Genomic DNA, 121896 nt, shown 5'->3' on the forward strand with positions numbered 1-121896 from the left:
ATAGTCAAGCTTAGTCCTAAAGTTAGACAATGTTCTCAGGCTGAGCCACTGGAATCTACCGAAACTGTGTGGGAACCACCGGTACTTGACGTTCAGGGTGAATGAAGGGGATATGGGTGGGACACCATCAGGGCTCCCCCTTTCCTTAGAAACAGGAAACTCATTCAAATCTCCTTTTCTGTTTGCCCTAATCAAGCACAAGCACATTAAACAGCAAAAACGTAGAAGGGTAATAGAAGTCACTGATGGATGCTTTGACCCTGAACCATACTGTCAGGTAAAGAGAGAGACAAAACAGCTAACAATTGCTGAATGGCCAAAGGTTTAAAAAAATAGCCTGTAAGCAAACCAAACTTTTGGCCTCTTCAGCAGATTCCTTCCTTTAACCTTCTGTTCATTTGGCATAAGGTTTGTGGTGCAGCTGGGTCTCCATGGCAGTCAGACTCATGGCTATTGTATTTATATTAGCAGTGGGTATATGTAGTGTGCTTTTTAAAGGAAGGGATATAGCCCTTAAGTCTGTTCCCAGAGAACAGTTGTGGCCATTGTTCTCTCAATTCTTCATGTTTTGCTCCAAGGGATGTGAAGGGGGTGGGGGCAAAGACTTCCTACAGCATAGAGTTGGCACAAAGACTAGTCAAGCCAATGGCTATTATGATCAACTTATTTTAATGCCTGAAAGAATCCTGTCCAAACTAAAACAATATAGTCATCCTTTTATCATTAATTTTAATTTTTAGATGAATTTTTCCAGAAATAGTATTGGGATAAATCCATATGAAGGCAGAATCACGGACCCCAGGGAGAATAATTTCATGGATACATTCACCTTCACCATATCTAAGTCCTGAAGTTTTTTGATAGGAGAGATGCCTTTATTTTTCCAATGAGAAATAAGTCTTAATTACTAGTAGGCCTGCTATCGGTGACAGTCTGATTTAACTTCATTCACTCATTCAATAAATTCAAGCATTGTTTGAGGTGCTGGAGATATTATAGTGAAAAAAATAACCAAAATCCCTGACTTCATGTGGCTCATAATTAATTGGGAGAGACTAACAACAAAAAGGTAAATGTAATAATCAAGTATTATAGTCACTGAGGCTTAAAATAAATCGAGATATAGGGTATCAGGAATATAGAAATGCTGTGGTGTTATTTATAGTAGATGGTTTCTCTAATAAGGTGAATTTTGAGCATAGCAAAAATTAAGTAAAGTAAGAGTGGATGCCAGTCATGCACTTATCTGGGGAAGAGTGTTCCAGACTGAGAGATAGCATATGCAATGACCCTGAGGTAGGGATATGACTCAATTCAAAAACAGCAAAGAGACCAAAAGCAATTGACCTAAGAGAAGTTATAGGAGAGAGAGGTCAGAGAGAGACCTGGGTGGGCTTAAAACACTTGCAAAGCACATAGAGCTTCTGAATCAGTGAAGGAATTTGATCATGGCTCTGAGTAACATATGAAGCCACTGGAGAATTTTACTTATATTTTTTAAAAAGCCCTCTAGCTGTTGCAGTGGAGTAGTGTTGGAAAACCAGAGGAATTAGGATACCATTATAACAATCCAGGCAAGATGGTAGTCTTGGACCAGATCAGTGCAATAATTGTGGAGAGGTAAGAAGGCATGGAATTATAGATGTAGTTGACAGTAGTGTCATGGAATTTGTTCAAATGAATATGGGATAAAGAGAAGAATCAACAATGATTTCAAGATTCTTGACTTAAGCAACTAAAAGGGTGGAGTTGCCATTTATGGATGTGGGGAAGACAGGTTTGATAGGAGAAATCATGCCCTTGGTCATGTGTGTTTGAAAACTTGATATCCAAGTGGAAGTGTCAAGTAGGTAACTGAATATACATGTCTGTACTTGTGGGACAAATTCCTGACTGAGTATATAAATTCAGTCATCATATTTAAAGCCGTGCAGCTAAAACAAATCACCAAGGAAATGAGTGTAGTTATGGAAGAGAAGAGGTCCAATAACCAAATGCAGGGCTGAGAGTTAGAAAAAAGGGAAGGAACCAATAAAAGAGACAGTGAAGTAACAATCACTGAGGTAGAATGACATTCAAGAGAGAATAGTACACCGGAAACCAAAGGAAAAAAAGATTTCCAAGGAGGAAGGGAGAGAGAGATCACTTATGTCAAATGCTGCTGATGGGACAAACAAGAGGAAGATGGAGAACCAAATTCTGGATTTGACATCAGTATTATTTGGATGACTATGGTCTTGACAATTAAGGGGTAAACAGTAATACAGGATATTTTCCTGAAAACGGGTTTCTTTATTAAAGAGAAAGAGAGAGAATTGGGCACTTGAAATAGAGTGAAGAGGAAGAAGATAAAGAATTATGAAGGAAATTTGAAGGCAAATACAACTTTAATAACTATATGTAAGTTCCCTCACCTCCCTTGACCTCAATACTGGGAAGTGCCCAGTGAGAGAGTTGGTCTCTATCCTCAGATTTATCTTCTGAATAATAATTGTACCTACCTTATAGAGTTATGCTTGAGAATCAATGAGTTGGAGCATATGAATTATCAGAATACTTCCTGGACATAATAAGTTCTTAATAAATGTTTACCATAATCATTATATCATCATCATGTTAAATAATCTTGTTTTCCCTTTAGCTTGGAAATTTCATGACTCTATGTCATCATTATCATCTTGCTTAGAACTAACTACCCCTGATGGCTAGTTCTAGCTGTGTACTGCCACTTAGAACTTGTGAAGAACTTGCCACGTGGGGCAGATCTGCTTCCTGCCCAAATATTAGTCATGGCTTCCTTGTTGTCTTTTCAGTGAGAGTCAATTATAGATCACAGTAAAGTAAGTTAAAAAAAAAAAAAAGAAGAAGAAGAAGTTGGGATACTTTTCCCTTGGTTGAGTGGTTCTTTATTGTTAACCATGGATTCGTAGGTAGAACAGGCTTTAATGTTAGGATTTTAATCTTAGGTCCACTTGGCTTGAGATAAAACATTCTCTTAGAAAACTGGTTCCTGCATTTGCTATGACTTTGGAAATGGCTGCTCTCCACAGTTTATATTTTTTTTGCCTGGTTGTTTTTGAAGTGTTTACACTGCCCTCTCCAGCTAAAATTGCTGGGCTGACTTTGTTTCATCTGGACTTTATATTATACCATAATGATTAATCCACTTGGTCTGTGCCAAAATCAGCTAGCATCTAAGTACTGCTTGTAGTTTCTACATCCAATGAAGTAATTCATCCTAGCTTGGAGTTTGTACTTGATAAATGTCCAAGCTTGTCTACAGTACACCTGGGACCTTCGGTATAACATCATGATGGTGAGAAATTTTAAAAGTTAATTTCTTGCTCTCTTTCCTCCCCTCTCAATTTTTCAAATTTGAGGAAGGATCTTTATGGACGTGGGACTGGTATTGATAAAACTCACAGCAAAAGAAAGGGCCAAGAGAAGGTTTAGTTGGTTTCTCACTGAATCTGATCTGCTTTCCTTCCCTGAGGCAAGGATGGCAACAGGAAGCTGCCCTTTGCCAAGGCACAGAGTTAGGGAGGCGAGTGCTGCAGCAGAGCAGGGACTGGAGCAGGAGCCTTTGGCTTCCAATATCCTGGTTCCTCAGGATACTGTCCGGACTCTTTGAGGACTGCACGCGTGTGCGTGTATATGTGTGTGTGTGTGTGTGTGTGTGATCTTTATTTGTATTTCCTAGATTTGGAAATGGAAGTTCAGAGAGAACTATGTGAGGAGTCATGCAACTAGTAAGTAGTAAATTCAGGATTTGTACTCAGGTCAGCCTAATTCCGAAGTCTATGTATGTTCTTAAACTCTGTTCACTACTGCCTTCTGACTCCATCTTACTTGTTTAAGACTACAAGTAAGTGGGATTTAGTATATTTAAGAGTTGTTCAAACATCACCACAATCAATTTTACAGTATTTTCATCACCGAATAGAGACTGTGTACCTTTTATCTGACACCCCTAACCTACTATTCTGCCAGCCCTCAGCAAGCACTAACCCTTTCTGTCTGCAGATTTGCTTATTCTGAACATTTCATATAAATGGAATCATAAAATATTGGTCTTTTGTAGCTGGTTTCTTTTAATTAGCACAATTTTAAAATAAAGACAATTTTTTTTTTTACCAGCAGTTTTAGGTTCCAAGAAAGACTAAAAGGAAAATACAGAGAGTTCCTATATGTTCCAAGCCCCTAAAAATAAAAGCCCCCCCCCACTATCAATATCCCCCACCAGACTGGTACATTTGTTACAACTGATAAACCTACACTGACACAGTATCATCAACCCAAGTCCATAGTTTACATTAGGAGTCACCGTCAATGTTACACATTCTCTGGGTTTGGACAAATGTATAATGACCTACATCCATCATAATAGTATCGTACGGAGTATTTTCACTGCCCTACCTACTCATCCTTCCCTTCTTCCCCCTTCCCCCACCCCTGGCAAGCACTGATCTATTCACTGTCTCCATAATTTTACCTTTTTCAGAATGTCATATGATTGCCATACAGTATACAGTCTTTTCAGATTGACTTCTCTCACTTAGTAATATCATTTGCTTCCTTCATGTCTTTTCATGGCTGGATGGGTTGTTTCCTTTTAGCACTGAGTAATATCTGTTGTCTACATGTGCCACAGTTTATTTATCCATTCATCTACTGACGAACATCTTTGTTGCTTCTAAGTTTTGGCAATGATGAATAAAGATACTATAAACGTCTGTGGACATAAATTTTTAACTCCTTTGGGTAAATACCAAGAAGCATGACTACTGGATCATATGGTAAGAGTGTGTTCAGTGTTGTAAGAGACTGTCAAACTGTCTTCCACAGTGAGTGTATGATTTTGCACTCACAGCAGTGAATGAGAATTTCTGTTGCTCTATATCCACATCCACATTTGGTGTTGTCAGGGTTCTGGATTTGGGCCATTTTAATAGGTATGCAGTGGTATCTCATTGTTGCTTTGATTTTCATTTCCTTAATAATATATGAAGTGGAGCATCTTTTCATGTACATGTTTGCTAGCTGTAGATCATCTTTTGGTGTCTGTTAAGTCTTTGGCCGTTTTTCAATCTGGTTGTTAGTTTTCTCATTGTTGAATTTAAAGAGTTCCTTGCGTGTTTCAGATGACAGTCCTTTACCAGACATTTCTTTGCAAATATTTTCTCCCAGGCTATGGCTTATCTTCTCATTTCCATGACATTGTCTTTCACAGAGGACAAGTGTTTAATTTTAATGAAGTCCAGCTTATCAATTATTTGTTTCATAGATCATGCCTTTGGTGTTGTATCTAAAAAGTCCTTGCCATACCCAAGATGATATAGGTTTTCTCCTGTTACATTCTAGTTGTTTAGTTTTGTGTTTTACATTTAGGTCTCTGGTCTATTCTGAGTTAATTTTTGTGAAGAGTGTAAGAGCTGTGTCTAGAATCATTTTTTTGGCCTATGGGTATCCAGTTGGTCCAGCACCATTTGTTGAAAAGACTATCTTTTACTATGTTGCTTTAACTCCTTTGACATAGATGAGTTAACTGTACCTATTTGGGTATATTTATGGGCTCTCTATTCTGTTGCATTGATCTGTTTGTCTTTTCTTTCACCAATACCGCATTGCCTTGACTATTCTAGCTTCATAGTAAATGCTGAAGTTGGATAGTGTCAGTCCTCTTTCTTCTTTTCCTTCAACATTGTTTTAGCTATTCTGAGTTGTTGTTTTTTTTACCTCTCTCTATAAATTTTATTTTATTTTTAAAAAGATTTTATGTATTTATTTGAAAGAGAGAAAGCAAGAGAGACCACAGAGGAGAGGGAGAAACAGAATTGCCGCTGAGTGGAGAACCCAATGTGGGGCTCAATCCCAGGACCCTGAGATCATGACCTGAGCCCAAGGTAGCCACTTAACTGACTGAGCAACCCAGGCACCCCTCTCTATATAAATTTTAGAATCAGTTTATTCATATCCATAAGATAACTTGCTGGGATTTTTATTTCAATTGTATTGAATGTATACATCAAGTTGGGAAGAACGGACATCTTGAGAAGAGTGAGTATTTCTCCATTTGTTTAGTTTAAAAACCAAATTAGTTTATTTAGTTCTTTGATTTCATTTATCAGAGTTTTGTAATTTTCTTCGTAAAGATCTTGTCCAGCTTTTGTTAGATTTATACCTAAGTATTCATTTTTGGGAGTGCTAATAAAAATGGTGTTGTTTTTATTTTCAAATTCCACTTGTAATTTCTGGTATATAGAAAAGTGATTGACTTTTTAATATTAACTTTGTATCATAAAGCCTTGCTATAAGCACTAATTAGTTCTAGGAGTTTTTTTCTTATTGATTCTTTCTGATTTTCTGCATAGATAATCATGTTGTCTGCAGACAAAGACAGTTTTATTTCTTCCTTCCCAATTTATATACCATTTATTTCTTTTTCTTATTGGATGAATTAGGAATTCCAGTACAATGTGTTAAAGGCAGTAGTGAGAGGGAATTTCCTTACTTTTTTTTTTTTAATTTAAATTCTAGTTAGTTGACATACAGTTCAATATTGGTTTCACGAGTACAGTGGTTCATCATATACTTACAATACCTAGTGCTCATCTTAACAAGTGCCCTCCTTGATACCCATCACCCATCTATCTTCCTTAATACCCATCACCCACCTAACTTCCTTATTTTATTCTGATCTTTGTGGTAAAGCTTCAAGTTTATCACCATTAAATATGTGATGTTAACTATAGGGTTTTTTTGTAGATATTCTTTATCAAGTTGAGGAAATTCCCTTCTATTTCTAGTTTCCCCGATGATTTTTATCACAAGTGGGTACTGGATTTTGTCAAATGCTTTTTCTGCATGTATTGATATGATCATGTGATTTTTCCTTCTTTAGCCTCTTGATATGATGGATTACAGTAATTCATTTTTAAATGGTGAACCAGCCTTATATACTTGGGATAAATCCTACTTGTTCATGGTATATAATTTGTTTTTTTATACATGGTTGAATTCTCTAATATTTTGTTGAGGATTTTTCCATCTATGTTCATGAGAAATACTGTAGTTTTCTTTTCTTGTAATGTCTTTGATTTTGGAATTAGTGTTACACTGGCCTAATAGAATGAGATAGGATGTATTCCCTCTGTTTCTATTCTCTGAAAGAGATTGTAGAAAATTGGTATAACTTCTTCCTTAAATGTTTGGTAGAATTCAGCAGTGAATCCATCTGGTTAAACAAGTATCCCAGAACATAGAGCAAAAAAGCAGAGAAGTGAATTATGAAAGAAATGAAAAAATATGGAGAAGTAATATAAAAGCATAAATCTACTCAGTATGGTTTTTAAAAGGTCAAGAATTTGTCAAAAAAAAAATGGAGGAAATTTTTCCCTAGCTGAAGACAAATAAGAATCTTATGAATGGAGATGCCTATAAGGTACTCAGCACAATTAATATAAAAAATGTTCACACTTAAATATATCTTTGTAAAATATATTAAGCCAAGGCTAAAGACAAAAATACTTCATGACTGTGTGGTGATGAGTGAGCAGGACAAAGTCAACTTGCTGAAGTGAAAATCAGGCTGGCATCAAACTTTTACACTGGGATAAGAGAGAAACACCTTCAGAGTTCTGATAGAAATTGATTTTAAACACATAATTCTATACCCACCAAAAACCAACAATGAAATGGGAGAGTAAGATGGGAAAAATAAAGTCCTTATCTGAATATATGATGCTTCTTGAATAATGCTTTGAGAATTTATCCCAGCAAGATAAAGAAAAGAGAGAGACAAGCAATTCAAATAGCAATTGACCAAGCCCAGCTTAATACGAGGCAAAACTGGAAGGAAAACAAACAAACAAACAAAAAAAACCCCACAAAAATTCATGCAATAAAAACCAAAAACCAAAACCCCTCAGCAAAATGATATTGAAAAGTAGGATTAGAAAGTTAGCAACCCAAATTAGGTTAGCAAATGAGGAGGCCCTGGAAAGAACAGCTTCAAGAAGAAATAAATCTTTAAAGTTCTGCAGAGTCTAGATTATAATATTAGTAAGGAGGTGAAGCCGTATGATAATAACACGGGATCAAGCCCCGCGTCGGGCTCTCTGCTTGGCGGGGAGCCTGCTTCCTCCTCTCTCTCTGCCTGCCTCTCTGCCTACTTGTGATCTCTGTCTTTCAAATAAATAAATTAAAAAAAATTTTTTTTTTAAAAATCAGTGCCCTGCTTCCTCTTCCTCCTCTATGTGCATTTCTTTTTCTATCAGCACAGGTTAAATGAAATAGCTAATCACTTTCACTCTGTCTGAGTCCACATACACGTTAAAATGCAAGCTCTGTGAAGACAGGGATTTTTTTTTTTCTCTGTTCGGTTCATTGATATATTCCATAGCACTTAATGCAGTGCTGGTACAATGTAGGCAATTAATAAACATAGTTTTTTTTTTAATTTGAATAGAATATAACTATAATCAATAATACTCATTTAAATAAAATCTTATAAATTCTGGCTATTTTTAGACTTAACAAACAGCCAAAACACCGAAAAATTAATCAAATCAGAAAGAATAAATTCTATGAATTTTGACAATGTAAATTAACTCTATGATGAACTGAAGCTATGACCCTGGAGATGACCATGAGAGGATCAGGGCAAGGGACGACTATTAAATCTCTTGTTATTTTAGGGGGAAGTCATGAGATCCTGCCTAAAATGGATGGATCGAGAAATGGAGGGTTGAATATATTGGACATATCTAAAAGAATAATAAAAAATAAAATGTATCTGGCTGTGGTTGTTCAAGGAAAGAGTAAATGAGCCAAGGGCCTCATCTTTCATAAGGGGCCCATCAGCTATACTTTGAAGTTGATACATCAAAAATAAAGGGATAACAAGTTATTGTTGTTCAGGTTTGCCTCAGAAGGATTAAAAATAGAAAACTTTTAAGCTGTTATTTCTGGGGAATGCCATTGAGAAAGACCTTTATTTAAAAAAAAAAATTACTCTCTAGTACCAACTGAATTTTTATTGCCATGTGCCCACATTTTAAAAGTGATATTTTTAATTTAAAAATAGTTTCTAGAAAAGAGAAGAATTTTTAGGACAGAAAAATGATCCAACTGTTTGCAATTACATACTGTCTACCAGCAAGGACCATCAAACATTTTGCAAACATTATCTGATGGTGAGTGTCAGAATCTACATGTACCAGATGGAGGCATCCAGACAAGGATGGAAGTGACTTACCCATTTTCAGTGCATCTGTGACCAGCCAGTGACAAAACCCAGGCTTCCCGGATTCTGAAGACAAAGATAGATTTGGATTGATTTCTTCTTGGAAAAACCACCACATATTAGTATGAGGATAGTTAAGGAAAAAATCCTAACTAATAGATGGCATACTCTGTGTTTAGGGCTTGGAAAATGCCTGTATTTTTCCATCTGATTTTCTGGTGCCAAAATGCACATTGCCTGTCAAGAAAAAGGCCATTGCTTCTCTGCAGCACCTGATGGGAATATATATCATTTCAAGAAGTTGTGCCTGCGAAGATAAAAAATAACCATTACTGTAACAACCACGATTAATTTTTAAATCTCACTGTATATATAAAGATTTCTGCCATTTTGTGGTTCCGTAGGAAACTATATATGGCTAATTAGCTTGGTGACTAATTGTGATTATTATGCCATATGCTTCTCTTATTAATTCAGACTACTAGCACAGGTGGAAAGGAGGAAAAATATTTGATCTGGGGACGCCTGGGTGGCTCAGTTGGTTGGACGACTGCCTTCGGCTCAGGTCATGATCCTGGGGTCCCTGGATCGAGTCCCACATCGGGCTCCCAGCTCCATGGGGAGTCTGCTTCTCCCTCTGACCTTCTCCTCGCTCATGCTCTCTCTCACTGTCTCTCTCTCAAATAAATAAATAAAATCTTTAAAAAAAAATATTTGATCTGGATCATTTTACTTACTGATTTCCTTCTTAATGTGAATTTTAAAATATGTATTTATTTATTTGCCTGGCTTCCCTATTTAGTTAAAACACTGAAAGGGAGAGGAAGGAAGCCATCAAATGGTTATAGTAGGTTCCTCTTGTTTTGCCAGTGCAGTTTCCTCTCCCTCTCCCATCCTATTCCTAAAGCCACCCAAAAACATTTCTGAAAACTGGTCCATATCAGGTGATACTGGTTCAATGGTCAAGGTGAGCCCTGGACCAAAGCAACTGCAGAATTTCCATGACAATTTGAAAGAGAGAGTTGTGAGAGCCAGACTCAATGGGGCGGATTTTTGAGAAAAAGAGAGTCGCTGAAGGTCAGGAGTATTTTCTAGTGTATGTTTGAGAAACAGAGAAAGGAAGAAGAAGTCAAGGTACAGACAGGAGCAGAGGTGCGAGATGAATATAGTGACCATGAATTAACCTTTTATGTATTGTGGTATTATACGTATAATGTAGAAATTACCATTATAATCTTTTTTTCTTTTTTTAGGGAGAGTGCATGCTTGTGCATGCCCATCGGAGTGGGGGAGGGGCAGAGGGCAAGGAAGAGAGAGAATCCCAAGCAGGCTCCAAACTCAGATTGAAGCCCAACACAGGGCTCGATCTCCCAATTCTGAGATTACAACCAGAGCCAAAATGAAGAGTTGGACACTCAACAACCCGAGCCACCCAGGCACCCCCATTGTAATCTTTTTTGAATGTACAATTCAGTGGCATTAAGTACATTACATTGTTGTACTGTTGTACAATCATCACCACCATCCATCTCCAAAACTTCGCCATTGTCCCAAACCAAAACTCTGTACCCATTAAACAATACTTCTCCATTTCCCCCATACACCCAGTCTTTCATAAATACTCTTCTATGTTCTTTCTCTGACTGTTCTGGAGCTAATCATTCTTACCAGGGTACTCCTGAAAGCTGCACCAGCAGTTTATTGTCTCTCAGAGCCAATACAGGATCTGCAATAGCGGATGGGATTCCTTTAAGTACTTCTCCTCTATAAAGAGCGCCTGTTACGCTTTCTCAGTAGAGGGTACTAGAGGGATAATGCAGGAGGAAGGGACCTCCTGCCCGTTCTGACAGCCACCCTGTCAGCTGGTGGGACTCTGACCCAACTGCAGGCCCAGAACTCACAGTCCCTTGGTGACTTTACAGACTCAACCTGGCCAATGATCACCTTTTTGTGGCCTTCTTAACATGGACACCATGTAGTCCAGACCTTCTGTCTACAGCGGCACCATATTCTCTCTGCATGCCCATGTGCCTGACCACTGGCTAGAGTTTCTCTATGTTCCTCCTGTACCCCAGAGAATTGCTTCCTGATTGCCCACTGATTGCAGACCAGCTCTGGTCTGAGCAAATCTCCCTGCCATCCAGTGGTTGCAGTCCCAGCCTTGGGAATGGGGTCCCCTTTTATATCTGTCCCTCCTTAGGTACTCTCCCTCAGCCCTAAGGTACCATATAGAGTTCTCTTCATTTTTTAAGTGTTCTTTTATCAAAAATTTTAAAATATTTATATTAAACTTCCCTTATTTAAATCACAGTATGGTGATGTTTACATCTGGCAGATATAAACCAGGATAGTTCTGCACAAACTAGGATATGTGGTTGCCATCTCTAGAGATGGGAGGGAAAGTCCTGACTGTATATGAAACTCTGGCGCTAGTTTATTTCTGAAATCTACTATCTACCTACTAAGATCTTCTTGAGACAAATTTGTTTCTTTAAAATAAACTCTAGCTTTTTGTCTTTAAGAGAGCTTATTTCTGTTCCTTGAAACCAAGAGAGTTATCACTGATAAAAATGTAGTTTCACATTCTTTCAAATGTGGCTTAGTAAAAGGGTTAGAGGAATGAAGAAAAGTACTCTAGAGGAAGAAAAAAGACAGGGAGGAAGACTATGCCGAGGACTAAAATGACAGCAAATTCTCAGTCGAGCTTGATGTCAATGTCAGGTTCTGTGACTCACCTCTTGTCACCACTGGGGAACTGACCCAACGGGAGGTAAGTGGGTTACTGGCCCAGTGATTCTGAATGCAAAGGAACAAGGCTGAGGTCAAACGAAACCTCCTACTGTCACTGCAACCAGACTTTGGGATCTGCTCACCCAGTGTGTATCTGAGACGTGGGTCTAAAGAGCCAATCCGAGTTCACTTATCAGGCGGCTGTTGGGCCAGGGCTGCCTTACGCCCTCAACTACCAAAGGGTAGAGGAGAAACCCACTAGCTGGCAGCACACTTCCGGTGAAGAGAACATTCTGGACTGGTTTTGCTCGGCAGACAGAGTTGAGTCCCTGCCCATTAGTAAAACATGTCCTAGTAGTTGTCAGACTTTTGCCAGCCACATTTGCCATTTTTATCAAGAAGGAGTGAGCAATGGGGAGGAGAGAGAGAGGTAAAAGCTTCCTCCTCTTTATTTCTCCTCATATGAAGAAACTACCAAAATGTTAGTGTTAATTCCCTCCTTCATGAGCCAAGATGGGAATTTAGGGAGACAAAAAGAATACAAATGTTCTCCCTTCCAATGGTTACTTTTCCCTTAACTACCCAGTAAGTTTCTTTTTTAATAAAAGAAGTCTGCAAAGTGTTTGATGAATTATACTAATTCATAAATGATGCTCATCACAAAGAATCATTTTTATCTTTGAAAGTGCCTTTCTTCCCAGCAAAAGAAAAAAAAAAAAGAAAATAAAAGTTATAATCGCCCCTCGGCAGAGTGTGCAACTTACGATGCTTTTGCTACGAATGGGGTGAATCTGAGTGGATCTATCCACCCTCTCTCATCTAGAAGTACAAAGTTGGGTAAGATACAGGCCGCCTTTTCAGAAGTGGGGCACTTCCACTCATGTTGTGCTTGTCTTGGCTTTGCCACGGAGAAAGATAATTAAGTTTGGCTCCAACCAATCAGAATGGATTGAGAAACACGAATGGGTGTTACAACCAATCAGAACAGCCACAGCGAAGGGCAGGGATGTGGGCTGGAAACAGTTGATCCGGCTGTATCATTTGTTCCCGGTGGATATAGCTCCAAATCTGTGAGAACCCAAGTCTAAGACGGTAGAAAGGACTGCGGGACAGTTCTTGACTCTTCTGACTGAGTTCACTGCATCTAAAGATACTGAAAAAGAAAAACCTGCAGTCAGTCAGGGATTTACCTAGAATATTTTCTCTGAAACCTCCTCTTCCCATAGCCTTAATCATATCAGTACATTGCAACATAGTTTTTCTAGTTACTCTGGCCAGAGCTCTGGAGTCAACCATTTCTCGTCTTTTTCCCACATTAGATATCTCGTCTAATATCCCACATTAGCACTGTAAACCAAATCCTGCTCGTTCCACCTTCAGAATATGCCCATTATCTGACTACTTCTCAATACTACTATTACTATTTTCCAGGCTATGCTACCACTGTTTCTTGCCTGGCTGACGGCCATGGTCTCCTCACTGTCTGCTTCTCTACTTGGTCTATTCTTAACCTGATGGCCAGAGTGATTCCACTAAAAAAGAAGTTAGGAGGAGTTACTCTTCTTCTGGAAACCTTCCAATGGCTTCTCATCTCATAGTAAAAGCCAAAGGACTTACACTGGCCTGGAAAACCCTGCACCATCTACATTCCCATTACCTTTCTGACTATATTTCCCATTAGCTCATTGTGGTAGACTCATGACAAAAACTGGTCCTAATTCTCCTCCCTTCACTAGAGTCACAGCTTTTGCCCTGTGACTTCAAGGGTCTCCCCATGAAGTAGAATTTGTCCTCCATCCCTGGAAACTAAGCTGATCTCATGAGTTACTTTGGTCAATAAAATGTGGTAGAAGTGCCATTATTTCAGTTCTAAACCCAGACCTTAAGAGGTCTTGTGTGTACTCCCCCTCCTTCCTATCTCCTCTCTCTCACTCTCTCACTCCCCTTCTCGTCTCCTCTTTCTCTCTTTCCTCTCTTCTTTCTTTCTCCTTTTCCTTTCTCTCATCTCCCTCCTCCCTCAATACTCCTGCTGTGACATGAGAACAGAACACCATCCAACTGGAGGAGGTGAAGCATGGAGGCACGGGGAACACAGCTTAGTCAACCCAGTAGTATCCAAGCCAGAGACATGTGAGAGCCCAGGCAAAGTCAGCAAAATTGTGCTGACTTGCAACTGACTGCGTAGGCATGAGTGAGTCCTGACAAGCTCCGCTCATCTCAACAGAACCACCCAGACGATCTTTAGACTCATGAGTGAAACTAAATGCTATTGTGTACCACCGAGGTTGCCTGTTACTCACCATTCTTGTGGGATAGATGATGGATACATTCCCCTTGCCCATTCTTCTCCAGCCATAATAGCCCTCCGGAGAACACCAGTCACATTCGTATCTTAGGGGTTTTGTACCTGCTGTTCCCTCTGCCTAAATTCCTCTTCCCTGACCCACCTCATTCCCAAGAGCCACATGCCTTGATCCTGAAACTCCTTCAGAACTTTTCTTGAGTGTCACCTACTTAGTGAAACCTTGTCTGAACATATACAATGCAATCTTCTTCTAACACAACCTATTTTTCCCTTTCAACTTGAACTTCCTCCTTAGCACTTACTACACAATGTATTTTACATATTCCTTATTTTTCTTGCTTATTGTCTAGCTGCATCTCAATCTCCTTGGAAGCAGGGATCTTGGCCTGTTTGTATTTGCTACTGTATTCCCAGGACTAGAATAGTGCCCGGCCCATAAAAATAAAACAATACACATATTTCTCAAATAAGCAAATGAACGAATGTGAATTCTCCCTGGAGTGGTAGAGGTGATCAGAAAATGTTTTAATTTTTAGAAACTGGCAAAAGTAAAAAAAAATCCCTGAATTGGATTTGTCTTATCTAACTTCTCTTCTCCACCACCATGACCCTAGTCATAGCCATCCTGAACTTCTCTCTGGATTGTGGTCATTGTTTCCTGACTACTTTTTGTGCATTTGTCCCTGCTCCATACAATCCATCACAGCCAGGGGAGGGTGGTCTTTTGAAAGAGAAAATCTGATTGAGACTTGAAATCCTTAGCATCTCACCAAACAGGACCTGCAAGATCCAGCTTGTCCCTACCTTTCCAGCGTTGGCTCACACATGCTCTTCTCATTCCCCTCGCTAGCTTACCATTCCCAAGGTTTCTTAATATTGCCATGATCCTTCCTGCCTCAGGACCTTTCCATAAGCTGTTCTGGCTCCCTGGGAAAGCTCAACATCATCCCTTGGCCTTGTCAATCCCTCTTCATCCATCTGATCTCATCTCAAGGATCATTTCCTCAGGAAAACCTTCATGATTCAATGCTTTTTCTTTAAGGCACACAATACAGTTGCTGGTGGTAAGTTTTTGTAACTTGTTTAATATTTGCTTTTCCCAACATACTGTAAACTCAGTGAGGACCAAAACTATTCACCCGGTCATTTGGCTAAGTTTGGTCTCAGATCCAGATAAGCCCTTTGTAGTTGAGAGACTTGTCGTGTCAAACAGGAAACCCATGAAGAAAAGATCTTTTGCATAATGAGTTGAGTCTTCCAGGAAAAGCTCGGCCCCAGTGATATTTTTGTTCCTTTCTAAAGCCACAAAGGTCTATAAACCACTCCAGTCCATGACCACCACCAGTCCATTAACAGTAGAAGCTGGGGAAAATAATCACATTCCATGGGATTTGTATTGAAGAATGGCACCTCTTGTCATTCTTGCATTGTCATGATTTCTGCAGTCCAGGACTGCTTTAGAGGACAGCTGTTAGCAAGAGCAAGGAGCATGGCAGGAATGGCAGAAGCAGTGACGATCAACTCCAGCTAGGATTTGGTCTTCTACTGCTCTGAACAAATTGCCACAAACTGAGCAGACTAAAGCAACATGAGTTCATTATCTTACAGTTTCGTGGATCAGGAGTCTGAGCAGAGCCCCTCTGGACCTTATGGGTCTCACAAGGCTGCGGGGGTGGGGGGTCAGGCTGCAGTTATCACCTGAGATTGAGCTCCTCATCTCAGTTCATCCAGATTGTTGGCAGAATTCCATGCCTTGTGGCTACAGGCATGAGTTCCCTATTTTCTTGTTAGTCATCAGCTGGGAGTCATGCTCAGCTTTCAGAGGCCACTGGTTTTCCTTGCCACAGGGTCCCCACAGGCCATTCACAACAAGGATGTTGACATTTTTCAAGGCCAGCTGGGACGCCCTTTTCTGACTTCTTCCCTGTGACCAGCAGAGAAAAGTCTCTGCTTTTGACCAGGTCGGGCCCACCGTGATGAGCTCCCTTCTGCCATACAACATGACATCGTCGTGGGGGGGTGATACCTCATCATATTCAGAGGTCCCACTGCACTCAAGGGGATTATACGGAGTGTCATACTGAGGGATCCCGCGTACTTCTGGCAGCTAGGACAGCTGATTGCAATAACGAAACACAACTGAGTATCTTTTGCCAGCACTGTGCTGAGTGTTTCGCAGCATTTAATCTTTAATATAACCTATGAGTTAAGTTCTACGATTTCCCTTGTTTTATAGGCTCTGATGCTCAGAGGCCAGCAGACTTTGTCCAATTTCACACAATCTGTAAGAAGTGGCACCTACATTTTGAACTCTGGTCTTTCTGACCCCAGAACCCATTCTTATCCATTTTACCTCATTGAACCTGGTTCTCCGTAAGGAATAGAATAATGACTATCACTGTTTTATGGCTGCAAACACTGATAGTCTTGCCTACACCTCAGGAAATAGGTCCTTCATAAAAATGTTCTTAATTAACCTTTAATTAATTAAAATGGGTCACATCCATCTCTGACTAATAACCCTAACTGATAATGACTTTAAACTCTTTTTTTTTTAAGATTTTATTTATTTATTTGACAGACAGAGATCACAAGTAGGCAGAGAGGCAGGTAGAGAGAGAGGGGGAAGCAGGCTCCCCACCAAGCAGAGAGCGTGATGCCGGACTCGATCCCAGGACCCTGAGATCATGACCTGAGCCGAAGGCAGAGGCTTTAACCCACTGAGCCACCAGGCACCCGACTTTAAACTCTTAATGGAGTTACTGACTCAGGTATAAGCTGGAGGTAAGGGCTTTAGGTGTATGGTGATCAGGACACTGGACACTGGTATATTATCGCCAAAATAACACCACACTGTTTGTTTCCTGGCCACTGGGATGAAGACTTAATGCTCTGAGGGAAGGGTAAGTCTTCCAGTTGCTTTCAGTGGTCAGTGCTAGGATTCCCTCATGGTAGGTCAATCAGAACATACATATGTTATGACAAAATGCAGTGTGAGGTTCACATCTCCTATGATACAAGCTAGCTAACAAGGCTTAACCTGAATTCCTTATGCCGTTGTGTTTTACTTCCATTGTATAATAAGTGGGCTAAAAAAACAAGCTAAATAATACCACAGAAAAGGAACTAGCCAAATCCAGGAGTTGGGATATTTTATAGATAATTGCCCAAATCCATTAAATAAGCATATCATGTCTATGCTTGCAAAAGAGCTTAATAAACACCCATGCAATGATAATGATACACAAATTCTGCCTGACTTGGTCCCTAATTGGACAAACTATCTAGAAAGGACATTTGGAGGATGAATTGGGTAGTCAAAAGTGGACCAGGTATTAGATAAGATGTATCGACATGGAAAGTTTCAGATTATTAACCTAAAAAAGAAAGCAGTTACAAAACAGTTTGTAACAGCTTAAAAAAATGTATTTTTCTCATTTGGGAAGAGAAGTAAAAATACATAAAAAATACTGGAAGGGTATACAATAAGATTCACACTGGTAATCTCTAGTTGATGGAAACAGTATTTTTATTTTCTTATTTTGGTTTACCTGCCCTTGTGATGTTTTGTAATTATAAGAAATTTTTAATTTAATAAGAGGGAAAGAAAGTCATCAGTATATAAGTTTTAGCCTAAGACAAGGGAGTAAGTGAGATTGTCCAAGGAAGGGGCTATGAAGACTAAGAGGGCTAAGAACGCAACATTTCAGAAACGTCAAGATTTCAGTAAAGAAACCCTCCCCCCTTCCCAACTCCTCTATCTAGAGAGAGAGGCTCCCCCAGAGGACGCCCAGGGAAGGCTCTCTGAAGCAGGCAGAGGGAAGAGTTGGAGGCCGGTGGGAATGAAGAGATTGAAAACCCAAGAGGAGAAGGAAGGATCATTCACGGCACAGGATGCCCCGGTGACAGAGAAGGGGACCGAGTGGACAGCAGTGGAGGCCCGAGCCTGTGTGGGACTGAGGCAGGCTTCCTCAGTATCAGAGCTAACATTCAGGACCCAGGGCCCAAACCAGGCAACTCTCAACTTCTGCTGACGCCACCAAACTGGTGATGGTTAGCAATTACAAATATACTTGGAAAGCAGATTTTCCAAGGGCCGGCGTGCTCGCTTTGGAGTTCTGCAAAGCCCCATTAGCAGGCACTAGAGCATGTGGGCCTCACACGTTATTGGGGCAGGATGGGATTTGAGGGGTGGCTGAAGCCACGTCACCCTGGGAATATCTCCCAAGGGCTTTTCCTTAATGACAGTTGGTGTGATGAAGTGAACAGACAGTGCGCGATTTGGGGTCCACAGACGAGTCTACCGTCCATCCCCTCTGTCACATACACTTTTTTGAAAGTTTAACTAGCTCCAGTGAACATTCATCAAATACCCACAGGGTCAAAAGGGCACTGTTCTCCATACAGCCCATGACATTTCACTTGACCCAGAATCTGTTTGGAGAAGGAGCTGGAATATTCTGGGGCTGTGCCTGCGACAAGAAATATACCACAGTTACGTGCCTCGATCAGACAACGGCCTCCCTGAAATAAATAAGCCTGAAGGAAGAACAAAGGTGCACTATTCAGTCCGATCATTTCCTCTCCTCCTCAGTACTCTCTCCCCATTGCCCCATCACTAGATCAGAAAACCCCGGTGTCTTCTGTCCCCTTCTGCCCCACCCAGTCCCGCCCTGGTGCTGCTGACCACAAGAGCAAACTGTCCCCGGGTCAGCGGGTCTCAGATGTGCATGCAACACTCCAAACTGGGGTTTCGCAGAGACCACAGCCGTCTTCCGGGGCATCTGACAGCTGCTCAGGGTCGAGCAGCTCAGAGTGTGTTAATCAGATGTTACTCTTCCCCATCGCTCTGCTCGCTGTGTCAGTTAGATCTGGAACAAGCTGTTGGTTAGAGGGTTTTCTCTCTGGTGCCTGTTTGTAGACACTCGTCTTTCCAATTTATCCTTCAGGAGAAACTTTGTAGGACAAGAGCAGCAACCCCCCATTTCCCTCACACCTTTAGGAGCTCTGGGGCTTTGCACAAATGTGTACCAAGTGGAGAGACTCCAGCCAAGAGTGGAGAGTGGGAAGGAAAACTGCAAAGGGAGGGCAAGCTGAAAGGTGTGGGGCCATTAATTACAGCTCCGTGGGGACAAGGAAGGAAACAGCAACTCAGAATGGAGCTCCAGAGCGAAAGCAAACAGGAAGGTTTTAATGAGAAAGTCCCTAAGAGGAAATGACTCAATGGTCTGGAAAGAGTGAGCTTCAGCTGCAGGGGTGGGGGAAGAGGCAACACAGGTATAGCCCCAACCAGAGGGAGGGAGGGGAGAGTCAGCCCAGGGAGGAAGAGGGGGGAGCACCTGGGAGGGGCAGGACTTTCTTTTTGGCACCAGGACGAAGCAACCAGCCTCACTGTCCACTCAGGGTTTTGCCCCACATGCCCCCGGAATGGGGGCTGGAAAAGGGAGTCTTGGGGCAGAACAGCTGTTCATCTGCGGCCAAGGTGACTCGCCACGTGGGAGAGGAGGTTGAGACTGCTTCCTTAGGGATCTGTTTGGAGAAGGGACTGGGCTGGGGTATCCAGGGACCACACTGCAACGAGGGGTACACAACAGCATTTCCAGGACCTGGAACAGAGAACTGCCTCCCTAAGAAAAATGCCGATAGATGAACCAGGACCATCACATTACAGCCTTGGTGTGTGCCTCACCGAGAAAAACATTTCCTGATATATTAAAAAAAAAAAAAAAAAAAAATCAAGGCATGGCATCCAAGAAAAAAAAAATTCTGCTTTCTGAATTTTTGTACTTGGAATGCTTTACCATGGTATGAAATGCAACCAGACTGATCATAAATGTAACAAAATGGATTTATTACAAATTATAGCACTGTACGAAATTGGCAGTGTCCTGGAGAATCTGGCGTGAACGCACACTGTGTTTTGTGAAGCCGATCTGAGCAGAGCTGAGGAACAAAACTCTACATATCATGGATTTGTTAGTTTCTTCATGAATCAGGAGTGGGTGGGGAGGGGAGGAGGGGGGAACAAGTTCCCTTCTGCTGGGTAGGGGTGTGGGCAAAGAAGCTAACGTCCTTCTGGATACTGGGACCAGGGACCTTGACTTGAACCCTTGTTCTTCTCTGTCCTAGGTTTGTCTGTGTCTCAGGCAAACCTGGGGTTCCTCATTAGCGAAGCCAGGGCAGTACTGAGCCCACCAGGGACTGTGAGAGTTCCAGTCATTCCCCTGGGCACCTAGTCCAGTATCTGGCATGGCTGGGACATGCATAAATCCCAGCTCCCGTCCTCCCTCCACCCCACCTCCAAAATGCATGGAAGATGATGTCTCAATTTAGGAAGGAGCCAGTCCCTGAAAACACCTTGCAATGTAGCAGACATCTGGGGGCTCCTTGGGAAGCACTCCTTCTCTCAGGCAAGTGGGTGAGGAGAGAACACGGCTGCAGAGCGCCCACCTCCAGCCAGCAAGGGGCTAGGCTGCTTCTCGCCCACTGGAAACAGGGCAGAGACGAAGCAGCAAAGTCTGGGAGGAAACAAAGTATCCCGTTCAATGAGGGGCAGTAAAGGGGGAAAATGGGAACCCAACCGGAACTGCAGAGCGCCCCTGGGGCATTCTATCTATCAGACCCGAGGAGCAGCCAGCACGGAGAGAATGTGCGAACCTCAATTATGTTACAAACTATCACAAGGAACTTCCAGCCTTTGCTGATCCAGCAGGCAGCTCTTTTCAGGACTTAAAAGGGCATTTAAAAGCCACTCACCAAGGCCCTCCTACTCGGGAATGCGGGAGGACTTGTCATTTCCACCCAAACCCAGCTTTTGGTGCTGTGACTTCTGCATACCCGGGCTTTTTCTAAAAAGGTCTCTGTCTTTGAAATCTCATCATTTACACCACTTGCTTCAATGATTCTGAACTTGGCATGCTGCTCCATGATTTTGCTACTTTCTGAATCACAAGATTTTACCTACATTAGGTAGTGGGGCTTGGAGTCCAGCCTCAGAAGGAGGTTGCCAGCGCCTCCCCTTCCCTTCCCAAGGCGAGCCAGTGACACATGTTGTCACAAACACTCTCTTCCTCAAAGTCTCTTTTTCTAATTCTAGATAATCCAGGCTGGGCCATGACTACCTAAGAGTTCAAAACAATTCAGATGATTACCTATTTAGGCATCTACTCTATGCCAGGCTTGATGGGGGGCAGGGGTCAAAGGTAAGGACCCCTAGCTTCCACTCTAAAGGGCCTGGCTGCCTATAGGGGAACAATATATAGGGTCAACAGGGAAGACCCAATTCCTACAGGCTATGAGTAGAGGCAGATTGGCACAATGCAAACAGGTCACTGTTCTTAGATTCATTCCAAACATATTTGTTGAGTACCTGTTATGTGAGAGGCACTTTTCGATAATCTGGAGTTACTGTGAGGGACAGGAATGTGGGGTCTGAGGTCAGACAACATTGAATCAAAGCCCTGCTTCTGACATAAGTAATTGTATTTCAGGCAAGTTTCCTTTTTTTTTTTTTTTTTTTTTTGAAGAATTTATTTATTTATTTGAGAGAGAGAGGAGAGCACAAGCAGGGTGATGGTGGGGGAAGGGGCTGAGAGAGAGGGAGAAGCAGATGCCCCGTTGAGCAGGGAGCCTGATGTGGGGCTGGATGCCAGGACGCTGGGATCATGACCCGAGCTGAAGGTAGACGCTTAACCAACTGAGGCACCCGGGTACCCCTTAAGCAAGTTCCTTAAACTAAGCTCACTGAGCTCCAGATTTTTCATCTTAAAAATGGAATCACAATAATAATAATATTATCTACAGAGTTCTTAAGTCGAGAAGCAGTTATGGTAGATGCTTGATAGATGTTGGTGATTGTTCTAGAAGAAATAAATAAATAAGTCTGATGGTTAGATATGCAAGCAAGGGAGGTAAAGATAATTAGTTTGATTTCTTTCTGGGTGTGAGAAAATGCAGAGGGAGAAATGAAGCTGTATATACACAGAGGCGGGATTCCAGATCCAGCTGTGCCTGAAGCCGTGTTTCCTCAAGGATTCACACATTTTCTAAGAGCATGTTTTAATTTTTTACTTTAAAATTAAGTGTTGATGATCTTATATGGATATATGCATACAAATGTATACATGATACATTTATGTTTTTACAAGTTTATGTATTTTAAGTTATCGGTATGTTGAATCCAATCTGTGCAATTTCAGCTACATTTGTTTGTGATCACATTAATGCCAAGTAAAGTTGCTTTATTTATTTTCCCCTAATGAGGAAAGAATAGAGGTAGACTTGTAAATGTATAAATGCATTTGTATCTGCTGAGAGCTAAAAGAAAGCAGCAGGGTGCATTTTATGGAAAGGAAGGTTTAGAAATAGTTTGAATTGAGGAAAGCTGAGCATGAGAGGTTGTCCGCACCTGGCCGGTGGTAACGTCGATGGGCTGATTTGGAAAGAGCCTGGGCTTGGACGGTCAGTACCACGTTGTGTGATGAAGAGAGATTGGGTTTTAGCAAAACAATCTCATGTCACATTTCACTCCTGTTATTACTTTTAATTTTACTGGTTTGGCAAATTGTACTGGTTTTTTTAATCAGAAATTTGTTTTAGTGCTTATTAAGCATTAAAGTAAAAGGGATTAATACTTGGTATTTTATTGCACAAGTTTAAATAACATATTAATAAAAATCATTGAAGCCTAAGCAAGAGGTCCGCTAGATCTCTTCAAGGCAGGGCATGGCCCAGGTACAAGAGCAGGCTGCTGGAACTCCAGTCTGGGTAGGGGGGAGGGCTGACTGGAAATGCCACTTTTCCAGGTGAGGGCTTGTGGCCAGAGATTCCTGGAATCTACAAGCAGGTTCCAGGAAGCGTGATCACAGAGGGATTCAGAAGGGTCCACAGGAGCATGTGTTACTGAGAACAGATTCTCTTTTCCCAACTTTCTCCTGCTTAACCTCCTGGCTCATAGAGACCCCACCTCCTATTGCTTCTCTCAACTTGATTCACTTACTTATTCAACGAGTGGCCGATCTGCCCTGTGTCAGCTCCTGCACTAGCACAGGGATAAGCGTGAGCATGATGGGCTCAGTCCTTGCCCCCAAGGAACCAGCACTGGCGTGGACCATCGTATTTCAACTCTATTCTCAACTCTGCACCCTTTGCCACAGACTAGGTCTTTAGAATCCTGCATGGAATTCCCACCCCAACTTTTTGCCCCCAAGAAACCATCATGCTTTCTTTGATTTGTTCAGCCACATACCTGGAAGGGGGCATGCACCCAGTGTGTCATTTTCTCCAACTATTTTCTCGGTGCTGTCGATTCTAGCCCAGAAACCTGCAAAAAGCAAGAACTCTGTTAGTAGGGAGTCATGGACTGGGAGAGTGCAGTGCCTCACCACAGTGGATCAGTCTTCCTAAGAGATTTCAGGCGAGAGCAAGTGTTAGAGAGCAGTGAGCAGCGCTACAGAGCATGGTTGCCTAGGGAGCTGGGGTTTCCTGATGAGGCAAGCAGGTCTCCTTTTCTTTCTTTTTTTTCTTTCTTCCTTCCTTCCTTCCTTCCTTCCTTCCTTCCTTCCTTCCTTCCTTTCTTCTTCTTTTTTAAAAGATGTTATTTATTTATTGTCAGAAAGAGAGAGAGAGCACAAGCAGGGGAAGCAGCAGGCAGAGGGAGAAGTAGGCTTCCCATTGAGCAGGAAGCCCGATGTGGGACTTGATCCCAGGACTCTGGGATCCTGACCTGAGCCGAAGGTAGATGCCTAATTGACTGAGCCACCCAGATGTCCCTAGGTCTTATTTTCTAGGGTATGGTAAGACACCTGAAATTGAGCTGGAGGATTGTGCTTGGTGTTTGTTAAGTTTCCTTGACAAGCGCTTCTGGGAAGGGCAGGCTGACTTTGGTTCAGCTTTATGATGTGGGCGGGGCCACTGCAGTGGCCTCCATTTCATAGGTCGTGATATACACATCAGTTTTATCACAACTTAGGTTGAATTCTTTGGAAGCAGAGTCCGAGGCAAAGTTCTGGGGAAGTGTAATTTATTGATTTATTCAGGAAAAACTTGGAACTAAAGAAGGGAAGCAGAAAAGTGAAGGGAGGGATGGAGCAAGGCTGTGGTCTCAGAAAAAGCCAGACTTGATCCACAGCAGACTCTGGGGCATAAGTTGTATCACAGAAATGGTCCCACCATGAGGCATGAGGGCAAGACTTATGTGGGTTGGGAAGGGGTGTGTGTGTGTGTGTGTGTGTGTGTGTGTGTGTGTTGTGGAAGCATGACCTCACAGCTGAGGCATCTCCCATCAACTCTAAGGGTAATTTCTAGAGAAAGGGGATCCTAAGAGCTGTTAGCACAGTGCTGCTATAGGATGGATGCACCAGTCCAGTGAGAGGGACCTGAGTGGGACACCAAATGAATCCATCACACACACACACACACACACACACACACACACACACACACACACAGGTTCAAATGCATGGTTCACCTTCACAAGTTAGCTTGACCCTTATAGGACGTGATTCGGGAAAGTACTTGGAACAGTAACTGTCCCTTCCTCTCCCTTCAGGCACTAAGAGGCAAAAGTTCTTGACAGATGGAGCCAATCCAAAAATCTACCTGATTCATACTCTAGCTCGGTGAGAAGGTAAAACCCATCATTGTAACCTTACTCCTCTGCACCTCCATCCCAACCATATGGAGGAATCGAACATGCACCTGGTCTCCTACTCACCCAGGGCCTTGGCTATTGTCACTGCCCCTAAAAAATTAGTGTCTTTCCTATCTATCAGTTAGCCCTTTGATACCTTTGAGCAGTGTAGTACTTCCCAAACTGTAGTCCATTAAGATCTAGGTTAATGGAGATTAGGGAATGAAGGTTGTGTGGTAGGCAGAATGCTGTCTCTCTTAAGGATGCCCATACCCTATTTCCTGGAACTCATGACTGTGTTGCCTTACAGGGCAAATGGAACTTTGCAGATGTGACTAAGAGTACAGACTTTGACCTGGGGAGATTATCACTGATTATCCAAGTGGGCCCCAATCTAATACATGAATCCTTATGTTGAACAACTTCTTTGGATGTGGTCCAAGAGAGATGAGACAGAAGAAGAAGGAGGAGAGATTCAAGTTTGAGAGGGATCTGACCCATCATGGCAGACATTGAAGATAAGGGAAGACCCCAGGAGCCAAGGAATTTAGGCAGCCCATAGAAGCTGGGAATGGCCTTCAGCCATCAGGGAAATGGAAATCTCATTCCTGTAACCACAAGGAACTCAATTCTACCAAGAACTGGAATAACTAAGAAAGTAGATAGCTCCTCTCTTTGAACCTAGAGAAGGGAACACGGCCATGCCGACAACTTGATCTTATCCTGGTGAGAACCACACCAAACTTCTGATCTACAGACTGTATAATAATACCTTTGTGTTGTTTAAGTTGTTAAGTTTGCGAAAATTTGTTACAACAACAATAGAGAACTAATGCAGAGGTCTTGAATGAATTAATTTGGGAAATGGTATTATAGATTATAGAACAGCTTACTCATCTTGTTATGAGACTCTTAGTAAAAACAGAACCAATAACAAAACATTAATTGGATCAAAGAGCAGATTACTTGTTCCCTACAAAGGGAGAGGTTGACGCTACCCTGATTCATGATTCTGTGTTCCAATAGCATCACATGTTGTGTGCAAATAGAGGGCTGCTGCAGACCCACAGCATCACGTTCCGTTGTCATAGTTACTCTCTGAAAAGAAAGATGCCCTGACAAAGACCAGATTGGCTGTTGTAAGTGGTGGGAAGGTACCCTGAGGGTGGCCAGATGCTTCTACATTCATGTCAGGGACTTTTTTCCTGAAATTTGTATTCAGTCAGCTTTGTCCCCAGTGGAAACATGGTCATTTACATTTAGAAAAAAAAGGAAGCCTGTATTAGTGATGGATACTTTCTAATGAAAATTTGTCCTTCCATCCTAACACTTGGGAAAACAAATACCAACAAAAACAAGGTTTTGAAATGGATTTAGCCTCAAATTAAGCACAACCTCTAGCAACTTCTTGTACAGAACTTCCTAACCTTCTCCAACTCAGTCTCTACACTCTAAGTACCCTGGGCTTCCTGTTTGAATACACCAAGCTTATCCCTCAGCAGGGACTTTAAACCTGCTTTTCCCTCAGTCTAGAATGCCCTTCCTCCAGATGTTTGCATGCTTTGCTCCCCCCGTTCATTCAGGCCTCTGCTCAAATGTTCCCACCTCAAAGAGGTCTTCCCTAAGCAATTTAACTAGAATAAAAACTCTCTCCGATATTGTCAGTGTCCTTTCTAACTTTATAGCTCCTAATGGCATTTCTGTATTTATTTCAGTAGCTGCTCATTGTCTCTCTACCAGACCATAACCTACATGAAGGCCAGGACCTTGTCTCTTATTCACTGTGTATCCCCAGTTTCTGGCTCATGGTGAGTACCCAAGGAAGTTCAACATTTGTTGACTGTCTGAAAGAATTTCTTGGAGTCTTGGTTCTCCACTGCCATGCTAACCTCCAGCACTCAAATACTAGCTACCCCACCTTCCCCAATTTCTTCCAAACCCAGGTTCTCCCCCTAGTCCAATGCAGTTGGTATGAAAGATTGTATATTTCAAAGATAGTCACCATAATGTATATCCCATTTCACATGTCCCTCTTAAAAATTGATGTTGATACCTCTTCTTTGAGGAGTGTATACTGTTCTCTCCTCTTGAATCTAGGCTGGTCTGTTACTATTATGGTACTATAATGGGACACCATGTGACTTCCAAGGCTAGGAGTGTAGCCACTTTCTTCCAACCTTCATACCAGGGTGATTTAGTGAAACATACTTATCTTCAGGAATTGTGCTTAGAAAAAGGTAGATATATCTGTATCTCAAGATTTTCCTATTATTACAGCTCAGAATTCACTTAGATTTAGCCACTCTGAAGATTAATAAGTTACCCAAGACAGCTGGATTAATGAAATTCATCCCGATGTCTGTCTTCTCAGTCCCAGCCCCATGCCAGTCCCTGGTGGCCGTTCCTTCCCCAACATCCCTTGTCAGACGAAAGCCAGGTTCTGTACATCTCCAGTCAAACTCACCTCTGCAGCTGGGGCAGCCTCTCCTAAGGCTGCTCAACTGCTTCTGCCAGCCAGTATTTACTCAAGGGCAAGGGCAGGTCCCAGAGCCCCATTACCTCACTAGGCTGTTGCTGGACTCAATCTGGGGGTGGGTATTTTGTCACAGTAGAGTGCGTAACAAACTTGTGGTCAGAACTGCTCAAATGCAGTTAAGCATTGAGTCTGGAAGGAAAATGAAGATGGAAATAGATGCAAAAAGCTCTAACGTCTATAGCTGGGGAAAGAAAATGGGAGGATGGGCTGGGTAGGGCACATAGAATGGGTCAGCATGATAATAATGGCTAAGATCCTGAGGTCTGGCTTTCAGTGGGCCTGAGTCCTAAATCTGACTCTGCAAGTCCCTCAGCCTGTCTAAGCCTCAGTTTCCTTAGCTGTGAAGGGACTAGGACTAGAACTGCCCTCATAGGGATGTCATATGGACAAAACAAATGCTGAATGTCTAAGCCAGCCGAAAACTGGCACAAGGGAAGCCCTCAGTGAACAGGAGCCCTTGTCTTTCACTGACAGGGACCAACAAGGCTGTATGGGGGTTTGTTTAAGGCTGTAAGGGTCTATGCAGGAATTTACGGAGCTGGAGTGGGGAGCTCTGAAATGGGCGAGGCCGTCACATTACCTCAGGGATGCTGGGGAAGAGTCTTGGGTCTTTTATAGTCCCCCCCCCCCCCCCCACCGCGCCACGACTTCCACCACCCCCTCTACAGTTGTCACTCTTGCATGACTCTTGAGCCACTAAAACGTGTGGGCCCCTGGGACCAACACCCTGGGAAAACACCGCCTCCATCCTCTCCCCTATCTCATGCGAAGGTTGGCTGAAGGGCCAACCCACAACACTTAACATAAACACCAGAAAATCCACTTCATGCCCTTGGTTTCCCACGAACTAGTGGTGGAACAGTGGCATTTGCACAAAACGGCTTGTACTAAAATAGGCCGCTTGAAATATTCCTGGCAGATGGGGCTAAATATAGACACAGTGACAGATTGGCCCCACAGCTCTTCCCCCGAGCGTTAAGAACGTGCTGGAGCCAAGAAGCTTCTCTTTTCCGGAAGACTGTGGCAACAGCTCCGGGATCTCACCATGCCAGGGAGCTGCGAAGATGTAGAGAAGGGAGGTAGCTCTGAGAACGGGCACCAGCCCCATGGTAAGAGGTTGCCACATGCCACAAGTGCTGGGATGAAGAAAGGGGTGAAGATATGGTTTGATGAACTGGAATTTCTTTATTAGATCTTCTGAGGGATCAACTGCTCCTCCAAGAGGTATCTTTCATGAGCAAAAATTTGCTGAATGAAAGTAGAAGCCGTATAATACAATGGTTAAGAGCAGAGGTTTGGGGGTTCAGAGTGCTCAGGCTTGAACCCGAGTTTTGCTCCTTACTGGCTACATGAGCTTGGCCAAGTTACTTAACCTTCTGGTGCCTCAGTGTTTGTTGTTATTATTATTATTATTATCTGCAGAACGGGATGATAATACTATCTACTTTATGTGAAGATTAAATATCCTACTGTACGTAAAGGCCATGCACAAAGCCTGGTACAGAGTCACTGTTGTGTGGATGGGAGCTATTTTATTTAACAGAATAAGAGGGAGAGAAAGGTACCTAAAATGGCTGAAGAGTTTTAAGGTTTGGAGGTGTTAAGAAATAAAAGTCAACTGAGTAAATTTTAAAGATCTTACTGGCTTTACTCAATGATTCGTGAATTAGGCAGCATCCCATCCAGCAGATAGGAAGGATCTCTAAGGAGCTGTACAAAATGAAAGGCACCTACAGGCAGAAGGGAGCAGGACTAGTTAGACCACCCTAAAGCAAATTGGCTGTGGTCAGGTCACCTTTCTTTTTTCTTTTGTTCCCTTCTGTTGCAATGGTTAATGTGTATCATCAAAACAGCTGCTTCTTTTTTTTTTTTTTTTAAGATTTTATTTATTTATTTGACAGACAGAGATCACAAGGAGGCAGAGAGGCAGGCAGAGAGAGAGGAAGGGAAGCAGGCTCCCTGCTGAGAAGAGAGCCCGATGCAGGGCTCGATTCCAGGACCCTGGGATCATGACCTGAACTGAAGGCAGAGGCTTTAACCCACTGAGCCACCCAGGTGCCCCCAAAACAGCTTCTTAAGAGGAATGATTAAGAACCAGTGCTCCACAAGGGCACCTCTTTAAATTTTTCAAAATTGTCAATGGCCAAATGTTCAAAAATAATAATGGAAGTATCATCTGCACCTTGGTTACCATTTCACCCAATTAAAAAATATATTTTGGGGCGCCTGGGTGGCTCAGTGGGTTAGGCCTCTGCCTTTGGCTCAGGTCATGATCTCAGGGTCCTGGGATCGAGCCCCGCATTGGGCTCTCTGCTCAGCGAGGAGCCTGCTTCCCTTCCTCTCTCTCTCTGCCTGCCTCTCTGCCTGCTTGTGATCTCTGTCAAATGGATGAATAAAATCTTTAAAAAAAAATTTAAAAAAAATTTTTAAGTTTCTTTTTAAAAAAGATTTTATTTATTTGAGAGAGAGAGAGAGAGCTTGGGAGAAGGTCAAAGGGAGAGGGAGAAGCAGGCTCCCCACCAAGCAGAGAGCCCAATGTGGGGCTCCATCCCAGGACTCTGAGATCATGATCTGAGCCGAAGGCAGCCACTTAACCAGCTGAGCCACCCAGGCGCCCCCTCAAAAAATTTATCTTAAGGTCACCTTTCTTTAGGGGATGGCAGGGAACTATCAGGCAGATTAGCCCACTAGTGCTGACTGGGTAAGTCCAGATTGATTGGTTTAAGATTCCATTCTGGGGAGAGGCTAATTAAGTTAAGTAGTAATTCTGGGTTTGGTGATGTGGGGCTTAGCATCAGTGACTTCATTTTTGGCCAACTGTCTCTTTTTAACAGAGGAATATTTTGGATAAGAACGACAGCAAAATTAAAAATAAAGTCAGGTTGCAAATTCTTAAATAGTTTCTATATCCGCTGAGATTATATTTGGGATGGGCATTACTATAAATAGCTACCCAATGGAAAGTAATCATTCAGTGGTAAGGTGTTGGTGTGTGAGAGGCTGCCCTCCATGGGAGAGAGGAGATATTTAGAAAAGGCTCCGTCATCGTCTTAAAAAGGAAGGCAAACCTCTCTCTTCATAACTGATAAGGACTGGGATTTTGAACATTGTGAAATTTGCTATCTGTTCCATACAGTCAAACATTTAAAAACCAGGAGGATTTCTCTCTCGATTGTCATGACAGCATAGGCCAGACTGTGGCAGGTGAAAGTAAGGGGCCTAGAAGATGGTCCTGTGCTCTGGGTTCTGTCTCTGCTACATTCTGGGCTCTGCTGTGGCTGTGCCCCTGGTTTCCTTCTATCTAATTTTGTTTGCTCCAAATTCTGGAGTTAGAATTTCTCGGTATTTTTTCCTCTGTGTGCTGCTAGGACCATGTTCCATAGGCCAAGAGAAATGTTGGCTTTTGAATTGTCCTTGCAGGACTGCATTATTCCTGACAGCCGAAGCACTATCCCCTGGAGCCAGAGGATTCTTTTCTAGAGGGTTTTCTCACTGGGGGGTTGTGGGAAAAACCACCTGTACGAGAGAATTATGGAACTATATTCAGGGCTCTGGATCCAGAAATAATAGGCCAGTGCCTGTTCTCATGGCACAGACTTACCTATATCCTTACACCCTATATTAGTTAATGTAGGCTAACTGCAGTTGCAGACAAGCCCCGACATTTCAGAGGCTTAGAAGAGTGGAAGCTTGCTTCTCTCTCAAACAAAGCCCATTGGCATCGAGATGGGGGAGAGTAGAGCTGGGGATTTCTTTGCTCTGTACAGTTATTTAAGAACCTAGGCTAACAGGGCCCTTTAATTTTCAACTTGTGGTTTTCAAGCTTGCCTGGGTGTCGTTATGCAGCTAACAGAGAAGATGCTTGGAGAACCATGGTGGGATGTTTTCATGGGTCAAACCTAGAAGAGGTGTCTATTGCATCATCTCTTGGCTAGAACGTAGTTACGTGACCATATAGCCTGAAAAAGAGGCGGGGAAGTGCAGCCTATCTCCGTGCCCACGGAGGAGAGAAAGATCAGGAATGCTGGTGATCAGTGAGCCCTGTGTCACACTTCTTGAAGCTAATTCAAGAGACCAAGAGACCTTTTTGAAGCAACATTTTGAAGAAACTATAGAACTCTTTTTTTCTAATACTCTGTGCTATTTTCACTGTTTTTGTTTTTTAAATTAATTTTATTTTATTAGGTTTGTTAAATAGTTTCTTCTAATCTGTATCTCTTCCACTCTTCCAGTAACTCCTTTTTTTTTTTTTTAAGATTTATGTATTTATTTCAGAGAGAGGGTGCATATACGAGAGAGAGAGAGAACAGGGGAAAGGGGTACAGGGAGAAGGAGAGAAAGACTCTCCAGTCGAGTCAGCACTGAGCACAGAGCCTGACGTGGAGCTCAATGTCAGGACTCTGAGATTATGACCTAACCTGAAATCAAGAGTCTGATGCTTAACTGAACTATTGCACCCCTATTAGGTCTTGCAGTCAAAGAACATCCCAGGTTCCCTACAATAAAAGCAGAGGTGATCTGTCTCTCACAGCCTAAGTGTCCTTGTGAGTGGCACGGTGAATGAGTACTTTCTTTGAAGAAGAAAACACTGACTATTCTTTAAAAGAAAGCTTGTTTCCTTCAATGTAAGACTCAGAGTTTTGCACATGGCGTCATTGCTGGGGTTTGTAGAAACTGCTGTGAATATTCCTGTAGTGCTGTTTGAACCTGTCCTATCAACAGGAAGCCAACGAGCCTAGTAGACAAAGGAAAACAAGAAAAGGAAAGAACACTTTCATTTACGAGAGGCCCAGCCCCATAATGACCATATAACTGGCTCCCCAGGGTTTAAGTAGGAACTGCCAGATGCTTTCCTCATTCCTGCTAAAGTAAGTTACATGCACAAATATCATGACATTTGTATGTTTAGATCATTCTCTAAGCTTTATGATTATTTACCAAGACACCAAAAATTTCTCCAATATGAATGAAACTAAATCATACTTCTAAAGCTTTAAAGAACTAACACCAAATTCCATTATGGTTGAAAATTACAATAATACTGTTGAATGTACAGTCTATTGCTATAGTAAGATATGAATATAATAAAATTTAATAGACACTCTACCCCCTGCATACATCTATTCAATGCCTCTTATAGTCTATTACATTTAAATTTCTCACCAATTTTTTTACATAGACCAATAGCTCTAAAACTTTGTTGTGCTTCATAATCACATGGAGAGCTTGTGGAATCTCCTGGAAACTACCCTGGACCTGCAGAATATGAGGGGTTAGATTGGGGCACACATATTTTTAACAAGTTCGCCAGCTGGTTCTGATGCACACCAAAGTGGAGAACCATGCCTGGTGTGTCTAACACTTCCAACATCCGGCATATAGTAGGCACCAAATATATACTCAGTGGATGGAGGAGTAAGTAGGTGAACCAAATAAAATAGTACTCTTACAAAAAAGTTTGTTACTGAGTCTAAAGCAATAAAATAAAAATTCATTGTGAATTTACTGCCACAAACATTGAACACAAAAGTTAAGATATATTTGGATTCCTGGGAATGCTGCACTAATAATTCAAGTTGATTTGTACAATCCTTGTTTGTCATGTTTCACTGATATCGAGTATTCAGATTACTACTAGAATGCCGAAGTCATAGATGGGTATAGGGCCATCAGGAAAGGGTATGTCACACTTAAAGGGGGACACAAGAATTGGAGTAATTTTGATGAAAACACAGCATGTTAATAACACCAAGTCTTCATCTTTCCAATGGTCTAGATACCTCTGACTGAACTATTTATCTAGTGTCAAGAATAATTTCAAGATCATTCACTTAATGAGAATTTACAATGAAATGACAGATACTTTACTGAGAGTTAGACTCCCCCAAAGCCAGGTGTGTCATGAGAATGGTAAGTTTTCAGAAAGCTGACAAATACTTTCCTGTATATACTATCCTCCCACTTCTCCTCCTGCCTCTCTGGACGCTTCTCTTTCTCTTCAGGCTCCTCATCCTCTATTCAGCCATTAAGAGTCAAATTCCTCAAAATTTTCACCCAGGCACTCTCCTCCTCCCATTCGCAAGGGCATATTATCTATTCCTACAGCTTTAATTATCACGTATTTATACATGGTGCCCAAACTGGTGTTTCCAGCCCAGACCTCTCCTCTGAGCTCCAGGTGGTTATACAGACCTTATAAGAACAATCTATGAAACTTAGGCCTAACTTTAATGAGTAAAAGAAAAAAAAATAGTCAATTTTTTATTTTACACTGATTAAGTATATAGACATATAAAGTATCTATTATGCCAGATACATAGAAAACATATCATATGCCAAGCACTCAAGAAATATACACTGGGTTGTTTGTTTTTTTTCTGATGTTGTATAATATAGCCCTCGAAGGAGGGTAAACATAAAAGTTCAAAGCTACTTCAGGTGTGTGTCTCAGGAGACGGTGTCAGTCATGCTGAGATGGAATGATATTTGGCTGGGGTGCTGAACACCCTATCTTGGACACACACCCCCCCTCTCAGGTTCAGGAAGGAAATCTATATGTAAAAGAAAACCATTCTGTTTATTACTCTGAAGTTTTAGCCCCTCCTTGCCCTCTGCACTTGGGAATTAACCCCAATGAGCTATACAGGGTTGAGCTACACAGGGCCACTTGATGTCAGTGAGATTCCCTTGCCTGGAGAGGAAGCCACATAATCTGGGTCGAAATCAAGCACAGTAGCCTATTTCCTCAAGACCTACATGTAGTCCTGGTTCTTGAGTGCTTACTAAATTTTATGACTAGAAAATTCGAGGAGGGATAAATCCAAAGGAAAAGCATATGGGGAGAGGGAGAGTTTCCACTTGTGGCCAAAAGCATAAGTACCCCTTATGTCTCCCACACTTTGCCTTAAATCTATCTCAGTATTCCTATGGGTATCGACCCATTTCAGATCTCCTCCAGAGGGTGAGGATGATTTTGCACTTGCCCAAGAGAATAGCGGGTGCCATTTATTTTGTAACCTCTTTAGTCATCCAAATAATATGTGTTAGGCTCTGTAAAATGTGCCAGAAGCATAGCAGTGATGAAAAATGACAAAGATCCCTGCTATTATGGGACTTATATATTCTAGCACATAAGTAAAATATATCCTAGGTCAGATGATGATTAAGTCCTATGCAGAAAAATTAAACAGGGAAGGTGGACAGGGAGTGCTAAGTTATTACAATAACCTAAGCAAGAGATGATGGTATTAAAAAATGACAGTTGGAGATTTTAATACTCCACTATCAATAACTGATAGAACAATTAGACAGAAAATCAGCAAGCACATAGAAAATGTAAATAACACTTGACCTTGTTGTTATTTATAAAACATTCCACCCAATGACCAGCAGAACATTCTTCTCAAACACACATGGAACATTCTCCAGAATGGATTGTATATAAAAGTGTATGTTAGTTTAAAAGTTTCAATAAATTAAAAAGGTTTGAAATCATACAAAGTGTGTTCTCTAATTAAAATGCAATTAAATTAGAGATCAACAACAGAACGAAACAGTTAGCGAATACTTGGAAATTAAAAGAAAACTCTTTTTAATAACTCATTTGTCAAACAAAACACCAGAAGGAAATTTTAAAAATATTTTAAGCTGAATGAAAATGAAAAGTCAACATATGAAAATAAAATGTATGGGATATAGCTAATGCAGTGATTTGAGGGAACTATATAGCTATAAATGCCTATATTATAACAATAAAGATCTTGAACCAATTACTTAAACATCCACCATAAGAAACTAGAAACAGAGGAATTAACTAAATCCAAATATTTAGAAAACAATGAAGTAGAAAACAGAAAAATAATAGAGAAAATCAATGAAACGAAAAATTGGTTCTTTGAAAAGGTCAACAAAATTGATAAATCTTTAGCTAGACTGGGGTGCCTGGGTGGCTCAGTGGGTTAAAGCCTCTGCCTTCGGCTCAGGTCATGATCCCAGGGTCCTGGGATGGAGCCCCGCATAGGGCTCTCTGCTTAGCGGGGAGCCGGCTTCCTTCTCTCTCTCTCTGCCTGCTTCTCTGCCTACTTGTGATCTCCGTCTGTCAAGTAAATAAATAAAATCTTAAAAAAAAAAAAATCTTTAGCTAGACTGACCAAGAAATAGGAAGAGAAGACAGGAATTATCAAAATCAGAAATACAGAGGAAAAATTTTTACCACCATTCCTACAAAAAAATTAAAGGATTATAAATGACTATTATGAACTACTTTGTATCAAATCAGACAACTTATGTGAAATGGACAAATTTCTAGAAAGAGGCAAATTACCTAAATTAACTCAATAAGAAATAGAAAATCTGAATAGAATATTAACTAAAAAAGTTGAATTAGTTATTTAAAATCTTCCCACATATACATCTACACATATAGATATATACATATAGATACATAGCTATACATGTAGATATAGATACATAATGGAATATTACTCAGCCACCAAAAAGAATGTCATTGCCGTTAGCAATGACATGGATGGAATTAGAGGGTATTACGCTAAGCGAATTAAGTCAGTCAGAGAAAGACAAATACCATATGATTTCACTCATATGTGGAATTTAAGAAACAAAACAGATGAACATAGGGGAAGGGAAGGAAAATAAAATAAGAGGAAAACAGGGAGGGAGACAAACCATAAGAGACTCTTAACTATAGAAAACAAACTGAGGGTTGTAGGAGGGGAAGAGGGTGAGGGGATGGTGTAATTAGGTGATGGACATTAAAGAGGAGGTCATGTGATGTAATGAGCACTGGATGTTATATGCAACTGATGAGTCACTAAATTCTACCCCTGAGGCCCAAAATACAGTATATGTTAACTAAATTGAATTTAAATGAAAAAAATTTTTTAAATCTTCCTACAATGACAAAGTCAGGCCCAAATGGATTCATTGGTAAATTCCACAAAATATTTTTAAAAAGAAATAATTCTAATCATTTGCAAACACCGAAGAAAGAGGATAAGGAAACACTTCCAAGTGCATACTATGAGCCTGGTTTACCCTGATATAAAAGTCAGGCAAAGATATTTCAAGCAAAGAAACCTACAGATCAGAATCTTTCATGAAAATAGATGCAAAAATCCTTACAATTTTAACAAAGTGAATCCAGGAACATATAAGAAGAATTATAAGCCATCACCAAGTAGAATTTATATAAGGTTGGCTTAGCTTTCAAAAATCAGTTAAAGGGGTATCTGGGTGGCTCAGTCGTTAAGCATCTGCCTTTGGCTCAGTTCATGATCCCAGGGTCCTGGGATTGATCCCCACATCAGGCTCCCTGCTTGGTGGGAAGCCTGCTTCTCCCTCTCCCTCTCTCTCTGTGTTCCCTCTGACACTGTGTCTCTGTCAAAAAAATAAATAAAATATTTTTTAAAAAATCAATTAATGTAATATGCCACATTAACAGAATAAAGGAAAACCCCCACATGATCATCTCTATAGGTGCAAAAAAAGCAGTAGATCAACATATTAATAAAAACAATAACTGTGCCTTGTTTTTCCTACCATGAATGTTACTGCAGATCTCTGTTTCTTAGGAAATTCTGAGAAAATACAAGAAAATTTGCATTCATATGCCATGAAGACCCTTGACATGAAGGCTCTCAGATGTATCATTGGGGTCCTCAGACTTGAAAGGGAGGAAGCGAGCACTCACAAGGCAGTAAGTTCTACGTGGACTATAATATTAGTCTCTTGCCTCAAGTCCAGAAGATGGCTCTGTTCGGAGAATGCTGAAACCATGTTTGCAGGAGGAGGACTCCAGAGTCCTCTGAAAAGGGGAGTGAGGAAGTATACATTGCTTCTATTACAAGGTAATTCAGTTGGTCCAAGGGCATCTCACTCACAGCCAAGGTCTTCATGTAGGCCCCCAAGTCCTTGGGGCCTTACAGGATTTGTCCCCCATGATCTCTCACCTCATCCCTTAATACTTTCCCCTTCTCTCTGCTCCAGCCACATCCTCCTTCTTGGCAGGTAACCTTAACCCACCAGACACTCCCTGCCTCAGGGCATCTGCACTGGCTGTTTCCCATCTTTGGAATATATTCTTCCCCCCAATATCCATTGTGTTGTACTCTCTCACTTTCTTCAGGATTTGACTCAAAAACCACCATTTCAGTGCGAACTTCTCTGCTGACCCCATTTAAAATCGAATCCCTATAACTCCTCCAGGCTCCCCCTTCCCTGCTTTATTTTTTCCATACTATTTACCACCATCTGACATACAAGGCATTTTTCTTATCTTCTTAGTCATCTATCTTTAGTTGATAATCATTTAGAGACTGTCTTTAGAATCTCTAGAATATAAGAATACATTCTTAACCCTTTAGAATGCAAGTTCCATGAAAGCAGATATTCTTGCCCTGTTTGTTTATTTTTTTAAAGACTTTATTTATTTATTTGACACAGAGAGAGAGATCACAAGTAGGCAGAGAGGCAGGCAGAGAGGGAAGCAGGCTCCCCCCTGAGCAGAGCCCGATGCGGGACTCGATCCCACGACCCTGAGACCATGACCCGAGCCGAAGGCAGAGGCTTAACCCACTGAGCCACCCAGACGCTCCATTTGCCCTATTTATTCACAGTTGTTCACCCAGAGTCTTCCTGCCATTCAGGGGCCATCAATAAATACCTGTTCCAGGAATGAGCAGCTGACAAGCAGGCGACAGAAAGCAGGAGTGCTCAAGACACTGACAGGGTCACCCTAGAGGCCCTTTGACTCGAATCACTTTCTGCACCTGGGGAGGGGAGATCTGCTCGCTCACACCCCCGTACTTGCCCCATCTGCAACACCTCACCACGTTTCATGACCGTGTGTTTCAATAAGTGACTCTGATCCTTTGGAGACCAGACCATGTTTTCATCCTATCTGAACATCTTGTGAAAGTTCAGTCTTGAAACAAGTTGGTCAAGAACGCCTCCTGGGAGTCACACCATTTCCTCAAGTCCTGCTACGCTGATGGCTCGCTTGCTTGCTTGCTTGCTTGCTTTCTTTCTTTCTTTCTTTCTCTTTCTTTCTTTCTCTCTCTTTAGAATTGTGCTCTGTTCTTCTGCATTTCTGACTGAAAGAATGAAGTATCTCTCACTTGCCATCTTTTAAGAATCCAGCAACCCAAAGCATGACAACTACATGTTTAAACGCATGTTTTATTTGGAGAATGGTTTTCTTGTCTCCCTGTAGCACTGCGTTGTCCCACCGGGCTTCACTCCCGTAGATGTGCTGTTTACAGCTGCACCCAGCCTGACAGCTCACTGGGTACCAGCCTTGATTTAGATCCGAGGTCTGCTGGGGGACCACCTACAATGTCAAGCGCTTTGTCTTACCCACAGACTCCCAGACTGTGTAAAATTCTTCGGACACTGGTTTCCCATGAATTTTTTTTTAAATGCAAGAAAAAGAAAAATAGAACAATCCTAATGTAAAACCCTCCAAGCCCTATTTCTGTCCCACCAGCAGCATGTAGCTTCTTATCTCTGCATTTTTTGCATAGCTGCCCTCTCCCCCACCACCACCATGTTCATTTTTCTGCTTGCTTGTTTGTAGCTAGTTTTTCAGTCCCAAATGTTGGAGCTGGATTCTACATTCCATTTATTAGTGTCACTGCCGAAGCCACACATCTTCCTGAGCTCATTCGTCATTCCTCCTCTTCTCTCTGCCTCGCATTAAATATGCAAGGTCTCATTACAGTCAGAGCTGTCCTGGTCTGCAAAAGGAAATAAAGGAAAGATCACAGGAACGCAGTGCTGAGACGCTCTGCCGTGGACTCAGTCATTCATTTTCCAGGTAGCCAGAAAATTGTAGTAAGTTACTAGCTAATTTGTGAAGCTCACCATGGAGATGCTTCAAAAATGCTAAGATAGAAAACTCTTTACCTTCAAGGAATTTCCTGGCAGGCAGGGGACATGAGAGGGAGATGAAAGAAACTGGCGACCAGAGAGCACAAGATCATTTCAGCTGGGCCACTGAGAGGAAGTCTCATGGAGACAGTGGCTTAGTCATGGCATTTAAACTGGGACTTGCAGGTTGAATAAGAGTTTGAAAGACAGAGAAAGAGGGGGTGAGTTGGCCGCTCAGTCGGTTAAGCATCTGCCTTCGGCTCAGGTCATGATCCCAGGGTCCTGGGATCGAGCCCCGCATCGGGCTCCCTGCTCAGCGGGGAGTTTGTTTCTCCCTCTCCTTCTGTCTGCTGCTCCCCCTGCTTGCGAGTGCACGCTCTCTCTAATAAATAAATAAATAAATAAATAAATAAAATCTTTAAAAAAAGAAAAACCGAGAACGGAAGGCAAAGGAGAAGGAATTTTAAGAAGAGGGAGGAGTATGAACAAAACCATGGAAGCAGAAAGGCTTAAATTGTGTTTGAGGATGATAAAGTTAATTTGTATATGGGCACCCACAAAAGGGAGGCCACTCCAGTGGCCCTGCCCACATCACCAATCTAAACCTAAGTCAGCCTGCGCTTATGGGAAACACCAGTCAAGGAAACCTAACGTACACCAATCACCACCCTCTGACTCAATTTAGCTAGCTCACCTTACCCTAGAAAAGAAGACCTGGTGGCCTTATCAGAGACTCCCCGTACTCCTGGCCAGTCATGCCCTGTTTCTGAGTTGCCTCTTCTGATGTTCTGTAACACCTGCTCTTGCCCAAAATCCCTTGGGAAGTGTTGCACTGCTGGTGAGGCACTGCACTGACCCAATCCATGGACTTTTCCCTTGAATAAAGGACATCCAACCCATTCCTAAATTGTACTTGTCTTGTCATTTCGCAAGGACAGAACATCATCAAACCCAGAGGCTCCTTCATTTGAAGTACCCAGAAAACAGCAGCAACACAGATTCCCACATCTCACCCAGAGATTCTGCCGGAATGTTCTTCCCTCTTCTCTCTGTAGGACTAACTCCTTGTCATCCTTCAACTCTCAGGTTCTACATCACCTCCTCAAAAGAGACCTTCTCTGACCACCACATCCGCGACTGGGCTCCTTCCCGTCAGCGTTCTCTCTCGCTCTCAGTGTCTCTTCCTTTAAGTCATAACATGTATCATAGTTTATCATCATTATGTTGATACATTTACTTGCCTGTCTCTAACAGTTGCATCTAAAGTTTCTTCTTTAAAAAAGAAATTGTACTTATTTTATTTATTTGAGAGAGAGAGAGAGAAAGTGGAGGGGCAGAGGGAGAGGGAGAAGTGGACTCCCCGCTGAGCAGGGAGCCATATGTGGGACAGTTCCACGACCCTGGGATCATGACCTTAGCTGAATGCAGACGCTTAACCAACTAAGCCACCCAGGTGCCCCACATCTAAAGTCTCTGATGACAGAGGCCGTATCTGTTTGCTTGGTGGTGCCTGGAAAATAGTAGGAGCTTAATTAATATTCATTGGTTGTATGAAGGAAAAGCCAGGGCTGCATTAGGACTTTCTTTTTTCTTTTTTTTAAAAGATATTTATTTATTTATTTATTTATTTATTTATTTATTTACGTATTTGCCAGAGAGAGAGAGAACTCAAGCAGAGGGAGAAGCAGGCTTCCTGCCAAGCAGGGAGCCTGATGCAGGGCTCAAACCCAGGACCCTGGGATCCTGACCTGAGCCGAAGGCAGATGCTTACCGACTGAGCCACCCAGGTGTCCCTGCATTACGATTTTCATGCCCCCTAGATAATTTGCTTTTTGGCTCCTTCCTCCACAGAATATATTTCAAATTATGTCTTATAACTGTGTTGGTATAAATATGAATACAATCCAAGCTGGTAAATAGTTTTTTGTTGTTCTGATTTGAAAGAAATGAAAATATTTTATGGACCCTGAAAAGCATTGTGGGCCCTAGGCATTGTGCCTCCTGTGCTCAATGGATAAATCAACCTGTGAATAACAGAGTATTTTTAAAGTACTATTAGGTAGCCAGACTAGACAAACAATATGGAGTAAGATTGTGGAAGGTCCTGTACATCTGGCTTCAAATTTTATACATTTGAACTTTATTTAGTAGGTATGATATTGTACTTTATAATAGGAAATATATATTTGGTCTTCCTCCTCATTTTAGACATAAGACTCCTAAAACCCTTGGTACTTCCTAGGTGATGAACATGATAAAAGTATTTTTACTATGTTAATGAGGTAACTATTAGAAAACCCTGTATTTCCAAAGGATAGGGCCAGGTAGCCAGAGGAGCCAACCACAAGCGTAGAAGGTTGGAACTTTCAGTCCCATCTCAACCTCCTCCAGGGAGGGGTGAGGGGCCAAAGATTGAGTTCAATTGCCAATGGCCAATGATTTCATCAGTCACGACTATGTAATGAAATCCCCACAAAAACCTGAAAGGACGGGGTTCGGAGAACCTATAGGTTAATGAACTAGAACACTTCCAAGTAGCAACGTCTGGCCCCAAATTCCAGAAGGACTGAGGTTCCTTTGTTCAGGAACTTGTACTTTGTGTCTCTTCATCTGGCTGTCCACTGGTATCCTTTAATGCCTTAGTAATAAACTGGCAATCTAGCGGGTAAACTGGTTTCCTGAGTTCTGTGAGATGCTCTCAAAAACTAATCAAACCCAAGTGGGAAGCCATCGGAACCTCTTATATTTAGCCAGTCTGTCAGGAGTATAGGTGACAATCTGGACTTGGAGTTGGCATCTGTAGTGGAAAGCAGTCTTGTGGGACTGAGTCCTCAAACTGTGGAGTCTGATGCTGTCTCTGGGTAGACAGTGTCAGAAATGAGTTGAACTGTAGGGCACCCAGTTGGTGTCAGAGAACTCTCCCACACCCTACACACACACACACATACACACACACACACACAGAGGAATTGAATGCAGAACATTTTAATAGACAATAAAAATCACAATAGATTCTGAGCTCAAGAACAATATGGTTCCAATCTGCCAGAGCCACTGTAAGAAAAAGCCACAGAATGAACAGAGGAAGGAGACGTTAGTCAGGAAGTTCCAGAATGGGGTCCAGACACCATGACATGGAAAGGGATCTGAACTGTGGTACTGGTAGTGACAGTAGTATTGGAAGAATAAAAGCAGAGCTGGGAGAACTTGTGAACTTCTCTCACAGCTGACTAAGGAGGGTACATTCAAAGATGGCTGTGGTTCTAGACTGGCCGAATGGTGTGGTGGTGAACAAAAACTGTCATCCAGAGAAGACAGACTTGGTGGGGAACATGATGGGTTTGCTTTGGGACACATTTTGGGGATGGGATGTTGGCAGAACAATCTTAGCAGTCAGACAGAAATGTAGGTCAGGAACTCTGGGGCTTCACATTTTTAAACAATCTTCAGCCAACTTCAATGTTATTAAAATCATAGTATAACAATGAAATCAGAAAAGAGCATTTCTAACCAACCATTCAAATATGGCCCCCTCTTTGGGCTGGCTGATTTGTCCTAGTCACTAGGCCCAGTTAAGGGGGTCCCCTAAGTCTCCTGCCTCTTTGTTCTTCTTAGCCAAGGAAATGAAAGGGATTCTAATGAATTCTATTATAATGGAGAGTAAATTCAGTGAGCTCACCCTTATTCTAAATCGAGTCTAATTAAATGAGCTAACTGACCATAGATGGTTAGCAGTATATTTTTAATGAGTAGAGGCTTAAAAACTCCTATTTCTATAAACCTGTTAGGCAAGTATGAGGCCTGCAGCATTTTAATAGTACCCTGCCAAAGAAAAAGTTGGTTGGGAAAAGGGCAACTTCTTCATTAGAGGCTGGGCCCTATGAACAAAGCTGGACTAATGGGGCTTCACGGTCCCCAGTCTCAGTGTTTGCACTGTGTGAAACAGACTCCAGGGCAAGCACTTTCACCCAAGTTCCCTTCCTACCCTAGGTACCAGGCTGGCATGAATTTTTAATGTTAGAATCAAGTGGTAGGAGAAATGGTTCTCCCTCTGGGTGGGATTTGAGCAATTTGTCCATTTCCTGCAAAGTTCTTTGGAGATATTAACATTTTTACATTTTACCATGAAACCAGGATGTGATATCCCAGGTCTTCTTAAGCAATCTGTGCCTCTGTTACCCTATTGGTAAAGCGGAGGAAATATTGTGTATCTCGTGGGACCATGGTAAGGATTCAGTGAGTTACTTTATATACAACACTTTATGTCTTCTGATAATTTACGCATAGGAGACTACCTCATTCAAAGTAAGTGGTCATTAAATCTTTTTTAAAGATCTTATTTATTTATTTCAGAGAGAGCATGTGTGTGCTTAAGCAGGGGGGAAGGGCAGAAGGAGAGGGAGAGAGAGAGAATCTTAATCAGCATGGATGCTCAGAGTGGAGCTTGTCTCGGGGCTCGATTCCATGACCCTGAGATCATGACCTGAGCCGAAATCAAGAGTGGCTCAACCAACTGACCCACCCAGGTGCCCCATACATGTTAGCTTTTTAATTTTGATCACAGTAGCTCTCTTCTCTTCTACTGTATTTTCCCCCTAAAAATAGAAATTGCACATATCTGCATCAAAGTCATTTAAGTGTTTATTTGAATGCAGAGTCCTGGGCACCACCCAAGACCAAATAAATAGTGATTTCCAGGAATGGAGCCTAGAAATCCGCCTTTGAACAAATGTTCTAAGAGATTTTAGTCTCCCTGGAGTTTGAGACCCACTAGTCTGCTGGGTTTACAGGTAATACGGATGAAATTTCTGCCTTGGTCTCCATGTCCTGCTGCCTGGACCAGCTATGGAATGTATTTTTCAGCACCTAGAAAACCCAAGACCCGAGATGTGCTGGTTTCCTCAGGCATGGTGTAGCCTGGGTCAGGATACGGTCAACAAGGTTGCTCTGAACAATACCTGATTCCTGCTCTACCCCTCAGTCTTCGAGAAATCAACCTCATGATCTGTTACGATCAATTCCCTGCAGCCGCTGGAGGGAGCCCCCCACGACCATCAGTTTTCCTAGAAGGAGGTCTGTTTAGGGAGCCTGGTGATGCTTTGAACACATCCATCACCACATCGGTCAAGGCGTATACACAACATAGATGACTCCAGCTGCCTCCCGGTTGTATATTCTCTGATTCCCTGGTATATCACTGTATGAGATGATTAATACTGAACCACAAGCTGACTGGATGTGACATTCAAAACTGACCCCGCTAAGCAACCTGACCCCACAACAGCTATCGCGTGCCTCATATTTTAAATATGAGGATCTTGCGACATCATCGTAGTGATCATAATACAAAATAACAAGTCCTTCTGTTTCTACAGGATCTTACGGTTGGTTATCAAAGAACTTTCATAGCCATTACCTAGCATGCCCTTACAATGGGAATTAGAAAAAAAGAGGAGTCCTTTCCACTTCACAGCAAGTAAGGAGTTTGTGTGATTTACCTAAACTCACCTAAGAGACTGAAGGCTAACAGGACAGGTGATCTCCATGCTCCATGCCCTGGCATAGGTTTGTCCTGCTAACCCACACTGCCTCCAGCCGTTGTAGCTCCAGGGTAGAGAAGAGGTAAAGAGCACTAGCTCTGGAATCACACTTCGAATCTAGAGTCCATCACTCACTAGCTGTGTGACCTTGAGAAAATCTACTTCCTGGGGATGAGAAAAGGGTAAAATGTGAAGCACTGTGCTTGGCACACAGTGAACACTCACAGTTGTTTTATGCCATATGTTTTATGTTTTATTAAAACTGTAGATATCCCTGACAATCAGTGATGGTGGTTCTGATCAAAATGGCGATAATTTTGTCTTCTCTCCTACATACCGTTTTTGAGTAAGAAGACAAATAGTTATTATATGCCTGCCTGCCTGCTTGCTTGCTTGCTTGCTTGCTTACTTTCTTCCTTTCTTTCTCTGATAAATAAAGAAAACGTTTGGAATTTATTCTCCAGTTTTCAAAAACTTTAGACTGATTTGTCATTATATGATATTATGTTTGACTCCGGGAATAGAATTTTTTTTCCCCCAGAGAACAGAACTTAAACTTTTATCTCAAATCCAATGAGCTCAGCTACTCTGTTTTGTTCCATTAACTTTCTGATCCATGTTAAAAGCAAATGAGGTGAGCCATGAGAGACTATGGACTCTGAAAAACAATCTGAGGGTTTTGAAGGGGCGGGGGGTGGGAGGTTGGGGGAACCAGGTGGTGGGTATTAGAGAGGACACGGATTGCATGGAGCACTGGGTGCGGTGCAAAAACGATGAATACTGTTACACTGGAAAGAAATAAAAAATTTTTAAAAAAAGTAAATGCTTAAGAGACTGATCAGGCTCTTAAGACGTTTGTTTCCCTGATGTCTGCTTGATTTTGGTGAGTCGGTCCCTGACCAATTTCTGAGCAACATCTTGAAACATAAATAAAGAATAAGTTAAAAGTAATAATAAATAAAGAAATAAGTTAAAAGATTGACACTCAGGGAACCATTTGCCTTGGATGATAGAAATATCACTGTGAGTTAATTACAGTCAGAGAGGTTTTATGCCTTTTCTCACAACCACTTCCCACTAACGACAATTCCATCCATTGCCACACCTTACACTTTTCCATCCCACATACAGCACCCCCAGGAATGTCACTGGCCCTGCGGGGAGACTGCAAAGTGACAGAGGTTAATGCGCCACCTGTCAGGTTACGGGCTATGGAGGTTCTAAGTGCAGAACCCCTGAAACAGGCCCCTCCAGAGAGGATAAAGCATACTAAGGCCACAGCCTGTATTCTCGCTACTTCTAATGAGGACGGTCTTCTTCCCGCCTGTCCCTGCCCCATCCCTGCAACTCCCCGAAGCGGCTGGAACCAGGGGAATTTGCTCACATCCACACAAATGAAAGCATGAGACAACAGAAGACTGGGAGCATCACAGCGGCCATCTGACGTGCAGAGAAGCGATCCACGAGGGGAATGAAGCCCAAGAAAATAACTCAAAAGAAAACAAAAAGATTCCCAGCAGCACTATTCTTAAGGAAAAAAAAAAGAAAAAAACTACAAAACCACACCAGTGCGCAGAAGGGCCAGAAATATCCTGATGGAAGCCATGATGGGACAGCATACAGCTATTAAACATAACAAGTTTATGGACTACAAACCCAGAAATGTTTATATAGAATGGTCCAAAGTGGAAAGTTACAACTAACAATGTCAAAGTTAATTTATAGGACTGCATTTAACGCTGACCATGGCCGTAAAAAAATCTTACAACCCAAGAGATTAGAATCTTTATGAGTTTGTCCTATCTCAACTTAAATGGATTGCACAAGTCTATGACTGCATTTTTCTAGTAAGTTCCTTTTCGCAGTCTTGTTAACTGCTCTGTACTTCCTCCACTAGGCTCAAACTTCCCAGCTCTCTCATAAGAGAATCCTAGGAGGCATCTGCGACTCCTGTTCTGCCTGCCCGAATTTGGCAACATGATCCTTCTTTCCTGTGTTCCAGCCACCCTGGCCTCTTGGTCTTTGAGTTTGCTAAGTGCGTTCCATTCTCAAGGGCCTCCCCTGTGTTCTTCCTGCTGCCATGAAGGTCCTTGTCCCAAGTCAGTCAACTCAACCAAGTCTCACATTTATGTACCTCTGCTATGATCCTCACTCATGGCTATATGCCCTTCTTCTTCACAGCACCTAGTACACTTTGTAATTATAAATGCATTTGCATGATTATTGGTTTACAGTGTCCCCCTCCCCTAAATAGACTGTCAGCTCCATGAGGAATAACATCCAAGCTGTTCACAATGGCTTGCCTGTCTAGCACAACACAGCGCCTGGCCCGGATGGCTTGTCTCATCAAACTTGGCTGAATAGTTTGGATGAATGGGTGAAGGAATGAAATGATGTAAATATAATGTAATATTCATTAGTTGTTATTTTTTCCACAAAAATAACCATGCGGTGTAGACTACTGAATAATACTTAGCTCTCACTTGAGTAGTATTTTCTATTTTTCAAAGCATTTTCTCATGCAATAATACATTTTTTGTTACCTAGAGCCCTTTGAGGTAGACATTATTCCAGATTCACAAGCCAAGCTGAGAGGTAGAGAGAGGCCTAGAATCCAGACCTGCTAGACTCAGGCCAAGGATTTGGACCCACTGCCTCTGTGGCTCCAAGTATGTCACAGAGTGCACTATAAGGCACACCGGGAGCACTGGAGGGCTGGCAGGTGCAGAGGCACCATCTTGATAGGTCTTTGCTGCTCAGGAATGACAGAGGTGACAGTGCTCCAGTCTGGGGAGAGGGTCCTGGCCCCAACCAGGTGGGACTAGAGGGGCGAGTCAGTGGGCAGTGAGCCTGAGACGCGGCTGTCAGCTCACTGGATCACATGTGACCTCCACTAGTTCAGTGTCTTACTGTCCTTGTTCCTCGGGTGATCAAGATTAATGATCATTGTACAGGTGGTTCCATAGTCACTAAACTCAGATGCAACACAACAGCATGGATAGAGAATGGGCCTGGCTTGAACGTTCCTGGGTTGAACATCAAAGGTACAATCAGAGAAGTCAAATTGCCCGAGGAAATCAGAGAGCTTCAACATGGACATGTCAACACGGACGGTCACTCTGGCAAAGACATGACCCTATTTATCATATTGTTTGTCCTGTCTGAATATGTACAAAAATATAAGCTCAAAGGGCAGAGACGTGGTGGGATGGGGAGAAAGAAACAAGAAGACAACTAAGCAAACGAAGGTCTAATGCTAAGGCAGAAAATCCTTCCTCCTGTCATATGCTTTCAGTGCACACTTGTCATCATTTCCACTTGCACATCCTGTTAGAGCCCTCACTTCTTCAGCCCCTGTCTACAGCAGCTTTCCATAAAGAGCTTGATGACAGCTGTGTCTATGGGGAAAATCAAGGCCTCATTTTTCTCTCTTCAGAAGTATCTGAACACGGTGATGCTTGCCACCACTTAACAAGGAGGGGTTGTAAGGTCAGCCGTGTTCAGGCTGGTGATTTCTTCCCTTACAGAGAAGGCCATACTTCCAGAATTTTGTAATTCCTGCAGCTGCCTCTAGACAAATGGCAAGTGGGACCTGATGTTGACTGCACATAATCAAGGCTGACAGTCACCCCAAAAAACAACTAAAACAAACTAGGAGTTGAATCCTCATTACTTCTCTTAATGTTTTTCATATTATCAAATTATTATTTTTTTGCATTATACTTTTGTATTACTAAAAGAATGAAACGGTTGTTATTAATAACATAATTACTTGAGGGGACCCTGTAAGATTGAAACAAATCCGGTCATGAAAATAGCTACCATTTTCAATACTTTGTTACATTTTTTATTTCTCACAATAACTCTTTTTACTAGTAAGGAAAATGAGATTCAAGATGCTAAAATAGACTTAACCCAGTAGGGAGTGGAGCAGGAAGTCAGGATTGAGTCTGTTCTCAGCTGTGTTAATTATGAGCTATGTGGCCTTGGGTAAGTCACTTTACCTCTCTGGCCTTTGGCTGCCTTCCTAGAGAAAGGAAGAGTGAGTTAGACTTAGAGATGATGCAGGTCCCTTCTTGCTCTGAGTGTTGTTTTGTGCTGGATTTTATTGCTTCCCTTCATAAGCAATGGTTCTAGTTCTTGTTTGGGGTTTTTCTTTTTCTTAATCCACACAATCTTCTCATCATTCAACTCAACCTGTCACTCAGAGAGTTTTTCCCTGACCAATCATGCTAAAATAGCCTGTCCACCCTCCTCCACGGTTTATTACAAATTCTAAACACCTTAGCATGGTATACACAGTCACCACAAATTGGCCCTCATTTTCTCTTCCAGAACCCAGAAAATAATCAATAAACCTTTGTTGATTGACTTAATGAATATATCCAATGTGTTAAAAATTCTTTTGATTCTGCCACAGAAAACTCTAGTTCCATGCTGTTCCATGTGCCTGTTCAAATTTAAATTAATTAAAATTAAAAGTTCAGTTCCCTAGTCTCACCACATTTCAAGTCCTCAAGGCCACATGTGGTTAGTGGCTAGTGTAAGGAACTAGTGACACACAGAACACTTCCATCACTAGAGTGCTGTTCTAAATACCGGCCCTTCCCCCCTAACCCCTCTGTGGACCTTCACTTGGACTCATAGGTCTCAGCCTCTCAATTGGACGGACAGTAGTCTCCTCCCTCGCTAGTCCATTCTCCACTCTGCTTACTCATTGAGGTCGCTGATTCATGCTGCTGATATTTAGGGAAGACCTTCTCCATGCCAAGTCTTCCCAGGAGCCTGAGCAGCGCTCGATTCAGACCTAGTCCTGACTCAGTGACTTCCAGCCTAGACACCGTGTGTCAGTCCCATGCTTGAAAACTGTTGTTGCGTCGTCTTGACCAAAGCGCCTTATAGTGTTTCTCGAGTGCTGGGCTCTGGAGGGTTCCACAGAGAGAGTCACCTCTGCTCTCAGGAGGGGGGCTAACTGAAACAAGGGCTCCTGTATGTGTGTGTGGCAGGAGGGCCTGGATCCTGTGAGGTGCACTTGTAACTTCTGGCCCCTGAGGTGGAGAGTGGAGGGCCTCCTAGAGGGGGTGGAGGGCCTCCTTGGGCATTGCGGTTTCTTCCTCCCCACCCCTCCTGCACCTTCTGGAGCCAGTGCCATGTCCCATCACTTCAGCCCCGCTTCCTGTCCTCTGAATGCCCAGTCATGCCTCAGTGCTGTTGAACTGCCTTTCCCTCAGTGGGTTTCCTTTCTCGTTCCTTTCACCTGCTGAATTCTCATTCATCCTTCAAAGCCCACTTCTAATGTCCCTCTCTGTGAACTCTCCCCCAGCAACCCGAGAGGAGTCAGGGGTTCTGGTTTCTGCGTGCCCACAGCCACCTGTTGCTCAATCTCCTACAGCACCTGTGTTTACCCTGACCAGCTATTTGCATACACCTCCCTCCGGCCAACCAGAATTCCTCCAGATGAAGGACTTCTTACTCATCGTCACAGCTCCAGGGCCTGAAATATAAGAGGGCCCTAATCAATGATTTGGGACAGATGATCAATGAACGCATAAATGGGTGCATAAATGGATGAACATCATGAAAGTGCCTGTGTGGGTTCTCCAGTGAGACTGTGCTGGTTACAGGACTTCTAGAACTTCTGTGGTCTAAATAAAAAGACTGTAACAGTCTACGTAGGCTGATCAAAGAGAAAATGTTATCTTTCTTAATATTCTTATTTTTAACCTACTCTAAATGTCCCCTTTGCCCTTTTCTTTCCCCATAGGGTAGATTATTTTTTCTTTTCTGTCCCCACAAGCTTCCCTTTGTGGCTAACCAAAGCTCAAGGATCAAACGCATCCTCTCTAAATGCTAAGTGCCCCAGCGTGCTCTTTCTTCTGATCGGAGATGGCGCGGTGCTACTTACTGGCTCCTCCTTACTTGCTGTGTCGAAACTGCTGTATGCAAAACACACAACTTCTTCAGTAAACATTATTACACCACTAGGTGTTTCATAAACTAATAGGAAGCAGGCCGAACATTTTTGGATTTTTCCCAAATCTTTAAAAACACAATCAGACCGAAGAGAAAATTCATGAAATGTCTCCACAGAGGTTCCCTTCTAGGTCTCCTGGGTATGACCCCTGATTCACCCAACCAGTTTGTAATTTCCGTGGTCCTTCAGAGGAGAGGAAAGGTGTCCCCTGAAATCCCTCAACGAGCCAGTTGGACACATGGAATACTGATTAACCCATTCAACCACCTCACACAGTTTCTGAGATTCACATCTGATTTTCTTGCAATGTCAGGATATTTTAAGTAAGAAGATTATCTCCCTCACATCTGCCTCTCCAAATGACTCTGCAGACACATCATCCTGAGAAGGGAACCCGGCTGTCCTTACCTAAAGTATTCGGCCCCAGCTTCTTGCTTTCCCCAGTGGTTGGAGCTCCATGCCTTTTATTACAGGCTAGGAAGAAAAACTAGGTTGAGATACATCTATAATCCCCATTCCTTACAATTACTTCTGTTAAATTTGCCGGTGTCAATCACATTAGAACAATTTTGCGTCACTGGAAAATCCTAGTTGCTGAAATCTTTTTAGTAACTTAATCAGCAATACTCAGACACTAAACCACATCTAGCCCTTGCTACATCCAAGATTTTGTTACAATCCCTGACTTCTTAGATTATTTTCTGGTAAGCTCCTGTTCTGATTTTAGGAATGACTCAATAATGTGCATAGCTGTGACCAAGTTTATATCAAATGTGTGAGAGTGTGTGTGTGTGTGTGTGTGTGTGTGTGTGTACGTACGTACATGTGTGTGTGATATCCTCAGGGCTTCAGCAGATATTAACTCACAACCAGGTGAGGGAGTTTTGGTTAAAAAATAAAGTCTTGCCAAAAGCTCGGACTTCCCAGCTTTTGAGGTCTTTTCTTTTATGACTCTATATTAACTTATGTGTAGCTCATGTGACAGCAAGTGTGAAATGATTTAATAAACAACCCTGGGCTGTTGCCCTTCAGATGAATATTAGGTGGTGGTGGTCATCTTAGTCTGTTGCAATTGCTATAACACACAGCATAGACTGGTTGGTTTATAAACCATAGAAATGTATTTTTCATAGCTCTGGAGGCTGGGAGCCCGTGACTGGGGTACCAGCAAGGTCGGGTCCTCTTCTGGGTTGCAGACTTCTCCTCACATGGTGGAAAAAATAGAGAGAGGAAGCAAGCTCTCTCTCGACTCTCAATGTTTCCATCCTCATGATCCCATCTCATTCCAATTACCTCCCAAAGACTTCGTCTCCTAATACCATGACATGGAAGGACAGGGTTTCAACACAGGAATTTTGGTGGTGGGTGGAAGGACACAATATTCAATCTGTAACAGTAGTCAGCTACTCAATAGCCTTTTCCCTCCATCCATGCACACAAAGTCCATTTCCAGGATAGAAGCCAGTAACCCTCTCAGCTGCATTACTGGCCGCAGAGGCATGGGACCCTATCCTGACCCAAGATACTAAGGGGAAATTTACTAGGGGGTATTTTTTGGGAGAAGTTTTCCTCCTTATTTAAAAAAAGGGGGGGAACTCTAAGGGGATGAGCTTTCTCATTGTCTTCCTTTGGATGTTGTAGTGTGAAGACAAAAAATAACAGATAAGTCAATCTGGAATCCTGATAACTTTGTTACTATATTCATTATGCTCAAAAAATAGATACCTCCTTGTTTAAGCCAGTAGTTAGATATTCTGTTTACTGAATCTGATGACTCCAACCGACGATGGTGTTACAAGGACTGTTCTATGGCACATGGCAGGGAATCCATATTTAGCTGTAGTTTACTCTTCCCTTCACCAGCAAAAAGGTGTTTATTATTCTTTTCTTCTTTACACAGAAGGCCAAAGAATGAATATGAGGAGGAGGGCACCAAGACATAAAGAACGCCTAGTGCTGGGTTTGGAAAAACACAGGAGCATCAGCAAATACACTGCCAAATCAACAAAGCAAATAGCCTGTATTCTGCCATGCATTAGAAAGAATCAAATTCCCCTTTGTAGAGAAAGGTTGTATATAAAGGGAAGATTGGGGAAGAGCATAAACAAAGACTGTAGACTCTGGAGGTGAAAGGGTCCAGAAGCAAGAAGGCAATAACTCAGGGGAGACATAGTAGGACCCTAACAGTGTAAGCTAAGAAGAGATCAATGAAATCCAGAAAAAGAGAAACTTAAAATTCACGTCAGAATACTGCCTTCTTTCAACTAAGCTCTGTGGGTTTCAGTAATGCTCAACTAAGTTTTTGCTTTTCTTGTAAAGACCCAAAATAAAGTGCCCCTCAACATACAACTATAGATAGATACCAGGTATGTGTGGGTCTGCTGTGATTGTTGAAATAAAGATTCTGGTACTCTTTTTTTTTTTTTTTTAAGATTTTATTTATTTATTTGACAGAGAGAGTTCACAAGTAGGCAGAGAGGCAGGCAGAGAGAGAGGAGGAAGCAGTCTCCCTGCCAAGCAGAGAGCCCGATGTGGGTCTCAATCCCAGGACCCTAGGATCATGACCTGAGCTGAAGGCAGAGGCTTTAACCCACTGAGCCACCCAGGCACCCAGATTCTGGTACTCTTTTATCAGATTTTTCTATCAAGGTGAACATTTTTCTAGTGGTATTGTAATTTAGATATTTATTAAGCACTTGTGTTAGCCGGTGATATGATAGTCACCTCCAGAGATGGTTAAACCTACACAGCCAAGGAAGGGAAGATGACCCCATCTGTCCACTAACAATTCTGGGAGCCCTGAGACAGAGGTCCGGGCCTGGGGCAATCCATCACATCCCAGCTATGGATGTCTTATGAGACTTTTTAATAGGAACAAAGGTGCTACACTAGTCAGCTGGCCCCTGAGAATGGGACTGCTTGACCTGAGGCAACTAGAATTAAACCACTTCTTCAGAAAAGAAAACATGCATTCCTTGATATGGCCTACACCCTTCCTCACATTCACATGCCGGTTTCTTTAAAAAGGGAACCTTAAGTTCCTAATAGGACACTGACCCTAATGCTTCGTAAAAGATCATGTGAAACACAAACAAACAAATAACCCTCAGAGCTATGAATGAATGTGTACGAAAGTCCTCATACGCTGAAGCCCATGTGAAATATGGCTGGTCCAACCCATCAGGGAATAGTGAGTCTTCCCACAAGGTTCCAGCTTGCTTTAGAGCTAAAGATGGAACTAAAAACTCTGATTCATATCATCTGATTCTGATCAAGGGTAGAATCTTTTGGCCATTCTCTCAGCATTCAAAGACTGTGATATGATTCCCTCGATAGCCCACAAACCCTCCCTGAATCACAGGGTCCCAGTGGGGATGTAAGTGTTTGCCTCTGGTGAAAATGGGATTTTCCATGGAAAATGTGACACGAACACTACCTTTTAGATCTCAAATGTATCAGGTTTTATACCAGAAAGACTTTTCCCATTAAAACTGTACTTTGGGGAAGTGGCGTTCAAAGGGCCTATGGGCTTCCTACTGGTCCCCTTGAGCCTTCCTGGGGCTCCATGACCAGTTCTGTTCGGTTCAAGTTTTAAAAGGGGAACAATGCCGAACAGTGGGACGTATGGGCTGTGGAGTCAGATCTGGGTTGAAATTTGGAGCCTGCTGCTTCCTCATGGTATGATTTTGGACCAATTAACTAATTTTTCTGAGTGTCTACCATAGGGGGTTGATGTGAGACAATACAAGTCACGTACCTAAGAAAACACAAAGGATCCTCATGTTAAAGCAGATTCATAAAAATAGGGATCTAACCCAGTGTCAAGCTCTGCTAAGAACCTCAGGGAAGGAAGCAATCACAAAGCTCAGGTAAAGCAGCCAGTGGGCCGGGACTAATGCAGTTCCCCAGGCCTTTCACGCCACAGCAAGACATTCTCTTGCCCAGATTCACAGAAAAACTCTGAGCCACGTTGGTGGCCACATCACCTCCACACCAAGTCTCTTCACATTATATTCGGGTCATTACATAATTCACTTCACCTTCTCCCAGGACCCATGCCCAATACATTCACGGATTCCAAGTTTGCTGCAAATGAGCAACCCAGGCAGGCCAGGTACCTCCTTCCACAAGCATTTCATAGATAAGAACCTTACACTAGCAAATATCATTAGTGTGTGTACATGAAGTTTGATTGTTACCTTCCTTCTTTCTTTCCCATAGGCTTCCCCTGGTAAAGAGAGAGATGGATTGCAGCCTTTATTACTAAACGTTCTCTCCCCAGCATCTAACCCAGACTGGGATGTGACAGGTAGTAGCTTTTATCACGTTATTTAAAATAATAACTATAACATGGCCATTCCTATTCTTCCATTTCTGCCTGACTTTCCAGGTCTTGCGTAATTCAGCCTCTCTATTTTCTGCCACTACTCATCTAGACCTCCTTTCCCCAACTGGTACAGTTCCCATCTCTGCCTTTTCTTCTCTCTCTCGCTCTCTCTTTTTTAAACATTTTATTTACTTATCTGACAGAGAGAGAGATCACAAGTAGGCAAAGAGGCAGGTAGAGGGGGGTGGGGAAGAAGGCTCCCTGCTGAGCAGAGAACCCGATGCGGGGCAGAGATCGTGACCTGAGGCAAAAGCAAAGGCTTAACTCACTGAGCCACCCAGGGGCCCCTCTCTCTTTTTTAAAGATTTAACTCATTTATTGGACGGCAAGAGAGCACAAGCAGGAGGAAGGCAGAGGGGGAGGGAGAAGCAGACTCTCCACTGAGCAGGGAGCTTGATATGGGGCTGGATCCCAGGACCCTGGGATCATGTCCCGAGCTGAAGGCAGACGCTTAACCAACTGAGCCACCCAGGCACCCCTGCCTTTTCTCCTCTTCTTCTATTCCACTGTTCTGCCCATCTCCCAAGGACAGTTATGGGCCCCTCCCTCCTGATAAACCTCCATGTTCATTTCTGCTCTCTGACTTTGCCCTCTCTACCATGTCTAATCCATGTTCTAACACTGAACCTGGAGCGTCTTATATCACACTCTTTCTTACTGGTGAATGTGTGACAGTGTTTTTCTCCAAAGAGATTATAAATCCCATTACAGCTGAGAATTCTGACTAACTTCATCTGAGTCACTTATACCAGGAAGCATCCCTTGATCAACCTCCCCAGCAGACATGGTCTCCCTGGTACTGACCTCAAAAGCACCCCACTTACCATATTATAATGTTCTCATAATTTCTTATAATTTCTGATTTCATTGTTGCCTCTCTTTACGAGCAACAAGCTCCAGGAAGACCGGGCTGTGCCTCTCTTGCTCCCTCTTTTTTTTTTTTTTCCTCTTACTCACTCTTATATTCCTAGTATTGTATCCCTGGATACAAAACCTGTCAGGGGGTAGATAATTCATAAATATTTTTTGAAGAAGTAGGTTTTCCACTAATATAATTGGTGGAACAAGGAAGCCTGTTGATTTAGACACTGAACATATTGGGCATCTACTCTGGGTACTCAGGATGTAAAAACAAGATTTCAGTCACCTGATCTCTGGACTGAGCAAGTCTGAGTGAGCATCTTTACTACCATTACCTGGGGTGCCCAAATATGTACAAAATAGCCACACAATATAATAAAGCCAGATCCCATCAGTGAAGCCCAGTGAGTTAATGGGATGAAAGGAGAAAACCAAAGGCATGTATTTCTGAAGGGGTATGAGTGGTTTCCGGAAGACTTCCTGCTCTTGCTGGCCCTTCCTCCCCAAATGGCCTTTATATAAGATCTACTACTGACCCCAATTCATACGAAAATCTTATAGCAATCCTTTAACTGAGCTTTAACTAGTGGCTAGTAGATCTCTCTCCTGCCCTTCAGCTCCCTGTTCCTTGTGAGCAGTACATTTGTGTAGGCATAAGCTAGGACACCTTTCTGGAAACTTATTTTTGGAATGACACAAACTGAACAGCATTCCAACGTGTCCATAACAGATTTTGGCCACCAGCTTAAAAAATTCAAAGCTGCATGCTAATTCACTATAATGTTCAAACCATATCGTAGTATGTATTTAATCTTATCCATCTTAATATCATCCTATATAATAAGACATCACATCGTCATTGCTTTTCTTAAGTCAGTGCACTTCTCACGGGTTTAAGGCAAGGTCAATCCATTCCCCAATCTTCTGAAAAACAAGGGAAACAATGAATTTGGTGTTGATTAGTTGTATCTTATAAATATTAAAAGAAACTCTGGTAGACCAATCTCTGAACTCCTTCTGGCAAGAGGGGTTGGACTCATGGAATGGAGGCAGCCATTCATGTAGGATATTTTCTCAAGCTGGTGATTTTCTTTCTTCCCTCCTCCCTTCTTCCCTCGCTCCCTTCCTTCCCTCTTCTCTTCCTTCCTTCCCTTCTCTCTATCCTCCCTTCCTCTCTTCCTTCCTTTCCTTTCTTCCTTCCTTCCTTCCATGCTCCTTTTCTTGGCTAAATGATTGCATAGTACTGTTCAAAATGAGAAAGGTTCTTCCATTCAGGTTTTCACCTACGGAGGCTACCTTCCTAGTGCCCAAACTAAACTTGCCTGCAATCTACACTATCATCACCAGCTGCCTTCATCCATACATCAAAAAGATTGATTCTCTCAAAAACAACTTGCCGACTTCTTCTTTTTCATCATTACATCTTCCCTCCCACTAATGCTCCTCTCTTTTTCTTCCCTACTGGAAGGTCACTCCATATCCTTTGGTACTCTCTTCAAAGACTTGTTCCACGTTCTGTCCTCCTCTGTGGTCATGTGTTAGGAATGAATTCTCTGCTCTCCCACTAAATGGGAGATCTTTGAAGGCAGGATCTGTGTCTCATTTGCCTTAGCATAACCACTGCCTTTAAAAGGGTCTGGAAACCGGCGAGTGTTGAGTAAATGTTTGGACTTGATGAAGACATTGAATCAACATTGAATCAAAGAACAAATACTTAGTGTCTGGGAGATACAAAGAGCAGTGAGTTTAATGACCCACATTTTAGCACTTCATTCATCTGTGACGGAGGAATAAATGGCAAGAAATCATCTAGGCAACAACATCATTGCCTGTGAAGCCAGGGTTGATGGAGAGGCAGTACCAGTAAAGGACAATAGAAGTTTCAGTCGCGCCTTACGTAGTCTCTGAGGACAGTTGGACAACACTGATTTGAAGAGAAACTTGAGGGGAAAAAACAGACAAAAGAATCATTTCAACTGCTTTCAATTAAGCCAACATTACCCCCTTCCCATTTATCAGAAGCCACATTTTCCCCCTCTTTCTACACCATTGAGAGCTCTGACCAATGATCCCAGATGGTTCTGCTTTCCCCAACAGATTTCAGTACCATCTCCAGCACATTAATGTGGATTGAAAATGAAAACAAAAAGAACTGCAATTGCTTGGGAGGCCTCCTCTTCCCCCTCCCCCATCTGCTCCTAGGAGGTCTGAGGCCCAGAAGCCCGCCTGGAGGGGGCCTGACAGGGGTATCCCCAAGGAATGCAAACAACATTCAGAAGACAGAATCAGAGTTTCAGTGAAAGAATGGAGTTTGGGGAGGTCTCCCTCCCTGATGTGCCCATGAGTCAGTTAGCTAGCTGTATTTTGAAAAGGCCATTATTAGTTAAGGCCTACTTGAAGTAAAATCTGTCTTGGATTGTAAACTTAACTCCAAAATTCTTAACACCGACCAGCCTGGCCTGCTTCCTGACGGCCCAGCCTAAACTACAGAGAGGACAGAGCAGACACAATTACCTTATTTTATTAGCGCCCCTCGGTGCCCGGTCCCCGTCTCTGGCACCAGGCCATCCCAGACATTCCCTTAGCTCATCCTCAGGATGCAGACATTTGCCTGATGGATAAGTAGTTGCCATAAGCACATTAAGCTCCTCAGAGGAAAGATGCAGTCATATTATTTGACACAAGTTATTATGCCTTCTACACAGAAACAGGATTGGAAAACTTCAGTGCCTTCTTTCTGATGTCCTCGATTTCTCCTCAGAAGCTTCAAGTGGATTTTCAGACTGTTTGGTTGCAGGATTTCCAGATTCTCTTTCTCTTCTAGCAAGGCAGGTATTCTTCCTCGAGGCCATAATAATGCCAAGAGCTGCACTGAATGACTCTCGCCCTTGTGTCAGGTTCTACAGGAAAGCCCTTTCTGTGAGTTGCCTCTGTATTAGTCTCCTACGGTTTCCATAACAAAAGCCACAGCCTGGGTGGCTTAAGCAACAGAAACCAATTTTCTGACAGTTTTGGCAGCCAGAAGTCTAAGACTAAGATGCCAGAAAATCTGGTTTCCTGTGAGGCTTCTCTTCCTGGCTTGCTGTGTCCTCACAAGGCTTTTCCTCTGTGCACAGAAAGAGAAAGAGACCTCTGTTGTCTCTTTCTTTTTTTGTAAAGACACCAGTCCTAGTGGGTTAAGGCCTCACCATACAACCTCGTGTTAATGGGATTATCTCCTTCTAGGCCCTGACTTTGAATACAGTCATGTTGGGGGTTAGATCTTCAGCATATGAATTTTGGATGGGGGGGTACACAATTCAGTTCATAACCACCTCACTGAATCTTTACTCCAAGCTCAGGAAGTCAGGGGGCATTCTCTACCTTTATTACTGAGTAAACCGAGAGTCCAAAGTCCACTGCCGAGAAGTATGTTGGTGATGGTGGTGTTTCTTTTCTTATAGAAGGAGAAGTGGTGCTACAGAAAGTTCATTGGTATGAATGCAGGGTCGCTAATAAAAAAGTGAGAAAGGAAGCAGCAGGCAAAAAAAGAGAGCAGAGGACTGGATTCATGGCAGTTCTACTCAGTCGGGTCCCTGTGCTGAGCTCTGAGGACCCAGACAAGGAGACGTGGTCACGGTCTTCCTGGAGCTCACAGTCTCAGCAGCAGTGAAGGGAGTCTTCCTTTGCAGGCCCTGATCTGCATAAAACTAGGAAACAAGAAAATGTCCCTTTGGACCCCTCTCTGAGAGAGCCTTCTGGGTCACCCTCGGTGTTGCTCCCCTTTGTGTCCATCTGCCACACGGTAGCTAGCACCACAGATTACCTAGGCTCTTCACTGGTGGTGACTCATTTCTCATGGTTTGTCCTTTCCTTTCACCCTTATCCAGAACTTTTTTTTCCTTCCATTAAAACATCTTTGTTCTGAGTCCCATTCCCTAGAGGCAAGTCTCTCAGCTAGGAGAGGAAAGGAACGTCAGAGCTCATTTGTTAATTCCCCTGGGTAGTGTACTGACATTTTACTGATGGCCTCTGGGGAACTGGGGACTTACAGCTCACATCTCAGGCACCATGGCAGGAAGCACAGCGGGGACTTTTTGAGGGTTTGCAGGTCTGTCTGTAGATATCAAACGCAGTGAGTGGGACACCATCCATCCATCTTGGGCTTTTCACGAATGAGGCTGTTCCTGCTACTGCACAGAACTGTCCTGAAGGGCGTGTCACAGACCCTGTCAGTGCTTCACTCATATGGTTTAGACCTCACATTTCAGAATGAGGAAGGCCATGCCGCTTCTGGTTGCCAGCCAAGGACATCCCTGGGAGTAACCTTCAATCAATGATTCTCCAGAGATGGAGTATAAATACCTCAGCTCCCTCATCCCTGGGGTGGGATCATTCTGAGGCATGTGTTGTATACTGTGACCTCACATTTCCCTGCGGAGTCTCAGTCACTCACTGTGGGAAATTGCATGCTCACATACCTATTACTGGCTGCCTTCCCTTCTCTGGTTTACTTCTCCACTACCAAATGGCAGATGGTGTTTCCTGTGTTTCACAGATCGCTACTTGCACTAAAATCCTTTTGTTATTGTCGGCTTTTGGAGAGACCCGAACAGACACAGGAGTGCAGCTGGACAGTGAGCAGAACTGGCTCTCATCATGCCATGTGGCTGGCTGCCCTCCACTCTTCCCCCCTCTGCATGGCTATAGAAAGAGGGTGAAAAGCCCACAGAGCTAGTCTGCCTGTGGAGATGCTGGGAGAGGACAGTCCCAGATTACAGTGTTTCCTTAACCTTGGACCCTAATTCTCTCAGTAGAATCTTAACTCTAGGGTTGGTTTTGCTGGGGAATGTACAGGGCCCTGGGAATTAATCTGTTTCAATAGAATGCATGGAATTTGTAGTCAGAAATGCCTTGATTGGATTCTAGCTCTACCACATATACTCTATGTGGCTAAACTTCTCTGCACCTTAGTATCCTCATCCATAAAATAGGATAATAATTACTCTCTCAAAGGGCTGTTCCAAGAATGACAGTCATAGCTAAAAAGGTTCCAAGAGGCTTACATGAAGTTAAGGTAACTCAAAATAAACTTAGGAGGGTGTATCACAGATCCCTTATCTAAAACCCTTGGAGCCTGATGAGTTTTGGAATTCAGAATTCAGATTTAATAAAAATAACAGGGTACATGTAACATTACGGCCAAACCCCCATCAGGGGCTGAAGGAGTTCCCTAGACTCAATATTTCTGTGCCAAAAATATAAAGATCGATATTGTGTGATAACACAACTGCAGATAAAGGTTATGTCCCAGAGAAGTTAAGCAACTTGCTCAAGATTACACACTAGGATTCAAACCCCAAGGACTAGTGCCAGAGTCCCTGCTCTAACTGCTACACAGCGCTGCCTCTGGTAATGAAACCCTCTACCACAATGAATGAAGGTAATAAGGGACTTGTATCTGATTCACAAGAAAGGTGAGAGCTGCTTTTCATTAATAGCATAAATAAATTTATATAGATTATTTCTCCCAGAAACAAAATTAAAGATGCGATCATATTTAAAACATTAATACTATAAAATATCAGCCTACAAAAAATAATAGCTACCATTTCTTGAAAATGTACTGAATAATTTACATATATTCATTTCCTTTAACCCCCATAAGAACCATAGAGACAGGTTTTATTAGTATCACCCATTTTCCAGATGAGGTTGAGTAGCTTACCCAAGGTTACCCTAAAATAAGTGGGGGGCAGGAGACCCAATCTGGGTCTGCTGATGCCTGGGCCCCTTCCAGGACATCACCCTGCCTCCAGTGGGCAGGTATATGCTGCTGACAATCACTGTGTGGTCTGCCCAAGGTCACAGGAGAGCCAGCGTCCCAAGCATCGACTACCTTGGACTTGCTACCTTGGAAGGTCTTTCAGTGATTGACTTCTGCTTTGGAAAGTGCCACAGTTCAATATGTCTTTCTGCTGCCCACTCTCGCCACTCTGAGAAAAGAACAGTACTGAGTGTTCACTAGAAGATGCAAGGGAATTGATTGGAAAGAAAATTTTATCTTATTCCAGTCCTGTCCACAGTGTTGTACCATTCTATATTTAGATAAATGCTCTGCACCACCAAAGACAATAAAAACAAGCTGAAAGGGTACTAGGCTCATGCCGGGAAACAATAAGAAATTGAAAGTTCTCATTCTTTGCCCAGAGAATGACTATTTTAAAAAAACAAGAGACAATAAAAACAAACAATCTCTGCAAACACTGTGCTTTAAGGTCTAGGGCATCTCGTACTCTGGGGGCAATTGAAGAAGGAGGAGGACAGCAAGGTCCTCTTGTGCCTTTACAAAAATGAGGCTCTACGAGGGGAATCTATTCAAGTCTCAGTCCAGACTACTTGTAAAGAAAGTAAGAAAATCAGTAGAGAAGTCATGGGCCAGCTGAAGGGACCCCTCTATGCTAGTACCCCACAAACCAAATATGAGCCCTCAAATTTCAAAAAGATGAAAGTGAGTTTGAAAGATAACTGAGATTCATTCATTCATGGGTCTGAGGGCTTGGTGGATAACCAAGGTCCATGCTCCCCCTTCCCCTTAAGAACCCTATCCCGAGCTACTCCTAGAAGGTTGTAATTCTTCCATCATTTAAAGGAACATGTTTCAATCATTAACTGTCTTTACCACAGTTATTTGTGCATATCTTCTACTTCTACTACTACTACTACTACTACTACTACTTCTACTACTACTACTACTACTTCTACTACTACTACTACTACTACTACTACTACTACTACTACTTCTACTACTACTTCTCCTTCTTCTTTTAGTAAATTACAAACTCATTGAGGGTAGAGAACAATCCCGAGTTATTTTATAATCTCTATGGAAACTAACATGGCATTTATTAAACAGATTTTTTAAGTGGACCTCTGTTGCTCAAAGCCTTTTTCAGGCTTATCTTCTACTAGTTGGGGGTCAATAAGTAGTTTTCTTTTCTGGTCCCATGAAGAATCACATTTCTGGACTCTTATCTAGTCTCCTTCATTTCTATTTTCATACAAACCAAATCTTGCCTGAGCATATCTCTGTCTTGTTATACTTTGCTGAACACAATAAGCAACAACCAGCCTCTGGGGACAAAAAGCTTCTCCGGCACTTGGCCTACTTTTAAATTATTACCAGCAACAGATTCGCTAAATGCTTTGCCATCACTTCTATGGGTCTCTACCTTCCCAGCCTCAATACTCAGACACTCAGTGTCTGAGGCACCCACCACCTAACTGCGGGCAATGCAACATATTTTAGGTTTCTCTTGCATTAACCCCTCACCTCAAAGTGCCAATTTCTAAATTCACTAGAGTAATTAACATGAGCTGATATAATAAATAAACTCTGGGATCAGGGACCTAACACTAAATAAGCTTGTTTCTTCCAATGCAGGTGTTGCTGGTGTCAGAGATGGTGGAGAGACACCCCTTCTTCTAAAATTCTTACCCCACGAGTGACACACTGCAGTCACGTTCCATGGTTTCCATGTTACAAGTACACACTTAGATGCAAGAACAGGCTGGTGGCTGTTATTGCCACCAGAGTCTAATAACCATCATAGCTAGAATATATTCTGCATCTTCATTTTGTAAATGATATATTTTAATTATCTCATATACTCAAGAACCCTAAAAAGTAGGAATTAACATAAATTTTAAAAGTACATAAATATAAATATCAATCACTTAAGCCTCACTAACTATACACACACACACACACACACACACACACATAGTTATATATATTGACCTCATTGATTAAATATATATATATATATATATATATATATATATATTTATATATACAGGGGCTCAGAGAGGATAAATAGCTTGCTCAAAGTCACATAGTGAATGGCAGGTGAAATGCAAACACAGACTTGTATGACTTCCAAGCCCTTTTCCCTTTTTTTGTATCAGGTAACAAGATATACACAGATCTGCTTTGAGACTGATCAGTGGAAAGGATTAGGGTCAATGACTCAACCTGAACTTTGAAAAGTAAGCATTTGGCCAGCCAGACAGGAATTAAGACTGGAGAATGGCATTCCAGGTTGAAGGAATAACATGTGCAAAGGTCCTGGGGTCTGAATGAAAATGGTATATCTATGGAAGACTTATCTTAAAAATAATTATGGTGTTTAGATGGCATTTACCCAAGGGTCCTAGAAATACCCAAATCATGTCATGTTCTAAACCTTAGTAACCCCTCTCCGAAATGCCACTGAGGGAGCTATCCACCTACAGAATAATGGTAAAGGCAAGCAAAGTAAGTGTCCTATTCTCAGTCAAAGTTGGGCTCTTACACCATTTATCTGTCCACCTATTGATACAGACTACTTGTAAGCTGGGCTAGAGTGCTGCATAAGGCTGAAAGCTCAGAGCAGGAACACTTTTGCTCCCTGTAAGCCCAAACCCAACTTCAAGATTTCAGCACACCTCATCTGCCAAAATTGGAGATAGAAATGCTTGATGATTCAAGGTGGGACCCAAAGGTTGGCTGGCCATGTCCCAAGCAGAAAGGCCCTGCCTTTCTCCCCAGTTATGCCACAGGGAAGCAGAAAGGAGAACTAGGTCTAGTAACTGTTTCTGCCGCACAGGTGAAAAGGTACAGGAAAGCATCAGAGAGAACGATACCCTTTGTACATAACCCTTTTGTTTAAATCAACTCTATTAAGGTATAATTTACATAAAATAGTATATACTTGTTTTAAGTGTAAGTTTGGTGAGTTTTGAAACTATAACTGCACATGTAACCTCCACCACAATCAAGATCGAAATCACTTCTGTCACCCACCATTCCCCCCAAATTCCTTCATGCTTTTTTTGTATTCCATGCCTACAACCCCAAGCTCTAAGCAATCATGGATATATTTTCTGTCACCATAGATTAGATTTGCCTCTTGTAGGGTTTCATATAAATTGAATCATATAGTATGAATTCTTTGGGCTCTGACTTTTGTTCAATACAATGTTTTATGTGTCATTCATGTTCTTGTGTATATCATACTTTTTGTTCCTTTTTAATGCTGAGTACTATTCTTTTGTATGGATACACTACTGTTCATTTATCTATTCACCTACTGATGAACATTTAAGCTGTTTCCAGGTTTTGGTTATTAAGAATAAAGCTTCTATGAATACTTGTGTCTAAGTCTTTGTGTACACAATGTGTACCATCTTTCAATGAACAGTCCATGATCTTTTAATGGACCTATAGGCAAATAAGGTCTAGTGTCCTAGAATCTCACCAATCTACAGCAACTCTGTCCATAGGCAGGAAAGAGGGAGAAAGAATAAGGGAGTGTGATGAGAGCATCACTTCTCTTCTACAAACTTAAGGCACACAGCACCACAATATCCATGGGTAATGCATAATAAATCCATTTATCCCATGTATTTGTCTCCCATTTTCCCTCACTAGTTTTCTTTTTATATTTTCTTTCTTTTTTTAAAAAGATCTTATTTATTTATTTGAGAGAGAGAGAGAGATCACAAGTAGGCAGAGAGGCAGGCAGAAAGAGAGGGGGAAGCTGGCTCCCCGCTGAGCAGAGAACCCGATGCAGGGCTCGATCCCAGGACCCTGAGACCATTACCTGAGCCGAAGGCAGATGTCCAACCCACTGAGCCACCCAGGTGCCCCTCTTCTTATATTTTCTATTTTACGTCCTTCTTCAATTTTTTAAAAAGAAATGTTTAGTTTTGAGCACTGGAAAGAGTAACTTTTTTTTCATCATAAGACCTAATACTCTCACGAATGACTCTGATGTTTCATTTTATTATTAAATACAGATCGCTTTAAATTATCTTCCAGTTTATTGGAAGAGTCATCAGCAAAATATGGCCAATTGCATCTTTAACTACCCCTGTCTCATCCCAGTTCTGAGGCCTGAATCTGCCAGGGGAATATGTCATTTTCCATATGGTCTGCCATTTTAGGTCTCGGAAGAATGAAGTGTCTCAATGCCTCCGTAGCTCTGTCTACCTTCCAAATGTGAAATTAATCAACAAATAGGGTCTGACCCACTGTAGAAAGGGAATGAAAGCAAAGAAGCAAACAAACAGAAACAATCCATACAAAAAATGGTGGTTACAGTAGGAAACATAAGTAGAAAAATACAAGAAAGCATGATATATTATGATATAAATAAAGCATTTAGACCAATGTCAAAAACTGGTGGCCTGTGGGCTGGGAGTCCGCAGACATATTTTGTTTGGTTTGCTGTGTTTAAATAAAATTTATCCAATATTTAAAAGTCAGAAAACGTCACAAGAAAATTCACACGCACACAAAGATCAGACTACCTGGCAATTAGACTCTTGTTGCCATTCACAAAAATCTCCTGGAGCGGAGTGGCAGCTGGTCCCTTTGGCTGAGCCCGTTGTGCGCTCTCTGCATTCTCTTTGCTCCCCTAGAGGACCTGTTGTTTGGTCCCTGCGGGCCTTCCAGTTTGCAACCCCTGCGCTAAGGCATCATTTCTAGTAATAAAGAAGAAGTGGTTGGACACACTTCACTCGTAGGATAGGTTCTATCAGTCAGAGGTGGAGACAACCACATTCCAGGACAGAAATTCTTAACTCCCAGACATTCTCTTCCTCTATTCCTCCTCAGAACACAACACAGTATTCAGGCAGAGGGGCTCCTGCCTTCCTCTAAGATGACCACTCCGTGTTGTTCCCATAGCGTCTTTCTGGCTCCCAAGAAACTAGGTCATGGGGCTAGGAAAGCAGGCCTCCCAGACAGGTGCCCACTGCTCAGAGGACTATACCCGATGTGGTTCTGCTCCTTCCTCCTCAGCTAATTCTGTCTCCACAATGAGCAAGGAGAGACCGGAACTCTCCAAAGTGCTCTGCAGTTTCCTAGTGATGTTACATAGAAGGAAGAAGCTCTGTAATGATTCTGCTTGAAGTGGGTTTTTCTCTGCTAAGCTCCATATTTACCCGTTGAGTTGACTGTGAGACATCTCTCTCTCTCTCCTGCACAATTACCTCAAACAAAACTTTTCCAAATCTACACATGTCATCTTCTCCTGCCATCTTCCCAGGACAAAATATGTTGTGTCCTGTATTTCCTTTTTATATCCTGTCAATCACCCAAACCTTAGAAGCACTCTAAGCTTCTCTCTCTTTTGACCACCTACTTCCCCACATCCAAGTGATCAGTGAACCAAGTACAAACCACCTCCTTGCTATCTATCTTATTTACATCTTCTCTTCTCCAATATCACTGTAACCAGCTTTGTTCAAACTCTCACACAGAATACTCCAGTAGTCTCATGGAACTAGAGGGCACTATGCTTAGCAAAGTAAGTCAATCAGAGAAAGACAATTATCATATGATCTCCCTGATATGAGGAAGTTGAGAGGCAACGTGGGGAGTTTGGGGAGGTAGGAAAGGAATAAATGAAACAAGATGGGATCGGGAGGGAGACAAACCATAAGAGACTCTTAATGTCACAAAACAAACTGAGGGTTGCTGGGGGGAGGAGGGGAGGGAGAGGGTGGTTGGGTTCTGGACACTGGGGAAGGTATGCGCTATGGTGAGTGCTGTGAAATGTGTAAACCTGGCGATTCACAGATCTGTACCCCCTGGGGCTAATAATACATTATATGTTAATAAAAAAATTTAAAAAAGGAATATTCCAATAGTCTCTTAGGCCAGTCATGCTTGCTCATTCCTCCAGGTCCTAAGCACAGGCAGTCAGAGTGACTTCTGAAATAGATGGAAGTCTGATCATATCACTGTTCAGCTTAAGCCCTTTTATTGGGCCCACTATTTGCATATTGGGTTGTGCCCAAGGTTCTTTCTCAGTGGCCTGATATGGTGACCACTAGCCACATGTTGCTACTGACCAGTTGGAACAGTGTCAATCCAAGGTGCTATAAATTTAAAGTGTTATAAGTTTAAAATGCACATCAGATTCCAGATGGTTAGTATAGAGAAAAAAGAATATAAAATATCTCATTAATAACTTTCACATTGAGTATATGTGAAATGAGAATATTTTGCATATATTAGGCTAATGATATATTATTAAAATTAATTATACCTGTTTATTTTACATCTTTCAGTGTGGTTACTAGAAAACTTAAGGTTACACTGTGGCTTACATTATGTTCCAGATATTTTGCCCAGCACATCCCCCTATGCTTCATCTTTTCCACCCTGTACTCTGCTAAACATCAGGCATGGTAGATGACTAACAAAGCAGGCCACAGTATTCTATAATCTTACACAGTTCAGTTCCTGTGAAAATTAGAATGTCCTTGAACTATCACATCCCATTCTACCTGCAGTGGTTTACAAATATATCCACATAAAGAAGATGTGGTGTGTATATACACAATGGAATACTATGCAGCCATCAAGAGAAATGAAATCTTGCCATTTGCAACGCCATGGATGGAACGTGAGGGTGTTATGCTGAGCGAAATAAGTCAATCAGAGAAAGACAATTATCATGTGATCTCTCTGATATGAGGAATTTGAGAGGCAGGGTGGGGGGTCGTGGAGGGTAGGGGAAAAAAAATGAAACAAGATGGGATAGGGAGGAAGACAAACCGCAAGAGACACTTAATCCCATGAAACAAACTGATGGCTGCTGGGGGTGGAGTACGGGGATAAGGATAGGGTGGCTGGGTTATGGACATTGGGGAGGGTATGTGCTATGGTGAGTGCTGTGAAATGTGTAAGCCTGATGATTCACAGACCTGTCGGCCTGAAGCAAATAATAAATGATATGTCAAATAAATAAATAAATAAATAAATAAATAAATAAAGTTGCCCAAGTTCCTTAGCTGAGAGGAAGAAAGCATGATTTTAACCCTGCTTAAAAAATAAATAAATAAAAATTAAAAAAAATATATATCCACAGTCTCCTTTCAGAAGGTAGACTCTAAATTTCCTCCCCTGCAGTATGGACTGTACTTAGTGACATGTGTCTACGAATGAATAGAAGAAAGCTGAAGTGTCGTATATGTCATAAAAGACTCTCTCTCTCCTCCACTCTCTCTCTCCCTCTCCTTCTTTCTCTCTCTCTGTCTCTGTTTTGTATCACTCACTCAGTGAAGCCAGTTGCCACATCATAGAGAAAATCAAATAGGCATATGGAGGGTTCTACACAACAGGGTACTGAGGCCTCCTGCCAACTATCTTGGATGCCCAGCCAGCCCCAGTCAAGCCTTCCGATGACTACAGTTTCAGCCAATGTCTTCAAGATGACTTCATGAGAAATCCTGAGCCAGAGCCACCCAGCTAAGCAGGACCCAAATTTCTAAATCACAGAAACTGTAATATAATAAATGTTATGCGTTTTAAGTAGATGAGTTGTGGAATAATTTGTTACACAGCAATAAACAACTAGTATATTACTCGTGCCCCACATCCCCTCCCCATTCCCACATTAGAACAGGAAAATAAGAGAGAAGTTGCTAAAAGCCCAAACTTATATTTCACCTATTTAAATATCAAGATTTGGTTTAAAATCATCCCCTCTAGGAAGCCTTTCCTAAGAAAACCCTGGCCAATTCTCATATGTCTATACTTATTTTTTTTTAAGATTTATTTATTTGACAGAGAGAGATCACAAGTAGGCAGAGAGGTAGGTAGAGAGAGAGAGAGGAGGAAGCAAGCAGGCTCCCTGCTGAGCAGAGAGCCCGATGCGGGGCTCTATCCCAGGACCCTGAGATCATGACCTGAGCTGAAGGCAGAGGCTTAACCCACTGAGCCACCCAGGTGCCCTATACTTATTTTTTTTAATTTCGGAAATTTTGTGCACATTTTGAACTCAGGGTCTTAAGTAAAGACATATGATAGTTTGTAAATTAACTTCTTAAAAATAATTTTTGCAATATTCTAAAGAGAATTTGCATTAACTAAAATGTGACCTCACTGAGAAAGACACTATATTTTAAATATCCATCTTTGCATACATATTTTATATAGAAAAGGTTATTTTGCATATGCAGTTTTTTATCCTCTTTTTCTCATGCAGTGACCTCATCTCTCAGTTCTATGACCTCCTCACTTTAGCTACTGACTCCATGATCAAGCTCTAGTTTGAATCCTTACTACTCAAAGCGTGGTTCATGGAACCAGCCACACTGGCCACACCTGAGAGCTTATTAGAAATGCAGAATCTAGGGGTCCTGAATGGCTTAGTCGGTTAACTGTCTGCCTTCTGCTCAGGTCATGATCTCAGTGTCCTGGGATTAAGCCCTGCGTCAGGGTCACTGCTTCTCCAGGGAAGGCCCCCGCAGGCCAGGGGGCCCTGCTTCTCCCTCTGCCTGCTGCTCCCCTGCTTATGTTCTTCCTCTCTTTCTCAAAAATAAATAAATAAAATCTTAAAAAAAAAAAAGAAGAAGAAGAAATGCAGAATCTAAGATGCCACTCATCATGCTTTCACTTCAGGACATTTGCACACGCCGTTCCCTTTCCCTGTGAGGCTAACCCTCCAGTTATTTGCATGTCTCACTCCTTCACTGCATTCTGGTCTCTGCTCCAATGTCATCTACAGAAAAAAGCCATTCCTGACCAGCCTACCTGGAGCTGCATTCTTGTGGCACCCAGTTCCCCTACCCTGCTTTATTTTCTTCAAGTATAATCATTATTTGACATTATTTTATATGTATTCATTTTCTTAATTTCCTTCCACAAATAATTTTGGAACCCCACTATGTGTCAGGCCATGTTCTAAGCTCTGGGAATACAGAAGAGAACAAAATAAAGCCCCATACATCCTCCACTCTAATGGAAGCATGCTATACAGATATAAGTTGTTACTTACTATTTCATGTTTCTTTATTCATTCCTTCACGAAGAGGCCCAATCCTCACCATCAACGGAAGGCTCCACTCCAGCTCCCATGACTTAAACCCACCCTGAACAGTCAGCTTCTATTTAGAGGGAATTTTTCAATGTGCTTTTGTGCTCTGTTGAGCTAAGTTTAACTCGGTTGTTTTTCCTCCCCATGAATTGTCCCAATACAGCTTCCTGCAGTGGAAATTTCCCCTGCTTAATGTGAGCCTCCAACTACATAGCTGATCTTATTCTTGTGCAATTTATCTGAATTCAAAGGGTTTCCCAAAATGGGACCAAAAAAATCTTACCATCATCACCATCATCATCATCCCCACCACCAGCAGCTACAGCAGCAGCAGCAGCAGGGTTAGGCCTGATAACATTTCAAAGGGCAGAGTTAATCTTCGGCGTGCTCTCACTTCATCTGGCACCTTCTTCCTACCCTCTTGCACATGTAGGTTCCATTTCTCAGAGGCCTGGCTCTCAGCTGGTCATCGTGCATTTCCTCCCAAGGTGGTAGTGTGCCCCTCAGTAGGAAGGGCTTGGAGACTGCCAAGGGAAGGGAACCTGGGTAGCTTCTCATGCACCAGGCTCCACTTATCCCCCACAAGCATTTCAGTGTGTGAGGAAAATACAACCTAGAAGGACATATTCTGTCCATCATTTTCCAGGGGAGAAATTGAGGCTCAAGGACATTATATAACTCTTCTTCATCACCCTGGATGGTCTAAAGTCAAAGCTCTGCATTCCAATCCTCCTGAACCTCAAAAATTCAAAGGAGTGTGTTTCTGATGATGGAATATCCACGCCCAGGAGGGAAGGAGTTTTTTCAAAACCAGGTAGAGGTGTAAGGGGTTCATGAAAAGGGAGGCCCACCGAAATGCAGAGACAGACTATCTCGGGGAGTGCCTGCACCGACTCCTTCATTTTGCAGAAGTGGAGTGGCAAGGCCCCATGTGGGTGAATTATATGCATTTAAACTTAAAGAATTAAGATGAGAATCTACAGTCTAGGAGAAGCACACCTACATGATTATATGTATAGGAACCACATTTTCTAATAGGGGATAAGAGAAGAGGTGACCAATTTTCGCCCACAGTAGCCTCATTTGTAGTCATCAACAGAGGTATAAACACCTTTTATAGTTGAGTAGGAAATTACCATTTCTAAGAAGAATTTCTAAATTTACAGTGTTCACATGTCTTTGTTCCCCTCCAAAATTGTTAGATAAATAAAAATGAACAGCTTTAGCATAGAACAGAATGTGTAATAAGATATTAAGTAAGCTTTTGGGGCAGATATACTTTTGTTTAGAAATCCCTGCCTTGATTTCTCAAAATTACTAAGGCAAAGGATCAAAATATAACAGATCTCATAGCATAAGCATGTTTACAAGAGCATACAGCATGGGATGAGGTCTCTCTGGTGGCCCAAGGAACTTAGGGCTCCTCTTTCTATATGGGGTTAACAGGACAGAGAGGCAGCCCATCTGTGTCTTGTCCTGCAAATGACAGGAATAGGATGGGGTGAGAAGGAGTTTGTCTCTGAACATCTGAATGCTAGCAAATAAAACATTTATTGAACTCCTACTCTGTGCCCAGTACTGTAGTACTGATAGGTAGGATGCAGTTTGATGGGTAACATAAGATGTACACTCAGAAAATTAAATAGTTCTTGTGAGTAACTATGCATGTTAATGATAATTAACACCTTCTGTTTGTGAATGTTGCAGGATAATATTTTGATATATTAAATGATGTGTTTTCCCTTCTCGGTAATTCTTGTTACCTGTGAACTGTTTCCCATACAGGACTTCTCGGCCCGCTGCCTCAGGGATGGGATCACACTACAGAACAACAGAGGCAAATTCTTGTCTTTTGAATTTCAAAACCCGAGATCTTGGCAAAAACAATATGTTTGGAAGAAAACTAGATCTGGAAATGGTTATAGTTCTTCTAACCCTAAGGTAAGGTAAAACTAGGGGGAAATTGCGGGAAGAGGGGTGAACAAAAGCAGAAGAGCTAGACGACTGAATGGGTCACTAAACAGAGACCCGTGTTCTGTTCCCTGCACCCTGTCCTGTCGGGCTGAGTTCCAGGCCCCAGGCCCTTAGGGTCACTTACCCTGCATTTGGGGAAGACAGGAGAGAAGAAAGCCTGGCTGAGGAGGTGTGTCTAGGTGAAGAGGACCCAAGAAAGCCTGAAAATTACCCCACATGCCCACGGAGTTCAGGGACAGAACCAAGTAGTTCCCAAGTGCCCGAGAGGAATATCTAAGAGAAACAGAGCCAGAAGACCTTGTGGCCAGGGACTGGGAGGGCACACTGGTGATCCGCGCAGAGCACGGTCACTGCGGCATGACGCTCTGTTCAGCAGACTCCAGCGAGGACTGATGAGAACCCTGAGGACTGGTATCTACCCCCCAACTTTCTCTCCCTATCCCATGCCCATGCACCCTGATAGCCCCCTAGATCTCTACAAATACTTCAGGTTCGTGATCCCACTAGATAATTCTCCATCCCAGAAAAGAAGCCCCCTGGGATCTTTCTCACAAACCCAACCCCATCCATGTATCCACGTTTAACTAGCTTCCTTCAGAAATAGTCTCACAGGGCTCAACTACACCCCCTACACTGTAGGCACAGATGCTTTTTTTTTTTTTTTCATTCTTAGGAAGTAAAAAAAAGACCAGGCAACATATTCTGTGCAACAACCCGCAAGGCATCAGAAAAGAAGAGTAGGTTTACAGTGATCCTAGGTTCCTGATACATACAGTATCTCTCTTCTTAGCTCAGATGCTAAATCCAGAATCTGAGCAGAAAAGTGGGGAAAAGTTTGTCTTCCAAGTTTTCCTCTCCTCACCAGCCTCCTAAGTTGGCCCTTTTCCCACTTCGGTTGTGCCTAGCGCCATAGCCTTCTTGCAATGTCCTCCATCTTCCCAGTGTAACCTGACACTCATTCACATTAAAGTCAAAGGACTCAGAACAGCTTGAGGTTCAATGCTTCCTTTTCCCCTGCCCCCTCAGTTTTCATAGCTAATCAGCTATTAAACCTACCTCCTTGCTATTTCTCCTCTCCTTCCTGTTATCTGAAAATGCTGTTCTCTATTTGTTCTCCTTGGTCCAGGAACATGGCGGAATTGTACCTCCTCTCCTTGAAGTTGATCAGGGCCAGCCATATGGCTTGTTTTGGCCAATAGAAGGTGGGCGGGGCTGACATATGTTGCATTTGGAGGAAGTATTTAGTTGGGACACCACCACACTTTTTTCTTCCTGCCATTGGACCTGACCACATTCCAGATGACAGAGGCTCTGTTGACTTGATTCCCAGAGTAAGGACTCCAAGTCTATGTACGATGGATTTGTAATGTGAGGAAGAAATAAACATTTGTTAAACTAATTCACTGGTTATTACTGCATGTCATCAAGAGGACATGACCACAGGTTGACCCAAGAGCTGGACCAGGTAATCAGAGGCTCCTCACCTTTTCCCCTATCCTTGGCACATACACTCTGCCCCCCCCATTCCCACAGTGGGAGCCATCTCAAGGATGCAACCTTGAGATAGCAACATGTTGTTGAAACCATCTGAACGGCAGATGTGACTGAATCTAGTTAAGGCCTCTGTATAAACTCCTAAGATTTTGGCAAGGTGGATGGGGAGACCTACTCATCTTGTGGCCACCCAAGATAAACCTTGTATATAAGTTTCCTTGCTTATTAAAACTGCCAATCTGGAGTGGTCTGCCTCTTTTGTTTTCTCCCTGTCCTCTGCGTATAGGGCCAGTTTCAGATTTCATCCAGGGAAATTCTTGGGTTGTGAACCAACAGCATCATAATCCAGCGCATCCTGACTAATACACCTGGGCTACTGGTGGGGTCCAGGGGTCCTGGTTACTTCTCACCTGAGCTCTAACATGCGCTACTCAAAGGGTGGTCTGCACAGGGTATCAATCCACAAAATACTGCTGCTCTGCAATGAAGTAAGTACAGAAATTGAGAATAGACATTTAGAAATTCTTATAATAATTTATCAGATTAATTTTATCGACTGAGTCTAATAATAAAATATTTGAGCTTATAGTCTCTTCAAATCTTAGTATGGTGCCTTACCCAATGGTGTACTATAAAACTGTCAGTCAAACTAAATTGGACCAAACCTTCGTGATTAAGAAATAGAATTATGGTAGGAGTTCAAGCAACAGAAAGCAAAACTAGGGCATATTTAGGGTGTAAGACCCTTTCTCGTCGCATGTGAAACCGTCATTCAAAAGTTCCTGGAGGGGCACTTGGGTGGCTCAGTCATTAAGTGTCTGCCTTCAGCTCAGGTCGTCATCTTAGGGACCTGGGACAGAGACCCACGTCAGGCTCCCTGCTCAGTGGGAAGTGTGCTTCTCCCTCTCCCACTTCCCCCACTTGTGTTCCTTCTCTTGCTGTCTCTCTCTGCCAAATAAATAAATGAAATCTTTAAAAAATAATAAATTAAAAGAAATAAAAATTCCTAGAGTCTACTCTTTGTGTGAGCACACTTAGCTCCAACAAGCAGAGAACCTTCCTGAGCTCTTTCTCTTTCTCACTTAACACTAAATCTAATTTTAAGTTTGCTGATATAAAAGCATGGACATGAAACTATTTGGTCTTTGGAATAAAACTTTGTAAATATATTGACGATGAATATGGTTTTCCAAATTATCCACAGACAGCATGACATTTTGACACATTTGTTCAAGAGAACAAGAAGTTAATCTAACTGATCCCTAAATCACTTCCCAACTCCCTCTAGGACTAACTGGAGCTCCTTTTCTCTTCCCAAAGGCTCTTTGACGTTAGTATATTTCTCTGCACCATATGTAGTATGGTATCCTGAAAAGAACAGTGAGCTAGGTACTGGGAGAGCTGGGTCTAGCCCTCATTCCCACTCACCTGCTACCACACAAAGCCATTGCTTAACGACTAATGCACTAATTTCTCCATCTGTTAAATGAGAATAGTAAGTTAATAACAAGTCCACGATATCAGCTCTACTGTGCAAATCAAAATAAAGAGTACTGAAGCACTTGGTCATAAATAGAGGCCTACACAATGGTAGCTCAGCATTCACATATAACACTGCCTTGAAATGCTCTCGAATTATCTCGCACACATAGTTTTTCTCCTCTCTAGCCAGATAATAAGTTCCAAGAGGTGCGTTGTGCACTTTTTGTATGGTATCCAATCTTCAGCCCCTTAGGACAAATAATATACATTCCATGACTGTCTGAAAACAGTTTAATTTACCAAAAGTTGTTGAACCCCTTCACCACTAAGTAAAATGTATGAACTTTCATAAACATACACTGCATGACAAGTGTTCCTCACTCACCTGTCATCCTGACAACCTTTTAGAGTTCTGGTTAAGGAGAGTTGTAATTGCTTATCTGAGTTCCTTGAGGGCACACGTCATATCTCATTAACCTTCGTATTCACATTTACCTTTGTCATGCAAGCATAGAGGAGGAGCCCAGCAACGTCTGCAGATAATTAATAAATGCATGAAGCGAACTTTACTTAAATACTTCCTCCTATTACCTCCTTTCAGTCTCCCTGAAACCTAAAGAGCCAATCTTTGTTTGATTTTGGTTAAGTTGGTTTTTAATTTTGCAGAATCATCTAAGCATTTTATGAGTACACCTCCCCGGGAAGTCACATGATTCTTCTCTTCTCTTTCCTTCGTGAGCACAAGCAGTTCTTACTCAAAGATCATTAAAAGGATTAGACTGCAGGAGTGAGAGTGGTAAGGACCAGAACAGCTATTGGTCTGAAAGAAAGGAAAATGGTACTAATTGTTCAGATACAGCGCCATCCTGCACATTAAACATAAATACAGTGCCTGAATAAAGAGCTTCTATAGAGATCTCCAGGCTCTGGCAGGAACACTGGGCTGCACCAGTAAAAGGCCTCCTGCTAGGGCTGCGGTGGAAAATGTGACCTCAGAGAGGAATTCAGCACAGAAAGGCTCAGAAAAAGATGACACACCATGAAGTTTTGGTTAAGTCATCTGGTTTCAGGCATATAAAAGTTTCAGTTAAAAAATAATGCAGATTACATGAACTTTGTCAGAGATTGCTATTCTCAGTAGAGCTTAGAATGCCGAAGTGCCTCTGCCCTCGTGTTCTTCACAAGAGATCGATACCTTTTAGGAACACATTCATCTAGAAAGGCCTGGAGGCCTGGGAAGCAAAATAGGTTAGTCTGGATTCCTCACACCTAGGTCATTCAGTGTTCCACTGAGCCCTCCCAGCACAGAGGGGCACTGACTAGGACTCCAAAAAGCAAAGGCAAAGACCACACTAAAGAGAAGTCAACAACATCCTTCCCCTCCTCCTGCTCCCACCCAGAGAGGGCCCCTCTTATGGGAAAAGTCTGTGTTTATGATGGCTGCAATCTATGACTTTCACCACCGGTATGTAGCCAGTTCAGTGTTTCAGAGCTGGGGTCTCTTGCTGGGGGACAGGAATTCTGAAGTTTATTTAATAAGTTAGGCTTTTGCAAGGAAAAAAAAAAATGGAATGCATCATTTTATATGCTTAGGAACAAAAGCACAGTTTAGAAAAAAACACGCATCCCACCAACCTTTGCCCCAAACAAGTTTTTGTTTTTTAAATAGAGATCTACATTTTGAACAGAGCAGGAATCAAGCCGCATATTTAATGTCCGTGCAGTATAATTTTAGAGGCATGCCAGAAAGGAAAAGGGGGGGTTGCAAGCACATAAAACTTATTTATATTTTTATTTATGCCTATTTCCCACAGATTGAAGATAACGTTGAAGAGCACCGCTTCTCAAGCTAACCCACTCCTAGAGTCTGAAAATTCGGTGCTTATCTAGCACTGCCCTCTGGTGTCCACATGGATCACTTTAGATTGCCCTGAGGCTAAGAGTAAAAGCTACTGTTAATTAACAAGTCTTCAGTCTGCATTCATTCGTTCACTAAACATTTACTGAGAGCCTAGTGTGTGTGGGTTTGTGGTATGTGGTGGGAGACACAGATGTTAAAAGGACTTGGTTCCTTGCTGTGTTTTTAAGCAGCCCAGAGCCTAACAAGAGACAAAATTAACTGCAATTACACAGTGACTTGATCACACAAGACAAATCACTTTACCTAGTGAAATGAGACAGTCAACAGCTGGGTTGTCTCCCTTTCCAAACTGTTCCAGACCGTTATTCATATTAGCAGGTATCTGGCTGGCTTTGGGCAGAACAGCTATGGTGAGGTACGCAGGGAATATTCTGAAACACAGAAGACTTCCCAGGACATACAATGAGACTGAGGCCCAATTTTAAGTATTTCTGTGGGAATCCTCTTTTCGAGTCAACTCCAGAAGATACTTCAGGTCTTGTAGTTGCCTAGGGACTCATTGGTTACCAGGTCGGATATACAAATCTAACATTCATTAAGCCTTACATTTCTTTCTGAGAATGCAGACAGACTGCAGAATGTTTTTCTCACACCGGGATGAAAAGCCTCAAAAGGAATCAAATGGCAGAGACCCCAAGAATTGATCATAAACCGTTTTAAGATCCTTAGATTTGCAAAGTGCCAACCAGAGTCACAGAAACATACATCGTTCTGAATGGGTACATCTTCAGACCTTCTGGGAAAGCAGAGGGAATCTGAAGGAATTGCCAAGATACTCCATCAAGAATAAATGTGAAATTCAAATATCATCAAAGGAAAGGAGTCAGGAACTACTACAGACCAAGAATGATACTTTACGCCATTTTATGTTTCCACTTTTTGCCGTTTTTCCATTCTTGTTGTTGTTGTCTTCTAGAGTAGGTAGCCGTGACTTGCTTCTAACCAAGAGAATAGGATGTACTTGACTACATATTATGATTACGAGATTCATCTTGCTGAAACTGCCACCCTTGCTGGCTTTGAAGAAGCAACCAGATGTGCTGGCCAGGCCCATATAGCAAAGAGTTGAGGGTGGCCTCTTGCCAACAGCCCCCTAGAAATAGACCATCAGTCCAACAGCCCACAGGGAACAGATAGCTGCAAACCACAAGGGAGGAACCATCACCCTTGCCCAGACAAGCCTCAGAGGAGATTAGCTTGAATGCAGCCTTACAAAGAACCCAACTTCGAGATATTAAATGGGTGTTGTAAGTTACTAACTTTGGGTAATATTATGCAATGACAGATAGCTAATACAGATCTCAAGATTTTTTTTTATTTTAAAACATTATTAAAAAAGTAATACAAATAAAGAAAAAATATAATACTAAAGAAAGATGAAGTCACCCATTTATTGCTCTGCCACCCTATTATAGGAACAGTAATTTACTTTGTCACCCTTTTATTATATGCTTGGTGTGTTACTGACAGCCATGACCTTACCCATTCATATGCCATTCATAGCTTGCTTTTCTAATTAAATATTTTCTCATGTTTTTCATTTATTATTAATTTTAATGAGTATATAATATACCATTCATTGGCTATCTATCTGTTTATTAACCATTTCCTTTACCAGGGGTTGGCACATTATGGCCACGCATTTGTAAATGAAGTTTTACTAGAACACAGCCATGTCTATTTATTTACATATTGTCTATGGTTGTTTTTGTACTATAAACGCACATTGGAGAAGTTTTAAGAGAGACTATATGGTTTGCAAAGACTAAAATCTTTCTTTTCTGCCCTTTGCAGAAAGTTTGCTGACCCCTTCCTAAAACTTTTAAGGGATCTATTATTTTGGCCATTATAATTAATGCCACTTAGAATATCTCTGTGCATATAATTTTTATACTTTAGGCAACATAATTGGGAGGTATTGGGAGTAACTCCACAAAAGTGGAGTAACTGAGTCTATTTAATAAAGATGTCTTTAAGTCTGACACCGTCTCTTACTATCTTTCTTATAATATTCTAACTCTGATATAATAAGGGTGGTGGTAATAAGAATGGAAAGCAAGGCCTACTACTTCCTTTTTTAGGTAGGAAGTAATTAATCAGTAGCACCTCTCTGGTCCCTATGAATCTAGCATGTATGTAACTTTATACTCTGGATAAGCATACCTTTCTTCTGATTTAAAGTCAACACTAAATGCCACATAAAAACCAATGGAAAGAAAACGGTTACTTTCTATTGGGGATTTAAAAGCAGACTGAGCAAACTCTCCAGTTGTCCATATGTCCAAGAAATGCCATCGCGGGCTACCTGTAGTGGCCAAAAGGCACTGAGAGAGTTGAATTAGAGAAAGGTGACAGTCTCAACAATGTGTTAGCAGAGACAGCAAGGAATAATGAGGCAGCTATGAGTGGGGGATGAGAGAAAAACGTATGTGTTCCACCTCTCTGAACACATCCTAAGCACCAACTTGCATATAATTGTAATTAAACTGTGTCCAGGTAAAAAAGTTCTAGAGCAACTACCCTATACTTATGAACAAAAAAATTCTTCTATCTGGGAAAGTTTTATTCTTCAAAAAGAAAAACTTATGGAATGGGACCAGCTAAGTCAACCATAACTATCTCTGAGATAAAAGATGAACCAGGCTGATGGATCTCAAATCCAATCCCACAGTGAGCATCAGGGAGTACAGGTGTCATCTTCTAAGGGAAATATTCTGCAACATTAAAAAAAAAAAAAAAAAAAAAAAAGATCAGGATGGACTTTGCCCCCAATATATAAGGTATTTTAAAAGCAAAATCAGAAAGATATTTAATGTAATTATCCCAAATACACCAACAAAGTATATAAGAAAATCATACATAACACATTTATTTCATTAAAAGGTTTCTGTCAAAACGTCAACCAATTTAACATTTTCTAAAGAAGTGTTCTTTTGGCTAAAGCTATTATAAGCCTTTACATCCCACCTCAGTTAATTATCAAATAATATCATGACTTTATGAAGTACTCTGGGAGACTAAGAGTCTAATTATTTTTGTGGAAACTAGGAACGTATTACTTTAAACAAAACAGCCAAATTTCTGAGGTGTGAAAATCAGGTCATTATTTTCTCAAATTTTCATATTGCAAAGGAAGCTAAATGGCTTGATTCACATTTAAAATCATGTCATTATTTTCCTCTTTTTTTCCCACTGTTTACTGACAGTTGCTCAAAACTGACCTGAGGGTCTGGCAGCATAAATCCATCAGTAAGTTTATAATAGACTATTGTGGAATCGGACTCCACTATGGCCAAAGTAAAAGACATTGGCAAATCTGGATCGCCTTGCAATTTTCGAGATGCCTTCAAAATCTCCCTTATCCTGAAAAACAAACAAACAAACAAACAAACAAACACAGTATATTTAGGATTCATAGTCACTCAATCAATAATAAGATCAAACGCTGTAAAATCCTGGGGAAGAGGTACACAATAACATTTATCCATAATACTAAGGAAATGTCTGAAGGCTCAAATATAAAGCTCTAAAGTTGTCTCATGTAGAAAATCCTGCAAATAAGAGCCATTTACTGACTTTCAGTCCTCGTTTGGATTTACCCATCTCTCCTGAGAATCACACATGAAAGAAGCAGACTATATTCAGGAACCTACAGAATGGGGCACTAACAATATCCAGTCTACCTATGGCCCACAGATACTGGGCATTCATCTTCCAACTTGGTAGCATATCGTGGAACAACATGATATTGGGGTTTGCTTTTTAAAAAAATACATAATAAACATTTCCATGTTTCCAAATGGTGTCCATCACTACCACTTTAAATGGCTATACGTTATCTATTGACTCAAAATTTACCCAATCGTTCCCCGATCCTTATAAAGTTCTTTCAGGCCTCTTGTGGGGAGAAGGTACTAATAAAGATGTGATGATGATCTTTCTATAGGTAATTGTTTCTGTTTGGCCTTTCGAAGATCAGACTTATTAGATATGAATATAGACATTTTTATGGTTCTCAGTATGAATCTGATACTTAATAAAAGCTAAGAGAAAAATGTAGAGAGAAAACTTTTTTTCTTGTTAAGTTGTCTATCGAGCATCAATGTTATAAAGGCTTTCAGTTTGCTTGCTATGGAAAATAATTTAGTATCTCCTATATGCTTCCAAGTGCTATTAGCTTTTGTTTACCACAAACTAAAAATCCTTATTACCTATTCTACAAAGCCTGTGTTCAACAATTCAGTAAAGTGTAACCTTCAGAGGAGCTTTCTTAAAAAGACAAATAAAAAATGATCAGTTGGTTTTGTTGTTGTTGTTGTTGTTGTTTTCCATTAAACTAACCAGTTCTCCAGAAATTGGAAAAAGATTTACTGGCATATTCACATGCTATAACTGAATACATAAATAACTCAATACTCTTCTTTTCTTTAGCAAATGTGTAATTTATCCCCTGAAGTTCTATTTCCCGTCACTTAGTAAAAATTCTATGGTCACTCTTCACCCATCCTATTAGCTATTGAATTTATAAAGAATCTAAAAAGAAAAATCTCTGCTTTGAAGTATTCTTACCATAATAATTACAATGCTTTAAAAAAAAATCTGTAGCAGAGACTGGAGATTTCAGTGATTTAAAAGCACCAATAAACTTCTGGATAAGCTGAAATTAAATTATTCTTGCTAAATCATCACTTAATCACTTTATAATATGTCGTACAGTGATAACTAGTTTGTTAAAACAGTTACAAAAGGCCGCTTACTTACTACTTTTCATTTAAGTTTACACAGACCTGTAATGATTTAAGGAGAGACTGCACTTCTAAGTTTTTTTCCTCATAGTCAAAGCATTTCTAAAATGACCTTGAGTGAATCAAGTCAACAATACAGTAATACTTCAGTTGTTAAGCATAACTGTCAGGCAACATTTACTGGATGTATAAAATCTCCCCACTTGGCAAAATCTTAATTCCCTTAATTCCCTTTCAAGAGTTAAAAAAGCATCATCATCTTTCCTAATTTCCCCTTCCAGGGGAAGGGATCTTCATGGGTTCCTTTATAAGGCACTAATACCCCAAACTCTAGGCCAAGTTATGTATCTTACCCTATGGAGGAAGCTTGTGCAAACCTACATTACAGTATACACTACCTTGCATTCATACTTCTAAGTGTCTGTTTTCCACTGCATTATGCCCATTTTGAGTATCAAAGCTAAAAAAAAAATTACCCAATATGCCCAATATTGTAGTAGAATACTTGGGCAGAGTGAATGAGTGAGGCTTTCTGAATGAAGATTTCATATGGCTAAATATATTTCTGACAAATACTTTTCTAAAGTTCATTATGTAATTCTATTACACCAAATAAAAGCTCTATCTTGACAGATCAGGATTATCATTTTTGGTACTTACTACTGTAGATACCATAGTAGTTCGTATACCAAAGAACTCCCTAGAATTCAATTTCTTAAAAGTACCTGAAATTTGCTTGCTTTTTGTTCATCGAAACATTTTATTTTATCACTTGTCTCCATAACAGAACTTGGTATACCATAGTCATCAGTTTTTTCATGGCCCTTGAGCTAAGAATGGTCTCTAGATCTGTAAATGGTACATTTGAAATGGTCATATAAGTACCTACATAATAGCTTTGATTTTGCCATTTTGTCCACAAAGCCTAAATATTTCCTACTTGGCCCTTTCATAAAAGGTTTGCTGACCCCCATTTCATACTGTAAAAAGGTTCAAGGTAAGATTTGTAAGAAATGCTCGTAAGGGCAGTGTACTTTTTTTTTTTTCCAATATTATTTATTCGAAATTCAGAGAAGGAGGTTCTACTTCTAATTAGAATGTAGAAGAAATCAAAGACCACTATTCCTACCACAACAAAGAAAAAAAAACCTGATTTGCTTAAAAATATGATATTTTTCTTTAAAAACATAAAAGAAATGTAAACACAAACAAGGGTAAAAGGAAATAAATTCTAATGAGAAATGAGCCCTTTCCAGGTAAGTAGAGACCAAGAGATAAGCCACTTCTATCTCTAAGAGCAACTGTTGAGTGTAGGCTCAGTAGCTAGAAGAATGAGCCAGTCATGGGCAAGCAACTTCACTGTGACAAAAGGAAACCATCAATACTGGTAATAGCTACACATGAACTAGCATGGTAGACTGAAATCCAGAGTGACACCAGTCCCTCCAGTTCACCAATTCTCCCTTATGGGACTTAAACTGCATTTAAGTGACACGACAGCATGAGAAGCTGGGGAAGGAACTGGAAAATAGCAAGCATGCTCTAATCACAAAGCCCTGATGAAGAGAGCGTTCTGATCCCATTCTTAAGACATCTGACACCAGAAGAAAACTGGGATAACTAAAATTTCAACTCAGCCATGACTCGTTTTGACTTCTGGTTAGATTGACTAAATCAGGCCACGACCCTACTTGCCAGAGAGAGGAAAGGATGAGTTCCATGGGAGCATGGACATCAACATCAGTCTTTTACTTATACAGTGATATCTGGATACAGTGAACAATTCTAAGCTATGTGAAGAAGCAAGAAAAGGTATCTAATAATCAAGAGCAAAAAGTCAATATAAGAAGACCTTCAGAAAAACTAAGGTTGTTGAAAAGCTCAGATGTTGGTTGGAATTAATAGCTAAAGACACTTAAAATAAGCATTATAAATATGTTAGAATATTGAGGAAAAAACACAAACAAAATGAGTAACAAGATAAAAAATTTAAGTAGAAAAATGAAAATTCTAAAGAAAACTGACATTCTAAAATTTAAAAATATATATATCCTCAAAGTATTGACTAGGCTTAATGATACACTAGATATAGACCAAAGAAAGGATTTAGTAAGATTGAAAACTGGTCACAAGAAACTTAACTGAAGAAGAAAGAGAAACAAGAATCTAAAAAAACACATCAGAGGCCTTTGTTACAATATCAGTTTAACATGTGTAAGTGGAATTACAGAAGGAAAGGAAAGAAAATGGTATAGGTCTTAATCCATTCAGGATGCTATAACAAAATATCACACACTAGGTAGCTTATATACAACAGAAATTTATTTCTCACAATTCTGAAGGCTGGAAAGCCCAAGATCAAGGTACCCTGACCTTGTTCTTGTTCTGGTGGATGTCCTCTTCCTGTTTCAAAGCAAGCATCTTCTCACTGTGTCCTCACATGGTGAAAGGGGGAAAGGATCTTCATGGGTTCCTTTATAAGGCACTAATTCCATTCATGAGGGCTCTACCCTCATGACCTGACCTCTCAAAAATCCCACCTCTTAATATCATCATCTTTGGCGGTTAGGATTTCAATGTATGAAATTTGGAGGACACATTCAGAATCTAGCAGTGTAGAAGACATTGCTGAAACTTTTCCAAAATTGGTGTTTCTGAATGTAAAGTGACTCTTACAGAGAGCATATAGTTGGATCTTGTTTTTATATCTAATCTTACAGCTTCTGCTCTTTGACTAAAGTACTTGATAATTCATATTTAAAATTAAGATCGAGGGGCGCCTGGGTGGCTCAGTGGGTTAAGCCTTTGCCTTCAGCTCAGGTCATGATCTCAGGGTCCTGGGATCGAGCCCACGTCGGGCTCTCTGCTCAGTGGGGAGCCTGCTTCCCCCTCTATCTCTGCCTGCTGCTCTGCCTGCTGCTCTGCCTGCTGCTCTGCCTGCTTGTGATCTCTGTCTGTCAAATAAATAAATAAAATCTTAAAAATAAAAAAAAATAAAATTAATATTGATATTGTTGATTTGTATCTGCTAGTTTGCTATTTGTTCTCTCTATATAACATGTCTTTCTTGTTTCTTGGTTCATCCTTTACCACTTTCATTTTTATTAAGTAGACATTTTCTAGCGCACTTTAATTTCCTTATGTTTTCTTTAACCATACTTTTTTAAGTTTCTAAGTAGTAGTTCCAGTAGTTCCAGTTCCAGTAGTTCCTAATTTATCATAATTAATCTCAGATTAATACTTAATTCTAACAAACTATAGAAATGACTCCAACAGTTTCATTCCTTTCTCCCTCCTTTGTGCTACTATTGTCATATATATCGTGCCTATATATTATATACTCAATGACACAGGGTTATAATTATTGCTTTATATAATCTTATATCTTTTTAAAAAGTTAAGAAGAAAAAGGATAAAAAACCATATTAACCTATATATTTAATATTTCTGGTACTCTTCATTTCTTCAAGTTACTCCCTAATATCATTTCCTTTTTATTTAAAAAATTTTTTAAGTTAAATTAGCCAACATATAGTACATCTTTAGTTTTTGATGTTGTGTTCGATGATTCATTAGTTACATATAACACCCAGTGCTCATGGGAATCACGTGTCCTCCTTAATGCCCGTTACCCTGTTACCCCATTTCCCCATTGCCCTCCCTTCTGTAACCCTCAATTTGTTTCCCAGAGTCCAGAGTCTCCAATGGCTTGTCTCCCTCTTTGATTTCTTCCCATGCATGTTTCTTTCCCTTCCCCTATGGTTCTCTGCGTTATTCCTTATATTCCACAAATGAGTGAAACCATATCATAATTGCCTTTGTTTCTATATAGCTCCATTTCCTCCCCCATCCTTTGTTAATATTATCATATATATATATAACTTCTTAATATGCTATAAGCATGGTCAGGTGACTTTAAACAGAGGTACATGGGCAATTCAAAAGAGAAAGTCTTTTCAACACATGGTGCCATAATTGCAAATAGGATTATTGTAAGCATCAGTGGGGGGTGGCATACAGGAAAAGTCTTTGAAAACTGTCAAGTAGTCACAGGATACAAATATTGTTATATAGTACTTACACCCGCTTTGCCACCTTGCAAACTGGGACATGTCTGTATCTACCGCCCTCCCTTGAAAAACAAATTCCACATGTGTTGAATCACATGACAATTAGCTAGATTCCTGTTCATATGAGAGATTTACTTTAGAAAGAGATATTTAGATGGAGCAACCATAGATATTGATCAGAACCTCACTGCACAGCACTGATGGGAACTGACACTCTAAAGCCACTGTAGTACACACAACTTAAAAAAAGTTTCTTTAAAATAATCTGGAAAGACCACAAATACATGGAGGTCAAATAACATGCTACTAAGCAATGAATGGTCGACCAGGAAATAAAGGAAGAAATAAGAAAGTACATGAAAATGAAAACACAACGGTACAAAACCTCTGGGATGCAGCAAAAGTTGTTCTAAGGAGTGAAGGTTATAGCAATACAGCCTACCTCAAGAAGCAAGAGAAATCTCAAACAACCTAACTCACACCTAAAGGAGCTAGAAAAAGAACAACAAAACAAAGCTAGCAGAGGGAAGGGAATAATAAAGATAGAGCAGAAATAAATGATATAGAAACTGAAAAAAAAAAAGCAACAGAACAGATCAATGAAAACAGAAGCTGGTTCTTTGAAATAAATCAGTAAATTTGATAAACCTCTAGCCAGGCTTGTTAACGAAAAAAGAGAAAGGACTCAAATAAAACCACAAATGGAAAAGGAAGAAATAATAACCAACATCACAGAAATACAAATAAGCAAAAGAGAATATTATGAAAAACTATAGGCCAACAAGTTGGAAACCTAGAAGAAATGGATAAACTCCTAGAAACATATGAACTACCAAACTGAAATAGGAAGAAATAGAAAACTTGAACAGATTGATAACCAGCAAAGAAATTGAGTCAATAATCAAAAAACTCCCAACAAACAAAAGTCCAGCATCAGATGGCTTTACAGGTGAATTCCACCAAACATTTCAAGAAGAGTTAATACCTATTCTTCTCAAACTATTCCAAAAAACAGAAAAGGAAGGAAAATTTCCAAATTCATTCTGAGGTCAGCATTATCCTGATACAAAAACTGGATAAAGACACCCCTAAAAAAGAGAACTATATCTGTTGACACAATCACAACTCTGTCCTTTGTACCTCCCAGCTGATGATCTTCTGCCGCCATAGAGGGCAGACATATAATCCTATATCTCGGGCTGATTTCGTGTGTGTTCAGAATGGCTTGGTGGATATCCAGCTAAATTCAGGGGCCTGGTTGAAATGGAGTCCCCCACTCCTCTGCCATCATGCCCCTCCCCCTGGAAGGAAGTCCATAGGGGAAGGGGAGGAAAATCCAAAGTGGGAGAAATCAGAGAGGGAGATGAACCATGAGAGACTATGGACCTCGAAAAACAATCCGAAGGTTTCAGAGGGGAGGAGTGTAGGGGGTGGGAGTAACAGGGTGATGAGTACTGAGGGGGGCATATGTTGTGATGAGCACTGGGTGTTATATGCAACTAGTGAATCACTGAACACTATATCAAAAACTAATTATGTACTATACAGTGGCTAAATGAACATAATAAAAAGAAATTTTAAAAAAGAGAGGACTATGGGCATATCCCTGATGAATATAGATACAAAAATTCTCGAAAAAACACTAGCAAACTGAATGCAACAATAAACAAATCATTCACCACGATCAAGTGGGATTTATTCCTGGGTTGCAAGGGTGGTTCAATATTCGCAAATCAATCAGTGTGATACATGACATCAATAAGAGAAAGGATAAGAACCATATGGTTATTTCAACAGACACAGAAAAAGCAACTGACAAAGTTCAACATCAATTCATGACAAAAACTCTCAACAAAGTAGGTTTAGAGGGAACATACCTCAACATAATAAAGACCATGTATGAAATACCCACAGCTAACATCATCCTTAATGAGGAAAAACTGAGACCTTTTCCCCTAATGTCAGGAAGAAGACAAGGATGTCCACTCTCACCACTTTTAGTCAACATAGTACTGAAAGTCCTAGCCACAGCAATCAGATAAGAAAAAGAAATAAAAGGCATCCAAATGGGTAAAAAAGTAATAAAACTTTCACTACTTACAGATAACATGATACTATACATAGAAAACCCAAAAGGCCAAAAAGCTGCTAGAACTGATAAACAAGTTCAGTAAAGTCACAGGATACAAAATCAATGTACAGAAATGTTACTTTCTACACACCAATAACAAAGTAGCAGAAAGAGAAATTAAGAAAACAATCCCATTTATAATTATACCAAAAATAAGATACCTAGGAATAAACCTAACCAAAGAGATGAAAGACCTGTACTCTGAAAACTATAAAACACTGATGAAAGAATTTGAAGGTGACACAAAGAAATGGAAAGATAATCCATGCTTATGGACTGGGAGAACAAATATTGTTAAAATGTCTATAGTACCCAAAGCAATATTCACATTTAAAGCAATCCCTATCAAAATATCAACAGCATTTTTTCACAGAACTAGAACAAATAATCCTAAAACTTGTATGGCAGCACAAAAGATCCTGAGCAGCCCAAGCAATTTTGAGAAAGAAAAGCAAAGCTGGAGGCATCATCATTCCTGACTTCAAGTTATATTACAAAGCTGGAGTAATCAAAGCAGTACGGTAGTGGAAAAAATATAGACACAGAGTTCAACAGAAGAGCACAGAAAGTCCAGAAATAAACACACAATTATATGGTCAATTAATCTTCAACAAAGCAGGAAGCAATATCCAATGGAAAATAGATGGTCTCTTCAACAAATGATGTTGGGAAAACTGCATAGCAACATTCTTCTGAATGAAACTGGACCACTTTCATACACCACACAAAAAGTAAATTCGAAATGGATTAAAGACCTAAATGTGAGACCTAAAACCATAACAATCCTGGAACAGAACAGGTAGTAACTTCTTTGACATTGGCTAAAGCAACTTCTTTTTAGATATGTCTCCTGAGGCAAGGGAAACAAAAGCAAAAATAAAAGATTGGGACTACATCAAAATAAAAAGCATATGCCCAGTGAAGGAAACAACCAACAAATCTCTTAAAGAATGGGAGAAGACATTTACAATGACATATCTGATAGAGGGTTAGTATCCAAAATATATAAAGAACTTATACAACTCAACGCCGAAAAACAAATAATCCAATTAAAAAATGAGCAGAAAACATGACTAGACATTTCTTCAAAGATGACATACAGATGGCCAGCAGACACACGAAAAGATGGTCATTATCACTTACTATCAAGGAAATATAAATCAAAATTATAATGAGATATCACATCACATCCGTCAGAATGGTTAACAACACAAGAAACAGCAGGTGTTGGCAAGGATATGGAGAAAAAGGAACATTCATGCAGTGTTGTTAGGAATGCAAACTGGTCCAGCCACTGTGGAAAACAGTGTGGAGGTTCCTCAAAAAGTTAAAAATAGAACGACCTTATGATCCAGCATGGTCATTTACTCAAAGAATACAAGGACACTAACTCAAAAGGATACATGCACCCCTACGTTTATCACAACATTATTACAACAGCCAAGATATGGAAACAGCGGACGCATCCACTGACTGATGAATAGATAAAGATGTGTGTGTGTGTAGAATGGAATATTACTCGGCCATAAAAAACAATGAAATCTGGCCATCTGCAACAACATGAACGGAGCTAGAGCATAAAATGCTAAGGGAAATAAGTTAGCCAGAAAGGGGTGGTTGGGTGGTTCAGATGGTTAAGCATCTGCCTTCGGTTCAGGTTATGATCTCCAGGTCCTGGGATCAAGCCCCACACTGGGCTCCGAACTGAGCAGGGAGTCTGCTTCTCCCTCTGCCACTCCCCCTGCTTGTGCTCTGTTTCTCTCTCTCAAATGAATACAACCTTTATTTAAAAAAAAAAAAGTCAGAGAAAAATAAATACCATATGATTTCATTCATATGTGAAATTTAAGAAACAAAACAAACAAGCAAAGGAGAAGAAAAAAAAGAGAGCGACAAACCAAGAAACAGATTCTTAATTATAAAAAACTATGGTTACCAGAGGGGAAGGGTTGCAGGGTGGGCTAAATAGGTGATGGGGATTAAGGTGTGCACTTGCTGTGATGAGCACTGGGTGCTGTATGGAAGTTTGAATCAGTATATTGCACCCTGAAACTCATTTAGCACTGTATGTTAACTAACTGAAATTAAAGTTAAAAAACTTAAAAAAAATTTTTTTTTAAAATATCCCTAACTGGAAGAGTATGACAAGGATAGGACACAGATAGAAGTAAAAAAAAAAAAGCCTATTAAGGCAACTCTTACATAGTTTCCATTTCTTAAGATCTGATATTGTTTAAATCAGAAACATACGTGTGTGCGTGTGCATGTATGTGGGTTTTTTCCTAAGGTAAACTGGGAATTCTAGCCCATATACTAAATTTTAGGATAGAAATTTCCATCTCATTCATATTTGTTTCCAGAGTTTAATATAAACAGCAAAACATTTTCAAATTTACTTAAAACACCCATGTGGGAAACTAATGTTTGAAAATTAGCTCAGAGTAGTAAAAGGGGTTTTGTCTTCAGAGTTGAGGGAAATCACTGTCAAAAATGAAATGGAAGTTCCCATCTCAGAGCTCTGTTTATGCTATTTGGTTGCGTATGGGGAAAACTACCAGTGAATTTTCTCAGTAATTACAGAATAAAATAGTTTATCTGCTTCTGTTACTGAAAGCACACCAAGGAAGGCTTCCAAAGACTCTTGTTCAGGATCTCTTCTGGTCTATTTTTAACATACGTTTAAAGTAATGCCATCATCTTTCCCTATTCAAGACTTTCTTGTTTGTTTCCTTTATGGGACACTGATAAACTCCTAAAAATGTTTACTTTGCCTTTAAGTCAACAGATTGTGCTTTCTCAATCTAACAGAAAGAACATAACAAACGGTTCCAAAATTCTACTTTTTAAAAAATCACACACAATTCTTTTTTTTTTTTTTTTTTAAGATTCTATTTTTATCCATTTGACAGACAGAGATCACAAATAGGCAGAGAGGCAGGCATGGGGGTGGGGAGAGCAGGCTCCCTGCTGAGCAGAGAGCCCCATGCGGGGCTCGATCCCAGGACTCTGGGACCACGACCCGAGCTGAAGGCAGAGGCTTTAACCCACTGAGCCACCCAGGCGCCCCAAAAATCACACACAATTCTAAAGATGGCGAGAACAATGAAGCACCACTAAAATACTATAATCTCACTTAACTTCTAATAAGCTTAAAGCTCGAAGTCTTAATTCAGAAAACTCATGTAAAATTTTTCAAAGTTCAGTTCTTTGGAAATATTTTGTAGAGATGCTTCATTACACAAATCTAAAATAACTTAGATAATAAAAAACTATTGATAGTTCATAACTGATAGAAATCCATACATGAAAAACATAACCTATGTATTCATAATAAGAAGTTCAGGTTCTCAAGTTTATTATTTCAAAGGAAAAACCTGAAGAAAGAAATCAGTAATAATCACAGTCATTGATCAGCAGTAACAGAAGTTAATGTTTATAACAGGTTCATAACTGTTCAGAGAGGAGCTCAACATACTGAACACAGAGTAATTCCTAAGTTTAATAAAACTCATTGAAAAAGCCTGAGGCAGGGGCGCCTGGGTGGCTCAACCAGTGAAGTGTCTGCCTTTGGCTCGGGTCATGACCCTAGGGTCCTGGGATCGAGTCCCACATCGGGCTCCTTGCTTGTCAGGGAGCCTGCTTCTCCCTCTCCAACCCCTTCCCACTCCAGGCTTGCGCTCTCTCTCTCACTCACTCTCTCTCAAATAAACAAATAAAATCTTACATAAGAAAAGAAAAGGAAAGAAAAGAAAAGAAGCCCGAAGCAAACACATAGGTAACATTATCTGGCTACTGCCCTCCCTCCAACCTATATAAATACCTTCCATAAATCTTAGCATTCATTTTTTTGTGACAATCCTGTAACAGAGACTAAGTAATCTCTGAAGATTTGCACAGAGGACAAGCAAGTTGAAAACATTATTTTAAACTTAAATGTTGTTAAAATAAAATGTATCATGGGTTAAAATTATTAGTAATTTCAACCCACAGAAAGCAGTTATCTCCTTCTGTCCTCTTCAGGGTGACCAAACTGGTACATACTATAGACTCAGCAATGAAACACTTCTTGCCCTGCCTCATTATGAGACACTGGAACAGCACAACAAAATGCAATGCAACTCTGAACACGACGCAAAATGAAATTGGTGCCCAAGGTATCAAAGAAGCCTTATTCAGCCACAGGCGCAATGCTAAAGAAAAGTTTCAAGGATAATAGACCACTTCCTTGAGAATCATGTCAGTGCCCTTCTAGTTAAAAAAGCTAAAGTTCCAGGGTTGGATTAGTGAATAATTAAGTGCCTGTGTGGCCATTCACCCCAGTGGGAAGTCATTCTGCTAAAATAAACTGCAAGCCCTTTTTTTTGAGGCTAAGAGAAAAAATGCTGTGTCAGTTGCCAAGACACTGCTGGAACTGGGGGTTTCACCAGCAACAGATTTCCAACAGAGAACACACATTTTGATACACAAGGAGACCAAATGATAGAAATTATTTTACCAGTTATTAGACTTCAGGCCTCCAGTAAAATAATGGTCATTAAATGCATTTGTAATAAAGAATATACCTTTGGAGAGAAGAAATATCTTTTGATTACAGGGAAGTAATGGAGTATCCTTCAAAAAAATATGCAGCACTTCAGGATTAAATCTTATAACTAAGAACATCTTTAAAAATGTCCTCAAGAGGTAACTCAATTAGTTCTGGTAATCCTTACTCCACCATAAATGTAAGTACTTTCCCTAAGACACTAAGGAAAAGGAGGGCTGAAGGGTGGTTGGAGGGAGAGGTGGGGAGGATAGAGATGACAAAAAATTTAACTAAAAGGTAAGGAGGCTATTCGGAGCCTTGGCGGAGTGCCTCCTCAGACATGTGAGTGTTCTCTGTCTGCAGATGCACATACAGTTACAGAGTAAAGTGTGGGGAGGAGTGATAAAACTTGCAAGTGGATGGACTCTGCAGACATCCTAATTTTCTTTTGAAACTCTTGGGAGGTTGCTTGTAGCATACCCTTATGTTCTTTAAAATGTTATTAAGCAAGTTTTTGCTGTAGGAACTCAGTAATCTAAGAGAGTTCACTCACTCATTCATTCATTCATTCATTCATTCAACAAATACTTATTTAATGCCAAGTACTAGGTACCAAGCTAGACACTGGGACAATAGCAATGAAAAGAGCAAAGTTCCTGCTTTCAAAGAGGTTATTTTCTAGTGGAGGAAGGAAGATATAAAACAATCAGAGACAACCAAATATATAATATATTGAACAGCAATAAATGTGGTCAGTGTTATAAAGGAGGACTACTTCATAGGCTGCAATTGTACAGGGAGTGAGATGATAATAGTTCATACCAGAGTAAAGAGTAAAGACAGTATAGTAAAAGTGGTGAGAAATGACAGATTTTGGATATACTTTTAGAAAGAATGGGCAGAATTTGTTGATTATTATTGTTGAGTATTGATTTGGGGTATGAGAACTGGGTGGACTAAAACTAGTAAGAGATTATATAGCCAGGTTACAGGATATAAACTTAATATACAAAAGTCAAGGGCTTTCTTATACACCAGCAATGAACAATTGTAATTTGAAATAAAAAAGACAACACCATTTACATTTTATTTAGGCATAAACCTAACAAAAATACACACAGGATCTGTAAAAGGAACACTAAAAAACTCTGATGAAAAAAATCAAAGAAAATCTCAATAAATAGAAAGACAGTCCATGATCCTGGATAGGAAGGCTCAATATTGTTATGATGCCAATTCTTCCCAATAAGATCTACAGATTAAACACAATCCTAAACAAAGCTCTAACAAGTTATTTTGTGGATATGGACAGACTGATTCTAAAGTTTATATGGAAAGGCAAAAGACCCAGAATAACACAACAGGGGAGAAGAACAAAGTAAAAGGACTGACTACACCCGACTTCCAGACTTACAAGGCTATAGTAATTAAGACCATGTGGTACTGGTGAAGGAATAGACAAATAGGTTAATGGACTAGAGCAGAGAGTCCCAAACTGACCCACACAAAAGGAGTCAACTGATCTTTGACAAAGGGGCAAAAGTGGGTCAACAGAGAGAGAACAGTCTTTTCAACAAATGGTGCTGGAAAAAACAAATATAAACATAAAAAAAAAAATGAATCTAGACACACTCCTTATACTTTTCACCAAAATTAACTCAAAGATGATCATAGATCTAAATGTAAAACACTAAATCATAAAACTTTTAGAAGATAACATAGGAAAGAATCTAGACCTTGGATTTGGTGATGAGTTTTTATTTTTTATTTTTATTATTCTTTTGTTAGAGATTTTATTTATTTATTTGACAGAGACAGACACAGAGAGAGAGGGAACACAAGGAGGGGGAGCTGGAGAGGGAGAAGCAGGCTTCCCATAGAGCAGGGAGCCCAATGCAGGGCTTGACCCCAGGACTCTGGGACCATGACCTGGGCATAAGGCAGTCGCTTAACAAATGAGCCACCCAGGCACCCCCCACTCCGGAGTTTTTAGATACAACACCAAAAGTGTGATCCACAAAAGAAAAAATTTAGTTGGACTCCATTAAAATTAAAAACTTCTGTTCCGCAAAAGACATTAATACGAGAATAAAAAGACAACCCACAGTGAGGGAGAAAATATTTGCAAAACACATACTTGATAAAAGGACTTGTATCCAAAATATATAAACCCTTAAAACACACAAAAAAAATGAAAAAAAAAACAGCACAAATTAAAAAATGGGCAAAAGATCTGAACAGTCACCTCACTGAAGAAGATATACAGATGGCACATAAACATATGAAAAGATGCCCAACATCATATGTCATTAGGAAACAGCAAATTTAAAAAAAATGAGATACTGCTTATGCACCTATTGGCATAGCTAAAACTCAAAAAACTAACAATGTATAAGGATACACATTGCTAAGCGGAAGAAGCCAAGGCTACACATTGTACAATGTCAACTATACAACATTCTGGAAAAGGCAAAACCATACAGAAAGTTAAAAGTTAGGGGCTGCCGGGGGTTCAGGGTAGGGGCAAAGGGATGAATACATGGGGCATAGGGCCTTTTTAGGGTAGTGAAACTATTCTGTATGTCATGGTGGATACATGACATTATAAACCTGTCAAAATCAATAGACTGTACCATAAAGAACGAACCTTAATGTAAACTACAGGCTTTAGTTAAAATACTGTATCACTATTGGTTCATTAATTATAACAAATGTACCACACTAATTCAAGACATTAATAATAACACTAATCAACACTAAAAACAGTGTTGGGCTGGGGCTTGTGTGGGAAATCTTTGTACTATCTGCTCAATTGTTCCGTAAACGCAAAATTATTCTCAAAAGTAAAGTCTTCCTATACAGAAAATGACTCCAAGGGTTTTGGCCCAAGTTTCAAAATGAATAGAGTTGCCACTGATGAACATGGGGGAAACCGCAGAAGGACCAGTGTAGGGTGCAAATCAAGAGTTTTTTTTGGACATGTTAGAGATACCTGTTAGATTCTAGTGGAGAGGTCAAATAGGCAGTCAAATAGGAGTCTTGGGTTCAAGGAGAGGCTGAGGTAGAGAAAAAAATGTGGGGGTCCTCAATATACCGTTGATATTTAAAACCATGAAACCAGATGAGGCTGTCTAGGGACTATGAAGAACAGAAAAAAGCTCAGAGATCTAGCGAACTTTTAACATTTAGCAGCTAGAAACCTGAAAATGTTCAGCAAAGGAAGGAGACAAATAAATGGCAAGTGCTGGAGATGGCTTAACCCCCTCAAATCCCCAAGTTATGCTTTTGCACTAATAGCCCATCATTTCCTAGATTCTCAGACGTGCGTATTTTAATCGGAGTCTTTAGAGAAAATGGACACAAGCATTATGATTCCTACTCTTCTCATTCACATAATTTCCCCACCTTTGTTTCAGGATGCCTGTGTCCCTCAAAGACATCCAAGGAGCAAAACTTTTCCTCTTTCTCTTATCTTTTAATTCCTTAATCCATTCTGCTTCTCCTCATCTACTCCTGTCTATGGCGACAGCAGTGACTTGCCTCATATTCCATGTCTGTCTCTCCTTCCCTCTCTTCTTCCTCGTTTTCCTGTTCCCATCTCTCTCTCTCTTTCTCATGCACGCACGCGTGCAGTGCACACACACACACGCTGTGTTCTAGGGCTTTCTTACCAGTTGCATGCAGGTACTCCCCTTGCCATTACTAATACCCAGACATAATGAACAAATTTGCAGTTTTCAGGCTCTCTCAGTCCTCAATACCTTGCTCTTGGTATTACTTTCAGGAACATCCATTCCCATCCCCATTCTATATGGAACACCTACAGATATTTCAAGCAACTTGTCCTGCAGGAACATTTTTCAGTCTTCCCTACCTCCCATGTTACCAGCCAAGGTCGGATCTTCCCCTCTACAGTCTTCCTCAGTGCCCTATACCTACCTCTCACTCCATTTACCACACTGGACATAAATGGCTGTCTCAGCTCTAGACTGTGAGCATCATGGGGGTAAGAACTGTGAGGCTTTGTAAGTCCAGTCCCTTAAGTCCAGTACACAACAGCCACCCAATAAATGAACAGGAAACCTAGAAAATACTGGGGTAATCTGCAATTTGCCTTTTAATCTACCTCTAAAACTAAAACATGCTTCTACTTTGCCTCTAGATAGTCTATAATTATATTTATATCCATTATATTTAATGCTTAAATAAAAAGTATAATTATAAACATTTTTAACATTTTTCCTGAAAGGTATATTATTTTGGTGTAAGAACAATAAATAAAATTTTAATTTTCCCTACATTCCTCAGTGTTTTAAAATATGGGGTCTTTTTCTTTTCCCTATAAGAACAGTGATATAACATTTAAAGATAAACAATTAGTCCATTTTTATTATCTGGCTTACTACTGTGATAACACATGAACAGCTAATTATTTTTAAAGTAATCATGTTCTTTAAAAAGGGAAAATTACTATTAATAGCTTTTAAACAGAATATTTAAAAGCTACATTAATTCTGACAAAGAAAAAAGAACTGCAGGGTTTTTGATTCGATGTAGGAAGAAGGGAAAGCATATTCTTTTGAAAACAATGGTGTGGGAGACAGGTTAATATGGCTTAATAAGCTGGGCATCAGATTTTAAAAATTAGACTCATATGTGGAATTTAAGAAAGAAAACAGAGGAACATATGGAAAGGAGGAAAAGAAAAAAGGAGAGAAGAGCCATAAGTGACTCTTTTTTTTTTTTTTTTTTAAGATTTTATTTGTTAGAGAAAGGGAGTGAGAGCACAAGCAGGGGGAGCAGCAGGCAGAAGGAAAAGCAGGCTCCCCACTGAGCAAGGAGCCCCATGTGGGACTCGATCCCAGGACCCTGGGATCATTACCAACTGAGCCACCCAGGCAACCTGCCATAAGTGACTCTTAATGACAGAAAACAAACAGGGTTGCTGGAGGGAGGTGGCTGGTGGATGGGCTAGATGGATGATGGGCACTAAGGAGGGCACTTGTGATGAGCACTGAGTGTTGCATGTAAGTGACGAATCACTGAATTCTACTCCTGAAACCAGTATTATACTGTATATTCACTGAAAAACTTAAATTAAAAAAGAAATTACAGACTAGGAAACCTAACTTTGGCTCTGACACTCATTTCTATGTGTAATGAACTGTTTTCACTTCTCTTGCCACATAAATTAGCCTTAACTGTAGGATCATGAAACCAAATGACTGAATTTCTTAGACGGTTGGCCTATGGCTGCCAAACTAGCAGGTGACCAACCTGGCATACAGAATATTGAAGGCTTTTTCTAAGTTTCTAGAGTAATATTCAGATTGGAAGATGCTAAGAAAGAGAACATTCAGAAAAATTTTCTCTCAGATAGAAAGGCTGAGGGTACCCATTTTAGAGAGGTTATCAATCACCATAAGCAAAATAAATGCTACTCATTTGTAGGAGTGGGGGCATAAACAGCCGCTGGAGAGTTTCCATCCTCACACAAGCTAGCCACTACCCTCTGGCACCAAGAGGAGAGGACTGTTTCTAATTTAGTCAGGTCTCAAAAGGATGAAAGATTTATTCCTATTACTAAGCAAGAGATTATGATCCTTTGTAACACAAGAGATTTATAGATCATTTAAAAAAAAAACAGTATCTTAACTGTGCATGGATTTCATAATTGCACAAAACACTTCACTCACTTTGTTTTGAGACTTATAACATCTATAAACACAGATAAACTTAAATATAGCAACTGTGGTTTTAGTTTTCAGCACATCTTTCACATATTACTGAAGAAACTAAATTGACAATGAAATTGAGAGATGACATGGGTTCTTTTGGAAGAAAAAAACCTCATAGTTAAAAAAACAGAAAAAGCAAGGTGCCTGGCTGGCTCAGGCAGTAGAGCATGTGACTCTTGATGTCAGGGTTGTGAGTTCAAGCCCCATACTGGACACAGAGGTTACTTAAAAAACACACACACACACAGAAAAAAAATGTTTCCTCATAATTTGCTATTTGTCCTTGTGTGAGTTACTTAAGATATTTTCCTATTTACAACTATCTATACTACTATTACAGAAACCTATCCTAATTTTGTTATGATATACTTCTCCCATTTAGGGACATTCAACAAATATCAATGACCAAAAAGAAGCTAATTAAACTACCTGAACATAAATTTGACTTCATTTGCTACCCTAGCACTGAAAAAGTCCTCTGGCTTTCATTAGGATTCCTCTGGTTGTCTCATCTTTAAATTCATCAGATCTCTTTGACCTCAATGAATTTATTAATATGATTTTATACCATTGCTGTGTCTGGGGAAACTGTACTCATAACATTTACAGTCATTTACCAAACTTGCTACATGGATTCCTAGATTCACTTTAGTAAGAAATAATCTAGAGTACTTTCCATATGCATATACCATCCAAAAATATAATTTAATATAGTATTTTAAAATGTAAGCTAAAAATCATTTTACATTAGCTTTCAGAAGTATTTTTAGATGAGAAAAACCCTTCAAGAAACACAAACAACCTCCTACTCCATCAGCATAACTTTCCTACTGGATAGTCATATATGGGCTCTTTACCAATCTATTCTCCCACTGTAGATCAGCAATTAGTATTAAATCAGTATTTTCACAATGGACGATTATACACAAGATCTTCTGAGATGTGAAATATATGTCCAAGTGTTTTAACTATGAACATATATTATGTATAACTGCTTTACAGATATCACCAGTCACAAAGCATCCTTTTGCTCAAAGTAATGCGTTCACTCACTTCCATTCAAATACACATTCATCCTGCACTTTTGCCAGAAACTATGTAAATTAAATCAAGTCCAACGCCTAGAAAAACACGTAGGAAATGGATACAAAAACTGTTTAGGCATTCTTAGAAATTTACACAGATAAATCGTTACAGGCTGACTAGAAGGAGTCAGCAAATATATATACACCATAAAATAAATAATGGAAAAAATAAGCCATGTGAATATATATGCTACTCAGCCAGTCAGCAGTCAAACAGCAAGACAGCTACTGAAGTGACTTTGAGAGACACAAGGAGATTATTTATTGTCGTCACTGGGGAAATATTTTATAGCTAAGCGGTAGTTACCTACGCAAAGGATAGAGTTTAGTCCAGTTTTACAAACAACAGACTCCAAAAGTCAGGACGTGAATAAAGGAGACAGCTACTACACTTTACATGCTGTCTTTTGTAAATAACATGAGCTTTCAGCCCCAGCAAATTACCAATTTCTCTGGCTCTGATGTTTGTATGCTACCCTGATTCCCTAATAATAAAAATGTTATTTAATATTTTTGAAGGATACAGAGCATTAAAACACACACACACTCCATATATTAAGCAGCACAGAACAGATTTACTACTGGTATGTTCACGTAGATTGTGCACTGTGTGACAAATAATTTCTTTCTAACAATGAAGTACCAAAGTTGGCAGGTTATGTTTTAATATAAAATTAATATTCCCTGTAATATATTATCATTCTCATCCACTCACTTTCCACCATGCTTTCCTGAGAGTCAAAGGGGAAAGTCAGCACCAAGAGGTCCTGGGAACAATATATGACCAAAGCCCTAATACTAATACTATGCATCTATGCTGCAGTCCAAGGGAAGTGAACTGGAACCACGAGGCAGAACAATAGTGGTAACAAAGGTTAAAATCACCAGGAAATGCTAGGCATTAAGTATCAATAGTTACCAAGATTACACAGAGACATTATATACCTATTGATCAAAGAACAGACCACCAGCTATATGATGGTCTAACTACTGTGATCAAATTAAATCTACCAACCCTCTGGTTTTAGCTGCCAATTTGCAGAAAAGGCAGAGGACAGAGAAACATGTTGCAATGCACCGTGAATGAGCAGTTGGCAGACGCAGAGTAAGGGAGAGTATGTAGGTTATACGGCCCAGGTTCTTTAACAGGAAAACAAAGGGATAGAGGCAGAAGCCATACATCAGGGGTTAGAGACTACTGGTCTGTGAGTCAAATGTGAATTGCCCTCTATTTTTTATAAATAAAGTTATAAGAACACAGCCACACCCATGTGTTTCTATACTGTCTATGGCTGCTTTCATACTAACATGCCCGAGCTGAGTTATGACAGAGACAAAATAGCCTGCAACACCAAAAATCTTAGCTATCCAGAGCTTTACAGAAAAGGTTTGCCAATCTCTAGTGCAGATTAATGGAGATTTATAAGATACCAAAAAAAAAATTTTTTTTTAAGATTTTATTTATTTATTAGACACACAGAGAGAGAAATCACAAGTAGGCAGAGAGGCAGGCAGAGAGAAAGGGGGAAGCAGGCTCTCTGCTGAGCAGAAAGCCCGATGCGGGACTCGATCCCAGGACCCTGAGATCACGACCTGAGCCGAAGGCAGAGGCTTAACCCATTGAGCCACCCAGGCGCCCCCAAAAAAATTTTTTTAATGGGCAAAATTCTTGAGACACAAATAACTCTAAAAATTATTTATAGAGATAAAGCTTATTTTAAATTGTATGTGGAAAATAAAAGGACCTAGTATAGCCTCCCCAAAAACAACTTTGAAAAAGAACGAAGTTGGAGGACTTACACTACCTGATTTCAAGTCTTCCTACAAAGTTATAGTAATCAAGACAGTATGACACAGACAATAGGACAGACATACAGATCAAGAATATAGACTAGAGAGTCCAGAAATAGAGGTACACAAATGGTCAAGTGATTTCCAGCACAGGTGATACAGCAATTAATTATGCTGGAACAACTGGACATGCATTTGCAAGAAGAAAAAAAGAACCTTGACCCTCTTGGCTTACACCATATACAAAATTCAACTCAAATTAATCACAGACCTAAAGGAAAAACAAGAACTGCAAAACTTTGAAAAGCAAATGTAGGAGCAAATTTTATGACTGTGGGTTAAGCACACATTTCTTGCACAGAACACAAAAACTACAAACTATAAAAGAAAAAATGATAAATTGAAAATCAACCAAAATTAAAACCCATTCTTCCAAAGAAATTAAGACAAGTCACAGACTGGAAGAAAATATTTTAAAAAGAATATTTGATCAAGGAATTGTATCTAAAACACATAAAGAACTCTTACAATTTATTAAGAACACAACATAATTTTTAAAATACAAGCAATGGATTTAAACTGATACTTGACCAAAGAAGAGGTACAGGTGGCAAATAGATACATGAAAAGTTATTCAACATCATTAGTCATTAGGGAAATACAAATTTAAAGTCACAATGAGATATCCCTACTATTTAACTGAATGACTGAAATTAAATAAATTGACCATTTAAAATGTTGCTGAGTTGTGCAGCAATTAGAACTTCTATACTTTGGGGCGCCTGGGTGGCTCAGTGGGTTAAAGCCTCTGCCTTCGGCTCAGGTCATGATCCCAGGGTCCTGGGATTGAGCCCCATGCGTCGGGCTCTCTGCTCAGCAGGGAGCCTGCTCCCCTTCCTCTCTCTGCCTGACTCTCTGCCTACTTGTGACCTCTGTCAAATAAATAAATAAAATCTTAAAAAAAAAAAAAAAAAGAACTTCTATACTTTGCTGGTAGGTACAGAAAATAGCAAAGCAGCTTTGGAAAACAGTGTGGCAGTTTCTTATAAAGTTAAAAATACATTTATCATATGAACTAGTTAGCTATTCAGTGTCTAAATATTCACTCAGGAGAACTGAAGGCACTTGTGTACACAAAGACCTAAAATGAATGTTTATAGCTTCCATCCATAAAAGCCAAAAACCAGAAACAATCCAAATGTCCAACCAGTGGTGACTGGTTAAACAAACTGTGGCAAATGCACACGATGGACTACTAGTCAGCGATAAAGAAGGGCATGATCTATGCAACAACACGGAAAACTCTCCGAAGCACCATGGTAAGGGGTAGAAGCATGACACGAAGGCTATGATTCTATTGCTATGACACTCTGGAAAAGCGAAAACTATAGGAATTGATGACAGAGAAGCATGAGGGAGTTTTGGGGGAACTGTGTATTGGTTACATGACTATATAGATTCATTAAAAACTCACCTGTCTATATCCCGAAAATAAGTGATTTTTACTATATAACTTTAACCTCAATAAGCCTGACTTAACAAAAAAAGGCACACCCGGGCGCCTGGGTGGCTTAGTCAGTTAAGTGTCTGCCTTTGGCTCAGATCATGATCCCAGGGTTCTAGGATTGAGCCCAATGTCAGGCTCCCTGCTCAGCGGGGAGTTTCTTCTCTCTCTCTCTCTCTCTCTCTCTCTCTCCCCTACCCCCTGTTTGTGCTCTCTCTCTCTCTCAAATAAATAAGATCTTTCTTTTTTAAGATTTTATTTATTTATTTGAGAGAGAGCATGAGAGAGAGACAGACTGCATGAGCAGTGGGGAGAGGTAGAGGGTAGAGGAAGAAGCAGGCTCCCTGCCATGCCAAGCAAGGAGCCCGATGCAGGACTCAACCCCAGGACCCTGGGATCATGTCCTGAGCGGAAGGCAGACACTTAACCAACTGAGCCACCCAGGCACCCCTCAAAGAAATAAAATCTTTTAAAAAAAGACACAACTAAATCACAAATAAACACATGGAAATTTTTACTATAAAAGTATGACTAATAGCTACTTTAAGGAAAAGAGAAACAGGGAAACAGAGGCATATGCTTGGAACAAAGCACATGGAAGGGGTTTGGGGGTAACCGGAAAAGTTCTATTTCTTGACTTGATGGTGGTTACTAGGCTTCAAGATATTTACCATATAACTCAATCTATACATTTTTATTGTGTGGTTTTCTGTATCTGTTTTTATATTATAATAAAAGATTTAAGACAAGGGGTGCCTGGTGGCTCAATGGGTTAAAGCCTCTGCCTTCGGCTCAGGTCATGATCCCAGGGTCCTAGGCTCGAGCCCCGCATCAGGCTCTCTGCTCAGCGGGGAGCCTGCTTCCTCCCCTCTCTCTCTGCCTGCCTCTCTGCCTACTTGCAATCTCTGTCTGTCAAGTAAATAAGTAAAATCTTAAAAAAAAAAAAAAAGATTTAAGACAAGAAACAACATGTTGGCAAGGATGTGGGGAAAAGGGAATCCTTGTGCACTGCCCGTAGGAATGTAAATTGGTGCAGCTAGTATGGAAGACAGTGCGGAAGTTCCTCAAAAAACTAAAAATAGAAATAACATATGATTCAGTAATTCCACTACTGGGTATTTACCCAAAGAAAATGAAAATACTAATTTGAAAAGATATATGCACCCCTATGTTTAATACAGCATTATTTATAACACCCAAGATATGGAGGCAACCCAAGTGTCCACCAATAGATAAATGGATAATGATGTGGGGAGTGTGTGTGTGTGTATGTATATATGTATATATGTATATGTGTATATATATATGTGTGTGTGTGTATGTATGTATATATATGTGTATACACATATATATGTATGTATATATGATGGAATATTATTCGGCCATAAAAAAGAATAAAATCTTGGTATTCATAATATGGGTGAACCTAGAAGATATTAAGGTAAGTGAAATAAGCCAGAAAAAGATAAATACCATGATTTCACTTAAATGTAGAATCTAAAAAACAAAACAACAAACAAACATAAACCCAGAAATAGACTTCTAAATAGAGATCAAACTGGTGGTTGCCAGGGAGTGGGGGGGGGGGGATAGGCGAAATAGGTGAAGGGGATTAAGAGGTACAAACTTCCAGTTATAAAATAAATAAATCATGGGGATGAAAAGTACAACATAGAGATTATAGTTAATTATAGTTACTTTGTATGGTGACACATAGTAACTACACTTATTTTGAACATTTTGTAATGTATACAACTCTTGAATCACTATGTTGTACCCCTGAAACTTAAATAATACTGTATGTTAACTATAGTTCAATACAAAACGATTTTTAAAACACCAATAGAAATAGAAAGAAACAGAATTCTAATAGCTATGAGATTTTGTTATCTACTATGAGACTTTGATATAACTCACTTAATCCTGTATAATTTTTTGGAAACAGTAGAGTATAAATAAGGATAATTTTTTAACCTGAGCTCTTTTATCTAATGTGAAAGTCGATAAGAGAAGTACCCTATAAACCATTCAGAATTTTAGTGCTGATGAAATGAGAGTACACTTAGGAATGTACTTTGAAATACTGTAACATTGTCTACAAAGGCAAACTACTCTTATAACCACATGGAATCATCTACAGTATCACTCCCCTCCCTAAAGCCTTTCAGTGACACCATCCATGCAGCAATTTTTAGTGTTCTCTGTGGAAAGCCAGGACTCAACAGACATGCTTCAGGGGCAGGGAATTGTGTATACTGCACAGATTGTGCCTTGCACAAGACAGCCTGGTACAAGTGGGTCTGAAATCCGGCTTACGCTGTTTACCACGCCCTCAACTCTGGGGAAGAGACTTTTTTGGTATGTCTCCTTCTAATTCACTCAAAGGTACTCTCTGAGCTAGTTGTAGTCCTATTCAAAGATTCCCCCATAAACTAATACCTTCTTTTTCTCACACAATAACAATGTTAACCTGTCTGAAAAGCTTCTGCATAGTTAAGACAAACCATGAATGAGCACATTTTATATTTCTATTGCCCTGATTATAAACGGATTTGAGCCATTTGAATTCCTTTTCTGTGAACTACCTGTTTCTATCCATGTTTTTTGTTAGGTTGTTTCTCCTTGAGTCACAGAAGTTATTTATGTACTATCAATTAATCTTTGTCAGGTGTATGTCAGTAAATCTCTTCTTCTACTCTATGAAAACTTACATATTATGAAACTTTAAACTGACAACCTTTAGAAGAGCAATTCAATAATAACCAGTATAGAGGAAGGTGGAAATGCTTGAAGTCCCAGCCATTTCACCTCAAGATTTCCACCTTAGAGAAACTGTCATGCATGAGAACAAAGATATACTTACAAGGCTATTCATTATAGTATAATTTTTAATAGCAAAGCACTGAAAACAGTGATGGCCTTCATGATCTAAGTAAACTTACCCACGTCATTTCCCATCCTTCCCTATTTTCTCATTTATTCATTAGTTGCCTTACCCAACATCATAGAGCACCAGCTCTGATCTAGACACCATGCTTACAAGCAGGCAATCATGCTTAACTCCTTGCAGTTGTCCTGCTAAAACATGGTCTCTTACCACCTACAGGAGGTTTTTCCCGTCTTTCCTTTGAGTCCTGCTACAACCTTCTATAAAGTACTTATCAGTACTCCATTATCCCTGTTATTCAATTACCTAACAATAAAATAAGTGGAGGCAGTCCCAAATTACAGTTCATTAAGTCTCAGAACAAAGAAGAATTCTGTTTTTATTAGATCCCATCCAACAATTACTAAAAATGAAATAAAACTTATTTTCCAAACCAACATTTAGTGCTAGAACACTATTTTCAAGAGGCTGTCTAAAATACTATATGATCCCATTTATAACCGGAAACTTAAAAAAAAATTTCAGATACAGAGAACAGATCAGTGATTGTCAGAGGCAGGGGGCAGGGAGTGGGTAAAATGGATTAAAGGAGTTAAAAGGCAGAAACTTCCAGTTATAATATAAGTAAATTATGGCGATATAATGTACAGCATGGCAACTAGAGTTAATAACACTGTACTGCATATTTGAAAGTGACTAAGAAAGTAGATCTTAAATGTTATCACAATAAAACAAATTCTGTAACTATGTATGGTGACAGATCTTAACTAGGCTTCTTGTGATGATCATTTCACAATATATACAAATACCAAATCATTATACTGTACACCTGAAACCTAATATAATGTCATATGTCATTTATACCAAAAAGGGAACTGTCTTGATCAACATAGTATCCCCAGCACTTAGACCACTGCCTGACACATAATAGTCACTCAGCAAATATTTGGTAAGTAAAAACTAAAAAGCCTCAACAATATTACCTGACAAAAATGCTGTTTAAAAGTGAACACAGTGGAGGCGTCTGGGTGGCTCAGTGGGTTAAGGCCTCTGCTTTCGGCTCAGGTCATGATCCCAGGGTCCTGGGATCAAGCCCCACATCAGGCTTTCTGCTCAGCGGGGAGCCTGCTTCCTCCTCTCTCTCTGCCTGCTTCTCTGCCTACTTATGATCTCTATCAAATAAATAAATAAAATCTTTTAAAAAAAAAGTGAACACAGTGATTTATTTTTATAGATGATTTATTATTGAATAAATAAGTAGTTAGCTTTCTTATATAAAACATTTTATTTTTATATGAGCCTCTCTGTCTCTTTATATATATATATATATATATATATGTGTGTGTGTGTGTGTATATATGTGTGTGTGTGTGTGTGTGTGTGTGTGTGTGTGTGTGTGTGTATATATTTGTAGTAAGCTACCCTCACAAGGTCCTACCCAAATACTTTTAGGACATGAATTTCTTCCCTATGCAAGGTTACCAAAGATTCAAAGTTAACCATTTTCTCTGAGTTACTAATGAAGGAAAATTCCTATATTAACAACAAATGTCTGAAATCACAGCATTACTGTTAGATATTCAACACGTTATATACAAAATATGCATGGAGGTAAAAATAGATAAAAGTATGCCTATTATCTAAAAATATCACTCCTGTTAAAGACTGAGGAATGAAATCAAACACACACTCATTCACACACACACAAAATCTTTATTTGTTAAAAAGTTATTTGTATACTTTGAATTGAGAAAATTTTATGCCACAAAAGGCATAATAAATCTAGTGGATATTGGGCCTCATTTGTGCTATTTTCTACATTACTATTCTACTGCATAATGTAATTATGAATATTTATATAAAAACCAAATACAAAGGCTTAAGCCATCTGAGTTATTAAATCCAAGAGGGTAAAAATGGCTTACTAAATTATCCTCCCAACTAATTCTATTTAAAGAGGAAAACAAGCTTTATGTAATAAAGCTAGAAAATCAATAATCACTAGTTGGAAAAAACTAGAAAGTAACAGGACTCAGATTGTACCTCTAGACTTATGAAAATCATTTTGATTCAAATAGACTATTGATTTTAATTTTTAGGACTAAATTTGGGTTAATTCCCAATGGTGGTTCCTTGTTCAAACAAATAGCAAACAATAATAGTAAACTAGTAGGATATTTGTTGCAGTAACTAAAAGACACATAGGGGGAGTTTTAATGAATGAATTATCAAGTCTTTTAGACATAGAGAGGCTTGGAAATCATGCTAGCAAAAACCAGAAAGTACCAGTGATCAAAACTGATGTCAACTCCATCAACCATTTGTGATTCTGAAACAGAGAAAAATCTCACAGTAAATACCCTCTCATAGCCCGTTATATTGAAAAAAAATTCTTATAATGAAAAAAGAAATGCTTATAATGAATTATACAAAATTGTGCCAAAATATTACTAGAAATCTAAAAATTAGTTTAATATAGTTTAATATAGTTTTATAGAATACACTAATGAAAATAGCCAATTATGGTAGCTTTGATTTGGAAAGGATCTTACATATTATCCACTGACAATCTAAATCCTTCACTGAAGGACAAAGAAACTGAAACCCAGAGAAATTAGGTGTGTCATCAGTGATCAAACAAAATGTTAAGTGTCAGTGCCAAGACCAGAACCCAGGTCTTAAGGCTCAGTCCAGTGCTCTTTTATGTCAATCACAGTGAACAAGAAAAACAAAGGTATTCATCAAAGCCCTTTATGTTGGAATTTAAGGTATTCTGCTCTCTTGTAAACGCATATACCCACCCAAATATAACCATGTTTTCACCTGTCCTTTTTTCCTGCCTCACAACCTCTGAAGTTGAGATCCTCTTCCTTTAGCTCAATATTAATCTTTTCAACTATTCTATGGAATCCAGCCCTCCCTATCTCTCCATCAATAGTTACTTTTATTCCTCTGTTTCCTGCCTTTCTAAATGACAGTCCACAGGGCAGCTGGCTTCCCTCAGAACAAGAAAGTGAGACTGACTGTCCAAGACAGAAGCCATAGTCTTTTGTAATGTCATCTTAGAAGTAACATCCCATCATTTTTGTCTAATTTTATTTGTTAAAAGCAAGTCAGTGAGTATAGACCACACTCAAGGAAGGGGAATGACACAAGGGTAGGACTACTAGGAGGCCAGAGTCCAAGAAGTCATCTTAGAGGCTGCATGCTACAGCTGCTAAAGAAGAAAAGCAGAAAGGGAGACTTGGTAGCTAGACGCCAGGAATATCAGGACTTCTTCTGAAGCAGGAATTAAGAAAATGTGCTAGTGGCATAAGGACAGATACACTGACTAGTGGAATATGAAGACAGCCCAGAAACAAGTCAATGCATAGATGGAGCTTTGGAAAATGACAGAGGTGATATGTCAGATGATGCGGAAAGGGGAGACTATTCAGCAAATGTAAGTAGGAAAAAAATGGTTATCCACATGAAAACAAAAAACTTCAAAACTCTTAGTGAAAATTTGGGTGATTTTTTCTTAGACCTTTAGATAGGAAATATTTCTTAACCTAGACACAAAGACACTGATTGTAAAAAATGTATGAATATGCTTACAGTCAAACCAAGAACCGTTATTTATCAAAAAATACCTGAAAACAGATTTAAGAACTGGGAAACACAACCAAAAGGACTATCGTCAAGAATATATAAAGAACTCCTTTGAGTCAGTGAGAAAACTGCAAACAATCCAATTGGCAAAGGATATGAACGGGAATTTCTCAAGAGAGGAAATGATAAATATATAAAGAGATGTTCAATATATCAGAGATCAGGAAAAATACAAATTAAGACCCACCATGAGATAACCCATTCAACTGACAAAAACTTTAAAATCTGACAATTTGAAATGTCAGAAACAATACAACTCCAGGAGATGTTGCTTACACTGCAGGTGGAAAGTATAGTGAAGCAACCACTTTGGAAAATAATTTGAAATTATACCCTAAAGTCGAACATTAGCACCTCTCCATTAACAGGCAAGTGGATGTGAAAACTAGGGTACAATCGCAAGATGGAATGTGATACGGCAGCGAAAACCAAACATGCAACAATGGATAAATCTCAGCGATATAATATTGAGTATAGAAAGTCAGTGTCAAAAGCTTATATGCTCTTTATAAAGTAAAAAAGATCTAAAATAAAAAAATTCCCAATGGATATGGGATCAGGATGATTACCTCAGGACAGTGGAAGTAAAGAAGGAGGAGACCCATTCAGTTAGATATAGTTACTGCCAAGAATCTAATATTGTTTTGTGAGGTTGATTTAGAGAATGTGTCATGAAATAAAGATACGTTTAATCCAATTCTGTGCAGCAAAGATTTTTTTAAAAAGATCCCATGAACTTCATGAGACTTCCTTTCATTTCAACTTGCATGGTAGGAACACTCTTCACCAACATTTATAGCAAATATAATTTGTATCGATTATTACAGTAACTCTTAAAATACCTGTGTTTGAAGTATAATGGTCTTGCCTCCTTATAAGAATGAAAACATTTTCTGTTACCTTTAGGATCGTATTTCTATCTTATATATTCCTTTTCTGAAAAAGTACTGATAATACAGTAAGTGTTAAATACCTGTTAAATGCTCATATTTAACTTATTCCTCAAATAACCAAGAGTAAAGCTATGATCCCAGTAACCTATTTTCCTTTAAAAATATATTATTACCTCGAATTTAATGATTCCTAGTGGAAAGGAACTAACCTGTTAAAGACCAAAATCACCCGCCCACCTGTTATGGCTGAGGGAAGCACTGATGGGTGTAGGCACCACAGTCTGTAATCCTTCTCCTTCTATCTCAGTACCGACGAGGCAGATAAGCTGAAGATCTGGTAATCCCACACAGTTTACTTCATGCCAACTTTTACCTGAAAGTGCATCATTGAATGGCCAGTAATTTATCAAAAATAAAAGATAAAATTCTAAATTTCTACCTAATACTCCACTGAGCAGACATCACCCATAATGTTATCTTCTCTTTACTTTTCTAGTATTTTCTGTTACCCAGTAATTCCCAATGTAAATGAAGAAATTACAAAACTGACAAAATTAACAGAAAATGCTTAAATGCCATATCCCAACCCAACTCCTCGTCCCCCCACCATAGCCCCAACAACAAAACAATAAAACAAATAACTTACTCTCCATGAGGTCCAGGTAAACCAAGAATGCTATATAAACTTGGCTGGCATCTCCTATATCTAATTCCATCATTTCTAAATACTGGAAATAAAAATGTAATTGTCAGAGAAGGAAGAATCTCTTAATATTTTCATTTACCCAATCAACAACTACTCATTAAATATATATAAAAGGTAGAAGACTCTCTTCTAGGTACAGTGGGAATTAGAAAGCAATTAGTACCTGATCCCCATCTCTAAAAAACTTGCAATTGTTAAGGTAAACACATGAACACTTGAAATTATTAGGCAAATAACAACCCATGACAGTGATTAAAAATCAGCATCTGAAATAAAAAATAAGAGACAACATGTCAGAGGAGCTCTACTCAGATGGCTTGGATGGTGGATGTTTCATGGCAGAGTGGGATACAGATTGGTCCCTGAAAGGCAGATATGATTTGAGTAAATAGTGAAGGCAGGGTAACAATGTGAGTAATCACACATAGGTGGGAAGAGGCCACACATATTCAAAGGCCTATAAAGAAATCTATCTGCCAGGAGTACAGACATCTTTTAATAGGATTTCTGCTGTAGCACGTTAGTGAGAGCCACTATTTCCATGGTCTCTGTTTGCCTATGAAGAAAGTCCACTAAAATACTACTCCTGTCTTCTTTCAGACTTGCTGGTCAGCACTGGAGAACATTCTTCAGTGGACTACCCCTGTAAGGGAAGTCTGAGGTTTTCCAGCTATCCCAATGACTCAGTGGTAAGCAGGCCTAATGCAGAGGTGAGGCATCCGCAGACTGGCACGGGTACAGATCTGCAGTCATACTCTCCCACAAGCTTATCATAAGTATGGGCAGGTGCAGGAGAACAGTGGTTTTATTGGCTGTCCTCCTCACACCTCAAATGTGTTTGAAAATGACACTGTAATTGGTAATTGGAAAACAGGTTACAAAGTCTTGACAGCCAGGCTAAAAGTTTGCATTTTATTCATAAAGAAACACTGAGGATTTCTAACCATGAGAATAATACGAAATTAATGTTGCATACTATATATTTTACATATGTTATATAACATATATAACTATATAGTGCTTACTATATGTCAAGTGCTTCACAAATAGTAACTGATTTAATACTGTAACAAACCTCTAAGGTAAATTCTTATCTCTATTTTACAGATGAGGAAACTGAGGAACAATGAGATTTTAAAACTTCCAAAAGAAAAAAACAACCCCCCCCACCAAAAAACCCCACAAAGCTGGTGACCTAACAGGGTCTCCAAACTCAAGCAGTCTACTCAAAGTCTCAGGCAGAACTCTCCAGTTCATGCTAGTAAACGGTGTTATGGTTCTTCTTTTTATGACACCGAATAACATGTTCATGCTTGTTTTTCTCACCTTGACAGAGAGTAAGGAGATAGGGAAGGAGAATAAAAAGAAAGAGAACATGAAAAGGGATTAACTCTTCAGATTTACATCTTCGAAATTATTCTTTTCTGGACTGTTTTTAGATAATGATCTGTAAAATACTGCTTCCCAGCAGAAGATTGTAATTGTACTGAAATAACTAGGCCAGTCTCTGAGATTCCGACAAAACCCGCATCTCCATTCATTGTCCATTCATTGCTTGGGACAGGACTGGTCCAAGGCAGCAACTGCCCAGTGGAAGCAAGCAAAGACTACATATCCTTTGTGCTTTACCAAAAACAAAAACAAACAAACAAATATTTACCAAAAACAAAAACAAACCCAAATATTGAGGAGTTCTGCTTTAGGGAAGAATCTATTCCAACTGGACAAGAAATGAGAAAACTCAGGAAATCGCCCTTAGCTAAATCACAACGCACATTCTGGACTCAAGGCCAAGTGCAAACACGGCTGTGCCTGAACCTTGATGTTTTTAAGCTAACCAAGGCCCGCAAGCTGGTTGTTGTTGTTGTTTTTGTTGTTGTTTGTTTGTTTTGCTGTGGGTGCTGCGGTTACTTGGTTACTGCTAGGATTCAATGAGGCCATGCCCAGAACGGGCCCTACACAGCAAAACTCAGAAACTGGTGGGATGGTTCTTACTGGGCTCTGCCTGGAGAGGCGCTGGTTTAACGTCCAGCTCTGGAAAGGCTTGGGTGGGTGTGTGTCCGGGGCCGGGGCGGGGAGGGGCGGGGGTGTCAGAACAATAGCTCAACTCAGTTAAGCAAACAAAACCAAGACTGCCCGCCACCCGCACTGTGCACGCGGGTCCCCTTCTCGGAGGTTCGCGCGCAAACTCGGCGACTTGGCCCCGCAGGGAGGCGAGGGCCGAGGGTCCCTCTAGGGAGGGGGCCAGGATCGGCGCCCGACTTCTCTCGCGCCTTCTGACCTTTGGGTGGGTGCCCATCCAAGCGTCCTCCGGAGCCCATGGGTGGGCGCCGCCGTCGCCGCCGCCAACACCAACGCCGCCAACGCCGCCCGGGCCCAGACCGCTGCAGCCCGGGGTGGGCTCGGAATCGTTGCGCTCCGCCATGCCGGGCAGGGGGGCGAGCCGGTGGTGCACCGCGCCCCGAGCCCGGCCAGAAGCAGGGGGCGCGCGCGTCCGGGTTCCGCTTCCCCGGCGCGCGCCGCCTGAGGGCGGAGGGCCGCACTCCCCCGGAGGGAAGTGAGATGAGCCCCGCCCCCTGGCCGATGTGGCTGGAACCTGTGCGCAGGGGCTCGGGTTCCGCTCGGCGAGTATTCACACCTGGGCAGACGGCAGGGGGAAGAAAGCTCCAGAGTACACCTAGCCCGGAACTCTCCTTCCGTCGGTGCTGTCTGCAGCCCCGTTGAGAAAGTGGGATCTACTGAACGCCTCTGGGCCTTCGGCCTCGGCCGCAGGTCTCCGATTCCTGGGAGCAGGAAAAGCCTCGCTCCGTTCCCTGCTAGGTGAGTTTTAAAACTGTGGACGTCGATGAGATCTCTGTGAAAGAAAGTGGAAAGAAGAGAGACCGGGACTGCCAAGAACCATGTTTTCCGGCGGGACCCGGGTTTCAGGAGCAGAGGAGCGGGAGTAAACTCTTGTTGAGTGAGCGGTCAGGAGAGTGAGGTGCAAACCGTCCTGAGCAGGTGACCTGGAAACCCAGGATGGGGAGTTTCAGAGAGGCAGGGGAGGACATCTGAAGCATTGACAGTAGAATCCAGAACCTCTGCAGCTTTCTCATAAGATCCAAGATAGGATTCGAAATGTCAAGAAGAGGAGTCCTTTTTTTTTTTTTTAGTTTGACCCTGAGATTGAAACTGACAGGTAAGGATTTTAAACTATTACAACTCTCCTCAATAAAGTAAAACAAAACATGTTTTCAGTAAACGAAAAGCTCAGGACACAAATAAGTCTCATAAGAGGTAAAAAAAAAAAAAAAAGAACAAGTGGAAATTGTGAAAAATTAAAGTTTCAGGAAAAAAAAAAAAGCCTTCGCTGGGTGGATTGAACAGCCTAATGGAAATTACAGAGGAAAAATTAAGTGAACTTGAAGGTAGAGTCATCATCCAAGATAAACAACAAACAGAAAAATCATTTTAAAAAATGGACAGAACCTCAGAGACCTGCTGCATGACATCAAACAGTTCAACATACATGTAAATCAGATACCAGAAGGGGAAAAGAAACACAATGGGGCAGGAAAAAAAATTGAAAAAAATTAAAAATTAAAAATTGCACCAAATCTGATGAAAAATTTGCAGTACAAAATGCTACATGAATAACAAGCAAAAGAGACATGGTGAAGTCCACACTGAGGTCAACTTGTTAAAAGCCACATGAAAAGTTTGAATGCATGGGGGGGGGGAGGAAGGGAGGGGGAGGAAGCATGGAGGGAAGGAGAAAGAAAGAAAAAAGAAAGCAGTGCCTTCTATACAGGGAAAAGAAGTGCATCTATTCCTGTTGCGAGGGAAAACCACACATGAAGATTCATAAATTGCCGCAGAATGTATTTCATTTAAATGAAGCCATTAAATTGTATTTCCACAAAGCAGCAGCTAACCCCCAAAGAAGCAAATGACACTGAAATTAGTAGGCTCCCTGAAGCACTGAAAAGCGACACTAATTCAAGTTATTAGAAGTAGGTAAATCTTTCTGACTCCTAAAGATCCCAGTCAGTTCCAATGATGGTATTTACGGAAGAATTAATGACATTTTGCTCCTAATATGAATAGAGGGGACATTTTATAAATCAGTAAGGAGATACAGTAGAATTAGGTACTGTGTGAACAAGGCCAAACATCTGGGGAAGATTTTCAGCTTAAGCTTAAGGAAAAAGGGAGTGAAGGAATCCAGAAGGATGCAGAAAGAACCATAGACTAAAAAAGCAACAGGCTAAGCTACCCTTCAGCAAATAAATGAAGTTCTATACCTTAGAGAAAGCATGAAACATTTTAGCATGATTCTGACTTTTAATGTCATTGTCTAGCACAAAGAGTTTAAGACTGAAAGTGGACGGTATTTCCATTTTAAACAATGAAACCATGAATAAAATTCTTGGCTATTGGGAATGTCTAAAACAGAGAACAAAGGATATAGGAAAACTTAAAGTATAGACTCAAAATGAGTTTTGTGGCCATCTAGGGTGAAATCCACCAGAGAACTGGTTAGAATTTCAACTTCTCAGGGACTGAAGAATTTCTCCTTTTATAAATGCTTCAATAATTCACTATTTTAGAGAAATAAAGTGGCTGGGGGAAAAGCTAGGTAAGTAACAATAAATAAAATTCTCCTTGAGTATACTGGATGTAATCAAATTCAGTGTAATCTGGCACTGGCTATACTGATTTCCCATTTTGATATCTGAGCCAGACCATTTTATTCCTATTTTTAAAAAACCTGTAATGTCTAGGCAGAGACATTTTAATTCAACTAGAGTCTCAAGGGAAAAAATGAACTTTGAATTGTGATGTGAGTTTTTAGTGTTTTTAAAAAGAAAAGGTGTTTTACAAAGCATCATATAAGACAATGATCTCAAGCTGAAAAAGAGGAGTCAGCATTCTGTATCAGCTTTTAATACAATGGTTGTAAGAATGCTCATATATATCTTGTTCCTTCTTTTGCACATAAAGCATACAATTTCCCATCCTCTGTATTTTGAGGAGAATACATGGGATGTGTATACCTTTAGTAAAATATTTAGAATGTTATGATATTTTACTATGCATGTGTATGAAGAGTATGAGGGACCTCTATTATATAAAAAGAATTTAGAATGACCCAAAATATTATCTCCAATTTCTCAAATTTAAGAGTACAATCTAAACCCCTCACTTACAAAATCAGGATATAGTATATTAATTTTTAAAATACTGCTTCCATTTGGAACCAAAACAACAACAAAAATAGGATACCAAGGATAAAGAGGAGCAACACTTTACAGATTATAAATGTTATTGAAGATGATTAGAGAAGGCCTAAATAAGTGGACAGACATACTGTGCTTCTGGAGAGAAAGATTAAGTATCATAAAGGTGGTAAGTACCCCCACACTGATCTATAAATTCTAGCAACTCTAATCACTGTCCCAAGAGGGATTTCCCTAATATCTGATAAGCTGGTTCTGAAATAATGGGCATAAAAGGGCCAGTAATAATGAAGACCTTTCTGATGAACAAGCAAAGGGAACTTATTATAAAGGCCTATAATTGGGGTGCCTGCGTGACTCAGTGGGTTAAAGCCTCTGCCTTCGGCTCAGGTCATGGTCTCAGAGTCCTGGGATCGAGCCTCGCATCGAGCCCCGCATTGGGCTCCCTGCTCGGCAGGAAGCCTGCTTCCTCCTCTCTCTCTGCCTGCCTCTCTGCCTACTTGTGATCTCTGTCTGTCAAATAAATAAATAAAATCTTTTTTAAAAAGGACTATAATTAAGAGTATGTGATATTGGTACAGATGTGTGATGGATAAACCAATGGAACCAAATACGGAGTCATACAAATATGGACAGAGTAATGTTGTAGGTGCTGGGAAGAGTTGAAACAACTATATGTATAAATATATATATAGTTATTTATATATACATATACTTATATATATATAGTTATATTATATATAATTGTATTCCTAATTGCATTATAAACAAAATAGGTTCCAAATATCTTAAAGGTTTAACATGAAAAACAAATAAGTAAAGATTTTAGGAGAAAATGTAAAAGAACTTTTGTGATCCCCAAGATAGAAAAGGATTTCCTAAGTAAAACACAAAAAAAATGCCAACAATATGAAAAAAGTTTGCTCCATTTGACTATATTTCAATTAAGAATTTCTGACACAAAGATCATGTGGGGAAAAAAAGCCATCGACTTGGAAAAGGCATCTGTGATACATAATTGAAAGGATTCACATCTAGAATATATAAAGAATTCCTAAAAATCAATTAAGAAATGAAACAAAACACTCTATCAAAAATGGGAATACATTTTTAAAAGGACATAAATGGCTAGCAAACATGAATTGGTACTCGACCACATTGGTAGAAGAAGAAAATGTAAATTGAGTCAAGAGGATACCATAAAATACCCATGAGGTTGGTAACAAAAGCTGAGTAGGTCGAAAACTAGAGCAAAGGAAAGATGCACAAATCCTATGATTTGCGGATCCTATGCCCTCGTACGTAGCCTAGAGTAGTATTTTTCAAATGGAGGGCTAGGATCCTTAGAGGTTGTGAAATAAAATGAGTGACTTGGGCCCAGTTTATAAAAATGAATTATTTACAATAGAAGAGAAAGTATCAGTTTGCATAGCATGTAATTAGAATAACTGTTAGTAAGTATTGCTTTGGGAACACTTTGTCTCCATTATATATTTGTACTATACCATGATATCAAGTAGATTTCTCCCTGAAGGTTATGGTAAAAAAAAATCTTCTGTAGACCAAGAGACGTGTACAGGAATATTTACAGAAGTATTGGTTGGAATAGGAACAGCTAGGACAACCCAAATATCTTATCAACAGAATAGATACATTTATTATGTATAATCATATAACATACTACTATGTGAAAATAATGAACCCTAGCTTCTGTCAACAAGTTGCATGAATCTCAAAAACCCTAATGTACTGTCAGAAATATTGGTCACAGAATAATATATAAAATATGATGTGATTTATATAAAATTCAAATACACCTTGTACATGGATGTTCACAGCAACATTATTCATGACAGCCCAAAAGTAGAAACAATACAAAAGTCCATGATTTTATGAATGTATAAATAAAAGGTTGTTTGGCCATACAATTGAATATCACTCAGCAACTTCAGGGAGTGAAGTACTGGTATGTTTGTTACAACATGGATGGGCCTTGAAAACATCATGCTAAGGGATAGGAGACAGTCACAAAGGGCTGCGTGTTGTATAATTCCATTTATATGAAATGTCTAGAATAGGCAAATCTATAGGGACAGAGCAGATTAGCTGTTCCCGACGGTTAGGGTTAGCTGTTCCTAGGGCTAGGAAATGGGGATTGACTGCTAACAAATATGAGATTTCTTTTTGGGGTGATGAAAATGTTCTAAAATTGATTATGGTAATGTTGCATAACTCTGTAAATACACCAAAAGCCACTGGATTGCATACTTTAGGCAAATTGTATAGCAATTAGAAAAAAAAATTCAAAAGTAGGCAACACTACTACATATTTTGGAGGTGTATTAGCAGGGGTTATCCGGAGGAACAGAATCAATAGGTTGTGTGTGTGCATGTACACACACACACACACATACACACACACACAGACTCAGAAAGAGAGAGAGAGAGAGCTTCTATTAAGGAGCTGGCTCGTATAGTTTTGGGGGCTGGCAAATGCAAAATTCGTAGGGCAGACTGGCAGGCTTGATACCTAGGATATAGTTGATACTGCAGTCTTGAGCTCAAAGGCAGCTTGGAGGCTGCGTTCTTTCCTTCTTAGAGGACCTCAGTCTTTTCTCGTAAGGCCTTCAACTGATCAAATGAGGGCCACCACACTACAAAAGGTAATCTGTTCACTCAAAGTTTACTGATTTATTTATTAGTTGCATCAAGAAAATACCTCATAGACACATCTAGATTTGTTTCACCTACTACTGGGTACAGTTGCCTAGCCAAACTGACCCATAAAATTTACCATCACTGGAGGTAAAGTTCTAAATAAAATTAAGAAACTGATTAATACAAAATTCAGGCTAGTGCTTGTCTTTGGGGAGTAGAGCAGAATTTTGTGACAGGACGGGATACCCAGAGGGTGTCAAAGTTGATGGTTCATGTTCTGTTTCTCAGGATGGGTGCTAGGTATGTGGACTTTGAATTTATTGGTAGTATTTGAATATATAATATATTAAATAGATAATGTATGTATTCCATGTTTATTAAATATTTTATTTTGGCTTTTTCTAAGAATTAGATTAGAAGTGATAATAAATTGGTCATTTCAGTATATAAAATACTTAAACAGCTGCAGACATGCAGTCTTAAATAATACTTGGCTTTGTAAATGTGAAAAGGTACCAAAAGCAATTCCCAGTCGAAAAAAATATCACATCTCTGTCTCTAGATATGTATTCACATTTGCTGTCAACATGAGTGTTGAATTTCACTAGCAGGAATGAGAACAAACTCACAATTAAAACACCCAAATTAAAAGTGCCATATTAAAATTATCCCCAAACATTCAACAGTGGTTGTGGTGGGGTAGTGGATTTGCGATGGTTTTTTTTTTCCTTTTTCCATCTTCAACATATTTTTTATCTTGTTAATGAAATAGATTTCAATAAATCATTGAATTTGGAACCACTGGCATAGAAGTTCTAAATCTACCCTACACGTTCATGTTAAAATGTATCTGCTGACATACTTAGCTTGTTTTAAATGAGCCTTCCTATTTCCTTCCATCCCTAACTATATTCCTGCCACCTCTCTCTCCCTTCACTTCTCCTTCCTTCTTTCCTTTCTTCCCTTCCTTCCTTCTTTGTTGCCCTATCTAAAACATCCACTGCCATATTGAATGGAAGTGCTGAGTTAGGACATTCTTGTCTTGTTCTTGATCTTAGGAGGAAAACGTTCATTCTTTCACCATTAAATATATTGTTGGGTGTAGGGTATTGTGCATGGCCTTTATCAGGTTGAGTGAGCCCAATAGGAGACTGCACATTGGATTTTGTAAAATTCTTTTGAGTGATTTTTAAAATGTCGAATGAACTTTGTGTTAAGATCTATTCTATTGACAACTTTCAAGTGTATGATAGGGTGTTCTTAACTATAGTCATCATGTTTTTTACATTACATTATTTTACATTACATCCCAGAACTGATTCCTTTTATAAACAGATGGTTGTACCCTTTGACCACCTTCACCCATTCCCCCATCCCCCAATCCTGGCAACCATCATTCTACTCTCTGTCTCCGTGAGTTTGGCTTTTTTAGATCCCATATATAACCATATAACAGAGTTCTCTGATTTATTTTCCTTAGCATAATAGCCTCAAAGTTCACATGTTGTCACAAATGAAGGGATTTCCTTCTTTTTATAAATGTATATTTCATGTATACACACACACACACACACACACACACACAGGCCACATTTTCTTTATCCATTCACCCATCAGCAGACACTTATTTTTTCATGTCATGGCTACTATAGATAATGCTGCAAGGAACATGTGGGTGCACATATGTTTTTGAGACTATCACTCCATTTTCTTCACATCTAAAAGTAGAAGTGGAATCACTAGATCACATGATCTATTTTTAATGTTTTGAGAAAACTCCATACTGTTTTCCATAATGGTTACCTCAATTTGCATTCCCACTAATAGTGTACAGATTGCCTCCTTTTCTCCACATCCTTGACAGCATTTGTTACATACTGCCTTTTCGATCATAGTCCTACTAATAGGTGTGAGGTGATACGGTCATTGTGGTTTTGATCTGCATTTCCCTGATGATTTCCTTGATGATGCTGAGCACATTTTCATGCACCTATCAGCCATTTGTATATCTTCTTTGGGAAAATATCTATTCAGGTCTTTGCCCATTTGAAAATAGGATTATTGGCGTGCTATTGTTGCACAAGTTCCTTGTATATTTTGGATATTAACCCCCTTATCAGATACATGGTTTGGAAACATTTTCTCCATTCCATAGCTTGTCTTTTCATCTTGTTGACAGAGGCATTTTAGTTTAAGGTAGTCCTACTTGTTTATTTTTCCTTCTGTTGCTTGTGCCTTTGGTATCATTTTGAAAAAAAGTCATTACCAAGACCAATGTTAAGGAGCTTTCTCCTGTATTTTCTTGTAGGAATTACGCAGTTCCAGTTCTTATGTTTAGGTCTTTAACCTGTTTCAAGTTAATTTTTCAAGTGGCGTAAAGGTCCAGTTTCATTCTTTGGTGTGCAAATATCTAGTTTTCCTAGTACTATTTACTGAAGAGATGATCTTTTTCCATTGTGCATTCCTGGCTCCCTTGT

General features: G+C 40.4%; 1 protein-coding gene and 1 long non-coding RNA gene across 3 annotated transcripts; both read right to left on the reverse strand.

Annotated features, from left to right (window-relative positions):
- Positions 1-73981: 73981 nt before the first annotated feature.
- On the reverse strand, positions 73982-76059 carry LOC116870879. The gene is made up of 3 exons (XR_004383308.1): positions 75842-76059; positions 74824-74891; positions 73982-74265 (listed from the first exon to the last, which is right to left on the reverse strand). It is a non-coding gene; the product is annotated as an uncharacterized LOC116870879 (long non-coding RNA).
- Positions 76060-79041: 2982 nt separating this feature from the next.
- TSEN15 (tRNA splicing endonuclease subunit 15) lies at positions 79042-114009 on the reverse strand. 2 transcript variants are annotated; one of them, XM_032862651.1, is made up of 5 exons: positions 113824-114009; positions 111483-111564; positions 111074-111209; positions 81038-81179; positions 79042-80530 (listed from the first exon to the last, which is right to left on the reverse strand). In XM_032862651.1, the coding sequence occupies exons 1-5, from the start codon at positions 113965-113967 to the stop codon at positions 80510-80512; spliced, it is 525 nt and encodes a 174-aa protein (XP_032718542.1). In that variant the 5' UTR covers positions 113968-114009; the 3' UTR covers positions 79042-80509. The 2 variants fall into 2 exon arrangements, with proteins under 2 accessions (XP_032718542.1, XP_032718544.1); XM_032862653.1 differs by lacking the exon at positions 113824-114009 and adding an exon at positions 112869-112934.
- Positions 114010-121896: the final 7887 nt, after the last annotated feature.

Source organism: Lontra canadensis, unplaced genomic scaffold (genome assembly GCF_010015895.1).
Source record: "Lontra canadensis isolate GAN:19392208 unplaced genomic scaffold, GSC_riverotter_1.0 scaffold24, whole genome shotgun sequence".
NCBI lineage: Eukaryota > Metazoa > Chordata > Mammalia > Carnivora > Mustelidae > Lontra > Lontra canadensis.

Bases quoted from the DNA above. Each gene is read 5' to 3' on its own strand.
- TSEN15 (XM_032862651.1), bottom strand. From the start codon at position 113,967: ATGGCGGAGCGCAACGATTCCGAGCCCACCCCGGGCTGCAGCGGTCTG. The intron at 111,565-113,823 runs GTCAGAAGGCGC...TTTTATTTCCAG, and splicing joins GGATGGGCACCCACCCAAAG to TATTTAGAAATGATGGAATT. The intron at 80,531-81,037 runs GTCAGTTTTGAG...TTAATGTTGCAG, and splicing joins TTATGCTGCCAGACCCTCAG to AATATTTCCCTTAGAAGATG.